This window comes from Muscardinus avellanarius (assembly GCF_963383645.1).
Source record: "Muscardinus avellanarius genome assembly, chromosome: 3".
Classification (NCBI taxonomy): domain Eukaryota; kingdom Metazoa; phylum Chordata; class Mammalia; order Rodentia; family Gliridae; genus Muscardinus; species Muscardinus avellanarius.
The window spans coordinates 38,925,349-39,034,229 of NC_137788.1; the positions used below are offsets into that span (position 1 = coordinate 38,925,349).

The following is a 108,881-nucleotide window of genomic DNA, read 5'->3' on the forward strand; positions in this document are numbered from 1 at the left end:
TAATCCCAGCATTCAGGAGGCTGAGACCAGAGGATTGCGGTTTGTGGACAGCCTCAGCTACTTAGTGAGGCCCTCCGCAACTTAGTGAGACCCTGTTTCAAAATAAAGAATAAAAAATAGGGCAGGGGGTATAGCTTGGGGGTTGAATGCCTCTGAGTTTCATCCCCAAACCTGCAAAATATATAAATTTAAAAAAAAAAAATATATATATATATATATGTCTCTCTCTGTGTGTGTGTGTGTGTGTGTGTGTGTGTATACATATATATAAATAGGTCTCGGAGTAGCCCAGAAGAAAGCCCCTGGGTTTCATCCCTACCACAAAAAAAAAAAAAAAAAAAAAAAAATTCAACACATTGTACTGATATTATCTGTCCTTTCCACCCGACCATAAATAGAAGGAGAACAGGGACTCTTATATATTTATGTTACTATACTAGGGATTGACCTCAAGGGCATTCTACTTCTGAGCTAATCCCCTAAATCTTTTTTTTTTTTTTTTTTTTTTAGTACTGGGGATGAAACCCAGGGGCATTCTACCTCCGACCTACACCCCCAACCCTCCTATTTTTTTTTTTTTAAGATTTAAAGAAGTTTATTAAAAAGATAGAAATAAGCCAGGCGTGGTGGCGCACACTTGTAATACCAGCATTCGGGAGGCTGAGACCTGGAGGATCGTGGTTCGCGGACAGCCTCAGCTACTCAGTGAGGCCCTCTGCAACTCAGTGAAACCCGGTTTCAGAATAAAGAATAAAAAATAGGGCAGGGGGTGTAGCTCGGAGGTTGAATGCCCCTGGGTTCCATCCCCAGACCCGCAAAAAAATAAAAATAAAAATAAAAAGATAGAAATAAGCCGGGGTGGTGGCGCACGCTTGTAATCCCCGTGCTTGGGAGTCAGGTTCAAAGCCAGCTGCGCGCGCTGGCTTAGGAGACCCTGTTTCCAAAATAAAAATGTAAAAATAGGTCTGGGAGTATAGCCCAGAGGTAGAAGAGCTTCCAGGAACCCCAGTACCACCAAAAAAAAAAAAAAAAAAAAAAAAAGATATAAATACAGAAGATAGTTACAGCCCCATGCCAAAATGGCATGAGGGGGGAGGGTGGCCCGGGCCAACTCACCACTCCCCCAACCCTCCTATTTTTTATTCTGTATTTTGAAACAGGGTCTCACTAAGTTGCCAAGGGCCTCACGAAGTAGCTGAGGCTGTCCGAGAACCATGATCCTCCTCTCTTAGCCTCTCAAATGCTGGGATTATAAGCGTGCACCACCATGCTGAGCTAGTCTTTTTAGTTTTGAAACACGGTCTCACTGAATTGCGAAGGCCTTGCTGAGTAGCTGAGGCTATCTGTGAATCATGATCCTCCAGTCTTAACCTCCCAAATGCTGGAATTACAAGTGTGCACCACCACACTGGACTCCCTAAACCTATTTTATTTTTTTTTAATTTTTTATTTTATTTTAATTTTTGCAGTACTGGAGATTGAACTCAGGGCCATTCCACCTCTGACCTACAACCCCTGTGCTATTTTTTATTTTTTTTAATTTTGAAACAGGGTCTCACTAAGTTGTGAAAGGCCTCACTATGTAGCTGAAGCTGTCTGTGAACCATGATCCTTCTGTCCCAGCCTCCCAAGTACTGGAATTACAAGCGTGTGCCACAATACCTAGCCTTATTTTTTATTTTGAAACAGGGTCTTGTTAAGTCACTGCACACTGACCTTGAGCTTGTGATCCTTCTGTCTCAGCCTCCCAAGTACTGGGATTACTGGTATGTGCCAACACTTCAACTTGGAGTTTGTTTTGCAGTGCAGAGGATTGAACTCAGGGCCTTGTTTGTGCTAGGGAAGTGTTATACCACTGATCGATATTGGAGCTCTTTAGCACAGGCCTTTAGCTGGTTGAAGGAAGGACAGCCAGGCTAGTGGTCTGGTTAAGTCCAGGAACTCCTGACTTTATCTAGTTGGGCACCTTGTGTTTTTTGATTCTGCTCACAGGCACATACACAGCCACATGTGTTGCTTATATCTGTCCCTTTCCCTGCCCCTTCTGGACCCATGTTTTGCAGGGTGCTTGACCCGAGGATAGCTGAGGCCTAAGCAATAGCACTAACTGCTTCCTTTCTGTTTTAGGGGACGATGGCGGCTTCCTGTGTCCTCCTGCACACCGGGCAGAAGATGCCCCTGATTGGTCTGGGCACCTGGAAGAGTGAGCCTGGCCAGGTGAGGGGAGAAGAGAAGGGAGACTTGTTGAGCCTCTGGGAGGGAAGATAGGGCTTGGGAAAGTGGCTCTGTATTTTCTCTAGCAGCCCCATCACTGTATCTACTGCTGAGGATGAGCCTAGAAGGCATTGGGAAGAGATCAGGGGAAAAGGGACAAGACTGAGCCCTTGGTTTCCCCTGCTGATTCAGAGAGATGACAGGGGCCCAGCAGGGCCAAGGGCGTAGGAAGGACACTCTTCTCTAACTGTATCTGATCTGCACTAAGTGCTATGGCAGCTGTGGGGCCTCTTTGTGTCCACCCCTGTGCTGAGTTCCCATGTAGCTCTTATCACCTGTGCTGTAATGGGGTCTCCTCTTCCACGATGGGCTCTGTGAGGGCTGGGCCCTTCCCCTAGTGCACAGTCCAGAGTTAGGCACATAGCAGGTGTCAGCGTTTGAAGAATAATTACTAGGTCAACTGTGGAGGCCAAGGATCAACAAACTTTTTCTTAATGGTTAATATTTTAGATTTTGCTGAAGTAGATTCAAAATAGAAGTGACTATACTCTTATATAACCATTTAATAGGTAACCATTTAAAGATATAAAAAACGTAACCAGGCACAGTAATGCACACCTGTAGTGCCAACTATTTGGGAGGCTGAGGCTGGAGGATTGTGAGTTTGAGGCCAACCTGGGCAACACAGTGAAGCCTGATCTCAAAAAAAAAAAAAAAAAGGCCAGGCGTGTAGTGCACACTTGTAATCCCCAGCATTCATTTGGGAGGTGGAGACAGGAAGGATTGTGGTTTGCGGACAGCCTCAGCTACTACTTAGTGAGGCCCTTTGCAATTCATTGAAACCCTGTTTCAAAATAAATAATAAAAAATATGGCCGGGAGTGTAGCTTGGAGGTAGTATGCCCCTGGGTTCCACTCTCAGTACTGCAAAAAAAAAAAAGAAAAAAAAATACAGTTGGATATGATGGTAGTGCCTGTAATCCCAGTACTTGGGTGGTTAAGGTAAGAGGATCAGAGATTCAAGGCTAGCCTCAGCAACTTACCAAGACTCTGTTTTAGTGAAAAATAAAAAGATGCACCAATAAAAGTATATAAAAAATAAAGCCAGGCATGGTGGTGCCCACTTGTAATTCCCGCGTGGGGGCGGAGACAGGAGGATCGCGCAGGTTCGAAGCCAGCCTTGCTGGCTTAAGAGATCCTGTTTCCAAATTTAATAAATATATAAAAATAGGTCTGGGAGTGTAGTCCGGAGGTAGAAGGGTTTCCAGGAACCCCAGTACCACCAAAAAAAAAAGCATATTAAAAAGTAAAAAGGCCTTGAGGTATAGCTTGGAGGTCCATTCCCAGTACAAAAAAAAAAAAAAATCTGTAGCAGGCCATAGTGGCATAAGCCTGTGATCTCAGTACTTGAGAGACTAAGACAAGTGGATTTCAGGTTCAAGATCAGCCTTAGCAACTTATACTCTAAAGAACCTAATAAAATAAGACCCTGTTCCAAAACAAAAAATTAAAAAGGCTGGAAGAGCCAGGCATGGTGGTGCACGCTTGTAATCCCAGTACTTAGGAGGTTGAGCTAGAAGAATCATGGTTTGTGCCCAACCTCAACTACTTAGGCCCTTTGCAACTCAGAGAGACCCTGTTTCAAAATAATAATAAAATAGGGCTGGGGGTGTAGCTTGGGTGTAGAATGCCCCTGGGTTCCATCTCCAGTACCGAGGGGGGAAAAAAAAAGAACTGAAAGTATAGCTTAGAGGTAGAATGCCCTTGGGTCCAACCCCTAGTACCACAACAATATTCTAAAGAAAAAAATACAAAAGACCCCCCCAACACACACACAAATGCAAAAGAATAGCTGAGAGGAGAATCACAGGTTCGCAGCCAGCCTCAGCTACTTACTGAGGCCCTTCACTACAGTTTAGTGAGATCTTGTTTCAAAATAAAGAATAAAAAACTGGACTGGGGATGTAGCTCAGAGGTAGGTAGAATGCCCCTAGGTTCAACTCTCAGTACCAGAAGAAAAAAAAAAGAATACTAATGCATTCTTTATGCTAGATGCTAGGAACTTATTGTTAGTTTTTGGCCAAGCCTTCTAAGGTGGCTTGGATAGGAAGGAACCCTTGGAGGCTAGTGGTGTTGAGGCAGGACAAAGAATCTGGGGCGGCTAAAGAGGCTTCTGGTCCCCTAGACTGGAATCGTCTCTCATCTTCTTACCCTCACTACATGGCCCTGCTCTATTCTTGACTCCATCAGTAACCCCTGTTGGCTTGACAAACAGAGCTGACACCTCTTGTTTCTTTTACTTGGCAGGTAAAAGCGGCCATTAAATATGCCCTTAGTGTAGGCTACCGCCACATTGACTGTGCTGCTGTCTATGGCAACGAGACTGAGATTGGGGAGGCCCTGAAGGAGAATGTGGGACCCGGCAAGGTGAGGATGGGCTACAGAGAGGGTGGGTGAGGGAGCAGAGAGGCTAACACTGGGGCTGGGGCCTGGCTGAGAGCACCAGCTTCCTTCTGCTTCCTCCCCTAGGGGTGAGGGTGGGTGAGACTGAGTACCCAGGGCTCTTCTCACGACGGGCTCTGCTCCTGTACCAGGCCGTCCCCCGGGAGGAGCTGTTTGTGACATCCAAGCTGTGGAACACCAAGCACCACCCTGAGGACGTGGAGCCTGCCCTCCGGAAGACACTGGCTGACCTGCAGCTGGACTACCTGGACCTGTACCTGATCCACTGGCCTTACGCCTTTGAGTGAGCCTTGCAGGGTCTTCATCTGGAAGTTGGGGGTTGGTTGAGCAGTTTCAGTAAGTTATTGTAAGTCATAGCAGCAGAGCAGGATGGGAACGCTTGTGTATGTGGCAAGATGAGGAGGTTTGTTTGTTTGTTTTTTGGTACTGGGGGTGGAACCCAGGGGCTTTCTACCTCCAGGCTATACTCCCAGACCTATATTTTTTAGACTTTATTCGGAAACAGGGTCTCACTAAGTTGCTGAGAGCCTCACTAAGTAGCTGAGGCTGGCTGCGAACCTGAGGAATCCTCCTGCCTCCGCCTCCCAAGCGCTGGGATTACAAGCGTGTGCTATCACGTCTGGCAAGATGAGGAGTTTTATATGGGATCCGAGCCTGTTACAGCAGCCAGTTCTTTTTCCTAGCTGAAGAAAAAGAACATACGGCATGAGTGTCCTCACAGGCATACGCAAGTGGCCCATTATTCATTCAGGGAACATGCTGACCCTTTTGCTGAGCTAGGTTCTGAGTGCAGTCATGAGAGTCATGAGTAAGACCTAGCAGAGGGTGTGAGAAGAGTCGCCCATCAGCATTTTTTTTTTTTTTTTTTTTTTTTTTGTGGCACCAGGGATTGAACTCGGGCATTCTACCTTTGGGCATTCTACTCCAGTCACTTTATTTATTTTTTTATTTATTTACTTACTTGCTTATTTACTTATTGGCAGTACTACTCCTAGTTTTGTGGGGGGGTTTTTCCCCCAGCACTGGGGATTGAACCCAGGGTCATTCTACCTCTGAGCTACATCTCCAGCCCTATTTTGATTCTTTATTTTGAAACAGAGTCTCACTAAGTTGTGGAGGGCCTCACTAAGTAGCTGAGGCTATCTACAAACCAAGATTCTCCTGTCTCAGCCTCCAAGTACTAGGATTACAAGCGTGACTCACCATGCCTATCTTCTACTTCGATTCCTCCTCTTCCTCCTCCTCCTCCTTTCTCTCCTCCTCTTATTATTCTTGTAGTGCTGGGGATTGAACCCAGGGGCATTTTGCTTTTGAGCTACACCCCCAGCCTGATTTTTTTATCCTTTATTTTATTTTTATTTATTTATTTTTTTTTTGCGGGTCTGGGGATGAAACCCAGGGGCATTTGACCCCCGAGCTACACCCCCTGCCCTATTTTTTATTCTTATTTTGAAACTAGGTCTCACTGAGTTGCAGAGGGCCTCACTAAGTAGCTGAGGCTGTCCGTGAACCGCGATCCTCAGGTCTCAGCCTCCCGAATGCTAGGATTACAAGCGTGCGCCACCACGCCTGGCTATTATCCTTTATTTTGAAACAGGGTCTCACTAAGTTGTGGAGGGCCTCACTAAGTAGCTCAGGCTGGCTGAGAACCTGGGATCCTCCTGTCTCAGCCTCCCAAGTACTGGGATTACAAGTGTGTGCCACCATGCCCGGCTATAGTTTCACTACTTGCTGAGACTGTTTCATCCTCCCAAGTACTAGGATTACAAGTGTGCGGCACCATACCTAGCTCCCATCAGCTTTTCTTTTTTATTTATTTTTTTTAATTTTCTCGGTACTGAGGATGGAACCCAGGGGCATTCTATCTCTGAGCTTACACCCTCAGTCCTATTTTTTTTTTTATTCTTTATTTTGAAACAGGGTCTCACTGAGTTGCAAAGGGCCTCACTCAGTAGTTGAGGCTGTCCGTGAACCCGAATCCTCCTGTCTCAGCCTCTGAGTACTGGGATTACAAGTGTGTACCACCACCCTCAGCTTTCCCATCAGCATTTGTCCTGTGCCTGAAGGGCAGAGAATTCCTGAGGAGGAAGGAGTAGGAAGACTTCCTAGAAGAAAGTTAATATAATCTAGGAGTAGGGGAAAGAGGAGGAGAAATGGGCATTCCGGGTAGACTTAATACTTGGGACATGATCTGTAAGGATGAAGAAGCCTAAGGGCGGAAGTCTGGCATTTTTGCCCATACTTGGCGGGGGCTGTCTCTCATGCAGGCGGGGTGACAACCTCTTTCCCAAGAATGCTGATGGCACTGTTCGCTATGACTCCACGAACTACAAGGAGACCTGGAAGGCTCTGGAGGCACTGGTGGCTAAGGGGCTGGTTCGAGCGCTGGGCTTATCCAACTTCAGCAGTCGGCAGATTGATGACGTGCTTAGTGTGGCCTCAGTGCGCCCCGCTGTTTTGCAGGTGAACACCGCAGGCAGATCCATGGTTCAAGAGGTTGTGTATACGGAGCATGAGTGAGTAGGTGATGGGTCTCTTTAATAGAGATGGCTGGCAAGTTGTCAGAAATGTTGGAGCTGGGTGTGGTGGTGCATGCCTGTAATCACAGTACTTGGGAGACTGAGACAGGAGGATTACAGCTTTGAGGACAGCCTCAGCAAGTAGTGAGACTCTCATCAACCTAATGAGACCCTGTTTCTAAATAAAAAAGGCCGGGTGTGGTGGCGCACGCTTGTAATCCCCATGCTTGGGAGGTGGAGACAGGAGGATCGCGCAGGTTCGAAGCCAGCCTTTCTGGCTTAAGAGACCCTGTTTCCAGATTAAAATATAAAAAATAGGTCTGGGAGTATAGCCCGAAGGTAGAAGGGCTTCCAGGAATACCAGTACCACTAAAAAAATAAAAAAATAAAAAAAAACCAAAATAAATAAAAAAGAAAAATAGGGCTGGGTTGGGGTATAGCTTGGAGGTAGACTGCCCCTGGGTTCAATCTTCAGTACCACACACACAGACACATACACACAAAAGCTGGAGCAGAAGTCCTTTGCCTAAAGGTTGGCATTGGGTCCCTGGGAAAGAATGAGATCAGTGGAAAATGGTGAGAGAAGTAGGGGCTCGACCAGACACGCAGACTTGGGAAGGGCCAGGCAGGCTGGGTGTGGCCACCCGTGGTGATGGATCATTCCTTGGCTCAGGTGGAATGCCACCCGTTCTTGGCTCAGAACGAGCTGATTGCTCACTGCCAAGCCCGAGGCCTGGAGGTGACTGCCTATAGCCCCTTGGGCTCCTCTGATCGTGCTTGGCGCAGTCCTGAAGAGCCCGTCCTGCTTGAGGAACCGGTGGTCCTGGCACTGGCTGAGAAGCATGGCCGATCTCCAGCGCAGATCTTGCTCAGGTGCAGGGCATTCATAGGTTATGGGGCCCTGGTAGGGCCGAGGACCCCAGATTGGGAGGAAACAGTCAGGAGGTTCCTTGTCTGAGTGCATGGGTGAGGGTGATTGTCTTGCCATGCAATCTGGAGGAAGGCTGATCTAGGCACGTTTCCCTTTCCAGGAGCTTAGGTAAGGCCGCATGGAGGACCCAGCAGTGCTTCTGAATGTTGACTCTTCTTTATCTACCTTTCTCCTCACCCTAGGTGGCAGGTCCAGCGGAAGGTGATCTGCATACCAAAAAGTATAACTCCTTCTCGTATCCTTCAGAACATCCAGGTACATGGTCATGGCTTCTGCCTTCTTTGGCACATTGGAACTCATTCTGGCCCTGACTCTGCCTGGTGAAGAAGGCAGTGTTGTGGAACCAGATTCCATTCACAAAGCTGGCTTTCCTGTCCTTCAGGTGTTTGACTTCACCCTTAGTCCAGAGGAGATGAAGCAGCTAGATGCCCTGAACAAAAATTGGCGATATATTGTGCCCATGATTACGGTACGGATGTGTCACCTCCCAGAGTCAGGGGATGGGAAGTTTGGGGTGGGATTCTAGCCTAGGTCTGGCCTTAGGCTTGGTGGTTGGAGGAGAGACCGATGGTGGGACTGCTATCCTGGATTCAGTGTCTCTTGAGGTTAAGGAATTAGTATGGCCCAGAGAAAAGGCATATAGCCTGTAAGTCCCCATCCTGCTTCTTGACATAGCTTAGAACAAATTATTTAACTTCCAGTCCAGTCAGATGAACCCAGTGAAATGATAAGAGAGGAGAACTGAAGGTATTCTTGACCTGGTTAGAGAGTCTATGGTGGAGTTGAAGTCTGATGCACATAAGGAAATAGATCTTGGGCACCTGATCCCAGTTGAGACTTAAGATTTAAGGGCAGAGTCGACTATGTGTCAGGCTAGGTTTGGGTCTTCAAATGCAATTGATCCCGTTGCCAGGGCCCCGGACACTGCCATCTGGTGTAGTGCTTTACCTAGATGAGATTGTTTAGGAAAGTTTGGAGAAAATGCCTTGGGTCTTTGGAATGTCAACTCCTGCTAATGGAGTCACCTGTTTCTCTTTTTAGGTGGATGGCAAGAGGGTCCCGAGAGATGCAGGACATCCTCTGTATCCCTTTAATGACCCATATTGAGACCACAGCTTCCTGGCTACCCTTCAGCTCTCCAGATGTGAGGTCCTACCTGCCCCATACCCCCTGAGAGGGAGTCAATAAAGCCCTTGGACCATCCACACTGTTTGCTTGATTTATTTGTTTGGTCTTGCCTGGGATAGAAGCTATTTCCCTAAGAGATGACAGATCTAGGGCTGTTGGGTATGACCTGTCCCCAAAGCCCACACTTCTTTTTTTTTTCTTTTTTCTTTTTTTGGAGGTCTGGGGATGGAAACCAGGGGCATTCGACGTCCGAGCTATACCCCTTGTCCTATTTTTTATTCTTTATTTTGAAACCGGATCTCACTGAGTTGCAGAGGGCCTCACTAAGTAGCTGAGGCTGTCCGTGAACTGCAATCCTCTGGTCTCAGCCTCCCAAATGCTGGGATTACAAGTGTGCGCCACCACGCCTGGCCACTTCTTTTATTTTTTATTTTTTATTTTTTGTGTGTGTTACTGAGGATTTAACTTAGAGGCATTTTACCTCCAAATTATACCGCCAGCCCAATTTTATTTATTTAGAAACAGCGTCTTGCTAAAGTTGCCAAGGCTGGCTTTGAACCTGCAGTCCTCCCATCATAGCCTCCCAAGTACTAGGATTACAAGCATCCACCACTACACCCGGCAAGCCCACACTTTAATTTTCTTTGTACTAGGTATTGAACTCAGTGACATTCTACCTCTGAGGTACACCCCCAGCTATTTATTTTTTTGTGTGTGGTACTCTGGGATTGAACTCAGGGGTGTTCTACTTATGAGCTACACCCTACCCTACTTTTTAAAAATGTTTACTATTTGTGGCACTAAGGATTGAAACCAGGGACATTCTACCTCTGAGCTGCACCCTCAGCCCTATTTATTTTTATTTTTATTTTTGTGGTACTGGGGGTGGAACCCAGGGGCTTTTCTACCTCCAGGCTATACGCCCAGACCTATTTCATACTTTATTTGGAAACAGGGTCTCACCAAGTTGCTGAGAGCCTCACTAAGTAGCTGAGGCTGGCTTCGAACCTGTGCGATCCTCCTGTCTCAGCCTCCTAAGCTCTGGAATTACAAGCGAGCGCCACCACGCCTGGCTTTTATTTTTGTTTGGAAACAGGGTCTTGCGAGGCTGATGAAAGTCTCATTCCTTGCTGAGACTGTCCTCGTACCTACAGTACTAGGATTACAGGCATGCACCACCATGCCTCCTTTTTTAAAAAATTATTATTATTTAAGGTTTTTTTTTTGCAGGTCTGGGGATGGAACCCAGGGGAATTAAACCTTCGAGCTACACCCCCTGGCCTATTTTTTATTTTTTATTTTGAAACAGTCTCACTAAGTTACAGAGGGCCTCACTAAGTAGCTAATGCTGTCCATGAACCTCGATCCTCCTGTCTCCGCCTCCCTAGTGCGGAGATTACAAGCGTGCGCCACCAAGCCCGGCATCCGGCTTTAATTTAATTTAATTTAATGTAATTTTATGTATATATTTTTTCCTGGGAATGAAACGTAGGGGCATTCTACCTCCAAGCTACACCACCAGCCCTCTTTTATATTCTTTATTTTGAAACAGGGTTTCACTGAGTTGCAAAGCACCCTCCCCCCCCCCAAGGCTGGGATTACAAGCGTGTGCCACCACACCCAGCTTATTTTTATTATTTTATTTATTTTTTTGGTACTGGGGATGGAACTCAGGGGGATTCTACCTCTTGCTACACCCCCAGCCCTATTTATTCTTTATTTTGAAACAGGGTCTCTCTGAGTTGCAAAGAACCTAAGTAGCTGAGGATGACCTCCTGTCTCAGCCTCCCTAATGCTGGGATGACAAGTGTGTGCCACCATGCCACACTTTTGTGTGTGTGTGTACTAGGGATGGAGCTTTTCTACCTCCAGGCTATACTCCCAGACCTATTTTATGCTTTATTTGGAGACAGGGTCTTACTAAGTTGCTGAGAGCCTCCCTGCGTAGCTGAGGCTGGCTTTTAACCTGTGCAATCCTCCTGTCTCAGTCTTCCAAGTGTGCGCCACCACCCCCGGACCCCCGGCTTTTTTTTTTTTTTTTTAAACCGGGTCTCACTAAGTTATTGAAGATGGCCGCAGACCTGTGAACCTCGTTTCAACCTTCTAAAGAACTGGGATTACAAGTGTGTACCACCACAATTGGCTTATTTTATTTTATTTTATTTTATTTTATTTTTTGAAAAATGGTCGCCGGGCGTGGTGGCGCACACTTGTAATCCCCCCGCTTGGGAGGCGGAGACAGGAGGATCGCGCAGGTTCGAAGCCAGCTGCGCGTGCTGGCTTAGGAGACCCTCTTTGCAAAAAAAAAAAAAAAAAAAAAAAAAGTATAAAATAGGTCTAGGAGTGTAGGCCGGAGGTAGAAGGGCTTCCAGGAACCCCAGTACCACCCAAAAAAAAAAAAAAAAATGGTCTCACTAAACTGCTGAGTGTCTCACTAAGTTGCTAAGGCTGGCTGTAAACCTGCGATTCTGTCCCAGCCTCCCAAGTACTTGGATTACAGGCCTGGAACATCTTTTTCTTTCTAGGTTCTGGAAGGACTTGCAGGCAGCTGTTCTCTTCAGGTAGCACCATCTAGTGGCAATTTTTAGCACTGCATGCTTTCCTGGAATTGTCTTACCAAGAAGCCCCATCTGTCATCTGAGGATGGAAACAGATACTGATTGTCCTATGATTTCAAGGCAGTTCTTGCTCTGGGCCTCTCTCACCCCCCCTGCTTGAGTCAGTGTCTAAAAATAGGAGTATGAAAAGCCTGAAAAACATATATTCAGAAGTTTAGGAGACCCAACTTGAAAACTCATGAAAGGTATAGACAGGGGCTTTTACTCTTACACACTATTGTCAATATGCATAGGCTAAAGGAGACAAGGTCATGAGCCGGGCATGGTGGCGCACACTTGTAATCCCAGCATTCGGGAGCCTGAGAGGATTGCGGTTCGCAGACAGCCTCAGGTACTTAGTGAGGTCCTCTACAACTCAGTGAGACCCAGTTTCAAAATAAAGAATAAAAAATAGGGCAGGGGGTGTAGCTCGGAGGTCGAATGTCCCTGGGTTCCATCCCCAGACCTGCAAAAAAAATAAAATAAAATAAAATAAAGGAGACAAGGTCAGGCCCAAAGATTATCACTCTGCACCTAAGGCCCTATCTTAAATACTTTATATTCCCAGCTGGTGGTACATTCCTGTAATTCCAATACTAGGGAGGCTGACAGGAGGATCACATGCTCACAGCCAGCCTCAGCAAATTCACAAGGCCTTTTGCAACTTAGCAAGACCTTGTTTCACAATTTAAAAATATTTTAAAAAGTAAAATAAGGCCGGGTGTGGTGGCGCACGCTTGTAATCCCCGTGCTTGGGAGGCGGAGACAGGAGGATAGCGCAGGTTCAAAGTCAGCCAGGCTGGTTTAAGAGACCCTGTTTCCAAAAATTAAAAAATAGGTCTGGGAGTGTAGCCCGGAGGTAGATGGGTTTCCAGGAACCCCAGTACCACAAAAAAAAAAAAAAAAAAAAAAAGTACGCTTGTAATCCCAGCATTTGGGAGGCTGAGACCCAAGGATCGCAGTTCGTGGACAGCCTAAGCTATTTAGGCCCTCCTCAACTTAGTGAGACCCTGTTTCAAAATAAAGAATAAAAAATAGGGTAGGGAGTGTAGCTCGGAGGTCGAATGCTCCTGGGTTCCATCACCAGACCCGTAAAAAAAAAAAAAAAAAAAAAAAAATTAAAGTAAAGTAAAATAGCTGGGTACTGTAGTACATGCTTGTAATCCCAATATTAAAGAGGCTAAGACAGGAGGATCATAGGTTCAAGGCCAGCTTCAGCAACCTAGAAAGACAGATTCTGTTTCAAAATAAAATAGAAACCAGGTATGGTGGTGCATGCTTGTAATACCAGTATTTGGGAGGCTGAGATTGGAGGATCACAGGTTTGAAGCCAGTTATGGAAGTTCAACAACTTAGCGAGGTGCCCTCTGTAACCTAGTGAGACCCTGTTTCCAAATAAAATCAGGCTGGGGGTCTAGCTCAGAGGTAGAATGCCTCTGGGTTCAATCCCCAGTGCCACAAAAATAAATAAATAAGGCTAGGGGTACAGTTTAGGGGTAGAACTTCCCTGGGAATAATCCCCAGTACCACACACAAAAAAGTAAAATAGTGCTGAAGTTAAAGCCCAGAGTTAGAATGCTCCTGGTTTCTCTCTCACACACACACCTTAAAAGGAAAAAAGGGGCTGGGAGTGTAGCTCAGAAAGAAAGAGAATTCTCCTGGGTTCAATCCCTAGTGTGACACATACACAAAATTCCCACCAGAGGCCACTGATTAATTGGTTTTAGGAAGATTTATTTATTTTTCCTATGGTCTTGGGGATTGAACCCAGGGGCAATCTACCCCCAGCCCTAGTCCTCAAAACTGCGATCCTCCTGCCTCAGCCTTCCAAGCATTGGGATTACAAGGAAGAGCCACCACACCCTGCAAACCATTGTTCTTAAATAAACAAATGTTTATTGGATACATATAGATCAGGCACAATGCTAGACCCTGGGGATATAACTATAACTAAGACATACAGGTCCCTACAGTCTACTTCAGGAGATAGACTTGAGGTAATTGCATAATTAGTTTAATTACAGTTTGAAGAAGTACAGCTGAGAGGCATACTTATTTAATCAGTTGAAATCAAAAGGATGAATAGAGATTAGTTAAAATTGAGAGTGAAAATAGCATTTCATACAAGTTGTACACTTTAGGAGAAAAGCCTTGAAACTGGAAGAAGCTGTTAGGAAAACCTAAAAAACTGCTTGTGTGGCAGAAATGGGGCTCGGGGATGGTAAGAAATGATGCCAGGACTGGTCGGGGCCTGGTGATGCTGGGCTCAGAAGACTTGAGGTTGTTTGATTTTGCAGTGCTGAAGGCTGAATACAGGGTATTATGCATGCTAGGTGGGTGCTGCATCACTGACCTACATCCCCAACCCCTTGTGGAATTTGTTCTTGTCCTCTTTTAGTCCTTAATGCATTTGGAAGAGGATTTTTTTTTCATTTTTTTATGGTACTGGGGATGGAACCCAGGGCCATTCAACCTCTAAGCTACAACCCCAACCCTATTTTTTATTCTTTATTTCGAAACAGGGTCTCACTGAGTTGCAAAGGGCCTCACTAAATAGGTGAGGCTATCTGCGAACCGCAATTTACTGTCTCAGCCTCCCACGTACTGAGATTATAAGCATGTGCCACCATGCCTGGCTCTATGGAAGAGGTGTGTGTGTGTGTGTGTGTGTGTGTGTGTGTGTGTGTGTGTGTGTGTTAGTTACTGAGAATTGAACTCAAGGGCATTCTATCTCTAAACTACATGCCCAGCCCTATTTTATTTTATTTTTATTTTGAAACAGGTTCTAAGTTGATGAGATTCTCACTAATTGCTGAGGTTGCTGTGAACCTGTGATCTGCTTATGTCAACCTCTCAAGTACTGGGATTACAGGCATGTGCCACCATACCTGGCTGGGAAGAGTTTTGAACAGGAGTAACATGACGTGATTTGTGTCTTAGAAACAACCGTATCAAGTCCAGGTGTGGTGGTGCACACTTGTAATCCCAGCATTCGGGAGTCAGAGACTAGAGGATACTGCAGTTCAGACAGTCTCAGCTACTTAAGTGAGGCCCTTTGCAACTCAGTGAGACGCTGTTTCCAAAAATAAAAAAGACTAAAAAATAGGACTGGGATGTAGCTTGAAGGTAAAATGCCCCTTGTGGATAATCTCAAATGCCAAATTAAGAAGTTTAGCTGAGTGTGGTGGCCCACGTTTGTAATCCCAGTACTTGAAAGACTGAGACAGGAGGATCACGCAGGTTCGGAGCCAGCCTCAGCTACTTAATGAGGCTCTCAGCAACTTAGTGAGACCCTGTTTCCAAACAAAATATAAAATACATCTGGGAGTGTAGCCTGGAGTTGGAAAGCCCCTGGATTCCATCCCCAGTACCCCCCCAAATAAATAAATAAATAATATAAAAAAATAAAGGCTACTTGAGAAAAGGAATTGATAACATATATTTGAAAGAGGTTGCCAGGTGTGGTGGCGCATGCTTGTAATCCCAGTACTTGGGAGGCTGAGACAGGAAGATCACGCAAGTTTGAAGCCAGCCTCAGCTACTTAGTGAGGTTCTCAGCAACTAAGTTGAGACCCTGTTTCCAAATAAAGTATAAAATAGGTTTGGGAAGATAGCCTGGAGGTAAAAAGAGCCCCTGGGTTACACCCCCAGTACCACTAAAATAAAATAAAATAATAAATAAAATAATAAAGTAAAAACCAGGGTTCTATTGCTGCTATAGAGAGAAAAATAGATCTTGGTAGACAAAAGAGCTAGCAGTCTGTCACAAGTTCTTAAGATCTTATATGTAGTCAGCCTGGTGTGGTTAGCACACACTTGTAATCATAGTCCTTGGGAGATGAGACAGGAGGATCCCAGGTTTGCAGGCAGCCTCACCTACTTTTTTTTTGTGGGTCTGGGGATGGAACCCAGAGGCAGTTGACCTCCAAGCTACACCCCCTGCCCTATTTTTTATTCTTTATTTTGAAACAGGGTCTCAGTAAGTTGCTGAGGGCCTAAGTAGCTGAGGCTGTCCTTGAACTGCGATCCTCCAGTCTTGTTCTCCCGAATCCCAGTGTCTAGCACTACGCCTGGCTCCTCAGCTACTTTTGAAGCTCACCCAAACTTTGTAAGACCCTGTTTCAAAATAAAGAATAAGCCGGGCATGGTGGCGCACGCTTGTAATCCTCGCGATTGGGAGGCGGAGACAGGAGGATCCTGCAGGTTAGAAGCCAGCCATGCTGTCTTAAGAGACCCTGTTTCCAAATAAAAAGGTATAAAAACAGGTCTGGAAGGGTAGCCCGGAAGTAGAAGGATTTCCAGGAACCCCAATACCACCAAAATAAATAAATAAAGAAGTAAATAAATAAATAAATAAATAAATAAAAAGAAAAAGTAAGGCTGGGAGTGTAGCTTGGAGGTAGAATATTTCTGGGTTCAATCCCCAGTGCCACACACACAAAAAGATCTTATATGTAAATTTTTATTGGCCGGGCGTGGTGGTGCACGCTTGTTATCCCTGCACTTGGGAGGCTGAAACAGGAGGATCACACAGGTTCGAAGCCAGCCTCACCTACTTAGTGAGGCTCTCAGCAGCTTAGTGAGACCCTGCTTCCAAATAAAATATAAAAAAAATAGATAGCCCCTGGGTTCCACCCCCAGTACCACCAATAAAAACATTTTTAAAATCTAATTTATTTTTTTCACAGGGCATGGTGGCACACACTTGTAATCTAAATACTTGGGAGATTGAGACAGGAGAATTACAGTTTCAAAGCCATACTTGGCAATATAGAAAAGCTCTCAGAAACCTAATGAGAGCCTGTTTCCAAATAAATAAAATTGGGCTGTAGGCATGGCTTGAAGGTAGAATGGTTCTAGATTCAACCTTCAGTACAATTTTTTTAAAATTTGTTTGTGTGTGGGTCTGGGGATGGAACCTAGGGGCATTCGACCTCCACGCTACATCCCCTGCCCTATTTTGTATTCTTTTTTTTTTTTTTTTGTGGTACTGGATGGAGTTCCTGGAAACCCTTCTACCTCCAGGCTACACTCCCAGACCTATTTTATTTTATTTTATTATTATTTATTTATTTATTTATTTTGGTGGTACTGAGGGTGGAACCCAGAGGCTTTATACCTCCGGGCTATACTCCCAGACCTTTTTTAAAAAATATTTTATTTGGAAACAGGGTCTCACTAAGTTGCTGAGAACCTCACTAAGCTGAGGCTGGCTTCGAACCCATGCTATCCTCCTGTCTCAGCCTCCCAAGCGCGGGGATTACAAGTGTGTGCCACCACGCCCAGCCTTCCCAGACCTATCTTATATATATTTTTGGAAACAGGGTCTCTTAAACCAGTGCGGCTGGCTTCGAACCTGCCCGATCCTCCTGTCTCCACCTCCCAAGCGTAGGAATTACAAGCGTGCGCTACCAGGCCTGGCTTGTATTCTTTATTTTTTTATTTTTATTTTTTGGTGATACTGGGGTTCCTGGAAGCCCTTCTACCTCCAGGCTCCACTCCCAGACCTATTTTATATTTTTGAAACAGGGTCTCTTACGCCAGCGCGGCTGGCTTTGAACCTGCACGATCCTCCTGTCTCTGCCTCCCAAGCGCGGGGATTACAAGCGTGCGCCACCACGCCCGGCCTGTATTCTTTATTTTGAAACAGGGTCTCACTGAGTTGCAGTGGGCCTCATTAAATAGCTGAGGCTCTCCGAGAACCAAATGCTGGGATTATAAGTGTGCACCACAATGGAAGGCTCAAAAATTTTTTTTTAATCTCCTCCTCCTCCTCCTCCATTTTTCAGTGGTGGGAATTAAAAACTGGTGGGTTCTACCTCTGAGCTACACACCCAGCCCCTTTTATTTTTTGGTTTGAAACAGTGCCTCAGTAGTTTGCTGAGTCTCATTACATTGCTGAGTTTCCAAGTACTGGGATTACATACATTTAATCTTTAAGTATTGCCTGATTTGGTTTTCCAGCAAATAATGGGGAGCCTATATCTATTTGCCATAGAAATTGTCATTTTCAAGTCTGGCTGTACAGCTCCAAAGATTTCAGACTGCTTAAATCTTGAGACACTGGAATGAGAATCCTCAAGCCAGGAATGGTGGCACATTCCTGTTATCCCAGTACTTAGGAAGCTGAAACAGGAAGATTGCAGGTTTGAGACCAGTGTCAGCAATTAGAAAGACCCTGTTTAAAAAAAAAAAAGTCCAGCATGGTGGCGCATGCTAATAACTCAGCATTTGGGAGGCTGAGACAGGAGGATCGAAACTCGTGGACACCCTTGGCAATTACTTAGTGAGGCCCTTTGCAACTCAGTGTGACTCTGTTTCAAAATAAAAAATAGACAGCATTTGGGAGGCTGATATGGGAGGATAGCGGTTCACGGACAGCCTCAGCTACTTAGTGAGGCCCTCCGCAACTCAGTGAGACCTGGTTTCAAAATAAAGAATAAAGCCGGGCGTGGTGGCGCACGCTTGTAATCCCTGCACTTGTGAGGCAGAGACAGGAGGATTGCGCAGGTTCGAAGCCAGCCGTGTGCGCTGGCTTAAGAGACCCTGTTTCTAAATAAAAAAGTAAAAAAATTAGGTCTGGGAGTGTAGCCCGGAGGTAGAAAGGCTTCCAGGAACCCCAGTACCACCAAAATAAATAAATAAATAAATAAATAAATAAATAAATAAATAAAATAAAAAAATAGGGCAGGGGGTGTATCTTGGAGGTCAAATGCCCCTGGGTTCCATCCCCAAACCCGCAAAGGGGAAAAAAAAATTGAGCCGGGCGTGGTGGCGCATGCTTGTAATCCCCGCACTTGGGAGGCGGAGACAGGAAGATCGCACAAGTTTGAAGCCAGCCTCAGCTACTTAGTGAGGCTCTCAGCAACTTAGTGAGACCCTGTTTTCAAATAAAATATAAAATAGGTCTGGGAGTATAGCCCAGAGGTAGAAAGCCTTTGGGTTCCACCACCAGTACCACCAATAAATAAATAAATAAATAAATAAAAATAAATAAATAAAAACAAAAACAAAATAGGGCTGGGGGTATAGCTCAGAGGTAAAATGCTCCTAGGTTCAATCCCCAGTACCGAAAATAAAACAAAATAAAAATAAAATAAATTTAAAAAGGCAGCGGTGGGTGGTGGTGCACACTTGTAATCCCAGCATTCGGGAGGCTGAGACAGGAGGATGGGGTGCTTGCACAGTCTCAGCTACTTAGGCCCTCTGCAACTTAGTGAAACCCTGTTTCAAAATAAAGAATAAAAAATAGGGCAGGGGGTGTAACTCTGAGGTCCAATGTACCTGGGTTCCATTCCCAGACCCCCAAAATAAATAAATACAAAATAAATACAAAATAAAAAAAGCTGGGTGTAGAGCTTGGAAGTAGAATAGAGCTGGACTCAATCCCCAGTATCTACCCATCCTTGCACACACAGACAAATACCGAATAAGAATCCTCAGGAATCTTTCCCAATGTGCTGGAACATGGACACTATCAAAACCCCCTTTTCTGATCACTGTAGGCTGTGTCATGGTGAAAGGGAATACTTCTTTATATTTATTTATTATTTTTGCGGTACCGGGGATAAAACCCAGGGAATTGTACATTCAAGCTACACCCACCCCTGTTTTAGTAAGTAGCTGACGCTGTCCGCGAACCGAAATCCTCAGATCTTAGCTTCCCGAATACTGGGATTACAAGTGTGCGCCACCATGCCCGGTTTATTTAAAGATTTTTGTTTGTTCTTAGCTTATTTTATTCTTTTTTGTGGTACTGGGGTGGAACTCAGGGGCTTCCTACCTCCGGGCTATACTCCCAGACCTATTTTATACTTTATTGGAAACAGGGTCTCACTAAATTGCTGAGAGCCTCACTAAGTAGCTGAGGCTGGCTTCGAACCTGTGCGATCCTCCTGTTTCAGCCTCCCAAGCGCAGGGATTAAAAGTGTTCCCCACCACGCCGGGCTCTTAGCTTTTTTTTTTTTTTTTTTTGTCTTTGGAATCGGGAATCGAACCCAGAGCGCCGGCTCTTTCTCACTGAGCTACTGTAAGACCCCCGCAGAGGGGAGACCCTCAATCAACCTCGGGATAAGCGACGACGGCAAGAACCACGAGAAACTCTACTTGATGCAAAAGCAGAAGGTAAGAATTTTTATTAGGGGGCCAGTGCACTGGGGCCGACTCGTATCTCACTTAAGAGCAGAGGAGTTCGGCCCCGAGCAACTGAAAGTGTGGATATTTATAGGGAAAAGACCATCAGTTAGGGGGGTTTGGGCTAAGTTACATGCGTTTACAAAATATTACAGAATCATTTGAAAAAGTACATTCTGTTTGTCAAGTGTTAGATAAGATACCAGGTGTAGTCAGCAGGTTCCCGGCACAGGGTGCGCTGACCCGGTCAGTATAGATAAGATGCTAGGTACGTTCCTGGAACAGGGTGGGCTTATTGCATATTTTTCATTCTTAAGCTATGCTTCTTAAGCTGCAAGCTGCAGTAATATATACTTTTTCTTTTTAACTATTAGCTGGCTGTTTTAACTATTAGCTGGCTGCTAGGGCTTGCGATTTTTCTTCTATATGGGGCCTTTCACTACATCCCAGCTCCTGCACACAGATTTTCATAACCAATTTGTCTTGCGACTTTCTGACCAAGTTACCCCTTTCGTTTACTTTTTTTTCTGTGAAATGGGGCTGATAACACCAGCCTCACTAATACCCTTGTCATTTACATAAGACAGCTATTTAGATACTGGGGACTGAACCTAGGGGTATTCTACCTCCGAGCTACATCCCCAGCCCTATTTTATTTGGAAACAGTCCCTCTAGGTTGATGAAGCGTCCCACTACTTGCTGAAGCTGTCTTCGAACTTGCGATCCTTCGGTCTCAGCCTCCCAAGTAATGGGGATTACAGGCGTGCGTCACCGCGTCGGGTTTAGCAAATAGCTTTAAAATGTTTAAGCACAATAACCCCGCGGCAGTAGACACTAACAAATCATAGCGGGAGTGGTGGCCGAGGGCTCTACTGAGTCAGATTTGGTGGCTGGGTAGTCGGGGCGGATGGCAGCAGCGGATTGGGCCAGCCTCAGGGGGCGGGTCCGGAGGGAGGAGCCGGCCGCTCCGGTCGCAGTCCTGCACTTTGAATCCAGCGCGGTAGTTTCAGCTATAGCCAATCCTAGAGCTGCATCCTCTTGCGTCACTAGTTGCTGAGGACTAGAGCCACGCGTCTCTCACCGAGGTCAGTTCTAGCCGTTACTGCTGGACCGGTGCTCAGTTCTTGCGTGTCCTTCCGTTAAGACGGAGAGGACGGAGAGAAAAATCCCTGTTACTGTCTCGGCTATCGGGTCAGCAGGAGACCTTCGGCTACTCGCTCCATACATGCAAACAGCACCAGCTTCACTTTCCGTGGAAGCCGCAGGCGGGCACCCCGTCAGGAGTTGTAGTATTAAGATTCTGGTTCTTTTTATGCAACCGCGATAGAAGCAGGAGGTTGATTTTTTGAGGGAAAGCAGGAGAGGGAGGGAAGGTACCCCGCAGAGCCCTACGGCCAGTGTAGGGGTGTCCTTGATATAGAAAGGGGTTGAGTCCTGGCCCTTTAAACCCAGGGGGAGGATCCGGAAGTGGATGGGCGGGGCAAGGAGCCCTGCTATATAAGAGGGCCTCAGCCGCGCGGAGTCTCCAATCTGCCATTTTCTGTTCCTAGAGTAGTCCCAGGCGTCCCAAATTCCCTGTTCTCCTCACAGACTCCATTCCACTCGCTAGCCCACCACTTCAGGGGAACGATGACCACAGAGTCCACAGCCACTGCTGCCATCGCCGCGGAGCTGGATTCCGCCGACAAGTAAGTGGGACTGTGGCGAGCTGGAGGCACTGGCCAGTGCGCGGGAGGGCTGGTGGATGGGACGCCGGGGGAGGACGGACCGAGGGAGGGAGGACTGTCCCTCCGCAAGCTACTGTCGGTGTGTAAAGAGGCCTGGGCGGTGGAGAAGCTCCACTCTGGCGGAGAACCGGCGCGCTAGCGGTGACGGCGGGCGGCTGCGCCCCCTGCCCCGCTTTTCGCGGCCGCCATCTTGCCGGGGGCAGCGGCGGCGGCTGTCTGCATCGTCTGCCCCTCTTCTTCCTCCCCTGGCCCGGGGCTGCCGGCGGGGAGGCGGGGCCGTGGCGCGCCGGTCTGCCCTCTCGCTCCTGCTGTCGCCGCGTCCTTAATGTGCGCCTCGGATAGAGTCCCTCGACAACCCGGGAATAGAACTCGACAGATTTGGCGCCAAAAAAAAAAAAAAAAAAAAAAAAAAAACTGCACGAGGAGGGAGGCTGGACCCGAGGGGTCTGGTGGGCGGGGCCTAGAGGAAGGCGGAGTCCTGCGTGCGGGCGTTAGCTTCCTCGGTCTGCGCCTGCTATGGAGCAGGGGGCGGAGCCTTAAGGAGGCGGGAAAACTCCATTGTTTGGGGCTGCTGCGGCTGGAGCGAAAGCCACTGACTTCCACGGTGACGCTAGTTTCCAGTCCGCGGCCTTTCTCACCTAGAGCATTCAGTGTGTAGTTATTGTGACCGACACTTAGCGAGTTTTAGCTTGTGATGGGACCATTGTGCATCTTGAGACTTCGGAGGTGTGGGCAGGACAGGTGGTTGCTTCTGGGGACTTTATCTGGACGTGTTAAGTTTTCATCCATCGCTGCTTCGAAATCTCACTTAGCAGCATTTAGTTGCTAGATGAATTGGCAGTATTCAGGAGTGTAGTGGAAGAACCAGAAGGAAAAAAGGTATAATTGCTTTGAAAGCGGCACAATGCTCCAGAGGCATAAGCTATATTTCTTTGCGGTACTGGGGATGGAACCCAGGGGCAGTCGACCTCCGAGCTACACCCGCTGCTCTATTTTTTATTTTTTATTTTGAAACAGGGTCTCACTGAGTTGTAAAGGGCCTCACTAAGTAGCTGAGGCTGTCGTGAACCGCAATCCTGTCGCAGCCTCCCAAATGCTGGGATTACAAGCGTGCACCACCACCCCTGGCTGTAAGCTATTTTTATTTTTAACATAACGCCTCATAAATTAGAGAAAACAAGTGTTTTCCATACAGTAGGTCTGATTTTCTAATCCATATTTTTTGTGGTCTAATTTTGCTTCCCTAGTGCATGTTAATTGCCTCCGCTGTGAAAGGAAAGTTTGCTGTGGGATTTTCTTTTTGCGACCGATTTTTTATAGGCATAAGAGTCTAGCAGGAGCCGTTCGCGGTGGCGCACACTTGTGATCCCTGACAACTACAAACTTGCTAGACTTTTTTTGGGGGGGGGGTTGAAGGTCTGAGGATGGAGCCCAGGGGCATTCGACCTACTAGCTACACTCTCTGCCCTATTTCTTATTCTTTATTTTGAAACAGGGTCTCACTAAGTTGCAGAGGGCCTCTAAGTAGCTGAGGCTGTCCACGAACCACGATCGTCCGGTCTCGGTCTCAGCCTCCCGATTGCTGGGATTACAAGCCTGCGCCACCACGCCGGGTTGGGACTCTAGTTTTAATTTCAGACTTCTATTTCCTGTCTCTTTTCCCATTGATTTGATGGGACCAGAATAAATTGGGTTTGGGAGTTCTGTTCTTTTATAAGAATTCCTAGCTGGTTGTAGTGTTGCATGCTTGTAATCCTAATACTCAGCTGGCTTGTGGAGACAATAGGATTACAGGTTCAAAGCCAGCCTTGGCAACTCAGGAAGGCTCTCAGACCCTGTTTCCAAATAAAATTGGCCTGGGGATATATAGCTTGGAAGTAGAATGATTCTGGATTCAATCCCTGGTACAAACAGAAAAAGGGCTGGGGTACAGAGGTAGAATGTCCCTGGGTTCTATCACCAGTACAAAAAAAATTCCTTTATATGTTTTTTTCCTAGACAGTTCCATCAGTCAGTATCCCACTTACAGCCATCCTCATACCTGTAATACTATTTGAGTGCTTGGGATTGAACCCAAGGACTTGTGCATTCTAGGCAAGCTCTATATCACTCAGCCCTAGACTGTGTTTTTCTTAAAAGAGAATACTTAGGTGATTAGAGACTTAGTCTAAAGCTTCCTGTCAGGCTGTACACAAATAGAAAATTTGTATGTATGTACTCCTAGAAAAAACATTTTGGTGGCACTGGGGATTGATCCCAGGGACAGTCTAGATTTGAGCTATACCCCCAGCTCTTTTGAAATAGGTCTCACTAGGTTACTGAGAGTCTCAGTACATTAATGAGGTAGTCCTTGAACCTGCAATTCTCCTGTATTAAGATTACAGGTGGGTACAACCATACCTGGCTGAAAACATTTTGTGTGTGTGTGGTCTGGGGATTGAACCCAGGGGCATTCTACTTCTGGGCTACATCCCCATAGCCCTATTTTAGTTTTTATTTGGGGGGGGGGTACCAGGGATTGTACCTGGAGCTATACTCCCAGCCCTACCTTTTTTTTTTTCTTTTTTTGGGCAGTACTGAGGATTGAACCCAGGGGCATTCTACCTCTGAGATACACTGCCAGCCCTATATTTTATTCATTATTTTGAAGCAAGGTTTCATAATAATGAATTACAAAGGGCGTAAATGGCTGAGGCTGTCCATGAACTGTCATCTTCCTTAACCTCCCAAATATTGGGATTAAAAGCATCTGCCACCACACCTGGCTTTATTCTTTATTATTTTGCGGGTCTGGGGATGGAACCCAGGGCATCTGACCTCCGAGCTACACCCCCTACCCTTTATTTATTTATTTATTTATTTATTTATTTATTTATTTACGGGTCTGGGGATGGAACCTACAGGCATTCGACCTCCAAGCTACACCCCCTGCCCTATTTTTTATTCTTTATTTTGAAACAAGGTCTCACTGAGTTGCTGAGGATGTCCGCGAACCACAAACCAGGATCCTCCTGTCTCAGTCTCAGCCTCCCAAATGCTGGGATTACAAGTGTGCACCACCATGTCTAGCTTCATTTTATTTTTATTTTATTTATTTATTTTTGGTGGTACTGGAGGTGGAACCCAGCGGCTTTTCTACCTCTGGGCTTTACTCCCAGACCTATTTTATATTTTTATTTGGAAACAGGGTCTCACTAAGTTGCTGAGACTGGCTTCGAACCTGTGAGGTCCTCCTGTCTCAGCCTCTCAAGCGTGGGGATTAGAAGCATGTGCCACCACGCCCGGCTATTTTATTTTTATTTTGAAGCAGGGTCTTGCTAGGTTGATGAGAATCTCACTACTTGATGAGGCTGCCTCCCAAGTCCTGAGATTACAGGTGTGCATCAACATAATTGGCTTATTTTTATTTTGGTACTGGGGATAGAACCCAGGTGTATATATACCTCCAAGCGATATCCCCAGCCTCTTTTATTTTTCATTTTGTAAGAGTCTCACTAAGGTTTATGTCTGTAATTGGCAGTACTTGAGAGGCTGAGACAGGAGAATCTCAGGTTTTAGGCCAGCCTCAGTAACTTAGGGAGATCTTTAGCAACATAGCAAGACCTTGTTTCAAAATAAAAAAATATAGCTGGGATTTGGGAGGCTGAGAAAGGAAGATTGTGGTTCATGGACATCCTCAGCTACTACTTAGTGAGGCCCTTTGCAACTCAGTGAGACTGTTTCAAAAATAAAGAAAAAATAGGGCTGAGGGTGCAGCCTGGAGTTAAAACGCCCCTGGGTTCTATCACCAGTACTGCAAAAAAAATTTTACATATTATGAATATCTGGGTATAATTGGCAAAGGCCTGTAGTATTTGTTCTAGGACAGCCTCAGCTACTTAGTGAGATAGTGTCTCAAAATAAAATAGGGCTGGAGTTGTAGCTCAGAGGTAGAATGCCCCTGGGTTCAATTCCTAGTAACGCGCGCGCGCGCGCACACACACACACACACACACACACACACACACACGGAGTAAACAAAATGTAAATATATAGTTGAATGAATTCTTATAAAAGGAAATGCAAAATGAAAAGATAACAAGGACCACCCCTCACCTTTTTGGTCACATATTGTATTCTTCCATAGCACTTTTTTTGGGGGAGGTACTTTTTGAGGGGGTACTGGGGATTGAACCCAGGGGCATCTGGGAATACAAGCATGTGTCATCATGCCTGGCTGGTTTTTAATTGTCTATCAATTCACAGGATTCTATAAATGTAATCATGTCTGTCTTATATTCAACATTGGGAGAATCATTTATATTGGTTTTTTTTTTTTAGTGATTTCTGCTGTATAGTACTTTGTCCCATTGATTACCACATTTTGTTCATTGTATCATAGCTGATTAATATTTATTTATTTATTGCGGTACTGGGGATAGAATCCAGTAGCATTCTACCTCCAAGCTATACCCCTAGCCCTATTTTCTCTCTCTTTCTTTCTTTCTTTCTTTCTTTCTTTCTTTCTTTCTTTCTTTCTCTCTTTCTTTCTTTCTTTCTTTCTTTCTTTGGGTCTGGGGATGGAACCCAGATCTATCTTTCTTTCTTTCTTTCTTTCTTTCTTTCTTTCTTTCTTTCTTTCTTTCTTTCTTTCTTTCTTTCTTCGGATCTGGAGATGGAACCCAGAGGAATTCGACCTCCGTGCTACAACCCCTGCCCTATTTTTTATTCTTTATTTTGAAACTGGGTCCCACTGAGTTACAGAGAGCCTCACTAAGTAGCTGAGGCTGTCCGTAAACCGCAATCCTCCGGTCTCAGCCTTCCGAATGCTGGGATTACAAGTGTGTGCCACCATGCCTGGCTCCCTTTTTTAGTATTTTGAAACGGGGTCTCCTTAAGTTATTGAGGCTGGTGTTGGACCTACAGTCATCTTGTTGTAGCCTCCCAGGTTACTGAGATTATAGGCATGAGACAGTATGCCTGGCTTTTTTTTTTTTTTTTTTTTTTTTGCAGGTCTGGGGATGGAACCCAGAGGCATTTGACCTCTGAGCTACACCCCCTGCCCATTTTTTTATTCTTTATTTTGAAACAGGATCTCACTGAGTTGCAGAGGGCCTCACTAAGTAGCTGAGGCTGTCCGCAAACCCCGATCCTCTGGTTTCAGCCTCCAAAATGCTGGGATTACAAGCCTGCACCACCACACCTGGCTTATAATTGTTTTAATAATATCTTTATCTAAGCCAGGCATGGTGGCCCACACTTGTAATCCCAGCATTCAGCATTAGGGAGGCTGATAAAGGAGGATCTCGTGTAGTTCATGGCCAGCCTCAGCTACTTAGTGAGGTCTTTTGCAACTCAGATCCTGTTTCAGAATAAAGAATAAAAAATAGGGCTGGGGGTATAGGTTGGAGGTAGAATGTCCCTGGGTTCCATCCCTAGTACCAAAAAATGATTATCTAATTCTATGTCATTTTTGGATTTTTGTATGGTACTGGAGATTGATCAGAAACATTCTACCCACAGCCATGCCCCCTATTTATTTGCTTGTTTGCTTCCAGTACTGGGGATTGAACTCAGGGGCCTTCTACCTTTGATCAACACTCCCAGCTCTATTTTTTATTCTTTTATTTTTACTTCTTTATTTTAATTTTAATTTTTATTTATTTTTGCGGGTTTGGAGATGGAACCCAGGGGCATTCAACCTCTAAACTACACTCCTTGCCCTATTTTTAAATTTATTTTGTTTCTTTCTTTCTTTCTTTCTTTCTTTCTTTCTTTCTTTCTTTCTTTCTATACTAGGGGTGGAACCCAGGGGCCTTCTACTTCTGGGCTACACTCCCAGACCTATTTTTATATTTTATTAGAAACAGGGTCTCACTAAATTGCTGAGAGCCTCACTAAGTAGATGAGGCTGGCTTTAAACCTGTGCAATCCTCCAGTCTCAGCCAAGTGCGGGGATTACAAGTATACACCACCACACCTGGCTTATTCTTTATTTTGAAACAGGGTCTGGGTCTCGGTCTCTCTCTCTCTCTCTCTCTCTCTCCCTCTCCCTCTCCCTCCCTCCCTCTCTCTTTTGTGGTACTGGGGGGTAGAACCCAGAGGCTTTCTACCTCCGGGCTATACTTCCAGCCCTTTTTTATATTTTATTTGGAAACAGGGTCACACTAAGTTGCTGAGAGCCTCACTAAGTATCTGAGGCTGGCTTTGAACCTGCGTGATCCTCCTGTCACAGCTTCCCAAACACTGGGATTACAAGCGCCCACCACCACTCCTGGCTTATTCTTTATTTTGAAAAGGTCTTATTAAGTTGTGGAGGGCCTCACTAAGTAGCTGAGGCTGTCCATGAACCGTGATCCTCCAGTTTCAGCCTCCCGAATGCTGGGATTACAATTGTGTGCTACCACGCCTGGCTATTTTTTATTCTTTATATTGAAACAGGGACTCACTAAGTTGTGGAGAGCCTCACTGAGTAGCTGATGCTGGCCAGTAACCTGTGATTCACCAGGCTCCTCCTCCTCCTCCTTTATTATTATTACTTGTTTGTGAACAAGGTCTCCATGGGTTGCTAAGTGTCTTGCTGTGTTGCTAAGGCTGTCCTCAAATCTATGATCCTTCTGTCTCAGCCTGCCCAGTACTAGAGTTACAGGTGTGGGCCAACATGATTGATTGGATCAGTTTTTTTTTTCTTGTATTAGGGATTGAACCAGTAGGCAGTCTACTTCTGAGTTACACCCCCAGCCTAATTTTATTTTATTTTTTTGGAAACAGGTTCTAGTAGGTTGTTGGGAGACTCACTAAATTGCCAAGACTGGCTTCTAATCTGCGATCCTCCTGTCTCAGCCTCTCCAGTACTGGAATTACAGAATTACCGCTGTGTGCCACCATGCCAAGCTAGCTGAATCAGTTTTTGTTTTTCCATTCTGAGGATGAAACTCAGGGGCATTCTACCTTCAAGCTACCCCAGTCCTATATTTTTATTTTGAAACAAGATCTCACTAAGTTGCAGAGAGCCTCACTAAGTAGGTGAGGCTGTCTGTGAACCTGAGATCCTTCTGTCTCAGCCTCCCAAGTACTGGTATTGTAAGCATGTGCCACCAAGCCCATCTGGATTAGCTTTTATTACTTTCTTCACTATTGGCTTTTTAATTTCATTTTTCTTGGTTGTCTAATTTATGTTTTATTTGGAAACAGGGTCTTGCTATGTTGTTGAGGGTCAAGCTGAATTGCTAAGGATTAGCCTTGAACATATACTTCTCCTGTATCTACCTCCGCCATACTAAGATGTACCACTACATCCATCTCACTTTTTTTATTTTTTATTTATTTTTTACTTTTTGCGGGTCTGGGGATGGAACCCAGGGGCATTCGACCACCAAGCTATACCCCATGCCCTATTTTTTTTAATTTATTTTTTTTATTCTTTATTCTGAAACAGGGTCTCACTAAGTTGCAGAGGGCCTCACTAAGTAGCTGAGGCTGTCCACGAACCGCGATCCTCCTGTCTCAACCTCCCAAATGCTGGGATTACAAGCCTGTGCCACCACACCCGCTCATCTCACTTTTTTTAAATCCTCAGATCATGCCAGACGCAATGGTACACACTTGTAATTCCAGTACTTGGGAGGCTGAGATAGGAGGATTGCTCAGGTTCAAAATCAGCCTCAGCTACTTACTGAGGCTCTCACCAACTTAGACCCTGTTTCCAAATAAAATACAAAATAGGTGTGGGAGTATAGCCCGACGGTAGAAAGCTTCTGGATTCCATCCCCAGCACCACACACACACACAAAAAAAAAATCCTCAAATCACTGTCTAGATGTTCACGGTCTAAAAACTTGCTCTGATTTTGTTTTGGTTTTTTTTTGTTTTTGTTTTTGTTCTCTTTGGAACCAGGGATTGAACTCATGGCATTGCACTTGCAAGGTAAGCCACTGAGCTACATCGCAACCCCTGTCTGAAAACTTTTTTATGTATTCCAACAAATTTATTTGTTTATTTATTTATTTATTTTTGCCATACTGGGATTGGAACCCAGGGTGTTATACCTTCCAGCTATACCCCCCATCCTATTTTTAATCTTTATTTTGAAACAGGATTACTGAGTTGCAAAGGGCCTTACTAAGTAGCTGAGCTGTCCACAAACTGCAATCCTCTTGTCTCAGCCTCCCAAATGCTGGGATTACGAGTGTGCCACCACGCTCAGCTTACTCTGTTTTTTTGTAGTGGGATTGAACCTGGGGGCATTCTACCTCCAAGCTACACCTCCAGCCCTATTTTTATTTATTTATTGTTTATTATTTCTCCTTTTCTTCCTCCTCCTTCTTCTTCCTTTTTTTTCTTTTTTGTTGCTGGGGTTGAACCCAGGGCCATCGGTAGACCCCAGGCCCTATTTTATTTTTTAGTTTGAAGTAGGGTCAAACTAAGTTGGGGAGGGCTTCATAAGTAGCTGATGCTGGCCTTGAACCTGTGATCCTCCTGTCTCAGCCTCCCATATACTGAGATTACAAGCATGTGCCACCACACAAGGCCATTTTATTTTTGCGTGTGTGTGCTACTGGTGATGGAACCCACAAGCATTCTATTTCTGAGTTATACCCTCAGCCCCCCACCCTTTTTTTTTTTTTTTGCAGGTCTGGGGATAGAACCCAGAGGCATTTGACCTCCAAGCTACACCCCCTGCCCAATTTTTTATTCTTTATTTTGAAACCGGGTCTCACTGAGTTGCAGAGGGCCTCACTAAGTAGCTGAGGCTGTCTGTGAACCACGATCCTTCCAAATGCTGGGATTACAAGCGTGCTTCACCACGCCCGGCTCCCTCAGCCCTTTTATGTATGTATGAATGCATGCATGTGCTGGGAATTGAACCTAGGAGTATACTGCCTCCAAGTTACACCCCCAATCTTTTTAAATTTTTGTTTGGAAACAGGATCTCACCAGGTTGTTGAGAGTCTTGCTAAATTGCCAAGGCTGGTCCAGAACCTGTGATACTTCTGTCTTAGCTTTACAAGTACTGAGATTACAGGTTTGTGCCACCACACTCAGCTCCTTTTTATTTTCTGTTTTGAAACAAGGTTTCCTTAGGTTGCTGAGGATCTCAATATGTTGCTGAGGTTGGCCTCAAACCTGTGGTCCTCTTTTCTCAGCCTCCCAAGTACTGGGATTACAGGTGTGGGCTACCACACTTGAGCAATTTATTTTTAGATTATGTTTTAGGTAGAAGGGCAAATTTCTATTACTTTCATCATACCTATCTGTGAATGCTAGTACTGTACCTTTCTTTCTCACCTATTTGGATACAAAACATTAAGTATATGCTTGTTGCCAGTAGTGCTTGACTATATAGTATTTATATATAGCACTAATAATTTCTTTATTTTCGGCACAGGAAATTTTATTTAGACATTTGTGTTGCTACCACATAGAGTAGTGTTTATAAACTGTTCATTACTGGCGTAAAGAGTAAATATTTAGAAATAATAAAGTAATTGGGCATTACTCTGCCACTCCTATTGTATTTTACAAAAATCCCATTTATTATAGGTTAGAAATAAAAAATCCAAGCCAGGTGTGGTGATCCATGCTTGTAATTACAGCATTCAAGAGGCTGAGACTGGAGGATCATGGTTCACAGACAGCTTCAGCTATTTAGCGAGGCCCTTCGCAACTCAGTGAGACCCTGTTTCAGAAAATAAAAAGACTAAAATATAGAGCTGAAGGTGTAGCTTGGAGGTACAATGCTCCTGGGTTGCATCTACAGTACCGCAAAAAAAAGAGAGAGGAAAGAAGGAATTTTATCCCCAAACCATAGTGCTTTGAGAAGCTCTGGACTAGACCATTTTGGTCAAAATAATCCCTTAAACCGTTTTGAGGACTGGGATGTAGCTCAGTAGTAGAGGATTTGGCCTAGCATGTGTGAAGTTCTGGGTCTGATCCCCAGCATCACTATAAAAACAACTATTTGGACGTAAGTGGCTGTGGCAAAAAGAGTTTGTAGAGCCAGATGTGGTGGTGCACACTTGGGAGGGTGAGGCAGGAGGATCTGGGTTCTTGGCCAGCCTCAGCTGGGTAGTGAGACCCTGTAGCTCAGAAGTAGGCTGCCCCAGGTTCAATCCCCAGCAACACACACACCAACACAAGAGTCTGTAGATAAGGATTCTGGGTTAAATAGCTGCTTGCTGACTTGAAGTCTGCAAGCATTGTCCCTGAAGTTGTGCTTCATTCTTTGGACTCTTAACTGAAAGTTGCTGCTTATTTTCAACCCTTTGTATTTGAGTGGGTAAGGATTAGATTTGATAATGTAAGTAAATCAATACTTGCTTTATATTTGGTGTTCAATAAATGATAGTTTGGCCAGGCGTGGTGGCCCACGCTTGTAATCCCCGCGCTTGGGAGGAGGAGACAGGAGGATTGTGCAGGTTCGAAGCCAGCCTCGCTGGCTTAAAGAGACCCTGTTTCCAAATAAAAATATAAAAACTAGGTCTGGGAGTGTAGCCTGGAGAAGGGTTTCCAGGAACCCCAGTACCACCAAAAAAAAAAAAGTTTCTATTTTTAACTTTTCTCCCTTTATTTTTTATTATAGAATTGAAGATGCTCCAGCTCCTTCTACCTCTGCAGATAAAGTGGAGAGGTAAGATTATTTACATGGCACAGTTAGATTTATATGTCCAGAACATAAACTAAGCAATGTAACTTGTAGGCAGCTAGATTTTTGTTTTTTTCCTTTTGTGGTACTGGAAATGGAACCCAGGGGCACTCTACACCTCCTAGCTACACTCCCAGCCCTGTTTTTTATTTTTTTATTTTGAAAAAAGGTCTAAGTTGCAGAGGGTCCCACTAAGTAGCTGAGGCTGGCCGTGAACCTTGATCCTCCTGTCTGAGCCTTTCAATTTTTTGGAATTACAAGTGTGTACCACCACGCCTGGCCATTAATTTTATTTTGGTACACTGGAGATGAAACTCAGGGCCTCATGGCAAGTGTTCTGCCACCTAGCATTATTTCTAGCCCTAGAGATAGTTATTTACTTATTTATATATATGCGTTTGTGTGTGTGTGTTAAGGAGGATGAAACCCAGGGGCATTTTGCCTCCAAGCTACAACCTCCAGTCCTATTTTTTATTCTTTATTTTGAAAAAGGTCTCACTGATTTGCAAAGGGCCCCACTAAGTAGCTGTGGTTGTCCATGATCTGCTGTCCTCCTGTCTCAGCCTCCCCAATGCTGGAATTACAAGTGTGTGCCACCATGCCCCGCCTTACTTATGCATATTTTATTGTGTGTTACTGGGGATTGAATCCAGAGACATTCTTCCTCTGAGCTACAGCCCCAGCCCTATTTTATTTTTATTTTGAAATCGGCTCACAAAGATAGGGAGGTCTTCCCTAAATTGCTAAGTCTGGCCTCGATTCTGTGATCTTCTATTTTCACCTCCCAAGTATTAATGATTATAGTCATGGGCCACCATGCCCAGCTCAGTATTATATATATATATATATATATATATATATATATATATATATATATATTTTTTTTTTTTTTTTAGCAGAACTGGGGATGGAACCCAGGGGCATTCTACCTCCAAGCTAAACCCCCAGCCCTATTTCGTGTGTGTGTGTGTGTGTGTGTGTGTGTGTGTGTGTGTGTGTGTGTACTGGGGATGGAACCCAGAGGCTTTCTACCTCCAGGCTATACTCCCAGACCTACATTTTGTATTTTATTTGGAAACAGTGTCTCACTAAGTTGCTGAGAGCCTCACTAAGTAGCTGAGGCTGGCTTTGAACCTGTGCGATCCTCTTGTCTCAGCCTCCCAAGCACGGGGATTACAAGTGTGCGCCACCACGCCCGGCTCTTGTGCAATCCTTCTATCTCAGCCTCCCAAGCACTGGGATTACAAGAGTGAGCCACCATGCCCAGCTGTCTTTTTATATTTTGAAACAGTCTCACTGAGTTGTGAAGGACCTTGCTAAGTAGTTGAGGCTGTCCATGAACCGCAATCATCTGCCACTTCCTGAATGCTGAGATTACAAGCCTGTGCCACCACACCTGGCTCTATTTTCATTCTTTATTGTTTGCAACAGTCTCTGCTGAGAGCCTCACTATGTGCTGAGGCTGGCTGTGAAGTTGCAATTTTTCTGTCTCAGCCTCCCAAGTACTGGAATTAAAGGCATAAGCCACCATGCTTGGCTTACCAAAATACCTTACAACTTCTATGATTTTCTGGTTCTTTTATGATACCTTTGTATTATAATTAGCAAATATAATAACATGCAATTTTTTTTCTTTTTGGTGGTACTTTGGATTGAATACAGGGACATTATACCTCTGAACTATACCCTTTATTTATCTATATTTTAATTTTTTCTGTACTGGGGATTGAATCCAGGGGCATCTTACCTCTGAGCTTATACCACCAGCCCTTTTTTTTTGTTATTGTTGTTGCTTTGAACCATGATCTTTCTAAGTGTACCACCATGCCCAGCTTGCAATGTAAGTTTTATAGTAGGTAAACTAAAATATTCTAGTGAAGTGCTGTGTGTGGTAGGGTACACTTGTAATCTCAGTATTTAGGAGGCTGAGAGAGGATTGTAGGTTCTAGGCCAGATCCGGCAATTTAGTGAGGCCCTGTTTCAAAATAAAAAATAAAAATAGGAGTTGGGCATAGTGGCACACACTTGTAATTCCAGTACCTGGGAGGCTGAGGTAGGAGGATCACAGGTTCATGGGCAGCTCAGCAACTGAGTGAGGCCCTGTTTCAAAATAAAGAATAGGGCTGGGGGTGCCACTCAGATGTCGAATGCCCCTGAGTTCAATCCCCAGTACTGAAAAGGAAGGAAGGAAGGAAGGAAGGAAGGAAGGAAGGAAGGAAGGAAGGAAGGAAGGAAGGAAGGGCGGGCGAGCTGGGTGTGGTGGTGCATGAATGTAATCCCAGTACTTGAGGCTGAGACAGGAGGATCATGCAGGTTCAAAACCAGCTTCAGCTGCTTAGTAGGCTTTCAGCAACTTAGTGAGACCCTGTTTCCAAATAAAACATAAAATCTGTCTGGGAGTGTAGCCCAGAGGTAGAAGGCCCCTGGTTTCTATTCTCAGTACCACAAAAGAGGGGAGGGGGGTCTGAGTGTAGTTTAGGGGTAGAATGCCCCTGGGTTCCATCCACTGTACCACAAAACAAATAATTCTAGTGAAGCTTCTGAGAATGTTGGGAAAGTGAGGTAGCTACCTAGTTTCAGAAGTTAAATAAAATAAACCATAATTGTTTACGTGTAGTAGGTATTCAAGAAATGTTGATTTTAAACAGTATTTGATACTGAAATATTTTTCTTGCAGTCTGGATGTGGATAGTGAAGCTAAGAAATTACTGGGATTAGGACAGAAACATCTGGTGATGGGAGATATTCCAGCAGCTGTCAATGCATTCCAGGAAGCAGCTAGTCTTTTGTAAGTATGTGTGTTTTACTTTTGGATAATACTATGTTCCCAATAAACCTTGAGTTATAAGTATAATATAGTTATTTTAGTACAGGCCCTGGCTTCTGTCCCCAGTACCCTACCCCTTAAGAAGTTCTGTGGCAAAAAAGAATGAAGAGCAAGGAATGGGGGTGTGTGTCAGTGGTAGAATGCTCGTTGATTATGTAAGAGATCTGGGCATGGTGGTACATACCTGTAATACCAGTACTTGCGAGGCTGAGACAGGAGAATTGCAGGTTTGAGGATAGCTTCAACAATTTAGCAAGACTCTCTATAATCTAGCAAGTCCCTGTTTTAAAACAAAATAGAAAAGGACTGGGAGTTTAGCTCATAGGTAGAATATCCCTAGCTTCAATCCTCAGTAATATACTCACAAAATCTTCCAGCAATATCTTTTCCTCTTAGAATTTGGTTTGAGCTAGCTTCGTGTGTGTGTGTGTGTGTGTGTGTGTGTGTGGTACTGGGGTTCCTGGAAACCCTTCTACCTCCGGGCTACACTCCAGACCTATTTTATACTTTTTTATATTTGGAAACAGGGTCTCTTAAGCCAGCGCAGCTGGCTTCAAACCTGCGCCATCCTCCTGTCTCCGCCTCTCAAGCTCAAGCGTGGGGATTACAAGCGTGCGCCACCATGCCTGGCTCATTGAGCTAGCTTCTTATAAGATGATATTACCAGTAACAGTTGAAGGTCAATCAGGATTACTGAGGCTTCCACAATTTAGCAAGACCCTGTTTCAAAATAAAGAATAAAAAACATAGGCCTGGGGTTATAGCTTTGAGGTAGAATGTCCCCAGGTTCCACCCTCAGTACCACAAATAAATAAATTAATCAATGAAAATGTAGGGCTGGAGGTATAGATCAAAGTTAGATGTCTGTTTCATTCCCATCACCACACATACATATATATACACACACACAAATTAATTCAGTTTAATAGAAAATGGTAGGGGAAAGCTCGGCGTGGTGGCGCACGCTTGTAATCCCAGCATTTGGGAGGCCAAGACCAGAGGATCGCGGTTCGTGGGCACCCTCAGCTACTTAGACCCTCCGCAATTTAGTGAGATCCTGTTTCAAAATAAAGAATAAAAAACAGGGCAGGGGGTGTAGTTTGGAGGTCAAATGACCCTGGGTTCCATCCCAAAACCCACCCCCCAAAAAAATGGTAGGGGAGGTGCCTTGGAAGTAGAATGCTCCTGGGTTCAATTCCTAGTACCATGTACATAAATGTTTTTTTTTCCCCTTTAGTGCTGGAGATTTAACCAAGGGCCATTCTACTCCCAGTATTCTATTCTATTCTATTCTATTCTATTCTATTCTATTCTATTCTATTCTATTCTATTCTATTCTCTCTCTCTATGGTGCTGGGGTGCATTCCAGGGGTCTTCTACCTCTGGGCTATACTCCCAGACCTATTTTATATTTTATTTGGAAACAGGGTCTCACTTAAGTTACTGAGAGCCTCACTAAGTAACTGAGGCTGTCCTTGAACCTGTGATCCTCCTGTCTCAACCTCCCAAGTACTGGGATTACAAGCATGCACCTCCATGCCTGGCTTTTATTCTTTCTTTTTTTCTTTCTTTCTTTTTTTTCTCTCCTCAGTTCTGGGGATGGAACCCCCCAGGGGCATTCTACCTCCGAGCTACACCCCCTCCCCCAGCCCTATTTTTTAGTTTTTATTTTGAAACAGTGTCTCACTGAGTTGCAAAGGGCCTCACTAAGTAGCTGAAGCTATCCTTGAAAGGTGATCCTCTAGTCTCAGCCTCTCAAATGCTGGGATTATAAGCATGAGCCATCACGCCCAGCTTATTCTTTATTATTTTATTTATTTATTTTTTAATTTTCATATGGATCATATTGAAAATGGCTTACTGAGTTGACTGCTTTTGATACCCCCCCTTTCATTCCCCCGCAATGAGTGTCCAAGTTAACCATGCTGCATTCATACTTTCATGTGGCTCCTCCATTAATCAATCTCAGCCTTCTTTGTCTCTTACCCTTCCATTTCAGCTTTGTTGAGGTTTTGCTCCACTTTACTGAGGTTTCCCTTATTCTTTATTTTTGAAACAGGTCTCACTAAGTTGCGGAGGGCCTCAGTTAGAAGTAGCTGAGACTGGCTTTGAACCTGCAATATTCCTGTCTCAGCCTCTCAAGTACTGGGATTACAAATACACACCACCAGCAGCTCATAAGTAGGTCTAATGAAGCATTTATGAGTTCAGGTTTGAAGCTTGTGTTTTCTACTTCAACTCTCCCAATATCTAGAACAAAAAAGAATCTGTCTGGTCCTGACCTCTGGCCTCTTTGTTCATTGCCACATGGACTTAAATCATTCTGGGTTCTGGTATTTAGTGGTGTGTCAAGGGTGGAATTCAGGTGCTTTTTATTTTATTTATTTATTTTTTGGTGCTGGGGATTGAATCCAGGGACATTCTACCTTTGAATTATACCCTCAGCCCAATTTTTAAATCTTAACTCTTTACTTATTTATTTGCGGTACTTGGAGATGGAACCCAGGGGCATTCTACCCCCAGCATACACCCACACCCTATTTTTTAGTCTTTTTATTTTTGAAACAGGGTCTCACTGAGTTGTGAATGGCCTTACTAAGTAGTAACTGAGGCTGTCCACGAACCATGATCCTCTGGTCAGCCTATCGAATGCTGGGATTACAAACTTGCACCACCAAGCCTGGCTGTTCTTATTTTTTTTATTTTTTTGGTGGTACTGGGAATAGAACCCAAGGGCTTTCTACCTCTGGGCTATACTCCCAGACCTACCTATCTATCTATTAATTTATTTATTTTTTGCGGGTCTGGACATGGAACTCAGGGGGAATTTGGCCTCAGAGCTACACCCCCTGCCCAAGTTTTTATTCTTTATTATTGTTATTAATTTTTTATATGTTTTTGGTGGTACTGGGGTTCCTGGAAGCCCTTCTACCTCTGGGCTACACTCCCAGACCTATTTTATACTTTTTTATATTTGGAAACAGGGTCTCTTAAGCCAGTGCGGCTGGCTTCGAACCTGCACGATCCTCCTGTCTCTGCCTCCCAAGCGTGGAGATTAAAAGCCTGCGTCACCACGCCCGGTTTATTCTTTATTTTCAAACATGGTCTCACTGAGTTGCGGAGGGCCTCACTAAGTAGCTGAGGCTGTCGACGAACTGCGATCCCTCAGTCTCAGCCTTCCAAATGCTGGGATTACAAGCATGCGCCACCATGCCCGGCGGCTTATTCTTAACTTTGAAACAGGGTCTAGTTAAGTTGCAGAGGGCCTAAGTATTTATATTATTATTATTATTATTATTATTATTAATTTTTTGGGAGGGGTAGAACCCAGAGGCTTTCTACCTCAGGGCTACACTCCCAGATATATTTTATATTTTATTTGGAAACAGGGTCTCACTATGTTACTGAGAGCCTCATTAAGTAGCTGAGGCTAGGTCTGTGTGATCCTCCTGTCTCATCTTCCCAAGCCAGGGATTACAAGTGTGAGCCACCACACCCGATTATCTGATAAGTATTTAGATTTTTTAAAATATAAAATGTGTGGGCTTTATGATTTTTTTTTTTTTTTTTTTTTGGTGGAACTAGGGATGGAAACCCAGGGACATTCTATCTCCAAGCTACAACTCCGGTTCTACTTTTTATTTTGAAACAGGGTCTCACTGAGTTGCTGGGGGACTCACTAATTAGCTGAGACTGTCTACAAACCTGCGATCCTCCTGTCTCAGCCTCCCAGGTAGTAGGATTACAAGCATGCACCACCATGCTCAGCTGTTTTTTAAGTTTTTGTTTGTTTTTTTGGTACTGGAGATAGAATCCAGGGGCTTTCTACCTCTGAGCTACACCCCCAGCCCTATTTTTTATTCTTTATTTTGAAACGGTCTCCCTGTGTTGCAAAGAGCTTCACTAAATAGTAGATGAGGCTGGCTTTGAACTGTGATCCTCCTGTTTCAGGCTCCCAAATGCTGGGATTACAAGTGTGTGTCACCACACCTGGCTTTTTATTTTTTATTTTATTTTTTTGTGGTACTGGCAATGGAACCCAGGGGCATTCTACCTGCGAGCTATATCCCTAGCCCTATTTTTTTATTCTTTATTTTGAAACAGGGTCTCACTGAGTTGCAAAGGTCCTTACTAAATAGCTGAGGCTGGCTGTGAACTGCATTTCTCCTGTCTTAGCCTCCCAAATGCTGTTTTTTTTTGTTTTGTTTTGTTTTTTGTTTTGGTGGTACTGGGGTTCCTGGAAGCCCTTCTACCTCCGGGCTACACTCCCAGACCTATTTTTACATTTTTCTTTGGAAACAGGTCTCCTAAGCCAGTGCGCGCGGCTGGCTTCGAACCCACGCAATCCTCCTGTTTCTGCCTCCCAAGCGTGGGGATTACAAGCGTGTGCCACCATGCCCGGCCTCAAATGCTGTTTTTTTTTTTTTTTTTTCCTGCGGTACTGAGAGTGCAACCCAGGGGCATTCGACCTCCAAGCTGCACCCCCTGCCCTTTTTTTTTTTATATTTTTTAAAATTTGGAAACAGGGTCTCTTAAGCCAGCAAGGCTGGCTTCGAACCTGCGCAATCCTCCTGTCTCTGCCTCCCAAGCACAGGGATTACAAGCTCGCCCGGTATCTATTTTTTATTCTTTGAAACAGGGTCTCACTAAGTTGCGGAGGGCCTCACTAAGTAGTTGAAGCTGTCCGCGAATTGGGATCCTCTAGTTTCAGCTTCCCAAATGCTGGGATTACAAGTGTGAGTCACCATGCCCGGTTTTTAATGATTTTTAAGCTACACCATACCCCTATTTTGGTATTGGGGGTTGAACCTAGAAGCATTCTACTTCTGAATTATACCCGCATCTTAGGTTGCTAAGAGCCTCACTACATTACCAAGGCTGTCCAGGAACCTGTAATCCTCCTCTCTTAGTCTCCGAAGTACTGGGATTATAAGTATGTACCAACTCACCCAGTTTTTTATTTTTTAGTTTGAAACCATGTCTTGCTAAATTGTGATCTTCCTGTCTCAGCCTCCTAAGTATTGGGATTACGGGTATGTGCCACCATGTCAGACCTGGAGCAATCTTTAAATCATGAAAATGATTTTTCTTGCTTTAGATAAATACTCCCATCCTATATTTATATATCTCATTTGAATGATTTCTTCTCTGTCTTCCTTGTTAGATATTCATAGCTAAAGCTCTGTATTTCTAAGCATTGTTTTATTTTTATTTATTTATTTGTTTGTTTATTTATATATTTTTTGCAGGTCTGGGGATGGAACCCAGGAGTATTTGACCTCCAAGCTACAGCCCCTTTCCTATTTTTTATTCTTTATTTTGAAACCAGGTCTCACTGAGTTGGAGAGGGCCTCACTAAGTAGCTGAGGCTGTCCGTGAACCGCAGTCCTCCTGTCTTAGCCTCCCAAATGCTGGGATTGCAAGCGTGCATCACCATGCCCCACCTAAGCATTGTTTTAAATGCTTTTATTTAAATTTTTTTTTTTTACGGTACTGGGGATGGAACTCCTGAGCTACACCCCCAGCCCTATTTTTTTTATTATTTATTTTGAACAGGGTCTCACTGAATTGCTAAGGGCCTCACCAAGTAGCTGTGATCCTCCTGTAAGCCTCCTGAATGTTGGGATTACAAGCGTGTGCCACCATGCCTGGCTTTAAATGCTTTTATATACATTCACTCATTTAGTTTTTGTAATAAAAATCTTTGAGAAATTATTGATAACTGCCATAGTACAGATGAGAAAAATAAGGTACTGAAAATAAGTAATTTTCTACAGCTGGGCATGGTGGCACACACTAGTAATCCCAGTACTTGGTAGGCTGAGGCAGGAGGATCACAGGTTCATGGCCAGCCTCATCTACTTAGTGAAGCCTTCTGCAACTTAGTGAGCCCCTCTTTCAAAATAGTAAAGTAGGACCAGGAATGTGGCTTAGAGGTGGAACACCCCTGTGTTTACTCATCAGTACCACAAACAAAAAATAGCAATTTTCTAAGGTATACCATTAGTTATTGGTCAAATATAGTCTATGCGCTCGGTCTGGCTCCAGAGATCATGCTCTGTATATTGTGATGCTTTTCCATGGGCCTTTATTGTTCTCTAGGTTCCAGCCAAAGGTTATCTCACTATTCTGGCCCATATCTTTGGCAGGAGGCATGGCTGTTAATATAACTTGGCCCTTAGATTACATACTAATTATAGCAAATTGATGTCACTTAGAATATACTTTACGTATAGATGAAGAACATGTAACGTTAACTTTATGCATAGTTATTGTTACCTACCAGTTAACATGTTCACATTTTAGATGTTTATTCTCTTTGTAGAGGTAAGAAGTATGGAGAAACAGCTAATGAGTGTGGAGAAGCCTTCTTTTTCTATGGGAAATCACTACTGGAGTTGGCAAGGTATGTCTTTCAAGCCTTAGTTTAAAAGTAGAATGTTTTACATCACTTTGGTTTACTTAAAAACCGAAGTTTCCTTTTTGCTAAGATTTTTTACCACCATTGCGATTTCTCATAAGCTGTTTTACCTAACATGGGTTTGAGGGAACAGGAAATGTTAATGGAAATTGTGGAAGGCATCTGCAAAGAATAAAATTACTGAAGTGTTGACTTTGGAGTTATCAAAAGCAAGGATCTGGTCATTAGGGAAAGGATAATAATTGATCAAAGCTCAGTATAGAAAAGTGAATCTTTAAAAGCACTGTGACCTAACTCAAAACAGTCACTCAGTAAGGACTAAGTTGAGTTGATGACAGTTTAAAATAATTAGCATGTGAGAATGTAGTAAATAAGGCTTCCCAGGAATTTTTGTATGTGTGTGATATTTTGGGTGGAGCCCAGGGCCATTCTACCTCTGAGCTACACCTCAGCCCTATTTTTTATTCTTTATTTTGAAACAGGGTCTCACTGACTTGCAAAGGGCCTCACTAAGTAGCTGAGGCTGTCTGAGAACCACGATCCTCTCTAGTCGCAGCCTCCCAAATACTGGGATTACAAGCGTGCGCCACCACGCCCGGCTTTGCATTTGTAGCCCCGAGGTAGAAGGGTTTCCAGGAACCCCAGTACCACCAAAAAAAGAAAGAAAAAAGAATACAGTGTTAGGTTGCAGCTGTTATACCTTTGGTGCTTTTTTCCCCTTGTTCACCTAGAATGGAGAATGGTGTGTTGGGAAATGCCTTGGAAGGTGTTCATGTGGGAGAGGAAGAAGGAGAAAAAACAGAAGATGAATCTCTGGTAGAAAATAATGAAAACATAGATGGTACGTGACGCCGCATATGACATTTAAAGATGCGACCTTGGGTGTATCTTCTGTACAGGTGTTGAATATAGGGCTCTTCCAGCCCTGGCTAGGTTTCTGCTAAGATGCTGGGGTGATCATGTAGTCTCTACTAGATGCAGCATCTGGTAGAGACTGCAGTAGGTAGCCCATTAATGAAAGTGACAGCAGGCTTTTTTGAGAGTTTAGAGTAACTTATTTAGTAAATCTCTTCTATTGGTATTTGAAATATTAAAACTATTAAGTATATTTTTACACAGATTTCCAAAACAGTTTGTACAACTAAGTTATTTTAGTAGTAATTCTGGATCCCTTTTTTTTTTTTTTTTAACATTTCTTGTTTCTACAAAAATTAAGCAATAGTTTCTCAGCTGAGTTCAGTTACTAGAGTTTACAAATCATATAGGGGTCTATAATGTTTAAAGGAGAGCAAAAGCTTGGCATCTCTTACCTAACTGGTAATCAGACTGCTTAAAGTAAAATAATACAGGTGTAGTTTAAGGAGCTTCTTAGGTATCTTTTGCAATAGTTGCTCTGCTAGCTGGGACTCCCTCTGCTTTCTCAAGGGGGCAGATAATTTTTAGGCCATCTGCTAAATTTAAGCCAGGCCATTTGAGGGTTTAAAGGGAATGTGTTTTTAGTTTCCATTTATGTTTTATCATTAAACTCGAAGACATGTTTATGCTTCATGTTCTTTAACCATGTAGAGGAAGCAAGGGAAGAGTTGAGAGAACAGGTTTATGACGCCATGGGAGAAAAAGAAGAAGCCAAAAAATCAAAAGGGAAGTCTTTGGCAAAGCCTGAAACTGAGACAAAACAGGAGAGTGAAATGGAGAAGGGTGGAAGAGAAGATATGGATATAAGTGAGCCTGCAGAAAAACTACAGGAAAAAGTTGAATCGACTCCAAGTCAGTTAACTGAGACCTCTGAAGAGGCGAAAGGAGCAGCAGAACCAGAGGGACTGAGTGAAACTGAGGTCACTTCTGGGGAGCCAGAACAGGAAGCACCAGATGCTGAGGAAAGAAAATCAGTTTCTGGAACTGACCTCCAGAAAGAAGAGTGCAAAGAAAGAGGTCAGGAGGAGAAGGGCGAGGTAATTGTGAGCATAGAGAAGCCAAAAGAAGCTTTAGAAGAGCAGCCTGTTGTGACTATAGAAAAGCAGGGCCCTGCACTAGAGGCAGAAGCAGAGCCTGTAGACCCAACAACAGTCAAGCCAGTGGATGTGGGTGGAGATGAGCAGAAGGAGCAGGTAGCTACTGAGAATGGCCCGGGAGAGGCTGTCCTTGAGCAACTGGTAGAGCAAGAATTGCCTTCTGCTGAAGAGTTACCCGTGGTGACAGTAGAAGCTGCAGAGGCATTAGCTGCAGAGGCGGGGGCAGAAGTTTCTGAGGCTACAGTTCTCCCTAAGGATGGTGCGGTCAGTGGACTGTCAGCCACAGGAGATCAGACTCCTGTTGAATCACAGACATCTGCAGAAAGACTGACAGAAACAAAAGATAGCTCAGGTCTAGAGAAGGTCAGGGCAGAGCTAGGTCCTAGCCAGCAGGAGACTCAGCTGCCTGCAGAAGAGTCTGAGGCAGCTGGAGATGGGGTGGAAACCAAGGTATCCCAAAGTGCTACTGAGAAAGCACCTGAAGACAAAGTTAAGATAGCTGCTAATGAAGCGACCCAAGAGAGCGAAGAACAGATGAAAGAGGGTGAAGGTAACCGGGATATGCAAGAGCTGCAGTGGGTGGAGTACATTCTGGATTTGACTCACTAATCATGGGTAAAAGTTAGCCTTCCATTCAGGATTTTCCGTCTGCCTTTGGATCGAGAAAGGGCTAAATGAAAATGGGGGTAGTGTAAGAAGGTTGTGCTAAGATGAGCAAGTTAAATAAAAAGCAGCAGGTTTTCAGCTGGCTTATAAACTAACACTTTTACTAACTGCAAATTAGGGCTTTCCTGTGATTTCTGAAACTTGGCTAGCTATCAGTAACTGCTTGTGCTATACTAGCCAGTAAAGGAATTCCAGCGTGGACGAGGGGGTGGTAGGTAAGGAAATAGGGGGCTAGGCTGGCAGAGAATGCTGAATGGATGTTCACTTGCATGCCTCTGGATTTTTAAATTTACTGTTCACATGGTTTCCCTACTTTAGGATGTTGGAACAGAGCAGTAGAATCCACCGAATTGGTACACTTGAGCAGGCATGCCATTTAAAGGAAGGCAGTTAACCTTGAATGTTATCACCAGAGCTAAAGCAATTCTGGTGCCCCTCTACCTTTATTAGTCCTCAGGAAATGTTCAGAGGCTTGTCAGATTGGTTAAAACAGCCCCTCTCAGCCAGGCGTGGTGGCATACGTTTGTAATCCCAGTACTTGGGAGGCTGAGACAGGAAGGATTGCAGGTTTGCGGACAGCCTCAGCTACTTAGGCCCTCCGCAACTTAGTGAGACCCTGTTTCAAAATAAAGAATGGAAAATAGGGCTGGGGGTGTAGCTCAGAGGTAGATTACCCCTGGGTTCCCTCCCCAGTACCACACCCACGCACACACTCACACACCCACGCAAAAGCCTCTAACTTTAAAAGAGACAACAAGAAACTTGGCCATTACCCCTCTTGTTGCTTTTATATCTCATTTCATGCTTGCTTTGGTATTAAACCGAAATTTTTCTTACTTAGAAAGTTATACAGTGTGGCAGCTTTGTACAGTGTTACTGGTTTAGCTGTGATTCGATCTCAAGATACATAAGCCTCTAATTAGTAATTGGCAGGTCTGACTTGAGTTGTGCTATGATTTGAGGATTCTACTGTATGTTTTACCTAACATTGGCATTAATTGCAGGTATATTACAGTTACTTGTTAATAATACTCTGTGCCAGGCTACTTTAAGGATTCTCTTAAGTTACAGATTTTCAAAGACCCATCTTTTAATACTTCCATATCATTCTGGTAAGCTACCTATGTGCAGGTCCCTGCACTCCAGCCAGCATGGGCATGGTAACCAAAAGTGAAATGTAAGTGATAGTACCATTAGGCTTTTTAAATTAAAATTTTATTTATTTGCAGTATAGGAATATCACACATACTAGAGAAAAGAAACATTCTTTTTTTTTCTTTTGGTACTGGGGATGAATTCTAGGGCATTCTACTTCCAAGCTATACCCCTAGCCCTTTTTTTGGTGGGGGGGTGGTACTGAGGGTGAAACCCAAGGGCTACCTCCAGGCTACACTCCCAGACCTATTTTATATTTTATTTGGAAACGGTCTCACTAAATTGCTGAGAGCCTCACTAAGTAGCTCAGGCTGGCTTCGAACCTATGTGATCCTCCTGTCTCAGCCTCCCAAGTACTGGGATTACAGTTGTGTGCCACCATACACTGCTTCCTTGATTTTGTTTTGTTTTTGGCACTAGGGGTTGATTGAACCAGGGGCATTCTAACTCTGAGCTGTACCAACATTAATTTTGAAACAGGGTTTCACTAAGTTACAATGGGTCTCACTAAGTAACAGAGGATGGCCTCAAACCTGATATCCTCTGTCCCAGCCTCTCAAGTGCTGGAATTAAAAGCATTCTCTGCCATATCCAGCTTGAATTTTTGTGTGTGTGTGGGGGGGGGGATATTGGGGATGGGCCCTGGTAGCTTTCTACTTCCAGGCTACTTTTTTTTTTTTTTTTTTTTTTTTAATTTGGAAATAGGGTCTCACTAAGTTGCTGGGAGCCTCACTTAAGGTAGCTGAGACTGGCTCTGAACCTGTGTGATATTCCTGTCTCAGTTTCCTGAGTACTGGGAATACAATTGTGCACTACAACGCCCAGTTTTTATTTATTTATTTATTTATTTATTTATTTATTTATTTATTTATTTATTTATTTATTTTTTGTGGTGGTGGTGGTACTGGGGATGGAACCCAGAGGCATTCTACCTCTGAGCCCTATTTTTTATTCTTTATTTTTGAAACTTGGTCTCATTGAGTTAGAGGGCCTCACTAAATATCTGAGGCTGGCCGTGAACCACAATCCTGCTGTCTCAGCCTCCCAAATGCTGGGATCACAAGTGTGCACCACCACGCCCAGCGAATTTGTTTTTGAGACATTTGACTCAGTGGCCAGGGTGGTCTTAAACATGCAGTCCTTCTGCCTCCACCTCCCAAGTAGGGATCACAGCTGTTACGTCTCCTTGTCCAGCTCCACTGGCTTCTTGAGCTTCCTTAAGGGAAAGCACAGAACTAAATTCTTTCCTTTTTTTTTTCTCAGTACTGGGGATGGAATGGAACCCAGGGGTATTGTTCCTCCAAGCTACACCCTCAGCCCTATTTTTTAGTCTGTTTTTAATTGTTGAACCAGGGTCTCACTGAGTTGAGAAGGGCCTCACAAAGTAGCTAAACTGGAATCCTCCATTCTCTGCCTCCCAAGTGCTGGGATTATAAGCATCTGCCACCACGCCCAGCCTGAATTCGTTTTTTAATTTATTTTTTATTTTCATTTATTTTTTTGCCGGTCTGGGGATGGAACCCAGGGGCATTCGACCCCCGAGCTACATCCCTGCCCAATTTTTTATTTATTTTGAAACAGGGCCTCACTAAGTAGCTGAGATTGTCTGCAAACCACGATCCTCTGGTCTCAGCCTCTGGAATGCTGGGATTACAAGCGTAATCCCAGCATTCCCCTGGCTTGAATTCTTTAATTTAAAAAAAATTCTGTTTTGCTTTTTTTTTTTTTTTTTTTTGAACTGAGGATTGAACTCAGAAGTGTTCTACTTTTCTAGCCCTATTTTATTTTGTTTTTTCTCTACTGGGGCTTGAACCCAGGGATATTCTATCTCTGATCTACACCCCTCAGTCCAATTTTCATTCTTTATTTTGAAAAAGGGTCTCACTGCATATATGAGGCTGGCAGCGAAACTGTCTCAGCCTTCCAAGTAGTAAGATTACAAGTATGTGTCACCACACCTGGCTCTTTTATTTTTTATTTTGAAACAGGGTCTCCCTAAATTGCTAAGGGTCTCCTTGCTGAGATTGGTTTTGAATCTGCAATCCTACTGGGATTACAGGCATGTGCCACCCTGCTCAGCTTCCTTGATATTAATAATAGTGGAAAAAACTAGGTGTGAGAAGATGAGAAGATCACACATTTGAGGCCAGCTCCAGCAACTTAGCGAAAACTTTAACATCTTTTTTTGTGTGTGTGTGTGTGTGTGTGTGTGTGTGTGGTACTGGGGTTCCTGGAAGCCCTTCTACCTCCGGGCTACACTCCCAAACCTATTTTATATTTTATTTGGAAACAGGGTCTCTTAAGCCAGCATGGCTGGCTTCAAACCTGCTGTCTCTGCCTCCCAAGCGCAGGGATTACAAGTGTGCGCCACCACGCCCAGCTGCGAAAACTGTAACATCTTAAACCCTATTTCAAAATAAAAAATGTAAAGGGCTCTTAAAAAATGAGTTGGAGCCGGTGTGGTGGGTATACACTTGTATAATCCCAGCATTGAGGAGGCAGAGGCCGATTGGGATTTGAGGACAGCCTTAGCTAGCAAGGCTTTGCAACTCAGTGAGACCTTGTTTCAAAAGTAAAAAAGACTAAAAAATAGGACTGGGGTATAGCTTGGAGGTATAGTGCTCAAGTTCCATTTATGGTACTGCAAGGAAAAAAAGAGTTGGATTGTATACTCTGCTCATATCATTTTCAGTATGCCAAAAGACCAGAGAAGTTGTATTATAAGAAGCCTTTTCTCCTTCTAAAGGATAACTATACAAACCACACATAATCCATTTTCAAAAGCAACCTCAATGGTACATAATTTGTAATCCCATTGCTTGGGAGGCTGAGACAGGAGGATCACAGGTTGAAGGCCAGCCTGAGCAACTTAAAGGCACTCTGACTAAATACTGAAAGGCTGGAGATGTAGCTCAGTTTTAGAGTGCTTGCCTAGTATGCACAAGGTTCTGGTGGGTGGGTTCGATCTCCAGCACTGCAAAGGAAGATAGTGTTTATTATATATATTGCAGGTCTAGGGATGGGACCCAGGGGCATTCAACCTCCAACCTATACCCCCTGTCCTGCTTTTTATATTCTTATATTGAAACAGGGTCTCACTAAGTTGCAGAGGGCCTCACTCAGCAGCTGAGCCTGTCTGCGAACCGCGATCCTCAGGTCTCAGCCTCCCAAATGCTGGGATTACAAGCCTGTGCCACCACGCCTGGCTAAAGTGTTTATTTTTTGAGTCTGTAATGAGAACTACGTAAATGTATTTCAGCAGTTTGGGATGTTCTGCTGGAGGATAGGCAGAATGAGTAAAATCATGTAATCTAAACTTTGGGAACTAAACCTGTACCCACTGTGAAATTTGTGGGGGGGTTTTGTTTGTTTTTGGTGGTACTGGGGTTCCTGGAAACCCTTCTACTTCTGGGCTACGCTCCAAGACCTATTTTATATTATTTTTATTTGGAAACAGGGTCTTTTAAGCCAGTGAGGCTGGCTTCGAACCTGCGCAGTCCTCCTATCTCCACCTCCCAAGCGCGGGGATTACAAGTGTGCGCCACTACGCCTGGCTCCCACTGGGAAATTTGGGCATGAAAAAAGATGATAGTAGGTGGTGGTGGCTATATATATAAGAAGCACTGAAATATATAGTCAGAGGTGAAAAAGTATACTTGATAAAATAGGTTTGGTATAGATATTAACAAGGTTATTATAGGCAGCCCCAGCTACCTAGTGAGGCACTACCCAATTCAGTGAGACCCTGTTTCAAAATAAAAAATAAAAAATATGGCTGGGGGTATAGCTTTGAGGTAGAATGCCCTGGTTCCATCCTCACTACAAAAAAAAAGGCTATGTTATCATTTATTTTATTTTATTCTAATCCTGGGGATGGAGCCCAGGGATTACCTCTGAGCTACACCCTCAGCCATATTTTTTAAATTCTTTTATTTTGAAATACGGTCTCACAGAGGTGCAAAGGGCCTCACTAAGTAGCTAAGGCTGGCAGTGAACTGTGCCTCCCAAATGCTGGGATTACAAGTGTGCACCACCATGCCCAGCTGATAGTTTGAATTTTATGTTATCACTGAGTATATAGCTACTTATTAGCAACCTGTCTTTTAGGCAGTTGACTTGTACGTGTATATCAATATGATAAAACATACAGTTGGCTACAAATTTAAATAGAATCATTTGAAATTGTTTGCTCACACATTCTGTATATGCTAGAGCTGGCTGGAGTCTGTGGCATGCTCATTGGTGACTGTAGATAAGGACTGTATTTTTTGTTTTGTTTTCCACTGCTCTGTTGTGGGATAAGTATTCTCTTGACCATTCTTATTCCAAATGAACTGGAATAATTTGCCTTTTAGTATTTTCTGAGTTTACTGGTACTGTCTGTCAAGTGGCATAAAGACATCAAAAACAATAGTTCAGGTCTCTACTTGCTTTTAACTAATTGAATGGGAGCTTCTAGCCAATGAAAGGCAGTAGCTGCGAACCAATCTCATTCTGAAAAATCTAGATCAATTTTTACAAGAAAATGCCCAGCTGAAGGTCTGACCTATAAACTATATATATATGAGGTTGCATATTCTAATTTTACTGTAACCACTGACTTTTGTTATTTGAGCTGGACGTGGTGGCACATGCTTGTAATCCCAGCATTTAGGAGGCTGAGACAGGAGGATTGCCATTTGTGGACAGCCTCAGCTAGTTAGGCACTCTGCAACTCAGTGAGACCCTGTTTGAAAAAAAAAAAAAAAAGAATAAAAAAATAGGGCTGTGGGTGTGGCTCAGAGGTAGAATGCCCCTGGGTTCTATCCCCAGTACGGCAAAAAAAAAAAAAGTGATTCTGGTTAGCATCTAGTCTACCCTGTCTGAAAATGTAGGTTGACTGATGTTGGAATTACTCTAGAGATATATTAGTTATATCTTCAATACTGAGGAATTTTTGCTTGTAGAAACTGAAGGCTCAGAAGAAGAAGATAAGGAGAATGACAAGGCCGAAGAAACACCAAATGAAGCTGTTCTTGAGAATAAGGTAAATTATTTGGTACCATTGTCTACTTTTGTTGCTTACTAGTGTAGCCATGATTATTGTAGAAAGCTGGCTGTTGGTTAGGAACTGGAAAGACTTGTTCGGGCCTAGATGTCCTGTTAGGTCAGACACCAACATAGCACTTAGCATTTCACTGGCATCAGGTGATGGCTTGGGATAGAAACTCACTCTGTAGGTCTTTAGGAGACAGTGGATTTTGAATCGCAAGTTAGGCTATTAAGATTTTCCAAGCCAGGCGTGGTGGCGCACGCTTGTAATCCCAGCATTCAAGGGAGGCTGAGACTGGAGGATCGTGGTTTGCAGACAGCCTCAGCTACTTAGTGAGGCTCTTCGCAACTCAGTGAGACCCGGTTTCAAAATAAAGAATAAAAAATTGGGCAGGGGGTGTAGCTCGGGGTCAAATGCCCCTGGGTTTCATCCCCAGACCTGCGGGGGAAAAAAAAAGATTTTCCAAACCATACTATATTATACATTTGGATTTGTACTTTCAAAAAATGCCTGTCAGTAGCCAGGCATGGTAAGGCACGCTTTAGTAATCCCATCATTCAGGAGGCTGAGACTAGAGGATCATGGTTCCCGGACAGCCTCAGCTACTTAGTGAGGCCCTCTGCAACTTAGTGAGACCCGGTTTCAAAATAAAGAATAAAAGCTGGGCATGGTGGCACACGCTTGTAATCTCCACGCTTGGGAGGCGGAGACAGGAGGATCGCGCTGGTTCGGAGCCAGCCGCGCTGGCTTAAGAGACCCTGTTTCCACATAAAGTTAAAAAATAGGTCTGGGAGTGTAGCCCGGAGGTAGAAGGGCTTCCAGGAACCCCAGTACCACCAAAAAAAAAAAAAAAAGAATAAAAAATTGGGCAGGGGGTGTAGCTCGGGGTCAAATGCCCCTGGGTTCCATCCCCAGACCCGCAAAAAAAAAAAAGCCTGTCAGCCGGGCTTGGTGGCACACACTTAATCCCAGTACTTGGGAGACTGATACAGGAGGACTGTAAATTTGTGGCCAGCCTCACCTATTTAGTGAGGTCCTCTGCAACTTAGAGCCTGTTTCAAAATAAAGGATAAAAAATAGGGCTGGGGGTATAGCTCTGAGGTAGAATGCCCCTGGGTTCTATCCCTGGTATCACCAAAAAAAAAAAAAAAAAAAAAAAAAAAAAATGCCTGTCTTACACTTCTGCCTAATGATTTGGATATGCTTTAGACTCTTCAAGAAAATGAAGAGGAGGAGATTGGGAACCTAGAGCTTGCCTGGGATATGCTGGATTTAGCAAAAATTATTTTTAAAAGGTAAAACTGCTTGTGCTTCTTAAGCTCAGTTTTGGGGTTTGGTGATTGAAAATAGAAAGTAGTTAGGTCTAGATAAGTACTGTTAAGTTTCTGATGAACTTTCCTTCTTTTAGGCAAGAAACAAAAGAAGCCCAGCTTTATGCTGCGCAGGCACATCTTAAGCTTGGAGAAGTTAGTGTTGAATCTGGTAATGCAGCTTCGTTTTTGCCCTCTTCTAATGCCCCTCGTGCTCCCATTGCCCTCTAATACGGGTCTAGAATCCAGCTGGACTGAACAGAGTTGGGTGGTTGGCTTTAAAAGTGTGAGTTTCCTGTGGTCCCTAGCATAGTAAACAGTCCTTTATTTTTGGTGCTGGGGATCAAAGTGAGGACTTCCCACCTGCTACACAACTGAGCCACATATCCAGCTCCCTTCAGTGGGTTTTTAAAAAGTCATTTTGTCATTCTTTATAGCTAAGGATCCTAGAGAGGGCAACAAGCAAAATGATGTGTAAAATTGGGAAACATTCATTAAATGCTGGCAATTTTTGCTTTTCTTTCTCTTAGAGAACTATATCCAAGCTGTGGAGGAGTTTCAGGCTTGCCTAAACCTGCAAGAGCAGTACCTAGAAGCCCATGACCGTCTTCTTGCAGAGACTCACTACCAGCTGGGGTTGGCCTATGGGTACAACTCTCAGTATGATGAGGCAGTAACACAGTTCAGCAAATCTATTGAAGTAATTGAGAAGAGAATGGGTGAGTGAGCAACAGCTGTTTCATGATGTTAATCCAGCAAATGACAAGGTAAAATGGATCCTCGCCTGGCACAGTGACGCATGCCTGTAAACTTGGGAGGACAAGAGGATTACAGGTTCTAGGACAGCCTCAGCAACTTGTGAGATTCTTAGCAACACAGCAAGACCCTCTTTGAAACAAAAAAGGTGGGAGGATCCTTTTGTGGTAATCATTACTGTTCTTTTCAGCTATACTAAATGAGCAGATGAAGGAGGCTGAAGGATCATCTACTGAATATGAGAAAGAAATTGAGGAATTGAAGGAACTGCTGCCTGAGATTAGAGAAAAAATAGAAGATGCGAAGGAGTCCCAACATAGTGGAAATGTAGCTGAACTGGCTCTGAAAGCCACTCTGGTTTGTTCGGTTTCCTTTTAAACGTTTTCACAATAGCATGTTTGTATTGTTAATGTTCTGTTTGCTGGAACTTTTCATCAGGACTTGGTTTCCAGGGAGTTGTGATCAGAGGGAATGTGAGAGCTCATCTAGTTATTCCTCTCAAACAGTGCAATTGTTAGATACTATGCTTTGGAGCTAGACTGGATTGAATGCTATCAGCGCTATTTACTGTGTGAGACGTGGGCATTTCTCTGCCTTCACTGACTTAAAGCATAAAATACATTTGATAAGTACCAAGTGAATTGCTTAGTAAGCTATCTCTGAGAACCTCACTGTATATAGTATTGAGGCCTTGAGGGCTTTAATCTCAAATTGCCTGACTCTGCTTTAGCTGTTGGGAAGTGGAGGACTTTGTCTTGTAGGCATTAGGATGTGGAGGAATTAAATGCTACTTTTTTTGCCTGTGTGTGAGTGAGTGAGTACTGTTAGGTCATTAGCACTTTAGGTCTTAACACTGGATGGCCTGGGTTTGTCATCTCTCACACAGGTGGAGAGCTCTACTTCAGGCTTCACTCCTAGTGGAGGAGGCTCTTCAGTCTCCATGGTGGGTATTTAGGGGTATTTTTTTGTCACTTAATCTCAGGTCTCATTGTTGGTCTTAGTTTGTAGATTGCTAACAAAGTCTCTCTCTCTCTCTCTTTTTTTTTTTTTTTTTTGCCAGATTGCCAGTAGAAAATCGACAGATGGTGCTTCCTCATCAAACTGTGTGACTGATATTTCCCACCTTGTCAGAAAGAAGGTAGAATCTACATGTGGATGTTTGTGTGTGCTTATTTTTTTGTAGAGCTGGGGATTAAACCAAGGGACATTCTAATTCATTTAATTTTTGTGGTACTAGAATGAAACCCAGGGGCATTCTACCTCTGAGCTATATACCCAGCCCTATTTTAAATTTTTATTTTGAAACAGGGTCTCACTGAGTTGCAAAGGGCCTAAGTGGCTGAGGCTGTCTGCAAACCCGTATTCTCTTGTCTTAGCCTTCCAGGTACTAGGATTACAAGAGTGTGTCACCACACCCACCTACGTGAAAGCTTTTTTTTTTTTTTTTTTTTTTTTTTTTTGCTTACCTTTTTTCCCAGTCTGCATTTTTTTCAGGGGGTGGCAAATAATAAAGAGCACCTTTTCTGTAAACCCTAATGGTGGAGTGAAACACTCACTTCAAATACGTTTTCTAGCCAACTCTCCTGGCCTTTCTAAGCCCGAGGGCACCAGGAAAGGTGCTGAGGATAGGTCAGACAGTGCATTTTAGGAAGCTGGCAGGTTTTCTTTGGACCTGTCAATTCCCATCTCTGCCTTCTCCCTACACATCTCTCCTTACTTAGGTGGGGCTGAGGAGGTTGTTAGTGTCCCTGTTTACTAACACAGGAATTCATACTTTTTTGTGGTCCTGGGGATTGATCACAAGCATTTTTGTGGGTTTTTTTTGGGCGGGTCTGGGGATGGAACCCAGGGGCATTTGACCCCTGAACTATACCCCCTGCCCAATTTTTTTTCCCCTTTATTTTAAAACCGGGTCTCACTGAGTTGCAGAGGGCCTCACTAAGTAGCTGAGGCTGTCCGCGAACCGCGATCCTCCAGGTCTCAGCCTCCCGAATGCTGGGATTACAAGCATGGGCCACCACGCCTGGCTAGCACAAGCATTTTTAAACTCCCAAGATACACCCCCATCCCTATTTTTTAGATTTTTTATTTATTTACCTATGGGCTGCACTCCCAGACCTATTTTATACTTTTTATTTTGGAAAGAGGGTCTCTTAAGCCGGCGCGGTTGGCTTTGAACCTGCACGATCCTCCTGTCTCCATCTCCCAAGCCCGGGGATTACAAGTGTGCGCCACTACACCCAGCATTTTTCTAAAATTTGAAATGGTCTTACTAACCTGCGATCCTCCTGTCTCAGACTTGTAATATTATTTTTCCCATCTTTGCTCCTCACCTCCACCTATCCTTACTGTGTCCAGTAGGGACACTGAATGGATATGTTGAGACAGACTAATTTATTTTGCACAGTGCATATCCTGCTGTTCATAATCTTTGCACCACAGGAATTAAATGTTTTATAGTTTTTTGTTTTTAAACATCACACACATTTGTGAAGCCTTCACAATTATATCTTTAGAGGAAACCAGAGGAAGAGAGCCCCCGGAAAGATGATGCAAAGAAGGCCAAACAAGAGCCCGAGGTGAATGGAGCCAGTGGGGATGCTGCCCCCAGTGGAAATGACGTTTCAGAACACATGGAGGAGGAGGTGGGCCTAAGGAATTGTCTCTTGCCTTTGTCCCTTTTACAGAGTCTGGTGAAACCTAACTGCATGCTACCCCCTTGAGCCTGGCTGGACTGCTTTAGCTTGGCCTTCACAATAGTCTTCATGCAGGAAGTAAATGCATGAGCGGCATTCGCCTGCCAGGCCAGTCAGTAGGTCATTTCTGCTTGATGTGTCCTTTTCATGCCATTTGCAAATTATTGGCTTTGTCAGTAAATTCAGGAAATGATCTATTACTTTGTGGCCACTGCCCTCAGTACCAGAGCAGATTTGTGAATGTTTACTGCCTTTTTCTGAAGCATGTTCTTTTGTATAAGATGGGATGGTTAGACCAGGGCCACTCATGCTCAGGTGTTCCTGTTTGTATTTCAGGCTGAGAGTCAGGCAGCAGTGGAGGGGACCGTGGAGGCTGCAGCTACCGTTGAAAGCACCGCATGTTAAGAGGGAGCAGATGCTTCCTCCTAAGAGAAAGTGTTTTTGTATATATTGTATTTTTTCACTTTTGGGGATTCTTTTTGTATAACTTCAATAAAGATTGTAAGCAAAGGTTGAGGCTTTTGATGGCTTTTTTTTTCTTAAATATTGGCTGAGTCTATGCCTTGGGGCACTGCAGGTTTTATATTATAATGGCCAAAGGCACCTCCCCTCTTTTTCTGTATTGATTTGTCAGGAGCTCTAATGTCAGTTCCTGTCTATGGAGGTGACAGTGTGACTGTAGGCCCTTTGTCTTATATTGGTGCTATATTTGTTTTCAAATACTTGACTGAACTTGGCTGTCCTACAAACTTGTGTGGTGCTGTCCCTAGATGGGGGCTATCAAAGGAAGACTTGGTGAAGATATTCCTGTTTGGTGCTGGAAATGGATGGACTTTGTCGTGAGGTGTTGGGTGGCACTTGTCTTCTTTTCATCTGGTTTCCATCAAGGGCTGATTCTGTCCTGGATAAAGAACTCTGAAGAAAATTTGGGAAGTGATAATCTCCCCAAGGAAAATAGTGTTTAAGGGGCTGAGAGACTGAGATGATGTACACTTGGATGTAGTTGGAAGAATCTATCGGGGAGGTTGAGTTTTGTTAATTTTATGTACAGAAAGATTGAATATATCAACATTTGGAATTGTTATACTGTCTGTAGTTTTGACTTCAAAATAAAGAATGCTAATTAAAAAAAGCTCCTGGTCTGAAATTGTGCTTAGAGATCTCAATGGGATCCTGTCTGGAGCATCTTAGTGTGAGATACCATGCTGAAAAGTAGAAATCACTTCGGGGTTTTGCTTTCCTCAGTACAAGAGAAAATACTTTGGGGTGGACATTAACTCATGGCTACAGAAGCCTGGCGTATCCTGACTTTTAATTCAAGTCTGCAGGCTCCCTCCCCCTCAGGACACATGGCATAGTTGACTCCTGGTGACACTGGGATCTGAGGCTTTGCCCAATAGGAAATTTCAGCATAGGGCCCTTACTTAGCTTGAACATTATTGGGCTGGGGGCTTAACCTAGACTCTACAAAGGATCAGGAGTTCTGACTTTTAGAGCTTGAATTAAAGCTCTCAGGCACAAGTCCAGAAAACTGCTTACCTGTTATCCAAGATGCCAGGGAGGCTGAGGAGGCGGCTTGGAGGTCTGAGGCCAACTACTGTAATTTCCTGAGAGCCAGTTTCAAAGTGGGCATGTGTGAGTAGAGTTCAATCGTGAAGCACCCCTGAATTCAATCTCTAGCACAGTCTTGCTTCCTCAAAACTCTGTGTAAATTGGGATTTGAAGCTTGGCAGCCAGGTGAGGAGGCTCATGCCTGTAATCCTAGAGATTTGGGAGACTATAGGATTGCAGCCAAAGTTGGAGTGCAGCCTCAGAAACTTAGGGAGACCTTGTCTCATTACCAGTTTCAAAAATATTTTAAAAAGGATGTAGCCGGGCATGGTGGGTGCAGCTTGCATTCTCAGTACTGGAGGCTGACATGATGGCAGATTCAGGGAAAGCTTCAGTAAAGAGACTCATTAAGCTAGTGAGACTTTAAAATAAAGTAGGGCTGGGGTGTCATTAGGAAGTAGAATGCCTCTGAGTTAAATTCCGAGTGCCACACACGGGTGGGGGTGAAGTAGAGCACCTCTGGATTCAATCCCTGGTCCACCCTCACAGGTGTGTACGATGAGGGTTAGCACTAAAACTGGCTTTTTTCCCCCTTTTTTGTTAGTACTGGGGATTGAATCCAGGGGCATTATTATTCTGAGCTACACCCCAAACTTTTATTTTGAAATAGGATCTCACTACTTGCTGAGGCTGCCCTTAAACCTTTGATCCTCCTGTGTCAGCCTCCCAAAGTACTTGGCTTACAAGTGTGTGCCACCATGCCTGGCTTTAAAACTGGGTTTTTGAGTGAGCCAGGCTTAATGGTGCATGCTAGTAATACTTGGGAGACTGAGATAGGACTGCAGGCTTGTGGCCACCCTCAGCTACTCACTGAGGCCTTCTGCAACTTAGCAAGACCCTGTTTAAAACAAAGAGTAAAGCCAGGTGTGGTGGCACACACTTGTAATCCTAGCATTTGGGAGGCTGAGATAAGGATCGCAGTTCGAGGACAGCCTCAGCTACTTAATGAGGCTCTTTGCAACTCAGTGAGACCCTGTTTCATAATAAAGAATAAAAAATAGGGCTGGGGGTGTAGCTCAGAGGTAGAATGCCCCTGGGTTTCATCCCCAGCGCTGTGAAGAAGAAAAAAGCTTTTTTGTAGAACCTAAGTAAGAGGTTTTACAAAACTTTTCAGAGAACTTTAAGTGGTGGCCATATTATAAATACGACATACTCATTTAATCCTCAGTAAATCCGTTTCACAAAAGGAAAACAAGTGCAGAAATGTCAATTGCTTGCAGAAGGTAGTACAGTTGTGGCTGGAGTTCATCACTGCTGGGATGCCTCTAGACGCTGTCAGACGTGAGAGTAATGCTACAGGTCTGGGAATAGGCTTCACACACACACTGGCTCAGAACCCCAGCGGGGGTGGGTCAGCTGTGGCGAGGGCCAGAACCTTCATCATTGTCTGATTCTGCCAAAGGGCTCTTCTGCAGCAGGTGGAGGGTCAGCAAAGCCAGCCTTGGGGTTGGCTTCTAGTGAAGAGCTGGGCAGTGGTGGGGCCTGAGAGGACAGAGCAGAATGAGGTTAACTTGGTTCAGTGATTGCTTTGATTTCTTTGTTACCTGGTATTATCTAGAAGTTGTGAAGAGGAAGTGAGTTAATGGTTAGAGCCTGACCGGCAGAAGTTGACTGTTAGCCACCTAATAATGCTGGTGGGCCCTCACCGGTGGGTACTGATACTCGTGGGTACTTGCTGGGTTGATGTCTGCCAGTATCTGGACATCTGCATCTCTCGCATTCACCAACCGCAGAAAGAGCTCAGTGTGTCCTGCCTGGGGGAGTGCTGAGTTGGTACTCCATCTGTACCATGAAGTAGGCTCAGCCCCTACCCTCCACACTCACCTGGGGAATCCCATTCAGCTGCCCAGGGCCCAGGCTGGGGTCCCGAGGAAGGGCCCGAAGTGGGAGTCGCCAATGGCCACTTAGCACTCGCTGGTCCTGATCAAATAGCACCAGTGAGGCCCAAGCCTTGGGCTGTGGTGCCCCAGCCCCTGTTGGCCCCTGCCAGGCCTGTAGCTCACAGACCAAGGCTATGGAAGGTGATGGAGGCAGCCTGTGGATCAACCAAAAAAGTGTCAGAAGCCAGGGGAAAAGTCCTACCTAGGCTTCAGCCCTCAGAGCCAATAGCCCCTGAATACAGATGAAAAACTTAGTGGAACAACGGGCAAGGACCAGTTGTGGCAAAGAGCACTAGAGTCCTGATCCTCACCCACTGACCTGGGCACAGGCTGCCTGCTGGCAAGAATGGCACAGTTTCCCATGGGCCCAGGAGCTGGAGGCGGCGGCAAGCAAAGGGCTGGCGGTAGTGCCGTGGTCATTCCAGTATCCTTTCCATCTCTAGCCAAGCCAGTCCTTAGCTGCACCCAAATCCAAGAGGCCTCAAGGCCCCGCAGGAAGTCATAGAAAATGAACAGGCCAGCCCTGGAGGACACAAGTCTAAGCACTGAACACCAAACTTCTCTCACCCTCCTGCTAGCAAGCCAGTTTCCCAAACCCCGATGGCCCTAGTGGGCCTCCTTAACCATCAGTAGTGAAGGGCTGTCTGAGGAGGGGCAGGCCTTACCCAGGGTCGTAGGGTGCAGGACCCAGCACATCAGAGGTGGGCAGGAGGAAGGGCGGGTCCAGGCTCAGGCTCCTGTTCATGGTTCCAAGGAGCAGTGGCTGTGGAAAGAGGACTCCTCAGAGTTTCCTAGCTACGCTGGGTCCCCTAACTACACAGAGCAAAGCCGCCCTTCTCCTCCCCATCCCTTGGCCTTTCCTGCACCGCCCAAGACCTGGACACTTGTGGTGCCTGGAAGTGGTGGCAGTGGGGGTGCCACTGGTGGAGGAAGCAGTGGGGGATCTTTCCTCCCCCTCAGGCGTTGGCAGGGACCAACCAATAGTCGTGGCTCCCCAGGCCCTAGAAAGAAGCAGAGTTAGGGTGCCCCTGTGCCAGAGGAAACAGGCAACTGGGTTGAGAAGTCACTGGGATAGTGGGACACATGAACAAACATGTGGAGACCCACAATGATAGGAGCTACAGGGACATAAACATGGGTCTCATTCCCCATGCACCATTTCTCCTCCCCTTCTGAGCTGGGTGTGCTGGAATGAGGTTGTGCACTGACCCCAGCACCACTGGCCCAGGCGCTTCTGTTTCTGCAACGCCAAGATTTCTGCCTCCAGGTGCTGGTTTTCCGCTTCCACTATTAGAAGTTCTCTGGAGGTGGTACTTGCCTTTTCTGCAATGAACAAATCTTGTCACCTTCGGCCTCTGGAGAGGAGCCAGGTTAGGCTCCAGCATCAGGGCTCTCCAGACAAGTCTGGGCTAATCAGCTCACATTCTAGCTACTCAAAACCCACCCAGGTTTCCAACCCCTGGGCTTTTGCTCAGGAAGCTCCCATGAAATGCTCCCTCAGCCCTTTTCTCCTTCCAGAAATGCCACCACCGTGGCCAGAAGCCCCCTGGCCGTCCCTCCTGTTCACCCCGGCAGCTCTGCGACCTCCGCAGCTCCAGTGCTGATGCCTCCACTTGCAACTGCCACATCTTGCCCAGAACACTGGGGTCTTGCCCCCCGCCTCGCTCGTAGGCTTCACGCAGGGCCCTAAGGAGGGGGACAGAGGGCAGTCTGCAGGGCTGCTCGGCACTCAGCCCTACAGCACAGCCTCAAGGCTCTCACCGGATCTCTGCAGCCAGGGGTCCCAGAGGTGGCCCACGGAGCTGTGTGACTGACCAGGCGTCCAGCGGGGTCCTGGTGTGGGCAGATGGTGTCATGGATTCGGCACGTAGACCCCCCCCCCCGGCCATCCCTCAGGTGGCTCAGCCGGGCCTCACTGTGTCTGGGTCTGTAGTTCCTGAAGGCACGCCCCCAACACCTCCACAGCTCCCCGTGTCCGCCCGGCCTCTGTTCGGAGTTCTCGAAGCTCCTGCTCCAGGTACCGTAGGCGAGACATCCCGCCCCCCACCCGGCCCACACCTTGAAGTTGGAGGCTTAGTTCTGAAGGAGCAAGGGACACTGGGTTAGGGCTGAGCCCAGCAGCAGGGGCAGGGTGGATCCCAGCCTGTCCTTCCTCACCCTGGCCACGCAGCTCCAGAGCCCGGCTCCGAGCTTTCATCTCGGCCATGCGCATGGAGTGCGCACCCTGCAGGGCCTGCAGCCTTTCCCTGGGGCTCCTCGCAGCCTCTGAGATGGAGCCTGGGATCATTTCCTGTATGGACAGTCGCAGCCGCTGCACCTGGAGGCCACAGTGAACCGGACAATCTATCCCTTACATTATAGTATTCGGGGTAGGATGCTCCTTGGGTGGGTGGGTACCTCTTCTGTTAACCCCTTTAGGGTGGATTTGTTGGACTCCTGGTTGGAGGGGCCCTGGAATTCTTCCGACCCAACCTGGGGACAGAGTGTAAGATGAATCCCAAGGGTCCAACCCGCTGGAATACCCACCCCTGTCCACGCAAGTCACTCTTACAGCAGCGCCCCCTGGTTCAGTGGCTCCCGAGGGCTGTGTTCCAAGCATCACTTCCTGGGTCAGGCGGCCAATGCAGAAGCGCTGGGTGTGGGTGGCCAACAGGGCCCAGGAGTGGAAAACCATGTCACAGGATCCACAGGACAGGAGCTCTGGCTCCCTGGAACAGGAGGCCATGTTTCCTGACACCAGCCTAGTGCTGCAAAAGGGGCAGAGAACAGGGGAAGGCCAAGTCTATTGTCTACCTGATCTCTTTGAGTTTGTTTGGGGAGGAGCCTTAGCTCCCTGGGCAGCAACTACAGGCCTGGGCAGGACAGAAGGGGGGTAGGGAGAGCCTGGCCAACTTTGGGTGGAGGCCTAGAGGTTTGAAAATATGTCACAAAATCTGTTCCAATTAATTAACACTGAACACTAGCTGGGCCTTTATGATTTGTCTTTGGTCAAAATATCTTTTGACAGGCAAGTATCTTTTCTACTGCTGTACTACAAAGTGATATTATTGCTATTCCCCAGTCTCCATCTTTACAATGAAAAACACTTCCTAGCAACGTGCTTCTCTGGAAGCAACAAAAACATTTGCCTAACTAAATTATACCAGGGAGAACTATGAGCCTTCTCACCCCAAGAATTCATATATATAAATTTTTACTTTTTTGCAGTATTGGAGATAGAACCCACAGGCATTTTACCTCAGAGGTATACCCCCTTGTCCTATTTTTTAATTCTTTTTGTGTGTGTGGTACTGGGGTTCCTGGAAACCCTTCTACCTCCGGGCTACACTCCCAGACCCATTTTTATACTTTTTTATTTGGAAACAGGGTCTCTTAAGCCAACATGTCTGGCTTCAAACCTGCACGATCTTCCTGTCTCGCCTCTCAAGTGCGGGGATTACAAGCGTGCGCCACCACGCCCGGCTATTTTTTATTCTTTATTTTGCAACGGTCTCACTAATTTGTGGAGGGCCTAAGTACCTGAGGCTGCCTGTGAGCCACGATCCTCTGGTCTCAGACTCCCGAATGATGGGATTATATGAGTGTGCCACCACTACCTGCTTCTTGTATTTTTTTTTTGACTGAGATATTTAAATAAACGACATCAGGATTTACAGTGTCATAGCTGGCAGTTTATATACACACAAGCAAATGCCTACTGTCTCTGCTGGTATTATCAGTTATCTAGTATGTAATCAAGCCTATTATTCCTCTGCTCCTCCCATTAAGAATAAAATCGTAGTCCTTTATCTACTGGGGCAAAGTACTGTGGGGACTGCTTGGCCTAAGGTTTCCTCTTTTCTAAAACAACTGCTTATTCTCTCCCCTACTGGGTGAAGCATTCCCAGCAACCCTAGAGTCTTGCATAATAATGCCTGGGACACACAATAGGACTTGCAAAGTACTTGTTGAAAGAAACCTTTCCCATAGACAACCTACCCAGCATGGTCAACTCTCCCCAGGGGCATTCTACTCACAGTCCTTGAGCCTGTGATGCTAACAGGGATTTCAGGCCCCTGTCAATTTACCATTCCCAAATTCATTCTTAGAAAACTGAGGCACAAGATCTTCCTTTAAAAAGCACACTGGAAATTTATCTATGCTGAAAAGCAATTTTAGGAAGGAAAATTTAGTTTCTGACTTTATTACCAATAATTTATTGCACAGGTTTTCCTGTATCAGAAAAAAGTATCTTCTTGGGAATGTAATTCAGTGGAAAGGGCTTGATAATTTATAAAGAAAATAGACTTCTTACACAAGACAATCCAAACTGATGCAAAATATTTATTCCAAGTTAGTTATTTTATGCAGTAGTTTTCCCCTTCAACAGACTTGTGGTAACCACATCTTTTAAATCTGTAAATAATGTTATCAAAATAATCTTAATCTTTGAAATCTCACAAAAATTTATATTTTACAATCCACCCTGAATATCAAGGCTGCAAGAATAACACAACAGTTTCTCTATCCAAATACTTTACAGCTGTACCCAAAAAAGAAAAAGAAAAAAACAAATGAAAAACTACATATGCTTTGTTAAGGGCTAAAGTTACCCGAGCAGCCAAAAATAAAATAAAATATCCAAATTATTAGCATTAATTTAATACAATTAAACTTCAATAGTCACTTTGTCATTGACAATGATTGCTTTAGCACAGGGGCGAGTGCCCCCAGGGCTAGTGGAAGGCTGTTGCTACAGACCAGGGTCCCTGCCTCTGCACTACCAGCTCCCACCTGTGCATCGCCCCATATGTACTGTGTGTGGGTGTTTTAAAAATCTTCCCCACCGCACACATTTCTCTCTACTAAGCAGATGACAGGGAAGAACAACAACAAAAGCTATAACAAGCCAATTGCTCTCTTTGGGATACGATTATTTCCCTTGTGCAGGAAGTATTCAATAACATAAGGAAAGGAAAAGAATGATTTCTTTTGTATATTCCCTAAACACACAAACGAGTTCACTGGGTCAGATTAGTAACTGTGAGCAGATATGCCTACTTCCAGGCATCATCATCTGATGTTTCACTGCTACTTGTTTCTGTGTCTGAGTCCTCAAACTCTGCTTTACAAGTGCTTCTCCATGGGGAGAACAGGCTGGAACCGCGGCTCTGCAAGAAGCCATTCTTTCCAAAGCCATTTCTTCTCAGCTGTGGTTAGCATGGGAGACAAAAAAAGAAAGAAAATGCATGAATGACTACACTGGCCCATGGGAACTGGGGAAAGGTCTGGTCTCAATGTGACTGGAGGTAGAATGTATAGACTGTAAGGGGAGGTGGGAGCCCTTCTAAGATCTCTCAGAGTAGTGCTTTTCAAACATCAATGTGCTGCAGATCATCCAAGAATATTTTTGTTTGTTTTTGTGGTACTGGGGATTATAAGCGTGCACCACCATGCCCAGCGGGCTAGTCCTATTTTTTATTCTTTATTTTGAAACAGGGTCTCACTAAATTGCAGAGAGCCTTACTAAGTAGCTGAGTCTGTCCTCAAACTGCAATCCTCCTGTATCAGCGTCTCAAGTACTTAGATTATAACCATGTGCCACCATGCCCAGTGGGGCTCCCTATTTCTGAGAGAATTTTGAAACAAGGTCTTGCGGGGTTGATGAGAACCTCACTATTTGCTAAGGCTGTCCTTGAACCTACGATCCTATCTCAGCCTCCCAAATACTAGGGACCCCCCCACCCGTGTGTGTGTGTGTGTGTGTGTGTGTGTGTGTGTGTGTGTGTGTGTGTGTTACTGAGGGTGGAATCCAAGGGATTCTCCGGGCTATACTCCCAGACTTAATTTTTATACTTTATTTGGGAACAGGGTCTCACTAAGCTGCTGAGAGCCTCATTATGTAGCTGAGGCTGGCTTTGAACCTGTGCAATCCTCCTGTCTCAGCCTCCCAAGCGTGCGCCACCACACCCTTATAAAATTTACCCAATCAGCATGCTTGAAATACAAGCTACCAAGCCAGGCATGGCAGCACACACCTATAATCTCAGTACTTGGGAGGCTGAGACAGGAGGATTGCAGGTTTGAGGTCGGCCTTGTAATTAGTGAGACTCTCATCAACCTAGCAAGTACCTGTTTCAAAATAAAAACAAAAACAAAATAGGGCTAGGGTGCAACTTGGAGGTTGAATACCCCTGGGGTTTAATCCCCAGTACCACAAAATATATACAACCAGAATGTTAGTAAACTGAATGGAGTTTGTAGAAATTCCATGTTCTGTTCACTGTTATAAAGTCTAGGCATCAGCTCATGACATACCTGCTCTGTCTTCATGCGGAACTCTTTGAGCTCATCCTCTGTGAGAGGAAGGCAGTTCTCATCATTTTCTGGATATTCCTGCCATCCCATTGCTTTCAATAACCTGGTAGAGAACAAAGAAAACACAAAAACTAAGTAAGCCTAGGTGGGCAGCCCACCACTTCCCACAAAAAACTACAACATTTCTACATGTGCCCAAGTTCTCTTTCAGTATCACATTACCGTGGCCTCTCTCAATAAACTGCTCGTTCCTCTGGACACGAACTTTGTTTTATAGGAAGGTACCACCATACTTGGCAGACTCCACCTACCCTGTGCCCAGAAAAAGGTGGCTACTGTGTTCACAGTCTTCATTTAAACAACAGTGTTCTTGAATGGGAGTCCTAGGCCCCTTTAAAGGGGATTGTATGGTGGTAACTACTCACTTGGGCCAGCACAACAATTTAGGAAATGGGTTCTCCTCTTCTCACTTCTCTGAATGAAGCGATATACTGAGTCTGAAATTAAACTACATGAAAAGACTGGAAGAAGACTGTGGAAAAACTGGCCAACTGTGTGGAAGAAGCCCAGTGGTCAAGAGGCCAACTTGGGAAACACTGAGGAGGTCATGTTCCTCACGAATGCGCTCTCTACACCAGGATTTATCTGCGATGTCCTAAGAACACTGAAGACCACATGGCTTTCCTTGTGAGCTGGCCTCACCTACCTGTGCTCTGCTTCCAGAGAGTGTGAGAGGACTCTGCCTTCTTCTACGACAGGAAGAGAAAGGCCATTCTGGAGACAGCCTTCCTCCCCATTTTCCTTTGGTTCAGGTGTGCTGTTGCCCTCCAACTGCAGTAAGGAAAAGGGCATATACATGGTTTAATGATCGTTTGTGGCAAGATAAGCAACCTAACAATATCAAGGAGTCAGAAGCACAGAAAGTGCTTTACAGAAGAAAAATGGTCCACAAGAGAATTTCCCCAAGTACAATGGGTAACTGCTAGATCAACAAACTGATTCAAAAATTTACATGGAATGTCCAAGATCCAGAACAGCTAACTTAATATTGAAGAACACATTTTGAAGGCTGGTATCAGTGATATTAATACTTCCTATATGAGCTAGGGTAAGCTGGGCATGGTGGTGCCTGTAATCCTAGTACTTAGGAGGCTGAGACAGCATCACAGGTTGGAGGACAGACTCAAAATAAAGAATACAAAATAGGGCTGAGGGTGTATCTCAAGAGGCAGAATGCCTCTGAGTTCCATCTCTAGTACGGCCTAAATAAATAAATAAATTAATTAATTTTAAAAATTAAAAAATAGGGCTAGGGGTATAGCTTGGAAGTAGAATGTCCCTGGGTTCAATCCCCAGTATCCCCCTCCAAAACAAGGCACAATCCCTTTGGAAGAGTGTGGTCCTATACAAAACTCAACACGCAGTAATGTGCAGTGGCATATGGCTGTAATTTCAGGACTCTGGGAGCTAAAACAGGAGAAGCATAGGTTAGATGTCAGCCTCGGCAATGTAGTGAGACTCACAGTGACCTGGCAAGACTCTTTCACTCACTCACTCATAAATAAATAAATAAATAAATAAATAAATAAATAAATAAATAAATAAATAAGGCTAGGGATAAAGCTTGGAGGTAGAATGCTCCTGGGTTCAATCCTTAGTTCCACAAGAAACAAAAGAGCTGGGCATGGTGGTGCAAGCTTGTAATCCCAACATTCGGGAGGCTAAGACTAGAGGATGGCGGTTTGCCGACAGCCTCAGCTACTTAGTGAGACCCTTTGCAACTTAGTGAGACCCTGTTTCAAAATAAAGAAAAAGGCCGGGCGTGGTGGCGCACACTTGTAATCTCCATGCTTGGGAGGCTGAGACAGGAGGATTGCGCAGGTTCGAAGCCAGCCTTTCTGGCTTAAGAGACCCTGTTTCCAAATAAAAATATAAAAAATAGGTGTCTGGAAGTATATCCCAGAGGCAGAAGGGTTTCCAGGAACCCCAGTACCAAAAACAAACAACAAACAAACAAACAGGGGAGAAGTCAAATGCCCCTGGGTTCTATACCCAGACCCACAAACAATAACAACAAAAAACTAATTTGAATCTCTCTGATTAATTAAACTCTTTATCAAAAGCTTTATAAGGCTAATACGCCTACAGATAACATGTACATTTAAAAGTCTTGCAGGCAGCCGGGTGTGGTGGCGAACGCTTGTAATCCCCGCGCTTGGGAGGCGGAGACAGGAGGATTGCGCGGGTTCAAAGCCAGCCATGCTGGCTTAAGAAACCCTGTTTCCAAATAAAAAAAATAATAATAATAAAAAAAAGTATAAAATAGGTCTGGGAGTGTAGCCCGGAAGTAGAAGGGTTTCCAGGATCTCCAGTACCACCAAAAAAAAAAAAAAAAAAAAAAAAAAAAAAATCTTGCAAGGCAAGCATGGAGGCGCATGCTTGCAGTTCTAGTATTCGGAAGGCTGAAGACAGGAGGATCACAGTTCAAAGACAACCTCAGCTACTTACTTAGGACCTGTGTAACTCAGTGAGACCCTGTTTCAAAAAGTGAAGAATAAAAAATATGGCTAGGGGTGTTGCTCAGAGGTAGAATGCCACTGGGTTACATCCCCAGTACCAAAAAAGAAAAAGAAAAAAAAATCTTGGCCAAGAATGGTGAAAACACACCTTGTAATCACAGTACTTGGGAAGTTGAGACAGGAGGATCACATACAGCCAGCCTCAGCTACTTTGCAACTTAGTGAGACCCTGTTTTAAATAAAAGAATAAAAAATAGGGCTGGGGTACTGTAGCTAGGAGGTAGCACACCCAAGTTCAATCCCCAAGACCACAAAACAATAAAACAAAAACAAAACAGAAAAACCTAACAACTTGATACATTCACTCTCCTTTAAGAAAAAGAGCACACAGAAATACTTATTCTACCCCCGAAAAACCCTATGCTCTCACATCCTCCAGCTTGTCACAGTCTCTGTTCTCTGAGAAGTCTCCATTCCGGTCATCCTTGAGTGTTTTCAGGAACTCACTCTTCCTGTCGGTAGTTCGGCGGGTCAACTTGGTCAGACGAGATGAGCTTATCTCAATTGGAGGGGTAGTGCTGGAGGGACTCTGGACAAATAGCACAAATCAGTTCCTCCTGACCATAGAGGAACAACTGGTATTCTCTGGGTCACTTCTACTTAATAGTGCCAGTCTAACAAGCCAACCTAAGTCTATCACAGAACATTTATCCTACCCAGCTAGTGCCCACTTCTGGATGCTAACAGGAGACATCAACAAAAAAGTAACTCTCAGCCAGCACAGTGTAGCATGCTAATGATTCTCCTGAGGCAGGACTATAGCAAGTTCAAGGCTACCCTTAGCAACTTAGTAAGGCCCTGTCTTAAATAAAAATAAAAGGGGTTTGGGTGTAGCTCAGTGCTAGTGACCATGGGAGGGAGGAAGGGACAGATCCTGAGCTAAACCAAGCTTACTAGAGAACTGGCGTTGCAGCTATACACGCCACACTGCATATCTTAGTGTAAGTAAGCAGGAAATAGCAGTATTAGAAAAGGCTGTCCTGAATTATCCTCACTCACCTCTTTGGGAGAGTTCAGAACTGCACTACCAGTCAGTACCACTGGTTTGGTAACAGAGACTGGATTGGTAAATGCAGACTCTCGGCTAGAAGAAAGAGATCCTGACTTATGTTCCATTCTGTTAGCTTTCCATGCGTTGGGCTAGATGGGAATAAAGAACATACCAATAAAAAAAAACATATAAACATGATCTCAGCTTGTAAAATCACAAAGCAAAGAGAGGAATGTTATGTGGGAATGTAAATTCCCACAGCTTACCTGTAACATGTAAATAAAGTGGTGTGCAACCTCTTTGTGAGGTTATGCACCTGAAGGACTAAAGCAGATGGCAAACACTATAGGGTGAAAGTCCAATAGCTTGCTCCCCCCAGCCCTTGGATAGTACTAAGGATTAAACTAAGGGCATTATACCTCCAAGATACATCCCAGCCCTATTTTATTCTGAAACAACCTCACTACTTGTAAAGGCTGTCCTAAGACCCACGACCCTCCTGTCTCAACATCTCAAGTACTATGACTGCAAGTGTGTGCCCATGCCCCTGGCTTTCAACAGTTTTCTCTACTGTACTATTTCTGAAAGCATTTAGCTGCACATATGAATTTGAGAAGCAAATTTTCTACTTACCTAACCACAAACCTTTTCTTTTTTGGTACTAAGGATTGAGACCTGGGGCATTCTACCAAGTAAGGCCACCACCAGTCCTATTTTTTATTCTTTTTTTTTTTTTTGGTGGTACTGGGGTTCCTGGAAACCCTTCAAAACCTCTGGGTTACACTCCCAGACCTATTTTATATATGTTTTTTTTTTTTTATTTGGAAACAGGGTCCAGTCCCTTAAGCCAGCGAGGCTTTCCTAAGTAGCTGAGGCTTATCTGCGAATCTGTGATCCTCTAGTCTTAGCCTCCCAAATACTGAGATTACAAATGTCCACCACCACATACCCAACTCTACTTTTAATTTTGAGAGAAGGTTTCTCTAAATTGCCAGCTAGAATTGAATTTATGATTCTCCTGCTTCCTGCTTCAGGGTCCCAAGTAGCTGGGATTACAGCCATGAGCCACTGTAGTTTTCCAATTTAATCTTTTTTTTTTGCATGGTACTGGAGATGGAATCCAGGGGCATTCTACCTATGAGCTACACCCGCAGTGCTATATTTTATTCTTTATTTTTATTTATTTATTTTGCGGGCCTAGGGATGGAACCCAGGGGCATTCGACCCTCAAGCTATACCCCCTGCCCTATTTTTTATTCTTCATTTTGAAACAGGGTCTCACTGAGATGTAGAGGGCCTAAGTAGCTGAGACTGTTCACGAACTGCAATTCTCCTGCCTCAGCCTCCTGAATGCTGAGATTACAAGCATGCTTACAACCATGTCTGGTTCCAACTTAATCTTAATTTTCAGTAACCTGAACACTATAACAAGCTGGGTGTGGTAACACACATTTGTAACTCCAGGATTTGGGAGAATGAGACAAATGAGACAGGAGTATCATAGGTTTGTGGACAGCCTCAGCTACTTAGTGAGACTCTTTCAAAATAAAGAATAAAAAAATAGGGCTGGGGATGTAATTCAGAGGTAGAATGCCCCTGGGTTCCATCCCCAGCATTGCAAAAAACAAGCAAAACAAAACCAAAAACAAACAAAAACCCACTAACAAACTACTTTGTTTTCTGCCTTACTCATCTCTACCTCCATTTTGTAAAAGCTATTTTACATTCTGCCAAAAATCTAGTCTTCACATTACATTCAAAGAAAATTTGTGTGTCATCTAGCCAGGTGTGGTGGCACATGGTAGTACTCCCAGTACTTGAGAAGCTGAGACAGGTGGATCCAAGTTCCAAGCCAGCATCAGTACTTTAGGAAGGCCCTCAGCAAGTAGTGAGACCCTGCTTCAAATAAAAAAATAAAAGAGGCTGGAGGTATAGCTCCAAGTTACAAAACCCTGGGTTCACTCCCCAGTGTCCAAAAAACATAAAAAAGAGGGGCAGCCGGGCGTGGTGGCGCACACTTGTAATCCCTGCACGTGGGAGGCAGAGATAGGAGGATCGTGCAGGCTCGAAGCCACCTGTTTCCAAATAAAAAGTATAAAATAGGCCTGGGAGTGTTGGGAGTGTAGCCTGGAGATAGAAGGGTTTCCAGGAAACCCAGTACCAAAAAAAGAAGAGGGGCATAAAAAGAAAGTTCTAAGGCGAGTATGGTGGCACATGCTTCTAATTCCAGCATTCAGGAGGCCGAGACAGGAGATTGTAGTTCGCAGCAGCCTCAGCTACTTAGTGAGACTCTGTTTGAAATAAAAAATAGAACTGGGGTATAGCTGTTCAGAGGAAAATGCCCCTAGGTTTCATCCCCAGTACCGCAAAAAAAAAAAAAAAAAAAAAGAGAGAGAGAGAGAGAAAAGAAAGGCTAGAGGGTACAACCAAGAGACTGAGTTACACTCCCAGCCATTTTTAGTTTTTCTTTTCTTTTCGTTTTTTTTTTCTTTTTTTTTGGTGGTACTGGGATTCCTGGAAACCCTTCTACCTCTGGGCTACACTCCCAGACCCATTTTTATAACTTTTTTTTTTTTTGGAAACAGGGATCGAACCTGTGCAATCCTCCTGTCTCCGCCTCCCAAGCGCGGGGATTACAAGTATGCACCACCACGCCCGGCCTAGTTTTTATTTTCAAACACGGTCTTGCCAAATTGCAATATTTGCTGAGATTTGTTCTCAAATCTGAGATCTTCCTGTCTCAGCCTCCCAAGTACCAAGTGCTGGTACTATAGGTGTGCGTCACCATGCCTAGCTGAGTGGATCAATGTTAATGCTATAAATAGTAAGAAAAGCCAGACATGGGGTGGTGGACGCTTGCAATCCCAGCATTTGGGAGGCTGAAACAGGAGGATCACAGTTTGTGGTCAGCCTCAGCTACTTTGCAACTCAGTAAGATTCTATTTCAAAAAATCAAGAATAAAAAACAGGGCTGGAGGGTGTAGCTCGGAGGTAGAATGTCCCTAGGTTCAATCCCCAGCGCGCACGCATGCGCGCGCGCACACACACACAGACACAGAGCATATTGGGAGGAGCGGGTTTATGAGATGATACCAATCCCGCCAGTAGCTGCAGAGTCTGCAAATTCACTAAACGTTTCTGATTGGGTTTGTTTCCTAAACCTCTATTAGACAAGGTTCTTCTTTTAATGACTCTGATCCATACCTTGGAAGGAGGTGGTGCAGGCTTAGGAACCAGGTTCTTGTAGACACTGGGAACCATGGTTGATGATTTGTTCCCATTTGCATGGCTAGACCCTGGTGAGGTGAATGCAGCAGAGAAGGCAGCAGCAGGATCCTCTTTGGAGACTTTTTTGATAACTAGCATCTTGGAGGGTTGCTTGGCACTAGGTGGGTTTTCTGTGAAATACAATGGTGGAGAGAGAAAAAAAATGTCAAACCGGTTGAGTAGCACTAAGCAGTTTATACGAAAGTTTCACCTTCAACAAAGGAGTTGACTGTTCAGACCAATGGGCAAACATTTACTAGTGTGAACTTAACATACTTGATAACAGGGTCCCACTATATTGTAGAGGACCTCACTAAGTTGCTGATGCTGGCCACGGGCCACAGACCCATGATTCTCCTGTCTTAGATGCCAAAGTATAAAATTACAGGTGTGTGCCACCATACTCAGTTTTAACAGATACTCTTAAAAGTCACATTACTTGGGAACTGTAGGAAAAAATGGCAGCATATGAAGTATTTAATACTAAATTCATACACAACTAGAACGCACAAAGATGTTAGCAGTTTTTCTGGTACACAACTTGTCTTATGTATGGTGTAATTAGTAAGACACAGAATATATCCAAGGGTAGCATAGCTCCTGTCAGCAGGGAATGGAGAGAGGAGAAATTAGAAAAAGGAGCCTCCCATGAAACTGCTGAGCCAAAGTGGAGCAAAATCACACACCATTAATAGATAAAGTATAGCCATCACCCTTAATCCTCACAATGGATTCAATCAAACCAATGATTGACATATGTTAAAGCCTTCCAATAAGATGCCTGGCTAGGGAATATATTATATGAAGGGACCAGGAGAGTTCAATTTGTAGACATCATACATTCCAATGCCATAGATCAGGTTTGGTATGAAACACATTAATTTATACCTGTTAATTTTTATTAGTGTAGTTATTCACAACAAGCACATATAAACATTATATGCTTTCTCCTTGCCCTACACAACAGGCATAATTTATAACTGCCAAAAAATAAAAACTCAACAACTAGAACCTGTTTGAATAAAACAGTATATTCATACTGATCTGGGAATGGGTAATTTCATACCATGCCCTATTACAAAGTAAATCATGCATTTAAAGGCTTAAAATGGGCAGCTTCTTACAGAGCCCACTCTGTCCCATACTCTGTAAACAAGCAGGCTGTGCTGATGCTGGACCTGCTGGGTTGACAGGCAATGAGATAAAGTAACAGACCTTGAAAGTTAAAGGGGAGCTAAAAGACACCAAACATCCTCTCATGTAGCTAAGCCTTGATTTGTGATGTCAGACTGGCCTGTTCTTGTACACAGAAGAAAGGAAGAATGCAAAAATTGAAAGAGCCCAGAAAGAGTGCAAAAATAGAAAGAGCCCGTTTTTCTGCACCTGGACAGAGAGACTATACGCTGTGACCCTGCCTAGCAGGATGGCTGGTCTGCATCTGCATTGGGTGGGAAAAGTGAGCCTTTGCAAACCCTTTGGCATAGCAACTCAAGTTAAGGAAGGCAGAAGAAACCCTACTTAAGATCAGAGTTCAGGAAAAAATAGAGCCTAGTTCAGAGCTCTTAGGTGTGAAGCAACGCTAGACCCCCTCCCTGCTCTGTCTGCTGTTCCAATAAAAATCTGCATAAGCATTAAATTAAAGGATTCTGTTCATCATTTCTATACAGCCCGAGGGAAAGAACCCACTTTCACCACCAAGCCTCAAAGGGTTTAGTGTTATACAACACTGTTCTTTAAAAGGTGCGAGGTCAGCCCCAGGGCCTTGTTCTTGCCCTCACCCAAGCCCTCAACAACACCGCTGAAGTGTGTTTGGCAGTATATGAAAGAGTACTTAAGGGTATCCTGTTATATATACTCACCATATATTTAGAAAACAATCAGAATATAAAACATAATGACTGAAGAAACACACTGTTTTAAGTGAATTAGCAAAATTAACTTAAAATTATATTTTATGAACTTTATATTGCTTTCCGTTTACTTAAATCCCCTTTCAAAATTAGAGCTTTAAAAGTTTTTAATTGTCTGCATTCTGACTCTACTGCTATGATTTCATTTCAGTAGTGTTCTGGGGGCAGAGTAACCTGTTATCCTTGTAAAAGTTTTAGTAAAGATCTAAAAAGCACTAGTTACCAAGGGTGAATGGATGAGATGAGACACAAGAGATTAAGAAACACAAAGATGGGAGATTAAGAACTTTTGATCCCCTCCCTGATAAGAAAAAGTTTTAAGTCGAAAATGACAATGTCTACCTACCCCACACTCCAGAAGGGGTCCCAATAGATCTGCATGGCTGATTCTGTTTGCCAGCTTCTGGATTCAAAGAAGGCTAGGAAAAAAGGGATATGAATGGTTGACACAGCTTATAATTTTGGCACTTTTTGCAAAGTAGCCACCACTATGGAATCTATCAAATAATTACAAACTCAAAGTTCTTACTAATTTAATGCTATTAAAAAATAAAAAGAATTATGAAATGCAAAATATATACATATTACATTAATTTTAGGCTCTCTTAAGTTCCATTTCCTTTGAAATAAGTGAAATTCATTTATTTTCTTAAATGAACAGACTAAATATGCAAGTTCCCTCCTTCCAATAGGGTTTTTTTTTTCCTTGCCAAATGAGGCAAAGAAAGCTGAATACACAAGAGTATGAATCACAATTCTCAGATTTATAAAGGGTAATCAATCTGGTCAGTGAAATGTGTAGTTTTGACTGCACTACTTAAGACTCCCATTATGAGAGTAGACCATGTATCTGGGACCTTGCTAGGAATACAAAAGCAAAGAATAACAGCAGCTGTCCTCCTGGGGTAGCCATATCACTACAAAGATAAACTTATAGGTGACTAAGTACCATAAAAGGATCTAGAACCATGATAAATTTATTTTGGGGAAGGACAACTAAAAGAGGAATGGCTAATTCCACTTGAAAAAGAAGTGTTATCAGGAAAGGTTTCATGACAGGAGGTAACAGAGTCCTCAAGATTAATTATAAAGCAAAGAAAATGAAATGGGAGGGAATCAAAGAACAGACGGCTCAATGAGCATACCAGTATAAGAAAACATGATAAAGAATAGAATATCAAGATATCTACAATCAGTTCAGCATGATTAGTGCTAAAAAGAAAAGGAAACTTCTGCAGGAAAAGATATTCTGGAAAAGTGGGCAATAGCTGGCTTGTGGAGATACTCTGAGGGAGATGAAATATTTTATAGGTAATGAGGATATATCATTCATCCAGAGTTAACACGAAGTACCCAATCATTAACATTTATGACCCTCACACTGATACCAGCTTTAAGAAAGAATATGAAAGGTTTAAATATCAACGAAGAGCCTGATAGAAGACAAATTTCCTAGTCCAGAAGAGTAATAAAGTAGACAGGAGTAGAAAAGATAAAGAGAAAGATGAAGATGAGCTAAAAATAGGCTGGACTTAATAACCAATTTAGGGGTATGAAGATAATACTAGTGTTAAAGCCCAAATGTTACAATCTGGTAACAGTAGGAAAACCAGCTCTTGAGAACAACTGTCTGTGAGACAATAAAAAAAAGTCAATGAAAAGAAACCATGGCTCCAGTAGACAGCTTCTAAGAATCTCTAAAAGTGAGGCCACAGCTGGTATTTATTTTTCAACCAGCCAAGGTGAGCACCATAATAATAAAAAGAATGAGAACAAATATAAATCAGACTTTTAACTCATTATATAAAGAAACAATACATGACAGAATATGTAGGAGAGATACATGTATTTCTCTAGGTAGTATTCTAAAGGTAGAAAGAGGTACCATGGATAAAAGCTGTAGCTGGTTTTTTTTTTTTTTTTTTTTGTAGTACTGGGGAGGAACCCAGGGGCATTCTACCTCTGAGCTATACTCCCAGCAGTATTTTTTTCTTTATCTTTGATATCTTTCCACTGATTAAAAAAATCAGAGCCTGGCATGGTGGCACAAGCTTGTAATCACAGCATTTGGGAGGCTGACACTGGAGGATTGTGGTTTGTGGACAGCCTCAGCTACTTAGTGAGACCCTGTTTCAAAATAAGTAATAAAAAATTGCTGGGCGTAGTGGCACACGCTTGTAATCCCAGCATTTGGGAGGCTGAGACCTGAGGATTGCGGTTCATGGACAGCCTCAGCTACTTAGTAAGACCTTCAGTGAGGCCCTCTGCAACTCAGTAAGACCCTGTTTCAAAATAAAGAATAAAAAATTGCGCAGGGTATGCAGCTTGGAGGTCAAATGTCTCTGGATTCTATCCCGAGACCCGCAAAAAAAAAAAAGAGGCAGGGGGTGTAGCTCGGAGGTCAAAAGCCCCTGGGTTCCATCCCCTGACCGACCAAACAAACAAACAAACACACCAACAGTATTGTTGTTTAAAACCTTTTGAAAATAGTAAAATATAAACAGAACTGAGTAAAATCAAATATATTAATGGGAAGAAAATCATTTAACCATCATTCAGTCTAAGCAATAGAGAATGACTGGTCTAACCAGAACTTTTATAAACCTCACGTCCTTGTCCCAAATTTTTTTTTCCTTCAAAAAATAACCTTTATTAGGTGAGTATGCTGGCACATGCTTGTAATCCCAGCATTTGAGAGGCTAAGACAGGAGGATCGCGGTTTGCAGACAGCCTCAGCTATTTAATGAGGCCCTTTACAACTCAGTGAGACCCTTTCAAATAAAGATTAAAAAATAGGGCTTGATTGCCAGGCGTGGTGGCGCAAGCTTGTAATCCTGTGCTTGGGAGGCGGAGAAAGGAGGATCGTGCAGGTTCGAAGCCAGCCGCGCTGGCTTAAGAGACCCTGTTTCCAAATAAAAATAGGTCTGGGAGTGTAGCCAGAGGGTAGAAAGGCTTCCAGGAACCCCAGTACCACACACACACACAAAAAAAAAAAGGGCTCAGGGTATAGCTCAGAAGTAGAATGCTGCTGAGTTCCATCCCTAGTACTGCAAAAATAAGAACCTTTATTCTGCCAGGCGTGGTGTGGCTCACGCCTATAATTCCAATCTGAGGGAGACTAAGACAGGAGGATCGCAGGTTTGAAGCAAGCCCTGGCAACTTAGCCTCAACAACTTAGTGAGACAACATTCATTCATTCATTCATTCATTGGTGGTACTGGGAGTGGAATGGAACCCAGGGGCTTTTCTACCTCTGGGCTATACTCCAGACCTATTTTATACTTTTATTTTGGAAACAGGGTCTAAGTTGCTGAGAGCCTCACTCAGTAGCTGAGGCTGGCTTTGAACCTGTGCGATCCTCCTGTGTGAGACACTATAAAAAAAAAAAAAAAAAGCTGGGCATGCATGGCGGCACATGCTTATACTCCCAGTGCTTGGGAGGCAGAGATAGGAGGATCCCACAGGTTTGAAGCCAGCTGCACTGGCTTGGGAGACCCTGTTTCAAAAACAAAAACAAAAAAAGTATAAAAATAGGTCTGGGATAGAAGGCCTCTGGGTTCCATCCCCAGTACTAACACACACACACACAGCTGGGTGTGCTTGTAATCCCAGCATTTGGGAGGCTTATACCAGAGGATTGCCGTTGACAGCCTCGGCTACTTAGTGAGGCCCTCTGCAATTTAGTGAGACCCAGTTTCAAAATAAAGAATAAAAAATAGGGCAGGGAATGTAGCTTGGAGGTCGAATGTCCCTGGGTTCCATCCCCAGACCCGCCAAAAAAAAAAAAAAAAAAAAAAAAAAGTTGGAGGAATATCCCAGAAATAGACCCTTGGGTTCCACTGCCAATACAAAAACAAACCCCTTATTCTGACTTAAGGAGATCAAACTCATTCTTTTTTTTTCCTTGAGGCGGGTACTAGGGACGGACCCTAATGGGGGTTGGTTGTACCACTAAGCTATATACCAGCCATTTTATTTTGAAACAAGGTCTAAAGCACTGTGGTAGACTCAAACCTGTGTTCATCCTGCCTCAGCCTCCCAAGTCCTGGAATTACAAGTGGGCACCACCACACCTTGCATATTTTTGTTGTTACTGTTTTTGGGGTACTGGGAATAAAACCCAAGGGCATTCTAACTCCAAACTATACTCTCCCAGCCCATTTTTATTCTTTATTTTTTGAAACTGGGTCTGAATTGCAAAGGGCCTTACTAAGAAGCTGAGGCTGTCCCCAAACCACGATCTTCCTGCCTCAGCCTCCCAAATGCTGAGTGAGATTACAAGCATGCACCACCATGCCTGGCCTTATTATTTGTAACGCGGGTCTCACTAAATTGCTGAGATTGGTTTTGAAACTGTGATCTTCCTGTCACAGTCTCCAAAGTATTGGGATTGTAGGTGAGCATCAGCATGCCTGGCTCTCTGCTTTTCTTTTACTACCTAAGTGTGTATACCTCAACATTTTCTAGATTAATTTATGTAATCTACAAGTTATTTTAAGTTGGTATTTTGTTCTGGAAGGGAGAGTACCCCTCTTTCCCGCCTTGTTTTAGCAAAATAACGTCCTGGTGGTTTTATTTTTTTTTCCTGGGGAACCAGGGGCATTCTACCTTTAAGCTACACCCCCAGCCCTTTTTTTAAAAAAATTCTTTATCTAGAAACAGGGTTTCACTAAGTTACAGAGGATGTCCCTAAGTAGCTGAAGCTGTCCACGGACTGCAATCCTCCTGTCTCAGCCTTATCCTTTTATTTATTTCTTGCAGTACTAGGGATTGAACACAGGGATATCTACCTCCACACACCCCAGTCCTATCCTATTCTTTATTTTGAAACAGAGTCTCACTAAGTTGCAGAGGGCCTCACAAGTTGCTGAGGCTGGCCTTGAAACTATGATCCTCCTGTCTTAACCCTCTAAGTACTGTGATTACAAGGATGCACTACCATGCCTAGCTTAACATTGTATTTATTTTATTTTAGTGATACTGGGGATATAGAACCCAGGGACATCTACCTCCAAGCTAAATCCTCAGCTTTATTGTTTTTTCATTCTTTATTTTGAAAAAGGGTCACTGAGTTGCAAAGGGTCTCACTAAGTAGTTGAGGCTGTCTGCAAACCACTATCCTCCTGTCTCAGCTTCCTAAATACTGAGATTTTAAGTCTGCACCATCACATCTGGCTTCCTTTTATTTTTTGAAGCAGGGTCTCAATTGTAGAAGGCCTAAGTTGAAGAGGCTGGCCTCAAACCTGCAATCGTCCAGGTGTGTGATTACAAGTGGGTGCCACCATGTCTGACCATATGTGCTTGTAATCCCAGCATTTAGGAGGCTGAGAAAGGAGGATTATGGTTTTTGGACAGCCTCAGCTACTTAGTAAAGCCCTTTGCAACTAAGTGAGACCCTGTTTAAAAAATAAAGAATAAAAAATAAGGCTAGATGTGTGCCTCAGAAGTAGAACAACCCTGGGTTCAATCCCCAGTATGGAAAGAAAAAAAAACTTAGATAAAATTTTATTTTTTATTCAAAAGGTTTAATGAAAAGATTTGCTGAAAGCCGGGCGTAGTGGCACACGCTTTTAATCCCAGCATTCGGGAGGCTGAGACAGGAGGATCACGGTTCGCCCACAGCCTCCGCTAATTAGTGAGGCCCCCAGCAACTCAGTGAGATCCTGGTTTCAAAAATAAAGAGTAAAAACTTGGCCTGAGGGTGTAGCTCAGAGGTAGAATGCCCCTGGATTCCATCAAGCAAATCAACTTAACTCTTTTTCTCTAAAAATGATAAAAATTCTAAAATTAGCGACTCGCTTTTCTATAATATTTCTAATAGGGTCTTGTACTTAAGACATAACTTGTTGGGTTTTAACTACAGGTCTAAAGCTTCATACTTACAAAGTCTTCCTCTTCAAACTGCAACTTTTCCACCTTTTCTTCTTTCTTTTCTTCCCTAATCTCTATAGGAGGCTTTTCCTGAAAGGCACAGCCTTTCCGGGAGTAAAAGCTGCCATTCCAGTGTCGATGGTTCCCTGGGCCACCTCCACTACGCTGGCTCATGCCCTCATGCCCTCGGGAAGAGCTGTGCCAACCAGACAGGTTCCCTGTGATTCCAGCATACGGTCCCTTAGAGACACCAGAATCCATAGAATCATGGCGGAACAAGGAGGGCTGCTGACAGGAATCTAGGATAGTAAAGAAAAGTAACACATTAGATTGTTTGTTTCCCAGAAATTCAGATATAACTAGGCCAGATGCTCCCTGATCTGGTTTATGGTCCTGCCAAAAGGCTTTCAGAGGACCAATTCAATGAAAACTCTACACACTCATTTAAACAAAAACAAAAAACAAACAACAACAACAACAAAAAAAACTACATACATCTTTTCTTTGTGAAGCAATTTCGAAAGAGTTCAACTAAAAAGTTGATTCATATAACAATAAAAATGTAGACATGGAGCTAGGTGTGGTGGTGCACACTTGTAATCCCAGCATTTGGGAGGCTGAGAAAGAAGGATCGTGGTTTGCGGACAGCCTCTGGTACTTAGTGAGCCCTTTGTAACTCAGTGAGACCCTGTTTCAAAATAAAGAAGAAAAAATGGGCTAGGGGTGTAGCTCAGAAGTAGAATGCCCCTGAGGTTCCATCCCCAGTACCGGGAAAAAAAAAAAAAAACATAGAAAGCTAATCTGCTTAGGTAAGAACTACCAGACCTGTTGTCTACAAAAGATCTTATTTCTAGATTATGAATAGGTACCCCAGCCTGGGTTTGCTGTAGAGTTTAATATAGTCATAAAATTAGGACTTGGTTTACCTCCTGTAGTTCGTAAGGGCCCATTGTTAAAAAAGCCATCAGAAGAATTGTGTCGACGGCGGCTTACTCCAAATCTACTCTCTCCTCGGGGGAGATGCTCTCCGTGTTTTTCAAAGGTGGCTGTAGGTGACTAAGATGAAGAAGTACAAGGATGTAAAAAGATAAGTAGAAATAGTCTTTTTCAGTATCTTACCAGGTTTCCCATTAAGTGTTCAAATCACAAGTAAAAAAAAGCAGCAGAAACCACCATAAGGAACATAAATATCATAAGAATACTTCGGGCTTCTGAGTTAGAGAAGTCCTAGGTTATACATTAAAAATTTAAATCAACCGGGCATGGTGGCGCACACTTGTAATCCCAGTACTTGAGAAGTTGAGACAGGGGGATCGCACAGGTTCAAAGCCAGCCTCAGCTACCGAGTGAGCCTCTCAGTAACTTAGTGAGACCATTTCCAAATAAAAGTATAAAATATGTCTGGAAGTGTAGCCCGGAGGTAGAAAGACCCTAGGTTCCACCCCCTGTACCACACACACACACACACACACACACACACACACACACACACACACACACACACGAGGACTGGGGGTGTAGCTCGGAGGTAGAATGCCCCTGGGTTCAATCTCCAGTTCTGCCCCCCCCCAAAAAAGATAATAATGGATGAATTTAAAAATTCTTAGCCAGGCATGGTGGTACATACTTGTAATGCCAGCATTTAGGAGGCTGAGAAAGGAGGATCGCAGCTCGTGGCCAGCCTCAGCTAGTGAGACCCTGTTCCAAAATAAAGAATAAAAAATAGGGCAGAAGGTGTGGCTCGGAGGTTGAATGCCCCTGGGTTCCATCCCCAGACCAGGAGGGGAAAAAAAAAAAATTAAAGGCCAGGTGTGGTGATGTATGCTTGTAACCCCAGCATTCAGGAGACAGAGACCAGAGGACTGCAGTTTGCGGACAGCCTCAGCTACTTTGCGAGGCCCTTCTCAACTCAGTGAGGCCCTGTTTCAAAAAATGAAAATACTAAGCCGGGCGTGGTGGCGCACGCTTGTAATCCCCGCACTTGGGAGGCTGAGACAGGAGGATCACACAGGTTCAAAGCCAGCCTCAGCTACTTAGTGAGGCTCTCAGTAACTTAGTGAGACCCTGTTTCCAAATAAAGTATAAATAGGTCTGGGAGTATAGCCCGGAGGTAGAACGCCCCTGGGTTCCACCCCCAGTACCTCTCCAAAAAATAAAAAAATAAATAAAATAAATAAATAAAAATAGGGCTGGGGTTGTAGCTCAGAGGTACAATGCCCCTGGGTTCCATCCCTGGTACCGCAAAAACAAACAAGAAAGTGAGGCTAGGCATAGTACTTACGAGATAGAATGCAGCAGGCGTGGTGGGACACATTTATAATCCCAGCACTGATTGAGGCTGAGACAGAAGAATTACACAGGTTTGAAGCCAGCCTCAGTTACTCAGTGAGGCTTTCAGCAACTTAGCAAGTCTGCTTCCAAAAAAAAAATTGTAGCTGGAGGTAAAAGACCCCTGGGTTCCATTCCCAGGAAAAACACACACACACACACACACACACACACACTCTCTCTCTCTCTCTCTCTCTCTCCCTTTATCACAGAGGGGGAAAAAAGGCAGCTACTTTTTTCAACTCTTTGCCTGTAGAGAAACATGTCAATATCTAAAAATATTAATATTAAGCCGGGCATGCGGCACACGCTTGCAATCCCAGCATTTGAGAACCTGAGACAGAAGGATCCAGGTTCATGACCAGCCTCAGCTATTTAGCGAGGTCCTCTGATCCTTTGTTCCATACAGTTTAACAGGTATATTATCTCCAAAATGTGCAGAACAGGTAATAATGAAAGGCTTAAGTGTACCATGTAATAAAAAAGCCTGGGATGTAAATGATAAAATGAGACACTAAGAGTGATAAAATATTGATGTGCACTGCCTAATCACGTATATTATATTAAAAGAAAAGTTGTAAGTGGGCATGATGGCATAATCTTGTAATTCCATTATTTCAGAGGTTGACACAGGAGGATTAGTTTCGAGGACAGCCTTACCAAGTAGTGAGATTCTTATCAACCTAGTCAGATCCTGTTTCAAAATAAAAATGTTAATGAAACTTTTTTTGGTGGCACTGGTGTTCCTGGAAGCCCTTCTACCTCTGGGCTATACTCCCAGACCTATTTTATACTTTTTATTTGGAAACAGGGTCTCTTAAGCCAGTGTGGCTGGCTTCGAACCTGCTCAATCCTCCTGTCTCTGCCTCCCAAGCGTGGGGATTACCAGAGTGTGCCACCACACCAGGCTTAATGAAACATTTTTTAAACCCTCATCCAAGGCCGAATATATTAAAGAAACAATGTGTGTGTCTGTGTGTGTATTTATATTTGTACTGGGGTGGAACCCAGCCAGCACTATATTTTTTTCTTTTTTTGCGGTACTAGGAATGGAATCCAGGGGAATTCTACCTCAGAGCTACACCCACAGCCTGATTTTTTATTCTTTATTTTGAAACAGTCTCACTAAGTTGCAGAGGGCCTCACTAAGTAGCTGAGGTTGTTCACAAACTGCGATCCTCCGATCTCAGCCTCCCAAATGCTGGGATTACAAGCGTGTGCCACCACGCCTGGCTCCATATTTTTTTTTAAATTTATTTTGAAACAGGGTCTCACTGAGTTGCAAAGGGTCTCATGAGTAGCTGAGGCTGTCCTTGATCGTGATCCTCCAGTCTCAGCCTCCCAAATGCTGGGATTACAAATGCACCACCACACCTGACTTATAAATTATTACTATTATTTTTTTTCGTGGTACTGGGGATGGAACCCAGAGGCATTTTACCTCCAAGCAACACCTCCAGCACTAGTTTTTATTTTTTATTAGGGAACAGGGTCTCACACACTTGCAAAGGCCCTCGCTAAGTAGCTGAGGCTGTCTGCGAACCACTATCCTCCTGTCTCAGCCTCCCAAATACTAGGATTACAAGCATGTGTCACCATGCACAGCTCTGGCTTATAAATTATAATAAAGTCTATTATAAAAAAAACAGGGATGGCCGTGCAGACAGCCTCAGCTCCTTAGCGAGGCCCTCTGCAACGTAGTGAGACCCTGTTTCAAAAGAATACAAAATAGGGCAGGGGGTGTTGCTTGGAGGTGGAATGCCCCCTGGGTTCCAACCCCAGATCCACAAAAAAATAGAACTAAACAATAGGGCTGCGCGAGTAGCTCAAGATGTAGAATGACCCTGGAGTCCATCGCCAAAAACAAAAACAACCCCCCCCAAAAAAACAAGTATGGTGGCCCATGTTTGTAATCTCAGGACTTGGGAGGCTAAGACAGGAGGATCGCAGTTCAAGGACAGCCTCAGCTACTTAGTGAAGCCCTGTTTCCAAATAAAGAATAAAAAAATAGGGCTAGGGGTATAGCTAAGAGGGAGAATTCTGGGTCTTGGGTTCCATCCCTATTACAGAAAAAAAAATAATAATAATAATAAAAAAAAATAATAATAATAAAAATAGGACTTGGGATGTAGTTGAGAGGTAGAATGACCCTGGGTTCCATCCCTAGTAACACACACACACACACACACACACACACACACACACACACACACCAAAAAGACTGTCAAACAGGCCATAAGCCACATGAAATGCAACAAGCTGGTATTTGGGTAGTTATTTTAGGGATGGAAAAGACTTACCTTAGCTGACTGTGGTGTTGAGAAATTTAGCCAAGCAGGAACAAAGTCATGCTGCGCCATTTAGGTCCAGTGTCTCTTTTCAGCAAGGTGAGGCATCCAACCTCATGGCCAGGATCTAAAATAAGACAATTCATATCACTTATAAGAATCTGATAGCAATGACTAAGAGAATCTGATTAACCTATGACCCCTCTTTACATCAGATCTGCCCTCTAAGCCTCTTGTAAACTACTTATGAGAGGTTCCAAAGCTCAGATGAATGGTAAACAAAAGCAAGTCTGTGAATATATGATCATGAAAACAAACAAACAAACAAACAAAAAAACCACAGGAAAATGTCACCCAAGTCTGAAAGGTTATATAAAGGAAGCTAATACCTTCTTGAGTTACATAAGAACACAAATAACTACTTAAAACTACAGTAGATACTTATGAAAAAAGATTAGTGGGCTGGGCATAGTGGCCCATGCTTGTAATCCCAGTACTTGGGAGGCTGAGACAGGAGGTTCTCAGGTTCATGGCCAGCCTCAGGTACTTAGTGAGGCCCTCTCCAATTTAGTGGGACTGTTTCAAATAGGGGAAAAAAAACTGGGGCTAGGGGTGTAGCTTGGAGGTAGAATGTCCCTGAGTTTAAGCTACTGTACCCCCCGCCCCGCAAAGTGCCTGGACTTTAGGTCCTTCTGGCAAAAAAAGAAAAGATGTTCCTAGCTGGGTGTGGCAGCATACACTTGTAATCCAAGTACTTGAGATGCTGAGGGGAACTGTGCAGATTTGAAGCCAGCCTCGGCTACTTAGGCTCTCAGTAACTTATTGAGACTTTGTTTCCAAATAAAATATAAAATAGGTCTGGGAGTGTAGCTCAGAGGTTTTCATGAAAGCCCCTGAGTTCTACCCCCAGTACCCCCCCCCAAAAAAAAACAAAAAAAGAGAGAGAAAAGAAAAGATCTTCCTGGAAAAGGAAGACACAACCTCTCGAACTTTCCTCTTTTTCTCAAACACCAAAATCAGCTGTCCTGAAAGATCCACTGGTTTTCCAAATCATCCTATCTATATTCTCTAGAATTAAATACAGGAAAAAAACAGTAGACATTTTTCATGGCACATAGTTTTCTTCCAAAATTAAACATATGGAGAATATTTACCCCAGAGCGTAACCTCTGTGGTCCTGTTTTCCAAATTCCTTGAGGCTACTAGCTGGACCTCCTTTGAGGTTTTCTTGTCAAAAGTGTCTCAAGTAGTCTAGCCAGCAGGACGTTTTTATGATGAAGCACAAAAAAGACCAGCTCTATGTAGCCCACTCTCAGTGCCCTCAATTGCTCATCCTACACTACCTAGTTTCTGACACATACACAAAGGGAAAGGGGGAGGGGAAGGGGGAAGGGGAACATAAAAAATATTTGTTACATTTAAAAGGGGGGTAAGGGGAAAGAGCTATGTCTATGTTCACCTCATTCAACTTCCTTGAGTAAGAGCACTACGATGTTGCTGAAATAGATAATGCATGGACATTTGTACATTGAGTGCAAACTGTTCATAACAAGGTCATAGCTAGAAAAGACAGGTGGACCTCACATTCGGGCAAGTAATGTCATCAAGGTGACATCAAAAATATAATGCTAAAGTAGTATAAAAGATCTGAGCAGTCAATTCCAGTGGCAAAATAACCACATGACAAAGCCCTTAAAACTCAAGTGTCATTATTCTCACACAACTGCTAAAATCAGTGTGAAGATATTTATTTATATTTGTCTTATCTTTTAAAATCTAAGCACATAAAAGTAATTTTGCAAAAAAAAAAAAAAATCAGACAGAAACTTGATATACTTTTCCCTCCACAGAATAGCAGCTTTCAAGGCAAATTGCTTGGTATAAAGCTCCTAAATGTATATTGTATTTCTTTGGTTTTTACTACTTATAAATTTAGAGCAAAATTAAAACAGGAAGATGGGGGAGGGTGAAGGGTAGTCAAGAAGAAAGACAGTTCCAAAATAAGGGTTTCTTCTCTTCAGTTTTCTGTATTTCACTTTCTCTGCTCCTTTCCCAAAAGTGATTTGAGCTACTGGAAGGTGATTATGAAGAATCTTCTACTGCTTTGGTAGAGAAGTCACTTATTATTTTGGATCCATTTCCATCATTATTCAATCGTTTAAAAGGCCACATGAATCTACCAATCTGTGAATAAAAAAAATACATACAATCACAAAAGGCAAAATCTCTGTCATATACAACGGCTACAATGAGATACAGTCAAATGATCAAGTTAAGGTCTTGAGAGTCAAACCCCTCATATCTTAGTTTATTTACTTATTTGTACTGGGGAATCAAACGGGCTTGTGCATGTCTCAGCAAATGCACTAACAATAAGCCACCCCCCCCCCCATTTTGAGGCAAGGTACCATTAAGTTGCACAGAATCACCTCCAACTGTAATCCTCTTCCTTCAGCTTTCTAAGTAGCTGGGATACAGGTACACAGCACCATACCCAGATAGGTATTAAAGTATCACCACCTATATAATAGCACTGGATGTTAAGTCTTTTTGAATTTTTAAATTCACCTGAATAGAGCTTATTATTTTACATAGCCATTTTTAGCTATCAAAGGTAATTCAGAAATGCAAATCAATGGTCTATTTAGATTTAAAATTTTTCTAAGTGGAAATGCCTTGCCATAAGTGGTATTTTACCCGCTGTTATTAATTCTTTTATTTATTTATTTTGTGGTACTGGGGGTGGAACCCAGGAGCATTCTACCTCCGAGATATACCCCTAGCCCTATTTTTTTTTTTCTTTATTTTGAAACAGGGTCTCAGTGAATTGCAAAAGGCTTCACTAAGTAGTAACTGAGGCTGTCTGCAAACCATGATCCTCCTGTCTCAGCCTCCCAAATGCTGGGATTACAAGTGTGAACCACCAGGCCCAGCCTAACCCTGCTTTTTATTTTTTGCAGTACTGGGGATGGGGATGGGGATGGAACGCAGGGGTACTGTACCTCCGAGCTACGCCCCCAGCCCTGATTTTTAGTCTTTTAATTTATTTTTTGTGGTACTGGGGATGGAACCCAGGGGCTTTCTACCTCTGGGCTACACTCCCAGACCTATTTTATATTTTATTTAGAAACAGGGTCTCACTGAGTTGCTGAGAGCCTCACTAAGTAGCTGAGGCTGGGCTCTGAATTTGAGCAATCCTCCTGTCGTATCCTCCCAAGTACAAGTACAAGCATGTGCCATCATGCCCGGCTTAGTCTTTTTATTTTAGAAAGAGGGTCTCACTGAGTCACAGAAGGGCCTCCCTAGGTAGCTGAGGCTGTCTGTGCACTGTGATCCTCAGTTCTTCACCTCCCGAATGCTGGGATTACAAACATGAGCCACCACGCCTGGCCCTACTTCTTATATTTGAAAAGGGTCTAAGTTGCGGAGGGCCTAAGTAGCTGAGGCTGGCCACAAATCTGGGATCCTTCTGTCTCAGCCTCCCAGGTACTGGGATTGCATGTGTGCACCACCTCGTCTAGCTTCTTCACACTTTTCATATATCTCTAATACATAAGAGTATTAACTCAAGCTAAGACTGTTAGGACCCTTATAATCCCAGTACTTGTGAGACCGAGACAGGAGGATTGCAGTTTGGAGACCAGCACTAGCAAAGTAGCAAGACTCTCAAGTAACCTAACTGTTTAAAAAAAATAAAGATAAATGAGGATATAGAGCTAGGAGATAGAATGTCCCCTCAGTTCAATGTCCAGTAGAGGGGGGGAAAAAAAGGTATTAACTTTTAACTGAAGGGCATATAAAAAGTTAAGAAACAATTTGCTTTATAATTTAAAATATTCATTTCAACCTCACTTGGTTCCAAAAAATAAAACATTCTGTTCTCTAACCATACTGTACTGAAATTTTAGAACGATTTTCTCTAGCATCTCCCATTCTCCCTCCCCTTCCTGCAGAAATTCTGTACAAAAGTCAGTAGGAGGGGGTCAGCAAGCTAAAGATTTAAGGGTGTGAGAAAAGAGATGCGGCCAGGTGATGTGGCATGTGCCTATAATTCCAGTATTTGGAAGGCTAAGGGCACAATGATCTCAGGTTCAAGACTAGCCTCAGCAAGCTAGTAAGATAATTTCTCCTTTTTGGGTGGTACTGGGGGTGGAACCCAGAGGCTTTCTACCTCCGTGCTATACTCCCAGACCTTTTTTATATTTTATTTGGAAACAGGGTCTCACTAAGTTGCTAAGAGCCTCACTAAGTAGCTGAGGCTGGCTTCGAACCTGTGCGATCCTCCTGTCTCAGCCTCCCAAGCGCGGGGATTACAAGCATGCACCACCACACCCAGCAATAATTTCAAAATAAAAAAATAAAAATAGCTGGGGGGCATAGCTCAGAGGTACAATGCCTCTGGGTTCAACCCCCAGTATCGCACCCCACAAAAAAATACATTGCTGATACAACACTGTGGAGTTCCCCCAAAACACTGGACTACTATGTGACCTAACAATTCCACTCCTAGGTATATATTAAAAAGAAATAAAACATTTGTCTACACAAACACTTGAAACGTGGATGTTCACAGCAGCTTTATTCATAATAGCTACATTGCTTAGAGCAATAAAAAACCTAAAGTATGAGAGACATGACATCTTTCTAATAAATCTTCCAAATTTAGATCTTTATTTTTAGTTTGGGAAGTTGAACCCAGGGGCATTCTACCTCCAAACTACACTTAATACCCCCCCCCCCTTTATGAGACAGGGTCTCCCTCAGTTGCTGAGGCTGGCCTGGAACCTACAGTTCTCAGCCTCCCAAGTACCAGGATTACCAACCTGCATCACCATACCCAGCTAGGTCTTTAATTAACATCTTCAAGTTTTAAAATTTTCTCCATAAAGATCTTGCATACCTTTAAAAATATTTACCGCCAGATAGAGCTGTAATCCATGTACTTGGGAAGCTGAGACAGGAGGATCTCAGGTTCAAGGACAGCCAGAGTGGGTAGTGAGACTCTCAACCTAGTGAGGCTCTGTTTTAGAGTAAAATTTAATAAATAGGGCTGAGGGTATAGGAACCTAGTACTACAAAAAGAATAAAATGTATTCTTACTTTTTCTTTTTGCTTTTATTACTTCTATATGTCCTAACTCATTTTTTTCTGGCAATGGGAGAGGTCAATCCTAGGGCATGCTAAACATATGCTCTACCATTGTGCTACTATCCCAGCCCCAAAATGATTCTTTTTATGATCAAATGCTGATGAAGATAGGGTGCAAATAATGAATTCACATACATTGTTTATAAGTGTGAGCTGGTATAAGACTACTCAGGAAAATGTGTTGGCAAAAAAAAAAAAGTTAAAGTGGCAAAATTTATATGACCCACTGTCATAGGTCTATTTTGTTCTGTTGTATAAACAAAATACCTGAGCTGGGCGTGGTGGCACAGGTTTATAATCCTGCGTTTAGGAGGCGGAGACAGGAGGATATCGCTGGCTTAAGAGACCCTGTTTTCAAAAAAAAAAAAAAAAATATATATATATATAAAATAGGTCTGGGAGTGTAACCTGGAGGTAGAAGGGCTTCCAGGAACCCCAGTACCACAAAAACAAAAAACACCTAAGACTTCGTAAGTGATAAAAGACCAGTCCCTATCTGGGGAGAGCCTCCTTGCTGCATCATCCAATGGTGTAAGGAAAGAGCAAAGGATTTGAAGAGGCCTTGAAATCATCCTTTATCAAGATCCCACTCCCAAAATAACTAATCAATTCAAAAGAACATTAATCCATTTATGAGGGCAGAGTCCTTATGACCTAAGTATTTCTTAAAGATTCTTCCTCTCAACACTGTTGACTTGGGGATCAGGCTTCCAACAAAGACTTTGGGGTATATTTTCAAATTGTAACGCCAGACAACACCTGCCAATCCTAATCACAAAAAACCACAAGATGTACTGATACATACTAAAAAATAGGTAAGCCTTGAAAAATATTATGCTATATGAAAGAAGCCACACATAAAAGAAACACAGTATATGATTCTGAGTATATAGTGTGTCAAGATTAAGTAAATCCAAAGAGACAGAAAGTAGATTAGCAAATTGCCAAGGAATGAAGAAAATTGGGAGGTAACTGCTAATAGCCATGAGGTTTCTTTCTGGAGTAATAAATTAAGCCAGGCCTGGTGGTCCAGGCTTGTAATCCCAATACCTGGGAGGCTAAGATGGGAGAATCCCAGGTTTGCAGCCAGATTCAGCAATTTGGGAAGGCTCTCAGCAATTTAGTGAGACCCTGTTTAAAAAAAAATAGGGCTTTGGAACTGGGCTTGAGGGGAGCAAATATTTATTAAGTGATTCCAATATTTGGGAGGTGGGGACAGATTCAAGGATAGCCTCAACAAGTAGTGAGACTTTCATCATCCTAGTGAAACACTGTTTTCAAAATAAAAAAATAGTGCTGAGGGTGTAGCTCAGAGTTAGAATGCTCCAGAGTTCAATCTCCTGTCTGTTCCAGCCTCTCTCCCTTTCTCCCTCACCCCCACAATCACAAGGGAATAAGTAAATAAATAAAATAAAAATTAAGCTGGGTATGGTGGTGCACACTTGTAATCCTAGCATTTGGGAGGCTGAAACAGGAGGACTGCAGTTCCAGGACAGTCTCAGCTACTTAGTGAGGTCCTTTACAACTCAGTAAGACCCTGTTTCAACATAAAGAATAAAAAATAGGGCAGAGGGTGTAGTTCAGGGGTCAAATACCCCCAGATTCCATCTCCAGACACAACAAAAAAAAGTTAAGGGTGAAACAGGAGAATAGTGGTTCGAGAACAGCCTCAACTACTTAGGTCCTTTGCAACTCAGTAAGACCCTGTTACAAAATAAAAATAAGCTGGGCATGGTGGCGCAAGCTTGTAATCCTGTGCTCAGGAGGCGGAGACAGGAGCAGGTTCAAAGCCAGCAGCGCTGGTTTAAGAGACCCTGTTTACAAATAAAAATATAAAAAATAGGTGCCTGGGAGTGTAGCCGGAGGTAGAAGGGTTTCCAAGAACCCAAGTACCACCAAAAAATAAAAAATAAGCCATGCATGGTGGCGCACGCTTGTAATCCCAGCATTTGGGAGGCTGAAACCAGAGGACCACAGTTGGCAGACAGCCTCAGCTATTTAGTGAGGCCCTTTGCAACTCAGTGAGACCCGGTTTCAAAATAAAGAATAGTAGGGCAGGGGGTATAGCTCGGAGGTTGAATGCCCCTGGGTTCCATCCCCAGACCCGCGGAAAAAAAAATTAAAAAATTAAAAATAAAAACAAAATAAAAAGAATAAAAAATAGGGCTGAGTATGTGTACCTTGGATATAGAATTTCATCCCCAGTACTGGAAAAAAAAAAAAAAGTTAAGCACTTTTTTATTTGTACTGGGGGTGGAACCCAGGGGCCTCTGAGCAATACCCCCAGACCTACTTTATTTTATATTTGGAAACCAGGTCTAAGTTACCAAGAGCCTAAGTAGCTGAGACTGGCTTCAAATCTGTGATTCTTGCTGTCTCAGGCTCCCAAGTACTAGGATTATTAAGTGTACACCACCACACACCCCCTAAGGTTATGCTTTTAAAAACTGGGGAGATAGCTGGGCGGGATAGTGACACTCGCTTGTAATCCCAGCATTTGGGAGGCTGAGACTGGAGGATTACAGTTTGCCAACGGCCTCAGCTACTTAGTGAGGCCCTTTGCAACTCAGTGAGACCCTGTTTCAAAATAAAGAATAAAAAAAAATTGGACAGGGGGTGTAGCTTGGAGGTCAAATGCCTCTGGGCTCCACCCCCAGACCAGCAAAAACAAACACACAAAAAAAATTGTTTTTAAATGGGGATGAGCCCAGCACAGCAGCACATGCTTGTAATCACACATTTGGGAGGCTGAGACAGGAGGATAGCGTAGGTTTGAAGCCAGCCTCAGCTACTTAGTGAGGCCCTCTGCAACTCAGTGAGACCCTTTTTCAAAGTAAAGAATAAAAAATAGGGCTGGGGGTGTAACTTGGAGGTAGAATGCCCATGGGTTACATCCCCAACACTGCAAAATAAACAAATAAATAAATAAATAAAAATGAAAAAGGGTGCACTTCTCAGCAACTTAGTGAGATACTTTTTTTTTTTTTTTTGGTGGTACTGGGGTTCCTGGAAGCCCTTCTACCTCTGGGATACACTCCCACGGGCTACACTCCCAGACCTATTTTTTAACTTTTTATTTGGAAACAGGGTCTCTTAAGCCAGCGTGGCTGGCTCCGAACCAGCGCGATCCTCCTGTCTCTGCCTCCCAAGCGCGGGGATTACAAGTGTGCGCCACCACACCCAGCGGAGATACTGTTTTCAATACAAAAAATTAAGGGCTGGGGTATAATTCAGAGGTAGAATGTTCCTGGGTTCAATCCCCAGTACCACAAAAGAAAAGATTACTAAGATTAGTAAATTAACAAAATCTGATTAGAGTTTTCAACTTATGAATTCGGAGACTGCTCTAAATAGAAACAGGACAAAACTTTCTAGGAATATTAAAACTAAAGAAACAAATAAAAAGAGGCCTAAAAGAATGTTATAGCTGAGCTGGAGTGTAAGCTCAGTGTCAGAGTGCACTTGTCTATCTAGCATATGAGGCTCTGGATTCCATTCCCAGCACTGCCCTGCCCCCCAAATATTAACCAAATACATTATGTGGATCCTGACTCATAAATTAGAAAAGTAGTTAAGTAATCAAGCTCCTTAATTAAAAAATAGAAACCAGCCAGGTGTGGTGGCACACGCTTCTAATCCCAGCATTTGGGAGGCTGAGATTGGAGGATCCGGGTTTGCAGTCAGCCCCAGCTACTTAGTGAGGTCCTCTGCAATTTAGCAAGACCCTGTTTCAAAATAAAAAATAGGGCAGGAGGTGTAGCTCAGAGGTCGAATGCCCCTGGGTTCCATTGCCAGCTCTGCCTAAAAAGAAAAAAAAAGGGCTAGGGGTGTCACTTGGAGGTAGAATGCCTTTGGGTTCCATCCCCAGTTCTGCAAAATAAATTAAAATTAAAAAATCATATAACTAAGCAGATTAGAATTTTGCAAGACTCTGCAGCTATTAGAATTTTTATTTTTATTTTAATGCTTTATAACTGAACTACATCCCCCTTTTATTTTATGACAGGGTTTCACTAAATTGCCCAGGCTGGCCTTGAACTTGTGATCCTCCTGCCTCAGCCTCCCAAGTAGTTGGAATTATTTGCATTCACCACTGTGCCCAATTAACTATGTTTCAAAAACCAACAAAAATGTTTTTATGGCATTTGCTCCCAAAGTCGCTAAACCAAACACATCACAAACAAGTAAGCCATTCAGTAAAGATAATTTTTGTCCAACAGTTTCAACTGCACAAGTCTGAAAGTGCATTGTTTTGTATGAGATTGAACTGCAGTAACTACTGTATTACAAGACACTTTTTTTTTTTTACTTCAAGTTTATTTTACTTACAAGCATTTCTAAAATTCTCTCTTTCTCAAGAACTTAACACTTGGTGTCAACGATGAAGGCACAAGCCTGTAATCCTAGTACTTAGGAGGCTGAGACGAGGGGATCACAGGTTTAGAAGGCAACCTAGGCAATTTAACTTACCAAGACCCTCAGCAATTTAGGGAGACCGTATTTCAAAATTAAAAAAAAAAAAAAAAAAAAAGCCGGAGCCGGATGTGGTGGTGCATGCTTGCAATCCCAGCATTTGGGAGGCTGAGACCAGAGGATCGCAGTTCGTGGACAGCCTCAACTACTTAGCAACTCAGTGAGATCCTGTTTCAAAAATAAAGACAAAAAAATAGGGCAAGGGGTGTAGATTGGAGGTACAATGCCCCCTGAGGGGAAGAAAAAAAAAAAAAAAACAAAAGCAACCCAAAACTCCAATTTTGAGAAGAAAATAGGCTGAGAAAGCTACCTAGTGAAAACCAGGAAATCAAGCCACTGAAACCCACTATATTTAGCTCAATGTTAAAATACAATATATAACTAGGGGAAAAAAAAAGACAGGAAGCAAACTACTTGAAAAAGTTAATATTGAATAGGGCAGCAAAGCCAAAGCAAACCAAACACTCCACTTTACACAGCATATAAGGGAGTAAATAATCCATACAATTACTCTAGGCTGTGCAACAGAAAAAACTGAGAAAACTCTATAGATGAGAAGCACTGAACAAACCAGAAAACCCCCAAATTCATACAATCACCTACATTCTTCTCCACCCCCCAAATCAATCTGCAATCCAAGCCTCTATATTAACTACCAGTTTATAGGAAGCCAGGAAAATCTAAAAGGAGGGAAGTTGCAGGACAATGGACCTTGTTTGTGTGTTCCCACCATATAGAGGATTAAACCCAGCTGGCAATCTGCCTCATCTACACCTCTAGCCCTATTTTTTTTTTTTAATTTTTGAAATAGGGTCTCGCTAAATTGCAGAGGGCAACACAAATTTGCTGAGGTTAGTGGTGAGCCTGTAATCCTGTCTGGCTGACCTGGTTTCTTTAAAAAAAAAAAAAAAGGAAAAGAAAAACTTTCAAAAGAAAAATGAAAGAGAACATACAAATGAAGAGGCTTAAAAAGATGCTAGCCAGCTGCATTATAGGGAACCTGGATTCTAATAAATTAGGAAAGTCAACAGAAAAAGTAGTATCTAAGCATATAAAAATAGCCGGGCGTGAACGCCGGGCGTGGTGGCACATGCTTGTAATCCCCGCGTTTGGGAGGCGGAGACAGGAGGATCGCGCAGGTTCGAAGCCAGCCGCGCACGCTGGCTTAGGAGACCCTGTTTCCAAATAAAAAAAAATGTAAAAATAGGTCTGGGAGTGTAGCCCGGAGATAGAAGGGCTTCCAGGAACCCCAGTACCACCAAAAAAAAAAAAAAAAAAAAAAAAAAAAAGCCGGGCGTGGAGGTGGAAAAACCCCTGGGTTCCAATCCCAATACCCCCCCACACACACACACAAAAAAAAAAAAAAAAAAAAAAAGAAAGCAAAACAAAACAAAAGGAACAAGCACAGAATCTCATCTGAGTAAGTCACCCAGGGTCACAGAGTAAGCTAACATTTGAACCCAGGTTGTCTCCCACAAAGTTGTTGTCTTTCATTATCACACTTTTGTGTGTGTGTGTGTGTGTGTGTGGGGGTGTCTGGGGATGGAACCCAGGGGCATTCGACTTCCGAGCTACAGCCCCTGCCCAATTTTTTATTCTTTATTTTTGAAACAGGGTCTCACTGAGTTGCGGGGGGCCTCACTAAGTAGCTGAGGCTGCCCGCGAACTGCGATCCTCAGGTCTCAGCCTCCCGAATGCTGGGATTACAAGCGTTCACCACCACAGGATGACACTATTACACTATTTTATCTGTTTCTGTGATGTGGAAATAGTGCTTCTGAATCACACAGAAAGCTGCCTGAATTGCAATCTATCACTGTTATCATATTCCTTACCTTCCTGGAACCTCTGTATACACACCATAGAAGTATTTGTATCATCTACTTAATGAAGTCCACAATGAACTGTCCCCATTTTCCTTCCCACAAAACCTAGTAAAAGCTAAAACTAAATAAAAAGTAATTTATAAACAACATACAAAATAGAATTCCTTAACTGTATGTCTGTGCGTAAGCATGGTGGGGAGCACTAACAATGCATGGTTTACATATGCTAGGCAAGCCTTTCCTATTGAGCTGTATTGCCAGTCCCAGAACTATTTAATTAACCAAAGAGCCACCAAACCAAGTTTTCTACATACTTTAAGGACATGGGGATCTTAGTTCGTGGACAGCCTCAGCAACTTAGTGAGACCCTGTTTCAAAATAAAGAATAAAAGCCGTGCGTGGTGGCGCACGCTTGTAATCCCCGCGCTTGGGAGGCTGAGACAGGAGGATCACACAGGTTCGAAGGCAGCCTCAGCTACTTAGTGAGGCTCTCAGCAACTTAGTGAGACCCTGTTTCAAAAAAAAAAAAATAAAAATAAATAAATAAATAAAAAAATATATATATAAATAAAAGGTCTGGGAGTATAGCCCGGAGGTAGAAAGCCTCTGGGTTCCACCCCCAATACCACCAAAATAAAGAATAAAAAAAGAGGGCAGGAGATCAAATGCCCCTGGGTTCCATCCCCAAACCAGCAAAAACAAACAAAATAACAACAACAACAACAAAAAAAAAAACCCAAACCTTCAAGGATGGCAGTTATTAAAAAAAGTGTTTTTTTTTTTTTTTTTTTTTTTGCAGGACTGGTGATTGAGGCCCCAAGGGCATGCTACCTATGAACCACACTCCCAGCCCTATTTTTTATTCTTTAATTTGAAACAGGGACTCACTACATTGTGGAATGCCTCACTAAGTAGCTGAGGCTGCCTGTGAACCTGGGATCCTCCAGTCTCAGCCTCCCAAGTACTGGAATTACAAGTATGCCCCAGCATGCCCTGCTAAGACAGCGTTGCGGGGGTTTTTATTTTTATTTATTTATTTATTTTTGGTGGTACTGGGGGTGGAAACCAGGGGCTTTCTACTTCTTTGCTATACTCCCAGACCTATTTTATATTTTTATTTGGAAACAGGGTCCCACTAAGTTGCTGAGAGCCTCACTAAGTAGCTAAGGCTAGCTTCTAACCTGTGTGATCCTCCTGTCTCAGCCTCCCAAGCGCATGGATTACAAGCATGTGCCACCACGCCAGCTTTTTAATCTTTTTCTTTATTATGGTATTGGGGATGGAACCCACAGGCATTCAACCCCCGAGCTACACCTCCAGCCTTATTTTTTATTCTTTATTTTGAAACAGGGTATCACTGAGTCGCAAAGAATCTCACTAAGTAGCTGAGATTGTCCACAAACCATGATCCTCCTTTCTCAGCCTCCCAAATGCTGGAGTTTAAAGCATGTGCACCACCACAACCACTAAGACAGTGTTTGTTTATTTTGCAGTACTGGGGATGGAACCCAGGGCCATTTTACCTCCAAGCTATACCCCCAGCCCTATTTTTTTTTTCTTCTTTATTTTGAAACAGGGTCTGAGTTGCAAAGGGCCTCACTAAATAGCTGAGACTGGCCTCCAACCTGCGCAATCCTCCTGTCTCAGCTTCCCAAAAACTGGGATTGCAAACACATGCCACTACATGTGCCAGAAGTTTAAACTTCAATTTATGAAAAACACTGTCTTGCCAGGCGTGGTGACACATGCTTGTAATCCCAGCATTTGGGAGGCTGAAAGAATTGTGGTTCGAGGACAGCCTCGGCGACTTAGGCCCTTTACAAGTCAGTGAGACCCTGTTTCAAAATAAAAGAAAAATAGGGCTGAGGGCGTAGCTCAGAACTAGAATGCCCCTGCATTCCATCCCAGGTACTGCACACACACAAAGAAAGAAAGAAAGAAAGAAAGAAAGAAAGAAAGAAAGAAAGAAAGAAAGACCCCTTTCTTACTCACGCTTGTAATCCCAGCATTTGGGAGGCTAAGACAGGAGGATGTTGGTTTGAGGACAGCCTCAGCTACTACTTAGTGAGGCCCTTTGCAATTCAGTTTCAAAATAAAGGATAAAAAATAGGGCTAGTGTATAGCTCAGAGGTAGAATGCCCCTGGGTTCCATCCCCAGTACTACAAAAAGGGGTTGGGGGTGTATGTAGAGCAGAGGTAGAATGCTCCTGGGTTCAATTCCTAGTAAAAGGAGGAAAAAATTAAAATCATAATAAGCAAACAAACTAAATTTAATGTATGGCCAAGTACAAATGAATGATTTTTCAGAAAAAAAATTATTTTACTCATAAATTATAAATTTACTGCTAGTGATTCTCTAGCCTGGTCTGGATCAAATAAGGCAAAGTAAGCTGGACGTGGTGATGCTCACCTACAATCCTAGTACTTGGGAGGCTGAGTGAGATGGGAGGATCACATGTTCCAGGACAGCCTCAGCAAGTAGTGAGGCTCTCATCCTAGCAAGACCATGTTTAAAAAAAAAAAAAAGAAAGCGTGGTGTGGTGGCACATGCTTGTAATCCCAGTATTTGGGAGGCTGAGACAGAAGGATTCAGGTTAGTGGCCAGCCTCAGCTATTTAGTTAGGCCCTGTTTAAAAAAAAAAAAAAAGTAGGGCTGGGGGTTTAGTTCAGAGGTAGAATGTCCCAGGGCGCAATCCTTGGTACACACACAAAAAAGCAAAGCAAAGCCAGGGGTGGTGGCACACGCTTTAATCCCAGACCAGAGGATCATGGTTCGTGGAGAGCCTCAGCTACTTAGTGAGGCCCTCTGCAACTCAATGAGACCCGGTTTCAAAATAAAGAATAAAAAATAGGGCAGGGGGTATAGCTCGGAGGTCCAATACCCCTGAGTTCTGTCCCCCTGACCAGCAAAAAAAAAAAAAAAAAAAAGCAGTTTTATCACAGAAAAGGAAAACGAACTAAATCAAAACATTAAAATCAACTCCTTTAAGAAAAACTGCAAGCCAGGCGTGGTGGCGCACGATTGTAATCCCAGCATTCAGGCAGCTGAGACCTGAGGATCGCGGTTCGTGGACAGCCTGGGCTACTTAGTGAGGCCCTCTGCAACTCAGTAAGACCCTGTTTCAAAAATAAAGAATAAAAAAATAGGGCAGGCGGTGCAGCTTGGAGGTCAAAAGCCCCTGGGTTCCATCCCCAGACCTGCAAAGGAAAAAAAAAAAAGGAAAGAAAAAGAAAAACTGCAAGCCCGGTGTGGTGGTGCAAGCTTGTAATCCCAGTATTTGAGAGGCTGAGATAGGAGGATCCCAGTTCAGAGACAGCCTCAGCTACTACTTAGTGAGGCCCCTTGCAACTCATAGAGACCATTTCTAAATAAAAAATTGGGCTGGGGGTGTAGCTCAGAGGTAGAATGCCCCTGGGTTCCACCCCCAGTACCACACACACACACACACACACACACACACACACACACTCTGCTGGTCTGGAGTGGAGGTCAGTGTTATTGTGTGTTTTGTATGTGCAAGACCCTGGATTTGTCCAGCAACACACAAAAATGTCAGATAGTTACTTGGATAGCCTATGTGTTCTTTAGTGCATAATCTGTTATATCTGTTAAACTAAACGTTCTGAAATGGGCCAAGTAGCACAAGTCTGTAATCCTAGTGCTTGGAAGGTTGAAACAGCCTCAGCAAGACCCTAATTGGGAAAAAAAAAAAAAAGACTGGAAGTGTGACTCAGAAGTAGAATGCCCCTGAGTTTAGTCCTCAGGATCACAAAATAATAACAGTGAAAATGCTTCCATGGCAGGAATAATATTTTATGGTCATCCAGATATTCCTTCAATCTCCTTCAATTTATCCCCCCCCCCATTTTTGTTGTACTCGGGATAGAACCCAAGGGTACTCTACCACTAAGCTACACCCCAGCCCTATTTATTTTTGAACCAGAGTCTGACTAAATTGTTGAGGCTGGCCTCAAACCAGAGATGGTCTGGTATCAGCCTCCTAAATGGGATTATAGGAGTACACAACTACACCCTATTCAAAGTTCCTTAAAAGAATGATAAGAGCTGGGCGTGGAAGTCTACGCCTGTAATCTCAGTATTTGGGAAGACAGAATCATAAGTTCAAGGCCAGCCCCAACTTACAGAAATCAAGTTTCAATTTTATTTATTTATTTTTGGTGGTACTGGGGTTCCTGGAAGCCCTTCTACTTCTGGGCTACACTCCCAGACCTATTTTATACTTTATTTTTGGAAACAGGGTCTCTTAAGCCAGCATGGCTGGCTTCGAACCTGCGGGATCTTTGCCTCCCAAGCCCAGGGATTACAAGCGTGGGCCACCATGCCTGGTGCTCAAAAAAGGGCTAGGGCTTGCACCACAGGTAAAAGGTCCCTAGATTTAATCCCAAATACCAAAAATCAAAATAGAGCTGTTCTGCTAAAAAGTGAAAAAGAATTTGACCAATGAATAAAGGCTGATTATTTGCATTAGTAAAGGGTAACAACTAATAGAACCCTTTAAATTCTTCCCTAGTATATTTGAAGTCACCTAAAAATTTCAACTTACATAACATTAGGTATAAAGGAAGCTTATAAAGTTGGCTGTGGTGGTCCAAGTTTGTAATCTCAAAACTTGGGAGGCTGAAACAGGGGAATCACAGGTTTGCAGGCAGCCTCAGCTACTTAGGCCCTCTGCAATTTAGACCTTGTTTCAAAACAAATAATAAAAATAAGGCTGGGGGTGTAACTTGGAGGTAGAAGGCCCCTGAGTTCAACCCCCAGTCCCCCCCATACATATGTATATAAATATAACCAGCATGGTGATGCTCACTTGTAATCCCAGTACATCTGAGTATTGTGTGGCCAGCCTAAGCAACTTAGTGAGGCCCTCTGCAACTTAGGGAGACCCTGTATCAAATATATGCTATATACATACATATAAACTTTATTAGTTAAGATTACCTGTGGATAAAATAAGTTGGTCTGCTCTTACTGACTTGTATTTATTTATTTACTTATTTTTGCAGTACTGGAGATGGAACTCAGGGGCATTCTACCTCCAATCTACACCCCTAGCCTTATTTTTTATTCTTTATTTTGAAACAGGGTCTCACAGAATTGCGGAGGGCCTCACTAAAGTAGTAGTTGAGTCTGGCCACAAACTGGGATCCTCCTGTCTCAGCCTCCCAAATGTTGGGAATAAAAGCATGCACCACCATGCCTGGTTACTTATTTTTAAAGTTTGACCATAACTGGGCAGGGTGGCACAGGCTTGTAATCTCCGCGCATGGGAGGCAGAGACAGGAGGATCACGCTGGCTTAAGAGACCCTGTTTCCAAAAATATAAAAGTATAAAATGGGTCTGGGAGTGTAGCCTGGAGGTAGAAGGGCTTCCAGGAACCCCAGTACCACCAAAAAAAAAAAAAAAAAAGTTTGACTGTAGGCAGCTAAGTTGAATTCATTCAAATTAAATGCTTCAGTTTCCCTCATTTCAAGAACTATTAAGACACTACCCACAATCAATGGAAAGAATGTTTATACCAACATTTACAAGCTGCTCTCTGAATACCCTCAAAAAGGGGAGGAGGGGCTAACAGTAAGATTTCATCCAAGTACAATAAGCAACAATGTCAAAACACAAAATATCTAGTAATTTGTATAAAGAACTTCAAAAACTTGTCAGAAAATTGACAAAAATAAACATCTGAGTTTTTTTTTTTTTTTTTTCGGGTCTAGGGATGGAACCCAGAGGCATTTGACCTCTGAGCTACACCCCTAACCAATTTTTTATTCTTTATTTTGAAATGGTCTCACTGAGTTGCGGAGGGCCTCACTAAGTAGCTGAGGCTGTCCTCAATCCGCCATCCTCAGGTCACAGCCTCCCAAATGCTGGGATTACAAGTGTGTGCCACCACGCCCAGCTAACATCTGAGTTTTTAAAAACGTAGAAAGGTATATTGATACTGACTTCCTAGGGAAGGGGACGGTTTATTTATTTTTGTGTGTGTGGTACTAGAGGTGGAACCCAGAGGCTTTCTACCTCCGGGCTATACTCCCAGACCTTTTTTACTATATATATTTTATTTGGAAACAGGGTCTCACTAAGTTGCTGAAAGCCTCACTAAGTAGCTGAGGCTGGCTTCAAACCCTTGCGATCCTCCTGTCTCAGCCTCCCAAGCACCACGCCTGGCGACAGTTTATATTCAAAATTTCACATAATTAGTATTTTACTATTTTATCTTTTAAAGCATAGCAACGGAAAACTCAAGCACCTTAAACAAACATTGAAATTTACGGTTTCTGGTTCCCAATCTATGCAGTTTTGTTTGCAATTATAAACTTCTGGATCTATTTTTCTCTTAAAAAAACAACAAAAAAGATATAACAAGCCGGGTGTGGTGGTACACGGTTGTAATCCCAATATTTGAGAGGCTGAGATAGGAGGATCGCTGGTTCACAGCCAGACTTTGGCCCTCTGCGACTTAGATCCTATTTCAAAAATAAATTAGGACTAGGAGTGTAGGTCAGAAGCACTGGATTCAATCCCCGGTGCCACAGGAAAAAAAATGTGTATACACACACACACACACACACACATACATATACATATAAAGATTTAACAATCAGGAGCTCTGCATCAAACCTGTTTCAATTTGCTGAATTGTCTCACATTACCGTAAATGTCCCAAACTTCACGGCACCTGATTTTCTTGTTTCAAATACACATATGAGGTTTTAATAAAACCTTAGAAAAGATCAACAACTCAACAAATTCGGGTCTATTGAAGACTACCACTCATACTTTTTACTTCGGAATGGGATTTATAGAAACATTACTTCTGTTGCTATTAAACTAAAACATGAACGACCATTAATTACTACGTTTCCCTTATAAGCAGTAAATATCAAAGTTAAAAGTATTTCAACAAATATGACAAACCAGAGCACAACGACGGCAGATAAAATTGACACCACAGCACAATTTCTGAACATAAGCAACTAACAAAAGCCGCACCCATTCTTATGTAAACTTTTGGAATAAGCAAATCAAAAGCCTCACCTTTGTTTTCACCTTAACAAAAGAAGTCTTCTAGACGCCGAAGGTGTGGGGGGGGGCCATAATCGAAAGACCCAGTTAAAGCCCCACAGGGAAAAACGAATAAAATGTAAAATGTTACGACACGTTAAGTAACGTATAAGTTATCGGAGATCAGGGTACTTCCCCAACCTACAGCCATTTTAGATCCAGTCTTCTTTTAAATTTCTCGAAGTGGAAAATAGATTTAAAACGGGGGGAAAAAGGAATACCATACCAGTTAAAACACTTCGAAATAAGCCAATTTTATTTTATTTTCCTGGGAGAGTAATTTTGGTAGACATAGTTGGGCTAACGTACACGGAAACACCTTGCTCCACGGAGAAGTGGGACGCCGGGCGTGAAAGCTTCTCTTTTCCCCGCAGATATAACTACATCTGACTTTACGGGACTTTTTCCTCCTTAGGTTTTCCTTAATAGGAAAACAAAAGCCTTTGGCTCTCACTCTAAGGAAGGGGAAAGAAACCGTAATCCAAGCCACTCCACCACCGCCAAGCCCTAACTCCTGGAGAGGAGCCAGAGCGCGCAGGTGAGCGCTCGGCCGGTCGCCGGGGCCCAGGGAAGCCGGCGCCCCGCGCTCCGCCCGCCGCCGGCCCCGCGCGTCCTCGCCGCCGCCGAGCCCAACCACCTGTGCCAGACCGCCCTCAACTATGCCAACTGGCCGCCGAGAGGCGCCGCACACTCCGGGTCCCTGCAGCTCCGCGGCCCGAAAGCCCCACTCACCAGGGGACGGCGGCGCTACAGCCCACGACGAGATGCGGAGCCAGAGGACGCGTCCCGACTCCTCGGCCCGGCAGAGGTGACTAGCCCACAACCATAACAAAGCTCTTCCCAAAATGGCTGCCCGGCCCACAAGGCCCCGGAGGGGCGGGGAGGAGCGACGCCCGGCCCGCCGGCCGGCCCCTCACGGCCCGCCCACGCCCGCCGCGGCGCGCTCCTCGCGCGTGCGCAGGCCGGCTCGCGGCGGGGAAGGGGAGGTTCCCGGCCACGCCCTGGCCACGCCCCCACTCCCGCGATGCAAAGCGAAGCCCTTGCCTCTCCTCGCCCCGCCTCTCAGGCAGAGACGAGCCAAGATGACAACTCCTCCTTGTCCCCTGCCTAGTGCCCGAGGTTGGGCGCTTGTGAATGAGCGGGTGGGCTGGTGGTGGTGTTCCCGTTCTTCTCCGCCTAGTCTTTCTTCAGCCTCCCACGCCCCGCCTCTGGGCCCGCACTAGCCGCCCGCGCCGGGGGTGTGTGTGCAGACTCTGACGCTTCCGCCCCTCCCTTCACGTGCGCGCGTCCTGGAGACTCCAGCCCCCAGCAAGCCCCGCGCCGCGCCGCGCTGCCTGCCGGGAGCCGCAGCTCTCGGGGCCCTCCTGGGGCGGGCTTTGGTCGCGCGGAAGGCCGTTTCTCCTATCCGAAGTTTCATTGGGCATCGCACGACAGGAAGAGGCGGTGCTGCCAAGACAGAAGGAAATAAAAGTGAAAGCCAAGGTGGACTTAAAAGTGTTTACTATGTGGAAGATATTGCAGTTCCCTTACGCAGCACCGGAAGCTAAACATTGCGAGGCGTGGCGACGAGAAAGCCGGAGAACCTGAAATCAGGGGAGTGGGAGAGTTGGCCGGCGTGGGCCCAAAGACATTTGTCTTCCTCTTTATCCTTAGTGATGGAAAGACTCAATTTGGTTTTGACATAGAGGCTTGGAGAAAAGAAGGACTTGCCCAAAGTCACAGCGAGAAAAATTAAAGGCGAGGTGGGCTTTGTGGCGCACGCTTGTAATCCCAGCACTTGAGAGGCTGAGACTGGAGGATCACGGTTGGTGGACAGCCTCAGCCACATAGTGATGCCCTTTGCAATTCAGTGAGACCCTGTTTCAAAATAAAGAATTTTTTTAAAAATGGCTGGGGGTGTCGCTGGGAGGTAGAACCTCCTGGGTTCCATCCCCAGTACCACACACACACAAAAAAATTCAAGCCGAGGAATATGATTTCTAGGTCACCCTGCTCCTGGTATTGGAAAAATTCCTCGGTATTGATTCCCAATAAATATGTAAAAGGTGGTAAGAGCCTAGGGGCTGCGCAGGCCCTAAAGACTGCCTCTTGGCCCATTACACTGCAGAATTTTCCCTCCCCTCTCCTTTGCCCCATGTTAACCTATAATAAGAATGTAAGTAAGAATGTAGAAGCAATTAGAGCCTTAGAAATAGAAAAGCAATTAGAATCCTTGAGATCACACAGCACTGGCTGGCCCATCTTAAGACTGTAAGGATAGCAAGAACTTTATACCTTGGCCTTGGAGATTACATGCAGCTGCACAAGGTGTAATCAGTGCCTCTGCCTCCCTTTTTCTCTGTGACCTGCCCTTGGATAGGGGATGTAAACTCCACATGTCACTTCAAAGCACTCATAATTGATTGGCAGTGGATATAGCAGAGGTAGAGAAAGATTATCAGAACCTGTACTTAGTGTACTGTCCAGACACAAGATAAAACCACCTGCCTGGGAAAATGAGTTGCTAGCTCATTGACTTCGTAACTTAATAAGAGAATACCAGTTTAAAAAAAACAAACAAAACAATAACAAAACACCAAGGGCCTGTTGGAGAAAAGGCAAAGTCCCATTTTGGGGTTCTCCAGCATGTTTCTCCACAATTTTTTTTCTCTCTCTCTCCCCTTTTTATTTTTACTTCTTCCTTTGTAATAGACTTACCTAAGCTGCAATCGAGCCATCAGTTTTTCAATTTTACCCAGCTCAACATATCTATTTGAAACAAGAGCCAACTGCCCAAGGCCAAAGCTCTAAACGCTAACCATGATTTATAGATAGGAAATTCCTGTCTCTTGTGTCTTTTGTGTGTGTGTGTGTGTGTGTGTGTGTGTGTGTGTGTGATAGTAGTACTGAGGATGCAACCAGGAGCATTCTACCTCTGAGCTGTATCCGCAAACCTATTTTATTCTTTTTTTTTTTTTTTTTTTTGTGGATTCGAGAATGGAACCCAGGGGCATTTGACTTCTGAGCTACACTATCTCCCCTGTTTGCTATTCTTTATTTTCAAACAGGGTCTCACTAAGTTGCGGAGCGCCTCGCTAAGTAGCTGAGGCTGTCCACGAACCATGATCCTCCTGTATCAGCCTCCCAGATGCTGGAATTACAAGCATGCGCCACCATGCCCGGCTCTATTTTATTCTTTTATTTTGAAACAGGGTCTCACTAAATTGCTAAGGCTGGTTGAGAACCTGTCTCAGGCTCCCAAGCACTGGGATTACAAGCGTAGGCTGCCACACCTGGTTGTAATCTTTATTTATTTATTTATTTTTTTAGTGTGTGTGTGTGTGTGTGTGTGTGTGTGTGTGTGTATGTGTGTGTGTGTGTGTGTGTGTGTGTGTGTGTGTGTGTGTTACTGAGGTTTGAACTCAGGAGCATTCTACCTCTGAGGTATACCCCAAGCCCTATTTTTCATTCTTTATTTTGAAACAGGGTCTCACTGAGTTGCAAAGGCCTCACTAAGTAGCTGAGGCTGGCCTCAAACCTGCAATCCTCCTGTCTCAGACTCCCAAATTACAAGCATGCTCCACCATGTCCAGCTTTGTGATCTTTATTTCCTTAGAAAGTTTCTAGGTTTTTTTTTTTTTTTTAAGGTCTAGGGATGGAACCCAGGGGCATTTGAACTCCGAGCTACACCCCCTGCCCCTATTTTTTATTCCTTATTATGAAACAAGGTCTCAGTGAATTGTGAGGGGGGCCTCAGTAGGAGGTAGCTGAGGCTGTCTGAGAACCGGTCTCAGCCTCCAGAATGCTGGGATTACAAGCGTGCACCACCATACCCGGCTAGTTTCTAGGTTGTGACAAAGAATGAAAGTAAAAAACAGCCTGTCCCCAGGACCAGCAGTAAAAAAAAATAACCTAATAGGGAGTGGTATATGTCCTGTTGATTTGCCACCCTGTTTTTTTGTTTGTTTGTTTTTCAGTACTGGGGATTTAATACAGGGGCATTCTACCTCTGAGCTACATCCCCAGTCCTATATTTTATTCTTTATTTTGAAACAGAGTCTCACTGAGTTGCAAAGGGCCTAAGGCTGGCCACAACCTGGCCACAACCCTGGATCCACTTTTCTCAGTCTCCCAAAAGCTGGGATTACAACTGTGCGCCACCATGCTTACCTACCCTGTTGTTTTACAAGTAAAAATATATATTGATGGGCCAGACATGGTGACAGTACACTTGTTATCCCAGCATTTGGGAGGTTGAGCCAAGCAGACAGTTTCAGCTACTTAGTGAGGTCCTTTGCAACTCAGTGAGACCTTGTTTCAAAAAAAAAGAATAAAAAGCAGGGCGTGGTGGCGCATGCTTGGGAGGCTGAGACAGGAGGATCGCACAAGTTCAAAGCCAGCCTCAGCTACTTAGTGAGGTTCTCAGCAACTTAGTGAGACCCTGTTTCCAAATAAAATAGAAAAAGGTCTGGGAGTATAGCCTGGAGGTAGAAAGCCTCTAAATTCCACCCCTAGCACCACCAAAAATAAATAAATAAAAACAAAGAATAAAAAAAAAGGGCTGGGGTTGTAGCTCAGAGGCGGAATGCCCTGGGTTGCATCCCAAGTACAGAAAAAAAAAAAAAAAGAAAGAAAGAAAAAGAAAAATAGTAGACTCTCACAAGTTTAGACTAAAGATAAAAAACAAGCTATATAACCTGATGTTAATTACTAATAACACAAAACAGTTATAGCTCCCCAAACCTCTTAAAGGACTATATTCTTTTCTTTTCTTTAGTATAAAACAAAATATTAACATAGTAACTTCTAGCAAACAGATATAAGGAGAAGCTGGGAACTCACCAAGAACACAGGTGGACAATACATGCTTTAAACTTTAAGACTACAAATAAAACCATCAGCCTCAGCTACTTAGTAAGGCCCTCTCCAAATTAGTGAGACCCTGTTTCAAAAAATAAATAAATAAGATTGGGGGTGTAGTTTGGAGGTAGACTGCCTGGGTTCAATCCTTAGTACTTCAATAAAATAAAAATAAAACCAAAGACTAAGCAGGCTTCTACCATGCAGTCCCCTAACTTTGTTAACCAAGAAACACTTTTTATTCTTCCAGTTTTGGGGATGGAACCCAGGGGCATTCTACCTCTGAGCTACAACCCCAACCTTTTTTTTTTTTTTTTTTTTTTTTTTTTTGTACGGGAGATGGAACCCAGGGGTCTTCTACCTTCGGGCTACACTCTCAGACCGATTTTATATTTTATTTGGAAACAGTCTCAAGCCAGCTGGCTTCGAACCTAAGTGTTCCTCCTGTCTCAGCCTCCCAAATGCAGGGATAACAAGTGTGCGCCACCACGCCCGGCAAGTCTTTTTACTTTTTGAAACAGGATCTCACTGAGTTGCGAAAGGCCTCGCTAAATAGCTGAGGCTGTCCACAAACCAGGATCCTCCGGTCTGCTGGGATTACAAGCAAGCGCCACCCCGCCTGGCTAGTGTCTTGCTTTCAAGGAACTAACTCCACTGAGTCGCCTCTGATACAGTGCTTTGATTGCTCTAACCCCCTTTCTACCTGTAATAATAAAACTTTGCTTAAACTTGCATCAAAGAACAAGAATTCCCGGTGACATCCTAACCTGTTACATATTTGGGTCCAGAGTTGGCAATTTGGCCAAGTAGCACTTGGTTTAGACTTCGCACTTTCCTCTACTACCATCACTGAGATTATTTCAGTAGTTGCACTCTACGGACACTGCAAGCGGATTCTGTTGGCCTGGAACTCTAAAAAAGAGACCGATAAGGTATTAACGGTTGACTTCAGTTAGAACCAAGAGTAAAGAATGGCCTAGCCGGGCGTGGTGGTGCATGCTTGTAATCCCCACGCTTGAGAGGCGGAGACAGAAGGATAGCGCAGGTTCGAAGCCAGCCGCGCTGGTTTAAGAGACCCTGTTTCCAAATTTAAAAAAAAAAAAAAAAAGTATAAAATGGGTCTGGGAGTGTAGCCCGGAGGTAGAAGGGTTTCCAGGAACCCCAGTACCACCAAAAACTAAAAAATATATATATAAAAAAAAGAATGGCCTAAACCGGGCGTGGTTGCAACTCAGTGAGACCCTCTGTTTCAAAATAAACAATAAGACTGGGCGTGGT

General features: G+C 43.8%; 4 protein-coding genes across 7 annotated transcripts; 2 read left to right on the forward strand and 2 right to left on the reverse strand.

Moving 5' to 3' along the window:
- Window positions 1-2,133: 2,133 nt before the first annotated feature.
- On the forward strand, window positions 2,134-9,233 carry AKR1A1 (aldo-keto reductase family 1 member A1; the record flags this gene model as incomplete). Its single annotated transcript, XM_080692193.1, has 8 exons — window positions 2,134-2,217; window positions 4,521-4,640; window positions 4,808-4,959; window positions 6,944-7,139; window positions 7,869-8,068; window positions 8,309-8,381; window positions 8,509-8,595; window positions 9,168-9,233. The coding sequence occupies 8 exons, from the start codon at window positions 2,134-2,136 to the stop codon at window positions 9,231-9,233; spliced, it is 978 nt and encodes a 325-aa protein (XP_080548319.1).
- A 12,380-nt stretch (window positions 9,234-21,613) lies between these two features.
- NASP (nuclear autoantigenic sperm protein) lies at window positions 21,614-55,615 on the forward strand (the record flags this gene model as incomplete). Of its 4 annotated transcripts, none has more annotated exons than XM_080692185.1 (15): window positions 21,614-21,672; window positions 32,273-32,320; window positions 35,013-35,123; window positions 41,488-41,568; window positions 42,315-42,424; window positions 43,150-44,145; window positions 50,363-50,442; window positions 51,658-51,743; window positions 51,857-51,930; window positions 52,289-52,477; window positions 52,705-52,871; window positions 53,401-53,457; window positions 53,575-53,652; window positions 55,031-55,159; window positions 55,526-55,615. In XM_080692185.1, the coding sequence occupies 15 exons, from the start codon at window positions 21,614-21,616 to the stop codon at window positions 55,613-55,615; spliced, it is 2,355 nt and encodes a 784-aa protein (XP_080548311.1). The 4 variants fall into 4 exon arrangements, with proteins under 4 accessions (XP_080548311.1, XP_080548312.1, XP_080548314.1 ...); XM_080692186.1 differs by having other exon boundaries at window positions 55,547-55,615; XM_080692188.1 differs by lacking the exon at window positions 43,150-44,145.
- A 2,586-nt stretch (window positions 55,616-58,201) lies between these two features.
- CCDC17 (coiled-coil domain containing 17) lies at window positions 58,202-61,426 on the reverse strand (the record flags this gene model as incomplete). Its single annotated transcript, XM_080691403.1, has 12 exons — window positions 58,202-58,303; window positions 58,468-58,575; window positions 58,646-58,856; window positions 59,021-59,224; window positions 59,367-59,464; window positions 59,554-59,702; window positions 59,911-60,024; window positions 60,146-60,387; window positions 60,463-60,534; window positions 60,618-61,018; window positions 61,099-61,173; window positions 61,253-61,426. The coding sequence occupies 12 exons, from the start codon at window positions 61,424-61,426 to the stop codon at window positions 58,202-58,204; spliced, it is 1,950 nt and encodes a 649-aa protein (XP_080547529.1).
- A 2,311-nt stretch (window positions 61,427-63,737) lies between these two features.
- GPBP1L1 (GC-rich promoter binding protein 1 like 1) lies at window positions 63,738-84,340 on the reverse strand (the record flags this gene model as incomplete). Its single annotated transcript, XM_080692191.1, has 10 exons — window positions 84,245-84,340; window positions 80,543-80,672; window positions 79,629-79,915; window positions 74,092-74,164; window positions 71,773-71,966; window positions 68,577-68,717; window positions 67,948-68,106; window positions 65,705-65,829; window positions 64,999-65,101; window positions 63,738-63,890 (listed from the first exon to the last, which is right to left on the reverse strand). Exons 1-10 carry the CDS (start codon window positions 84,302-84,304, stop codon window positions 63,738-63,740), a joined length of 1,425 nt encoding a protein of 474 aa, XP_080548317.1. The 5' UTR covers window positions 84,305-84,340.
- Between the last annotated feature and the right edge of the window lie 24,541 nt (window positions 84,341-108,881).